The 143285-nt window shown below is 39.9% G+C and overlaps 8 protein-coding genes and 1 pseudogene across 17 annotated transcripts; 2 read left to right on the plus strand and 7 right to left on the minus strand.

The window, feature by feature from the left end:
• Positions 1-474: 474 nt before the first annotated feature.
• On the minus strand, positions 475-24329 carry LOC115733698 (beta-bisabolene synthase-like). The gene is made up of 8 exons (XM_048271426.1): positions 24213-24329; positions 3720-3873; positions 2757-3018; positions 2299-2674; positions 1954-2169; positions 1559-1697; positions 1137-1385; positions 475-987 (listed from the first exon to the last, which is right to left on the minus strand). The coding sequence occupies exons 1-8, from the start codon at positions 24314-24316 to the stop codon at positions 685-687; spliced, it is 1803 nt and encodes a 600-aa protein (XP_048127383.1). The 5' UTR covers positions 24317-24329; the 3' UTR covers positions 475-684.
• Positions 24330-30276: 5947 nt separating this feature from the next.
• Positions 30277-33787, minus strand: LOC125312648 (beta-bisabolene synthase-like). Its single transcript, XM_048271428.1, has 7 exons — positions 33517-33787; positions 32559-32820; positions 32101-32476; positions 31756-31971; positions 31361-31499; positions 30939-31187; positions 30277-30789 (listed from the first exon to the last, which is right to left on the minus strand). The coding sequence occupies exons 1-7, from the start codon at positions 33757-33759 to the stop codon at positions 30487-30489; spliced, it is 1788 nt and encodes a 595-aa protein (XP_048127385.1). The 5' UTR covers positions 33760-33787; the 3' UTR covers positions 30277-30486.
• Positions 33788-47986: 14199 nt separating this feature from the next.
• LOC115747597 ((-)-alpha-terpineol synthase-like) lies at positions 47987-54061 on the minus strand. Its single transcript, XM_048271847.1, has 4 exons — positions 53768-54061; positions 49733-50041; positions 49144-49405; positions 47987-48084 (listed from the first exon to the last, which is right to left on the minus strand). The coding sequence occupies exons 1-4, from the start codon at positions 54059-54061 to the stop codon at positions 48044-48046; spliced, it is 906 nt and encodes a 301-aa protein (XP_048127804.1). The 3' UTR covers positions 47987-48043.
• Positions 54062-54807: 746 nt separating this feature from the next.
• On the minus strand, positions 54808-58185 carry LOC115747623 (annotated as a pseudogene).
• Positions 58186-63122: 4937 nt separating this feature from the next.
• On the minus strand, positions 63123-67081 carry LOC115747624 (beta-bisabolene synthase-like). The gene is made up of 7 exons (XM_030683847.2): positions 66845-67081; positions 65736-65997; positions 65278-65653; positions 64970-65185; positions 64529-64667; positions 63694-63942; positions 63123-63520 (listed from the first exon to the last, which is right to left on the minus strand). Exons 1-7 carry the CDS (start codon positions 67079-67081, stop codon positions 63215-63217), a joined length of 1785 nt encoding a protein of 594 aa, XP_030539707.1. The 3' UTR covers positions 63123-63214.
• A 10416-nt stretch (positions 67082-77497) lies between these two features.
• LOC115747607 (aconitate hydratase, cytoplasmic) lies at positions 77498-86571 on the minus strand. The gene is made up of 20 exons (XM_030683822.2): positions 86023-86571; positions 85149-85253; positions 84665-84825; positions 84496-84588; positions 84170-84355; positions 83226-83387; positions 82543-82687; positions 82311-82453; positions 82174-82230; positions 82017-82096; positions 81800-81875; positions 81054-81239; positions 80871-80938; positions 80656-80774; positions 80397-80518; positions 79833-79931; positions 79272-79751; positions 78386-78484; positions 78058-78300; positions 77498-77834 (listed from the first exon to the last, which is right to left on the minus strand). Exons 1-20 carry the CDS (start codon positions 86318-86320, stop codon positions 77766-77768), a joined length of 2991 nt encoding a protein of 996 aa, XP_030539682.1. The 5' UTR covers positions 86321-86571; the 3' UTR covers positions 77498-77765.
• Positions 86572-97504: 10933 nt separating this feature from the next.
• On the plus strand, positions 97505-105686 carry LOC115747642 (NEDD8-activating enzyme E1 regulatory subunit AXR1-like). The gene is made up of 15 exons (XM_030683868.2): positions 97505-97920; positions 98479-98651; positions 98733-98896; positions 99063-99173; positions 99370-99449; positions 99665-99815; positions 99903-99996; positions 101081-101169; positions 102943-103016; positions 103110-103272; positions 103762-103847; positions 104593-104676; positions 104778-104958; positions 105084-105186; positions 105288-105686. Exons 1-14 carry the CDS (start codon positions 97883-97885, stop codon positions 105165-105167), a joined length of 1572 nt encoding a protein of 523 aa, XP_030539728.2. The 5' UTR covers positions 97505-97882; the 3' UTR covers positions 105168-105186; positions 105288-105686.
• A 1216-nt stretch (positions 105687-106902) lies between these two features.
• Positions 106903-115996, minus strand: LOC115747617 (protein RRP6-like 3). Of its 9 annotated transcripts, none has more exons than XR_004016141.2 (13): positions 115721-115996; positions 114500-114741; positions 114297-114395; positions 113773-113856; positions 113500-113586; positions 112958-113078; positions 112489-112667; positions 112369-112413; positions 109775-110280; positions 109195-109693; positions 108019-108629; positions 107438-107587; positions 106903-107155 (listed from the first exon to the last, which is right to left on the minus strand). XR_004016141.2 is itself a non-coding variant. In XM_030683840.2 (13 exons), the coding sequence occupies exons 1-13, from the start codon at positions 115932-115934 to the stop codon at positions 107512-107514; spliced, it is 2673 nt and encodes an 890-aa protein (XP_030539700.1). In that variant the 5' UTR covers positions 115935-115996; the 3' UTR covers positions 106903-107511. The 9 variants fall into 9 exon arrangements, 6 of the variants coding, with proteins under 6 accessions (XP_030539700.1, XP_048127258.1, XP_048127257.1 ...); XR_004016143.2 differs by having other exon boundaries at positions 106903-107328; XR_004016142.2 differs by having other exon boundaries at positions 107399-107587.
• Positions 115997-127122: 11126 nt separating this feature from the next.
• LOC115747640 (probable beta-1,3-galactosyltransferase 2) lies at positions 127123-132051 on the plus strand. 2 transcript variants are annotated; one of them, XR_004016146.2, is made up of 12 exons: positions 127123-127507; positions 128669-128762; positions 128888-128961; positions 129080-129291; positions 129390-129453; positions 130197-130269; positions 130378-130498; positions 130750-130837; positions 130942-131067; positions 131203-131312; positions 131564-131774; positions 131852-132051. XR_004016146.2 is itself a non-coding variant. In XM_030683866.2 (11 exons), exons 1-11 carry the CDS (start codon positions 127398-127400, stop codon positions 131713-131715), a joined length of 1224 nt encoding a protein of 407 aa, XP_030539726.1. In that variant the 5' UTR covers positions 127124-127397; the 3' UTR covers positions 131716-132051. The 2 variants fall into 2 exon arrangements, 1 of the variants encoding a protein (XP_030539726.1); XM_030683866.2 differs by having other exon boundaries at positions 127124-127507; positions 131564-132051.
• The last annotated feature ends 11234 nt before the right edge of the window (positions 132052-143285 follow it).

Consider the following 143285-nt stretch of genomic DNA (forward strand, 5'->3'; position numbering starts at 1 on the left):
TTACTAACATCTGTCACGCCACTAGTTATTCTTCCATCAGTTTTATTACTTCATGATATTTGTCATTCACAAGTCATATAGGTACAATAGATGTCAAGCAGTTAGAACTAATCAAAGTAGCACGTTCACTCCTTTAAAACATTAAATAAGCCTACTCTCCATTCATAATCATATCGTTAGTGTTTATGAGAAGAAAGAAAATTCTAATTATTAAAAGACAACAAAAACTGTGAACTCAAACCAAAGGACAATTTTAGAAATATGGCAGTACTGTATTGTTCGTAATTATCAACGTTCTAACCTCTTTATGGTTTAGTGGACGAGTTGCAACTTCAACCGTTGTACTCCAACGTGTCCGAATTACGTTGTTTCATCGTTGGTCTAAGCTGACCGGATCTTCTTTATCGCTATACAATCGTTTTCTTTCCAATTATTTCTCCAATATAAAATATTCGACATATGTAGCACAATAGCGAAGATAACCACCACAGACATTTATTATCCAATTACGTTGATCAGCCACAGCAAAAAGCACGGAATAGCATGTGCTTCTCCGGCGAATTTTTATGCAGCTCGTACAACGCCCGTCAATAGAGCTTCCGGGAGCCACCCCAAAAGCTAATAATAAGCACGTAAGATTATAGGCTCTCTCCAACAGCGACACCCTTCGTCAGTAATCCATCCCTAATCGAGGGGCACAGGTTCGAATAAAACCGTCACAAGATGGTCCTTGGTTTCATTGTCGGGAAGGCCGTGTCCGTCTCCGTACTGGTAAAAGCACTGAGAAGCTCGCGCAAAGTTCGGACAGGCACTGAGGAAAGGCCCGAACCCAGGAAACAGGTAGTCCTCAAAGACGTCTCTGTTCATCTGCTTCCAGGCCTCGTGCACCATATTCCTGACGTGCTCCCGCGCGGCCTCTTCCGAAGCGCCTGTTTCATTCATGTAGCACTCCAGCGCCTTGAAGTTGTCTCCTCGTGCCAATTCATGCTGAGCATGGACGGCATTGGTGTTTTACAGACATAAGTCTCGAGAGTTCGTGTCAAATATATAAGAAAGAATAATGCGTAATTACGAACATACTTTCTCTTCATAAGCTAGTATTTAGAAGGAGAAGGTCAAACGTCAAAGTAAGTTACCGATGAGGTGCCGAGATCGTTGTTGAGTCGAAGGATTTTGGCAGAACAGTGCATGACTCTCGGGATTTTCGACACGTAATCAATTCCCTCTTCTGTCAACTTGTGCGTGGTTAGGAAGTAGCTGCCCAACAGCATGATCAGCCCGCCGATTGAATCCACCGATACGTCCATGTACTCCTTTAGTGTTGGTTTAATGCCCTTGTTGTACCAACTGACCTCCTTCATGTACGCCTTGCATTGATCCGCCCACTATACGATGGCAATTCGAAAAGTTCGTCAATGACCAAGTCGAGGGACGTCCTTCTCTTGTACTTTTTCGGATTCTCAAATGTTTAAATAGAAGTTTCATCACGAAAGTTGGAAGTAGGAAAGTGAGTTGCCCCTACACGGGCTAGAAATTAGATTTAGCAAATCGAGATTACCACTTTTCGCATGTAAGGAATGGTGTTGATTCCTAGCTCTCTCATCGTCCAATACCCAATTTCATTGGTCGTGTTGTAAAAGGCCATGTAACTATCCCTTATTGTTGGGGGAAGCTTGTCGACGTCTGTGATGTCCCACCTAGATAAGATATCACCATTTCAACATTTCGTAAATCTTACCATTGCTCGATACGCTCTTGGTAATAACAGTGAAGGTTAATGGGTACATCGCCCAAACCAATCAATTATATAGAGGGAAAAATAGCTAACATAAAAATTGATAAGCTCATAATGCATCAGATAATTTCTTTCAGAGACTAATCAATTGCTTATTTTTTTTTCTTGGCAGCACTAGTTACAAGGGAGAATGATGATGATAATCATGTTGCACTAACCTGACAACGAAATCTGTTAAGAGCTCAAGTTCTTCCAGCGTCCCATACACATCATAAACGTCATCGATAAGGGTCACCATAGAAACGAGCTTCGTCGTCATTTCTCTGAAAGCTGTATATTGAGGTTCGAAAACCATTGCACAACACCAGAAATAGTGTTCCACTAGCCTGTCCCTAAAGAAGGTCATCTTGTTCGCGCCAAGATCAACCCACCACCTGAGAGAATTTGCCATACAATGACTGAGTCGATCTAAATGTGCTCCTATATCGTCGGTGGTCCTTGCATGAATTTATATCCTCACGTCAAATTCATCTATGAACTACATATAGAGTGATTGCGTATACCTTGCCATATTGCTAACTTCCTTCTTGTGGACTGATTGCACTAAATTGAAGTCTAATTTAGCCAATCGTAGCAGAGAGGGGATCATGTCTTGCTGTTTCTCGTACATGTCCATGAACCACCGAGCCTCCAACCTGTTTGGCCTCCAGTGGATCGGCATATCTAATGCATGACTCACGTGGCTCGCTAGTATAGCGGGAATTTTGTCGAGGTTTAGATCCTTCAGATGCTTAGAAGCAAAGTTCCTCGCCTCATCAAGTATGGTTTCACCTTCCAATCCATGAAAAGAAGCTTCAAAAAGACTGAGAAGCCCCTTCACATCCTTATTGAGCGATTCGTCGAATGTGTCCGTCTTGTTCATAAATTTTTGGAACACGTCTATACGTACAACAAAAGGAATGGTAAGGTAAATTTTGATGCATCAACATGATTCAACAAAAGGGTAACTGGAGGCGACTACCTTGTGGTACGTTGTATCCATGCTGTCTAAGTAGCCGGAATCGAAGGGAGGCGGCATAGAGATCGTCCCAAAGCTGAGCATCTTTGGTGCTGTTATAGATGGAACTCAGAACGTTCTTGATCTCTGTCTCAAAATGGTATCCTAGCCCTAGTCTTTGAACCACGTCAATGAATTCGAGCTTGGCCACCTGGTTCATCTCCCTGCCGAATAGATCCCTGACTTCTTCCTTCAACCTCTGGACTTGCTCGGTATAGTCCTCTTCCTAGCCCCGTGAAAAATTCAAAAAAAAAAAAAAGAGAGAGATCTTAATCAAACTTATTGTTCGAGCAGAGTCAAATATTACCTCTCGTAAACAGATCGATTCTCATTTTATTTGCAAACACATTTGAATAGGCATAGTTGAGCTCTTTGCCTATATGTTGAGAATATTTCATTTCGACCAGGTTAGTTAATATCTCCTACAGAATACTATTGGGGAGTTGGTCGTATATTTAATAGAGTGGCATTGGATGAACGGCTAAATTCATAGTACTACGTACGTCGAACGCCATATATAAAGCATATACAAAAGTACGCAAGAAGTATACACCCTTATATTTTATTCAAGATACAGTTTTCTTCTGTTTCTACGTCATTTTGGATGTTGTGGACTCTATCTCATCAATGTATAAGGAAAGTAGGGAAAAGTCCCCATACGATCGTCAACCTATGTTGTTTTTGTTCTCAACATGGTCCTTGAACTTAAAACTTGTACCGAGTTTCCCACATCATACTTTCATCCGGCATTGACACGCGCATGAGCTTCAATTTGCCGGAACCGTAGACCAAGGAAATTTGATAGGAAATTATTCCACAAGTCAAGAACAAAACTGGAGAAGGGATACAAATTCAGGATCAAATGTGAACATTTTCCATAGAACCTAGCCAGGCTAGGTATCGTGGTGAACGAAAAAGAATCCCTACCGTGTAATCAACCTTGAGCGACTGTACAAACCCATAGTCCCATACATTAGGTTTCCAATTCGCCGAACGTCTCGTGATCTCTTGATTTTCGATCGTCATAGCACATGTCAGAGATCTGGTGCCGGAGGAAGCGGCAGCGCCGGCGGTGGAGGAGCACCGAGGGTGTCTAGAGAGTAGGAGAGAGGGCTGGTTATGGCTGATTGAGGAGGGGACGAAGCTTGTGAACAAAGCAGGAAGAGCCATTGCGAAATTTTGTTGCAATCTCTTAGTAAGTCCAACCACCCTTTATATAGGTGGTGTTGTTGAGCAGCAGTCATGGAAAAAGTTTTATAGCCTTCGACATGCGATTATTATTAGATTGCATAAACAAGAATTTCGACCATTTTTTTTTCTAAAATAAGTCAATAAAACCTGTTGTCCCCTAATAATATCATTGTAATTAGAGATCTCTGTGCTTTGGAATTACTCAAAAATCCCTAGGGTTATTAGCAATGGTAGACAAAGTAGCAGTAGTTTGAAGGCCAAATATCATTTGAAGTCTAGAACTTTTTACTTTTTCCTTTATAAAAAATAGGGAGAATTATCCAAAAAAATCCTAGACATAGTGCACGGCGCCATTTTAGTAGTGAAATTTCAATTTAGCTAATATAGTCCGACCTTTTGACGATTTTATAATGTAATCCTTCTGGTTGTTATAGCTCCAAAATCGCTAACCTGGCCGTCGACTATCCTACGTTTGTAATTTTTTTTTTAATATTCTATGATCTTTTTACAATTTTGTTAATTTTGCGTAGGCCATTGCCAAGTCCCCATAGGCCCTTTCGAGAAGATTAACAATGGAAAAAAATAAAGAAAAGAAAAGAAACAAAAAATTCATAAATTAAAATCAGAAATTTGAAAAAATTGCAAAAATCATCCACTGCGGTGCTAGCAGTACCACATAGGACAATCAAAGCTGACTGGATGGCCACCTTAGCTGTTCCTAACCAAAATGGGCCGAATGATCTAAATTGGAAAATAGTCAAAAGGCTAAAGACTAAATTAATAAATTGAAAAGTTCAGCACTAAATTAGCCACCATTAATTAGATTTCGAAATTTTTGAACAATCATTTGTCAAAAACAGTGTCTAATATTATAACACAATCTCCAGGAGACCCTTGAATTAATTTGTTTTCCTATAAAAAGTGTTCTCCGTTAGTCGGCATATCGTTATGCCTGCCATCAAAATGCTTACAATGCAAATTTTATCGCGAAATAATAAACAACTAAATAAAATATCAATTTCAAACAAGGAAAAAGTCACGAAAAATTTCAAACTATGTCCACTATGATACATTTAGACTAAACCTTATTTGTGACATAAAAAATCCCAAATTATGCTCGTTGTAATACATTTATCCTAAATTTTTTCTCGTGATATAAAATACTCCAAGCTTGCCGCCGCATGACACATTTACCATCTATCAAGTTTTCGTCGGATGATTTTCCAGCCAAAATTGCATAATTTGTTATTCACTTAAACTACGTAAACGCCATGGCAATATCGTTTGCCTTCCATCGTCTATGCACATTTTCAACGGTGCTAACTTGAAGGTCGTTTCCAAAACCCGCAAAATCAAGGGTAGCACACAACTGTTTATGGGACACACAAACCCTAAATAAACCAAAAGCTAATGCCCCCAAAATTCAGCCGCCTCTAATTGATAGGGCGTAGCTAATACAAAATCAATCTACGTTTGGTTAGGGTGGCTCGGAATCATGGGACACTTCTCACGTTCAAACTAGACCGCACCAAACTCCCTTTCCCTGTACGTGTTGTCGTACAACGCCCTCAAATAGAAAATCTGCTTTCGACATGAACTTAAGAGTGATGAATCGGCAAGTCGTCGTACATGAATGAGCTATAATGAAGCTACGATTACTAACTCGTTGAACGAACGGGGTCCTCTACCTTAAGTCACAATCTTAATGGGTCGGATCTAGGACAATCCTCCATTTAGTGAAATCACATCTACTACAGATAATGAGATTTCATCTCAACTTTCAAGTATTTCATAAAAGAACGCGGCGTATGGCTTCCAAATGGTCCCCTCTTTTAGGGTGCGCATGAAATCGCTTTTGATTTCTCATTTCTCTGCCAGAAACCCATCTGGTAGAGAAATGTGTTTGATAAAAACCTGATCGAAATAGAAATCCGTTTGGTAAAAAAATTGACTTACGGTAGGATTTTTCACTTATGGCAAGATTTTTTACTTCTAACAAGATTTTCGGCCAATTTTGAGAAGTAAAAAATTTTAAATTCTCGGCTCCAGAATCACTTTTTGGACCACACCCGCCTTCGCCGACCATTGCCCACCCACGGCCGCCCGCCCCCGCCGGCGGCCGCCCGCCCTCGCCGGCGGCCCACCACCGGCCTCCCACCACCGCCTCGACCGCCGCCGCCAACCACCGCCGTCGACCACCCACCACCGCCGCGACCTCCACCACCGTCGTGACCGCCGCCGCCGGCCGCCCACCACCGCCCGTCGGCTGCCCACCACCGCGAGACCGCCGCCCACGCCGGCTGCCCACCACCGCCCGGCCAGTCGCCCACGCGCCGGCTGTCCACCGGCCACCGACCACCGCCGCGCCAACCGCCGACCATCGCTGCGGCCGCCGACCACCTCCGCCGCCGACCACCGCCGCCGCCAACAACCGTCACCGCCGACCATCGCCACCGCCGACCGCCGCCGACCACCACCGCCGCCACCAACCATCGCCGCCGTCGACCATTGCCGCCGAAAATTTTGTTAATAATGTTCCAAAAATAGAAATTTTCAACAGTTACCAAACGAATTTTTATGATTAGAAGTCAATCTAGAGTACAAGTAGAAAAATCAACTTCTACTTTTGATGAGAAGTAGAGAAATCAATTTCTGATTAGAAGTTGATTTCTTGGTCGAAGGTGATTTCATGCGCACCCTTAGCTTCCATCTATAGCAGCTAAGGGTGCGCATGAAATCACTTCTACTTCTGGATTTCTCTGCCAGAAGTCAATCCGGCGGGGAAATTTGTTTGGTAAAAACCTTGCCGAAGTAGAAATCCGTTTGGTAAAAAAATTGACTTATGGTAGGATTTTCAACTTACGGTAGAATTTTTAACCTACGGCAAGATTTTTTGCCAACTTTGAGAAGTAATTTTTTTTTACTTCTCCACCTTAGAATCACTTCTTCGATCACATTGACCTCCACCGACCGCCCATCGTCGCCCGCCCGATTGCCGGACACCGGCCGTCCACCACCGGTCGCCGGCCGCCCGCCGCCGACCGGCCGTCAAAGATTTTGTTAATAATGTTCTAGAAGTAGAAATTTTCAACCATAATCAAACGAATTTTTCTGATCAGAAGTTAATCTGAAGTAAAAGTAGAAAAATCATCTTACGCTTTGAAGGAGAAGTTGAGAAATCAACTTCTGGTCAGAAGTTGAGAAATCAATCTGAAGTGTTACCATGCGCACCCTAATCTGTCCCAAAAAGGGGGAAAAAATCTATAGCGGCCGTTAGAGATTCGACATGCCGACAGAAATATACTATACGCCTCTCGGATTTAGGTGATGTAAATTGGGAGCAGATGAAAAGACGCCGCATCACTTCATAGGTTGCTTCAGTAAAGTGAAAAAAGATCGGGCAATATTGGTTTTCCATGTCAGCCAAAGGCCATTCCACCCACCGATTAGCACATGCCCACAGGGTTCTCACTTGTAAGACATTTTCAAAATTTCCTTTTTGTCTCTCGATTCCCCTCTCTTTCCCCCTCCGTTAATCTGGAAGTAGGCTTCTCCCTCATCGCTTCCGCTTGTCTTTTTTGGTAAAAGGACATCTCAAGTGTTAATATTTATGTACGATATTTATTTTGATATTAATATTTTTTTGAATCATTTAAGTAATAATTTTTTTAAAAATAATTATTTAAGTGCTAACTCTAGTAAGGTCGTCGAAATTTCTTGCTCTTGACAATAAAGTGATCGTTTTTCTCTAATTTAGCATTAAAGTGATGGTTTTTTGGATTACTTAAGTGACAATATTATTGAAAAATAATTATTTAAGTACCAACTCGAGTGAGGTCACCGGAATTTCTCGCCGTTGGAACTAAAGTGGTAGTTTTTTCTCCAATTTGACAATTAAGTGATCAAGAAAAAAATATTGACACCAAAGTGAGCACCGTACATAAATATTGACACTTGAAGTATCCTTATGCCCTTTTTCTACGCTTTCCTTGTACGTGGTGTCCTACAACGCCCACAAATAGAAAATCCACTTTAGATGTGAACTTAAGGCTCGGTTTTTTTATTTTTTGGTCTGAACTTAAGGTTCCATTTATTTTGCAAAAAATGAGTAGTATTTTTACTAAAAATGATGGTATGTATTATTAAAATATTTAGTCAATGAAAAATATTTTCATCATCGATAACAATTTGTATATAAACATTTGCATAGACAATGAAAATATTTTTCGTTCATCAATAATTACAAGCGATACATAAGATTATTATTTTTTATAATAGTTTTGAAATCACTAATTTTCCACGAAACAAACGGAATCTAAGATTGAGAAATCATAATGAAACCGCAACCGGTTGTTACATGAATGAGCTCTAAGTGAAGCTTCAAATAAAAATTCGTTGAAATTTTAATGGGACGGAATCTAGGACAATCTGGTGAAATTACATCTACTACAAATATTTCAAGTATCCCCATAAAAGAGCACAAATTTTGGCTGCCAACCCAAATAATCCCCCTCTTTTAGCATCCATCCATAGCAGCTGGCAGAGATTCGACATAGCGACAGAATTATATCATACGACTCTCGGATTTTGGTGACATAGATTGAGGGCAGACACGGTTTTGGGCTTTCTTTTTGGGCCTTTTCCCGTCACATGTCACGTCAGATTCGCGACCAAATAACATACCACGTCATGCTCCATTCACTGATTCCCACGTATGCATAGGGTCCCGGGCATAAGACATTTTTTGAAATTTCCATCCTTCACTCTCTCCGTTCCCCCTCCGTTACTGTGGAAGCAGGCTTCCTTTGCGGGCGCTCTCTTCCTCTTTGCTTCTTCTTTTTCCTCGCTTCCTCGGTCGGCCCTTTGAGCTAAGCAAATCATCTCTCTCCGACAAGGGCGATCACGATCAGACTGTGAACTCGCTCCTTCAACCCTCGCTTCGGCCAATCTCGGAATGCCCCACTCATTTTCGATCTCTTGAGACCCCTCCTCTCTCGCAGCCCACCCACCGCGGCCCAAGATTCCAAGCCTCCGCTTCCAAAACCTCGAGCCCAACAGCCTCCAACTAGGCCCAGATCGTGCAATTTGTTTTGTTCGTCCTGCCCGGGGTCGATCAGGCCGAGGTCTCCGATGACATGGTGCTTCCCGGTTCGAACATCGTGGTCGGACCCTATGCGGATCTTGTCCAGATTAAGAAAGTGGCGTTCGTGAAGAGCAGTGGGAGGTCCATGGACTGTCCCAAAGATGGGAGGCCCGAGTTTGTCATTTCGGGATCGGTCATGCGCCGTGAACATATTTTTTTTTTTATGAAACTTTTTATTATTTTACTATTTTTTTTTTTTTGCTTTTTCTTTCCTTTTTCCTTTGGCTGGTCGCCAAGTTTTGGCTCTAGCCGACGACCGGCTAGAGGCGAGGGCCAGCGAAGTCGGCCTCCCCTACCACCGGCGAGACTCGACTCTCTCCGGGTCCTAATGCGAAAAAGATATTTGAGCGAAAAATTCATTTGTTAAATGCAATGAACAGAAATACAATCAGCAATTCCTTACCAAAAAAAAAAAAAAATACAATCAGCAATTACGTAATCAGCCACAACGCTAAGCACGGAATAGTATGTGCTTCTCTGCCGAATTTTATGAAGCTTGTACAAACACCCATCAATAGAATTTAAATTACAACAGTTTCAATATCTTGGAGATCACAGAGCCACCCCAAAAACTCATAATAACACATAAGATTGAGGGCTCTATCCAATAACAAGACCTAGGCGAATAATGCATCCCCAATCGAGGGACACAGATTCGAATATAGTCGACACAAGATGGTCCTTGGTTTGGTGACCAGGAAGGCCGTGTCCGTCTCCACACTCGTAAAAGCAATGAGAAGCTCGTGCCACGTTCAAACAGGCACAGAGTGTTGACACCTAAATTTTGACTAACCTTTTCAGTCATTTTCGCAAAAAAAAAAAATTATTAGAGCTAATCTTTTAGTTCTAGCAAAAATAATTAAATCTTTTTTCATATTTATTTTTAGCATTCATGCATTTGCATTTGGACCAACGGTGGACAGACTTAAACGTGCGATTTCTAAGATTTAGTAAATTCAAAATTGGTCTAAGCCGAGAATTGCATTGAATTTTTGCTCGTATTAACCACAGTCCACATTTATCATGAAGACCAAGAAAAGAACATGACTGGTTTGTGTATAGGGAGAATATTTTCAATGGTCAAAAGTGGAAATAAAGGGAATCGTGCAAAAATTTAATTCTTAAGGCCCAATCTTATTCTGCACGAAAATGAATGAGATCAACCATGATTCTGAGAGTGGATTTCCTCATTCATTAAATGACAAAAGCAATGCAACCAGCCAAAAATTGAGCGAAATTCGATCAACATTAAGAGGAAATTGAGGCATGATTTTCTGGCACCAAGCAGATTATACTCGGCGTATTTGGCGTATCTTTCTCAATCAAAGAATTAAAAGACGCGTGAATGGAGAAAGAAACGGGGGCAGGTTCAGTCAATCAAAAAAGATATTTGGTTGGAGTGAAGGGCAGTCACTCAGGAAAGTGTTGCGCGTCGAAATCCTTCGACATGGCTTTTTTGGTTATGGGTTCTAGGCCCAAAATGACTATAGCCCAAAAAGGGTTACTTACGCGAGAATCTTTTATCGAACTTAATCCGTTCGTTTTACGAAAAGGAGTTCGGGGTCAGTTTTGGACAGAGAATGTCAAATACAGTAGATTGACACAAAAGGCGCGTTACAAACAGATTTTCAACAACTTCGACGGTCCAATATGTGCAATAGTAGCAGTATGTAACAAATTTCGACACGACCCTGGAGTTAAATCGACAGGATCGGGAGATGATGTAGGACACAATGCTGGAATTTAATCGACAACACTGGACGGAGGATTGTAGGACACAATACCGGAATTGAATCGACGGTCTTGGACAAGATGGGTGAAGGGTGCAATACCGGAATTTAATCGACAGTACTAAACCTAGTGAGTAGACGTCGGAATCTAATCGACGACACCTAACTCTGGATATGATACTCGCCGGAATTGAATCGACGATGGGGATCTAAAAACTATAGCTAGGCTAGGCTAAAGGCTAAGAGCTAGTTGAAAATGCAAGTGTTTTGGGTTTGTTGTGTGTGTATCTTGCTACTGCGAGGTATTTATAGGCAGGCTCTTTGGTAACCGCTGAGCGGTTTCTTCCTTTGGCCCCACACTTTGCCCTTTTCCATAAGCCACGTGGATGACGGTTTCCCAGTCTTCGCGCCTTTTCTTTTTACCTCGTAGGGATTACCGCCAACCGCTTCGATCGTGGCGCCCTTCCGCGCGCTTTTCTTGCTCTGGAAGGAAGTGGCGCCAGAATTTACCCCAACACGTGGCACCTTTTTGATTGGCACGTACCTTGCTTCAGTGTTCCTTCCTGTAGCTGATTATCGCTCATTCACGTGCTTGTCACGAGTCTTTCTTGAATTATTTTAAGTGTCAACAGAAAGATATATGCATGATCAGCCGACACGGAAAAAGAAATCAACTCCTGCCATGTGTGGATCTCATCTTTGCATATAGAAGGAGGTCGTGTTCTGCACGAAAAGAGAGAGGGGAAGAAGGGGGAGACACTTTCTTCATACACGGCTAGATGAAATCAGAGCAAAGGTGAGGGAAGCTGGTTTTCTTCCCTGGCGCTTAAACACGAAGAGAGCGCGGAGGTCATTAATTGAGGAATGGTGGCAAGAAGAAGTGGACATCATGCCCAGCGAAGGGAGTCTTGCTACAGATTCACGTTATAGGCCTAAGAATGAATACACATGGCCACAAAAAGTTCACGCTGAAAAGAGAGAAAAGTATTCCTGGTGGTTCCTGTTCTCTCACGACCGAAGACTAAAATTCTGGTGTCTTGCGGACAAGCTGATCGTCTCAACTGGTGCCGTTCGTTGTCGCCCTCCCTGCTGCAATGACACCTCTGGATCTTACTTCAATACTTCGGATAGCTACGACAACGCTTGAACCAGCAAAGAGCTCGACATTGTGCGGAATCGCTCAACGATTTCGTTACGCTTGAATTATTATTATTTTTTTTTTGCAGGTTTCCCGATGAATGTCCAGAAAGTGGTCAACCAATCGCGGATCCGAGCCATCGTCAAGTCTCCAGCTACGATTTTAAGAAGATAAGTCAGAAGATGGGTGGTGTTTGAAGTTGGGAAAATGTCTCGATCATCGTGCTATATTTTGGTGACCACTGTGCACGTCCACTAAGCTCTTAGTCAAAGTCAGTACCCCCATTGGCCCTATCATTCTTACGTGCCACTGAGAGTTCCTCCGCCGGCGTCGTTCGTGAGTCGCACCAAGAGGAGCTGAGCCCTCCGCGGTCGACGGTCCGTGATCCGCAAGGTCTACGTTCAACTTTGTAAGATTATCTCGAGCATATTCGAATTAGATAAGAATGTTATCCTAGTGATAATTTGTTTTCTAATTTGAATTGTCTAGATATTATCCTATCTTTTGGATATCTAATATATTTATTTTTACAAATATTATTGTCAAATTTTTAAAAGGATGTAAATTCTTATTGATAGGGATAATATAATATTATCCTATTGTTAAATGTGGTGCATTATCTGTAGTTCTTTTATTTGAATTGCATCATATCATATCTTTATCTTGATTATTTGATTTTTTTTATCATGATATAATTTGCACTTAAATAAATAATTTTAACCTGTCTTGTTCCTTCGGAATATCTATAACAATGCACGCAATTTGACTTCTATTTTGAAGTATAATCGTGCTCGAATATACATGAGAATTATATATCAAATCCTCTATTTCAAGGGGCGGATTGATAATTCCAAAGAATTTCATAGTTTGCCCTATGTATATAGGGGTGACGGTACTTCTATATTTAATTCATTTTTTCGGCCCTAATGTAAGGGTACGTTACGAATAAAACCGGAATTTAAGGTGTATTATGGGTAAGATTGTTTATTTTTGTTTAAATTTTTGTGTTTTTCCTATTCAATTAAATTTCTTAAAAATACCAAAAAGATGACTAAATCACATTGTTTATCATCTTTTGCATAAAAATAACATTTAAGTTTCTTAAGTTGTAATTAATGTTATGGTTGTAATTAATGTTATGTTCACTTTAGCATAGTTTTTACCATCATTTTTTATAAATCCGAAAATTCACAAAAAATACCAAAAATATCATGCATAACATATTGTTTAAAATCATACTTGCCATGTCGTGCGTGTCATTCATGCATGTTTTTGCCATGTCATTTGCATTACCATGACACCTAACAAGAGAAAATCCTAAATCATCAAATCAAGAATTTTTCATGAAAATTGGTACCGAATTAATGTAACCAAATCCCCGAACACTTAATCTCTAGATCGTAGGAATAAAATAGTTCATAAAATAATTCTCCGTTCATCTTCTTCTAGGTCTCGCGCACTAGATGCCTAATGTGTTATCGCGCGACCTCTTCCGGAGCTCGCGGTTTCATTCATGTAACATTCTAGCGCCTTAGAGTTGTCTCCTCGTGCCAATTCATGCTAAGCATGGAGGATAATCATGGGTTGCAAACATAAGTCACCAAATTCTTCTTGTATATGTGTCTGAGAAATAAAAAAATTTGCACATCACTGTGAATATTCTGGTATTGTGCAATTTTCATAAGGGAATATTCATGGTGAAAGGACAACAAATGGGAAGGCCAAATCCATCTCCATATTGGTAAAACATATGAGAAACTCGTGCCATGCATGCCTAATTGCGGGGCACGGGTTCGTATATAGCCGACACAAGATGGTCCTTGGTTTTGCAATTGGGAAGGCCGAATCCATCTCCATATTGGTAAAACATATGAGGAACTTGTGCCAAGTTCAAACAGGCACCGAGAAAAGGCCCGAATCCAGGAACTGGGTAATCCTCAAATGCGGCTCTATTCATTTTCTTCCAGGTCTTGCGCACCATATGCCTAATGTGTTTCCGCGCGGCCTCCTCCGAATAGCCAGTTTCATTCATCAAACACTCTAGCGCCTTGAAGTTGTCTCCTCGTGCCAATTCATACTAAGCATGAACAATATTGATGGGTTGCCAACATAAGTTCAAATACTCATCTCACATATGTATTGAAGAAATAAAAAAATTAAAATGAAGAACAATATAAAAGTAAGTTACCGATGATGTACTGAGATCATTGTTGAGACGAAGAATCTTGACAGAACAATGCACGGCACTTGGGATTTTCAACACGTAATCGAGTCCCTCTTCCATCAATTTATCCGTGGCCAGGAAGTAACTAGCCAACAGCATGATCAGCCCACCGGCTGAAGCCGCCGCAACGTCCGTGTACTCCTTCAGCGTTGGTTTAATGTCCTTATCGTACCAATGGACCTCCTTCATGTACGCCTTGCATTCATCGGCCCACTACAAGATTAAAATTGGAGAAGTGTGTAAATGACTAAGTCGAGGGACGTTCTTCTCCGACATTTTTCGGATTCTCAAATGTTTAAAAAGAAGTCATAATCAATGTTAGAAGTAGAAAATGAAAAAGTTGTCCAAAAAATCATAAACCTATTATATCGTGGCCAATTCAATCCTAAATCTTTCGACTGTGCAAAATTAATCCTAAACATATTTACAATTTACCAATTTATCATAAACCTTTTGACGATTTATCGATTTAACATTATGGATAATTTTGGCTGAAAATCACCGACGTGATGGTCTAGTGAGCGCCGACTATCTTACGTGGCACGGTCAACGTTGACGTGGACAATTTTTGCAATTTTAAAAAGAATTGTATAAATTATTCATGTGACATCCTGTAATCCGGCTCGTTTTGAAGCCTTGAATAAATGAAAAGTCTCATCGATGTACTTCAGTCGAATCTCATTCGGAATTGATCCCTCTCAAGTAGACTAACCAAATGGGAATGACTAGCTAGGAAAATCAAATACGTGGACCTAAGAACTTGGTCATGGACTGACTCTTTGGCCATGAAAATTGTTGAGGAAATATTTTGGACCAATGTAGGCCGATCCTAGAATAATTAAGGAACGATTTGGATAATACCCAACGCTTGGATCACGGGTGATTCCGTTCGACCTCGTGTGGGTTCCAAACGTCCCTGAATTATTTTCTAACGATCGTGTCCATCGGGACTAGTGATTGACCCTCACAATTGATTGATAACCAAGGTCGCCATGGCTCGAGTAATTCTTAAACGTGATTTTAATCACGGGTTGATATGCGTAACTCCTAAAAGCCGCCCGTTAGTTTGAGATACGCTGAAAATTCTATTGATCGAGATTGATCGCGAATCGAGCTTCAGAATTTGACGTCGGACCTTCGGGGGTTTCAATAAATAAAAATTTTGGACGTTTCCTCATCCTGGGTGCAATTCCTTCGCGGTTCGCCCCAAAGAGGTTCAGAAAAAGTAGATTTGGACTAGATATGGGAAATGACCCATTTGCCCTCGAAAAATACCCAATTTTTCACTTGGAACGAAGGGTATTTTGGTCATTTTCCCTTTTGGCCGAGATTGATTAGTCAATGTGGGGAGAAAATTATTTTTCCCTCTTGACTTTGTGGGCATAATTAATTATTCTCAACTTATATTATTTATTATTAGGTCTTCTTCCTCCTCATTATTTTCAAGAACCCACTCTCTCTCTAGCTCACTTTCTCTCTACCTCATACTCCCTTGGCCGAACTCTCTCTCTCACACCCTCCATTACTGAAAATTCTTCAAGCCTTCTTTGGTGTTGCTTTGGAGCGCTTGGAGTCGCTAGATCGTCACCGAGTCGCCGGCCGTGCAAGGATCGTTGGAATCGCCGCTTGTTGACACCTAAATTTTGACTAAACTTTTCAATCATTTTTGCATAGAAAATTAGAGCTAATCTTTTAGTTCTAGACAAAAATAATTTAGCCATTTTTCATTCATGCATTGCATCAGCATTTCCCTGGATTGGCGGTGCGAGATCGAGCTTAATTTGTCGGGCGATTTGGACTTAAACCGATGGGCAAATTTTCTAGCAATTCATGGACATATGTGCCGAAAATTTAAAACTATTTTGGAGCTTATATTTTAGAAAAAAGGCTTTATCTAAAATGCTAATTATTTGGAAAAAGCCTAATTAAGCTCACAATTGACACGAAAAATTCGACTAGCCCATCTATAGGGCTAGGCCAAAATTTTCAGCTCATTCAAGGATCAATTTGTGCAATTACACCCTTCGGGACTTAATTCAAGTTATATTTTGAGCCCGGGTTTATTTTACAAAAATTAAGAAACTTTGGGCACTTGATTTGGAACACTTTTATCTATAAATACAAGTGTTATGCCTAGGGTTGAGGGGGGGCCAATAAAATTCCACATACGGCAGATTTTGGTGACGGAGGGAGAGGCGTCGCTCATCGTTCTGAGCATACAAGAGGCCACTTTTATTGAATACACGGAAACGGTGAGAAGAGGCAACGCAAGAAGAAAGCCGGCGCAAAAAAGTTCACAGGCGATTCTCAAAAGCACGCCATTGGAGAATAGAGAGAGCACGAACGGGGGCCGTTCTTGAAGAGAAAAATAAATATAATATGGGAAGAAGGAAGATAAACGGTGGGACTTTGCCTCATTGTGCCAAAAACTTGATAAAGGAGGATGCATGTAGGGGACGTTGGGGGAAGCTTTGATTGTTCTTTTTGTTGTTGTTTACTCTCCACCGCCCTGCTTCATCAAGTCCACGCCATCAATTCCGGAACAGCCACGATAAGAGAGGTGAGGAGGGGACAAAAAAGTAAGTTTATTTTCTGACTTTCTGGCAGGTTACACATGGACGGACAAAGGTTTGGAAGAAGAGAAGACTTTGACCAGTCACTTTCCTTTGGGGTTCAATAAGACGCGCACAAAAAGAAGCTCCTGTGTAGGCCAGAGACCGTGGCCTCCCACTTCGAAGACATCCACGCTTGAACACACGAGAGAAGACGAAAGGAAGGTGTTCATGTTTTGTAGCCGAGGTGCTCTCGTCTTTATTTTATTTTAATTTCTACTTGTAGGCGAAGAACTCTACAGATTCTCGAAGATGGTCCATCGCATCAATAATGCACGTGGCCTATCCTGATTGCGAGTCTACTGCTGGACGTCCATGAACATCTCTAGGAACCACAGCCAGTTCACTATCCAGCCGCTGAGTCCACCACCGTCGACGTCGATCTTTCCCTCGTGGTTCCCAAATTTTATTTTACGACCTCTTAACCATGAATTTACGTTATCTATATCATCGTCAAAAGTGGTAATCAACGGTCCAGTGGTTCCCTCTTGGTTACTTAACTGATCAATATGGCTGTGGGTTTAGAATTGTTCTTCTTTGATCTTTAATCACGAAGGCTTCATGGTCTCCCGCTTTTTTTTTTTTTTTTCAATGATTATTCTTGTCTCGAAGATGTTTCCCTTTACTTTAATTTTGTTGACAGGTTCTCAAGAGTTCACGGCACAACAAGAGTGGAAGTTGGTGAGGAACTTGGAGATTGATTGTAACGGTGGAAGTTATCTTCTTCCCGAAAAATCTGCATGGGGAGAGTCAGTGAAACATATCGTGGAGTCCTATCGCCTTTCTAGTTCCTGCAGCGACGTAAACCAGTCACTCCGTCTGTCCCCGAGCACTACCGAAGCCGTGAGCTTCCTCCCGTCGTTCGAGCCGCAATCTACACGTCTTGTCCGAGATTCAAATTTGGCAATCCGATTGGCCTCCTTTTCGATTTGGGTGTTCAATCTTTGAACAAAGTTCGAATTAGGAAATCGCAATCGCAAGATAAGGTAAAATTCTATCCCTTGAATGTTAAGATTATCTTGTTTTCCTAATTTGATTTATTTGAATTATTCGAGCATATCTACAAGAAAGATTGTTGCTTAATCATGCATGTTTGAAGTTTCTGAATAAATCTTGAGATGTCATGCTTATCTTTTTAGAATTCCTGGCATATTTTGTGGTAGTTTTATTTTGAGAAATCTTGATCTTGATCATATCTGATAAGATATTTGCATTTTCTCAAAATTTAAGTATATCTTCGATCAAACTTAAGGTTTTCAGAAATATCGAGCATATCTTTTTGAATTGGGATAATTATCAAGATATTCATTGAAAATCTTAAGATAACTTTCCTAAAAGATGTTGATATCCTTTGTGGATAGGAGCTTATCTCCTTGAAAATTCTAGAATCCTCTAAGGATTTTCGGAAGTTTAATAAATATTTGCACATCTTTAAACAAAACTGCCTATAATGTATGCTCCCTGGTGCCTAGTCCCGTCGGAAAATTAAATCACACGCCACGCCCATGATCTTATGGGATGGGATGGTGATTTAAATATAGAAATTAGTATTCTGCCCTTTGGCTAGAAGGGACGTTGTATTTCTATATATTTATCCGCATACTGGCTCGAATCTTCGAGGATGTAGCGGATAAAATCTCGCTCCGGCCCGGATCTTCGGGAATGAGAAGATTTATCGGAAAATCAGATTTAAAGGTATATTATGGGCATTGTTGTTTAATTTTGTTCAAATTCATCTGCTTCAATTCAAAAATTCGAAAAAGTAAAAAAAAGGGAAAATTCGAAAATAAAAAGGGAAATCAAAATCACAAATCATCAATCGGGAAAAGGCATTTTCATGAAATTTGGTACCGAAAGGGTGTTAATTAAAAATTAACATAACCAAGTCTCCGAACCCTAAACCTCTAGTTAGCAAAAAATAAAGTATTCTCCCGTACTTTGTTTAGGTATCTAATCTACCTACCAAAAAAGATTAGTGGCTGCTCCTAAATTAAAAATCAAACCTAAGTTGCGAATTGGTAGGGCTTGGGAGAGTCCGTATTAGGTTAGTTAATTCATCTAATTAACCTAATAATCCATTAACCTATAAATTAATTTTTAGGTCGCGACACCGCTTGGTTCAGGCTTTTCCTCAACCGTTCAACGGAGGTTTTTGCGAGTTTTTGAGGTAGGATTGTTTCTAAACCTAAATTAGGTGACTAGGCTGCTAAAAGACCATGAAATTGTGAATTTTTGATGAAGAAATTGGTGAATTTGAGGGTGAAATTGTGCTGGCCGAAAATTGCAGATTTGGAGGAGAGAGAAAGCTTGTTCTTGCATGAATAGTAAAGTCAAGAAGATAATTGTTGGTCAAAGTTTAACTATGGTTACTTTATGTCTAACTATGGTTACTTTATGCTATTTATTAATCATAGTTAGGTTAGTATTTGACTCTAGTAAATTTTTGAACCATGGTTAGTTAATATGTTAACTATGGTTACTTTTATGTGACATAAAGTTGTTATGCCATGGTACCAATTAAATGTGGCATGATTACTATAGTTTAATACTATAGTCGTAAATTAATTATATGTTAGAAAATTATTATTGTTCGGCCGTGATAAATTTCCAAGTTAGTATAATTTTAATGGCACGTGATTTATAAATTGCTACGTTAGCATAATATGGTCGCATGGCATGGATTGGATACTATGGTAATATTAATTGATCGGGTAGTCTAAATTAATATTTGGATTAGTGTGAATTAATCGGGTGATCCCGAATTATTAATTCTCTAACGTGAGTGAATCACGTGGTCCCGAACTATTCTGAGAAAATGTGAGGGTCGTATTCAATCAAGTCGTCCGAGGCCAAAGTGAGCCGTATTCGTCTGATTGTTTGAGACCGAGAAAGTATGAAAGTCGTGTTCAATTAAGTCGTCCGAGACCAAAGTGAGTCGTGTTCGACTAATTGTCCGAGACTTAATCCGGTCGTGTTCCTATGTGTCCGAGACCGAGATTTATGGGTCGTATTCCTTTGTGTCTGAGACCCTGGTATATATATAGAGCCGTGTTCCATAAAGGTCCGAGGCTCAACGTTATGAACTTGTGTGATGGCGGTGGAGTAACGTGAAATATTCTGGAGTGACGTGAAATATTCTGGAGTGACGTGGAATATTTTTGGAGTAACGTAGAATATTCTGGAGTGACGTGGAATTTTTTTGGAGTAACGTGGAATTTTTTTGGAGTAACGTGGAATATTCTGGAGTGACGTGGAATATTTTTGGAGTAACGTGGAATATTCTAGAGTAGCGTGGAATATTTTCGCAGTAACGTAGAAATTTTCGGAGTAATGTGGATATTTATATTATGGCCTGATGTGTTAAAAACGGGCCCTGGAGCACGTAGAGTATTTTATTGTCGGACCGAGGCGTGGAACCCCGAGACGGGAGTAACGTAGAATATTTGAGAAGGTGTGAGAATTTTCGGAGAAAGAATGGAATTTTCTGGAATTTAATTGTGAATTTTTGGGTAAGAAAGAGGGATTGTTGGAATTTTTTTTCAATGAAAATGTGTCTGGAGGCACTAGCGACCTGATTTAGGGTTAGAGACTTTCCTACTGAGATTTTATCTCACCCTGTCATGGGTTCGTTGTTTTTCAGACCCTCCGCCTCAGCCATGAGCGTTCCGCCCCCGAAGTTTGGGATTCCTCGGGACATGGATACGCAGGTGACAGAGTATCCTGTCGAGGAGAATTAAGTTTACTATAGATATGCAACTACAGTTTGGGTAGATACCGGAGAGCTATACTGGAAGCCTTAGACCTACGTGGCATGGACTTATCGCCACGGAGACCTGACCGTGGGACCATTGAGAGGTTTCGATATTCCCTTTAATGGAGTCGGGGAGTATGATCCTGCGAATGCTGCACCCCCAGATGGAGAGGTGGTGAACCCCGATGCTGCACCTGAAGTTTTGGCGCCCGACCCCGTAGCTGTGGTACCTGCAGAAGCAGATGGCGAAGTTGTGGAGCCTTCGGATGCCGAACAGTCTCCAGAGTTAGATGAGGCCGAGCTGGCAGCCCGATATGGGATTGTACTGGGTAGCGAGGACGAGGACGAGGATTAGAGTAGTTGGCCTCATAGTTTTTGTAGCATGTTGTATTTTGGTTGTATAGTGGGCTTCAACCACGTGTCTTTTTGTTATAGGTGGTCACGGGCTTGTACGGTGGGCCCCTGAAGCCCTAGGTTTGACAGTTTGTAACAACTATGTATATATGTACATATGTGTGTTTTTACCATCCCAAGTTATCGTAGTTTTGTTGGTTTTCTGTACGAGGGTTGTTGTTGCTTCCGCATGTGTTGTTTAATTTTGTTGGCTTGAGGATCCTGGAGAAGCGTACGCAAGCGAGGCCAGGTGGGATGTCGACGGTTCGTAGGGTTCGGGTCGTGACAATTCACGTCAATACCGGCCTTCTGCCAGCCGTCCCATGTGGGACAGCTAGTGTCCACATTAGCAATTTTCGGCCCAAATTGATCGAAACGACTAAATTGACAAATTGAGGGCTACACCTAAATTGATAAATCGTCAAAAGGTTTAATATTTAATTGGCACAATTGAAAGGTATATGAATGAATTAACCGCCGTACAACAGGTTTATGACCTTTTGGACAATTATCCCATTGAAAAATCAGTTGCCCTACAGGGGTTAGAAATTATTAAGTGGACTATTTAGCAAGTCGAGATTACCACTTTCTGCAGGTGAGGGATGGGATTGATTCCTCGCTCTCTTATCATCCAATACCCAATTTCGGTGGTTGTATTGTACAAGACTTTGAAACTTTCCCTTATTGTTGGAGGAAGATTATCGGTGTCTGTGATGTCCCACCTATATAAGTTATCACCATTTCAAAGATCCTATAAATTTTACCATCACTCGATATGCTTTTCAATAGTGACAATGAAAACTAGGGTGTACCGTTACTGCCCAAACCAATCAATTACATAGAAGAAAAACAAGCTGACATAAAACATTATATGTCCAAAACACATTGAAGAATTTTACTACTTATTATATAACTTTATTTTTTTTTCTCCATCACGTTCATGGACTAATTGATTCCGTCTTTTTTCTTGGCAATAATAGTTAGAAGAAAAAATGATGATGGTGGTGGTACTACGCAAACGTGGCAATGAAATTTATTAAGAGCTCAAGTTCTTCCGGTGTTCCATATACATCATAGATGTCATCGATAAGTGTCACCATAAGTGTCACCATACAACCGATCTTCGTATTCATTTCTCTGAAAGCTGTATATTGAGGTTCAAAAGCCATTATACTACTCCAAAAATAGATTTCCACTAGCCTGTCCCTAAAGAAGCTCATCTTGTTTGCCCCAAGTTCAACCCACCACCTGAAAAATTTGTCAATATGATGACTTAGTCAATCAAAATGCGCTCCTACGTTGCCAGATTGCATCTATGAGCTATAAAGTGGTTGCATATACATTGCCAGATTGCTAACTTCCTTCCTGTGGATTGACTGCACTAAATTGAAGTCTAATTTAGCCAATCGTAGCAAGGAAGGGATCATGTCTTGCTGTTTCTCGTACATGTCCATAAACCACCGAGCCTCCAACCTGTTTGGCCTCCAGTGGATCGGCATATCTAATGCATGACTCACGTGGCTAGCTAGTATAGCGGGAAGTTTGTCGAGGTTTAGATCCTTCAGATGCTTAGAAGCAAAGTTCCTAGCTTCATCAAGTATGGTTTCACCTTCCAATCCATGAAAAGAAGCTTCATAAAGACCGAGAAGCCCCTTTACATCCATATTGAGCGATTCGTCAAACATGGCCGTCTTGTTCATAAATTTTCGGAACACATCTATACGTCCAACAAAAGAAAACAGTAGGGTAAATTTTGATGTGTCAACATGATTCAACAAAAGATTAACTAGTAGCGACTACCTTGCGGTACGTTGTATCCATGTTGTCCGAGTAGCCGGAATTGCAGGAAAGCGGTGTAGAGGCTGTCCAAAAGCTGAGCATCTTCAATGGCATTGTTGATGGAGCTGAGAGCGTTCTTGATCTCCATCTCGAAATGGTATCCTAGTCCTAGTCTTTGAACTGTGTCAATGAACTCGAGCTTGGCCACCTGGTTCATCTCCCTGTCGAATAGACCCCCAACGTCTTCCTTGAACCTTTGCACTTGCTCAGTATAATTATCCTCCTAGACATGCGAAAATTTCAAAATTCAAATATAAAAAACGGGATCTTAATGAAAGTTAATGCATAAGCAGAGTTGAATATTGACCCCCGCCGTGGCATGGCAAGTCGGCCTCTCCGGCCACCCCTGCGGCCGGTCGCCGGACTATGGCAACCGGCTAGAGGTGGGGTGGGGTGGGGTGGGGTGTGGTGGGGAGGGGGAAAAAAAAAAGAAAAGAAAAAACATAAAAATATCATAAAAAATTCAAAAATATTAAAATATTCAATTGCCCGTCGGCCGGCGTCCACGTTAGCTCCAGCAGGCCAAAATTTGCCGGATGGACTGAAATGACACAATTACAAAAGTTTTAGGAATGAATCGGTCAAAAAAAAATTTAGGACTAAATTGATATAATTGCAATAGGTTTAGGACTTTTTTGGTAATTTTCCCGTTGCATCTCCTATAGTTTCTTTGTTGGGTTGGTCATATATTTGATAGAGTGGCAATTGGTGAATGTGTAAACTGATATTTCATATCGCGAATGTCATATATAAAACATATACAAAAGTGCACACGATCCCGAACTTATGTTGTTTTTGTACAACCAAGTTCTTGCTTCGCCCCCGTTTAACTTAGCTAGGCTGGTTTTGTAAGGGATAAATTGTCCAAAAAGTCTTAAATTTATTGTGCGCCGGCCAATTTAGTTTTAAAATTTTTAATTGTATCAATTTAGTCATAAACCTATTATACGGCGGTCAATTAAGTCCTAAACTTTTCAATTGTGTCAACTTAGTCCTAAACCTCTTGAAATTTTATCAATTTAGTCCTAAACCTATTTATATGGATAATTGGCCGAAAGGACTATATTGACAATTTATCAAAAGATTTGGGATTGAATTGGGAAATCGTCGAAGTGTTTACGAATAAATTGGCATAATTGTAGTGTTTATGATTAAATCAGCACAATCGAAAGTTTTATGACTGAATTGACCGCTGTACAATAGATTTAGGACTTTTTGAACAATTTTTTCGATTTTGAGTTGAAAAAGAGAGCAAACAACCATTACCGTGCAATCGACACTGAATGACTGCAAAAAGCCATAGTCCCACATGTTAGGTTCCCAATTCGCTGAACGTCTCACGATCTCTTGATCTTTAACCGTGGAAGCGCATGTCACTGGTCGGGCGCCGGAGGAGGCGGAGGAGGGGAATGAGGAGCGAGGGTGTCTAAAGAACGAGGGAGAAGGTTGGCTATGGCGGGTTGAGGAGGGAAGGAAGCTCGTGAAAAGAGCAGGAAGTGCCATTGTCCAAAATTTGGTGCAAGCCTCTTTGTAAGATAACCATGCTTTTATATTAGCGTTGTCGTGGAGCACTAGTCATGGGAAAAAGACAGTAGCCCTCGACACGATGGTGATCGATTTTGAATAAAGAAAGATGTCGTGTCTTGGAACAACTGGAAAAACCTCTACCAGTCCCACGCACGCATCCCAAAATAAGGAAAGAAAATGGGCAACGATTCTCCAAATTTCCAAGTGGAAATACCAAGGGCTCGCACCATAATAATTCTATTTTTCTGTTTTCGTGAGCAGGTTTTGAAGAAAAATTCGTTTGGTAATACAATTTCATTTTATTTTTGAAATAAATTTTTGACCCAAAAATAATTTAAAACATGAATAAAAATTCTTTTTATTGCCCTCTCCCTCTCTTTTGCAAGCAATCTTCCTCTCTCTCTTTCTCACATCTCTATCGCCAGTCGACATCTGAGTTCCGACGGCTAGCAACCATAAAAGTTTTATGCTATTATTGTACAAATTTCTGTCTAGAGAATAGAAATTTTATTTCATTGTCAAATATGTTTCTCTGCTCGAAAACTCGTTCGGAGACTTAAAAAAAAAAGCGTTTTCTTTATAGAAATAGCTTCCGGAACAAAATTGTTACCGTTCAGCGCGTTGAGAAAACGTTTTCTTTCGATGTGGGGACGTGACCCACAGGCACAGGGCGTTGCTCCTGATGCCAAACGTCGCGAATCACGTGTGGCGATCGAGGATGGGTTTGGTTCCGACTTGATTCTGAGTTCCAGCATGAAGTGGGGAAAATGAAGAGCGGGGAGTTGGAGAACGAGAGCGACAGGTTTGACATTCGCCTCTCGGGTTTCTGTTACCCTAATCCCTTCCTCGTGTTTCATGATTTCGATGTCAATTTCCTTTTGCTTCTCTGCACTGAGTAGTGAGCCGGCCACGAGGTTTTTATTTTTTTACTTGATATCGACAGAAGCGAGAGCACGGTATCGATGGATGTGAACAAGATGGACCGATCAAATCAAGAACCGCTCGAATCGGATCGGTCGGTCCGATCCGGTTCTCGGTTTTATAAAATTTGAACTGGTGATATTATGTTCGGTTCTCTGTACTGAGTAGTGAGTGGATCACGAGGTTTTATTTTTTACTTGATATCCACGGAAGCGAGAGCACGGTCTGAATGGATGTGAACAAGATAGACTGATCAAATCAAGAACCACTCGAATCGAATCGGTTGGTGCGATCCGGTTCTCGGTTTCATAAAATTTGAACCTATGATTTTATGTTCGGTTCTCGATTCCAGGGAAACATGATCTGACTAATTATTTATTTATTTATTTATTTTTATTTCTTAAATGTATACATAATAATCCGCATGTTATTTTTTTTAAATTTCTTAAATGAAAACCTAATTTTAATTCATATGGTAAAAATAAAGCTTGTGTTGTTCACCCTTATTAATAATCCTTTGGTTTCATTAGGCCACTTGAAAATCGGATCGGATCGGACGGTTTAGCACTCGGTTCTTGAGTGGGATCGGATCGATCCGGGAACCAATGACCCCTAAATAGGATGACTTTATCTTCCATGTCATTTCTGTGATTGCATATTTATATTCATATAGTTTAAGTTGCATACCATGTTAGAATAGCTTATTTTTCTTTGTCAGTTATTAGAATTAGGTCATATTGCATGTCATGTTAAATTGGTAGCGTATACGCATGATGACAGATGCATGCTAGTGGTTTACATTAACCAAGATTGATTGCAATATCTTTGAAAATAAAGAAGAAAGAAATAACGAAAGGGCGTTAGATAAATCTAGCATAATTAAGCCACGTATCCATGAATATGTGGTTCATGGAAGTAAAGTATTATCCCACACTTTACTTAGATGTCTAATCGACCTATTAATAATGGCTTAGTGGCGACTCTTGAATAAAGTAATTTGCAAGTTAAAATTGACCCGAAAGTTACGATTGGTAAGGCTTGAGAGTGTCTGTGATAAGTGTAAGCTTAGCAATCCATTAGATTTCATTTGGGCGATTCACCTCTAGAAAGGTCACACGGTATACTATTATCGTTGTGGCTGAAATTTCAATAGAATAATAGCTTTCAATTTTAATACAATAACGCAATCTTCCCTAGATAACCTGTGAATTCCTTTTGGGCATTCCACTGCTATTGTTGGGTGTTGTCTCCTGCTGCTGAATCGAATCTAACTCCAGTTTCCAACAACAACAAACGGAATTCCTCATGCCCACTTCGGAAGTGCGCACTAACGATGAGTCACAAATTGAAAATTTAAAGAGGCGTTGGCACGAGGGAATCGTTTGACTTCAAGATCAGTGGCTGCGTTGGGAAGGCGTTTTCCCTGTGTTTACTTTGGCGATGATCTTGTTCAGATATTTTGAGAATGCGAATCTTGTTCCCTTGTTTCCACCATCTTTTCTATTGGCCTCGCCCCACTAGGTTACAGATCTAGCTTCGGGGAAAGCTGGCGAGGCCAACCCTCGCCGGCCTCTACTGAGACTCGCCCTGGCCGGATTCCGGCGAGATCGGCCCTCACCAGATTTTGGTGTGGTCGGGCTTAGCAAGATCCGGCAAGGGCGAGCCTCGCCGGCTCTCGACTTATGGCCGGTCGTGGGCGTTGAGAAGGCAGGCGACCAAGAAGGAAGAGGGAAAAAAGATTAAAAAGCATAAAAAATATATAAATTATTCACATCAATACCAGCGGTGCTATGTTAACCGGTCGGTGTCCACATCAGCACTGGCCGGCTAAAGTTTGGCTGGATGAACTGAATTGTCAAAACTGTAAACAGTTTAAGACTCAATTGGCCAAAAAAAAAAAGTTTAAGACTGAATTGGCATAATTGCGATAGATTGAGAATTTTTTTGATAATTATCCCACCAACACGTGCAAGGCACAATGTGATTTTCGACTACAGAGGAAAAACAAATGGCTTGGCCGACTTCCTTGTTTATGGACTTAATCTTATATATCTAAGTTCTGGGCCTCCTTGCTTAGAATAACATTGCAGTATGTGTGGGCATATTACTATTAAATGAAAATGCTCTTACTATGCTGATGCAAATTGATAGTATTATTGTTAAAGGTCGGGGTCGATCCTTAACTTTCTATGCAATAAAGTGACTAAATGGGTTGTTAAAATTTAGGTGTCACCAAAGTTATGGTAAAAATGACAATTGTAAAAAAATAGACCTAAACCTATTGTGTTTTTGTTAACTCAGTCCTAAACCTTTTAGTTTTTATCAATTAAGTTGTAAACCGTTTGCATTTGTGCCAATTTAGTCATAAATCTTTTACTTTTTTGCCAATTCAGTCCATCTGGCCATCTTTGACGGGTCGGCGTTGACGTGGACCCGCCGGCACCGACGAGGCAATTTTGAATTTTTTTTAATTTTTTTCTTTTATTTATTTTTCTTTTTATTGTTCATCTTCTTCCTCCTTCCTCATTGGCGATCGACTGGAGGTCCTCGCTAGCCACTAGCAACGCTGCTGCTGGGTGAGTTCAAGCCAACCCCATGGCTAGGGCAAGGCTCGGCCTCGCTAGATCCAAGCGAGGCCGACCTCGCCTAGTCATGGCGTCACAGTTGCCGTTGCTGGGCGAGCTCGCTTCACCCAGCAATGATGAAGCCATGGCTGGGTGAGGTCCAGCCTCACCATCGCTTGGCCGTGGCGCCCAGCTGGAGATGGGCTTTCATTGGTCTAGCCATGGCGCCCAGCCAAAGTGATCAGAAACTGTTATTTTTTCAAAAATTGGTCAAAACACGTTAAATTGGATTGATTTCGAGTTAGTCCCATCCGTAGTCTTGCCAACAAAATAACATTTTTCGCGCAAACATATGATGTTCTTTGGACAGGTCGTGCCGGAAATCGCTAGCTTCGGAAGGGGGCATGGTTGATTTCGATCCCGTTTAGGTTGTCTTCTTACCAGAGAGCGTTTTGGGTAAAAGGGCTGACATTAGACGTGCCAACCTCCCATGGGCAAGCCTCAGGCGAACTCCATGTCCATCTTCTTTCTTGCATCAAACGGTTTACATGCTGAGAGATAAACCGGCTTTTCTGCACATGACCGAGTTCAAGAATTAGAGGATTCACAAGAAATCATTTCATTGCGACTCGACCTCTAAGGCATTACACTGAGCAAGCATCGATTATACAATATCGTGCTACTATTTACAAACTGATAACTTGGATTTGGCAATCAATCGATTACATCTACAGTAATGAGGAACGAGGAAGAAGATGAACAGTAACAAGAAAAAGAAATAAAAGGAAAAGAAAAAAGAAACACAAATTTAAAAAATATGAAAATATTATTAAAAATGCCTTGTCTGTGCCGGCCGACCAAAGATGGTTTGATGGATTGAATCGAAAAAAATGCGAAAGTTTTAGGAGTGAATTGGCACAAAAAAAAGTATAAGACTAAATTGACACAAATGCAAAAGATTTAAGATTGAATTGAAAAAATTAAAAAGTTGAGGACTGAATTGGCAAATGGGTAATAGGTTTAGGTTTTTTTTGATAATTCTCCCCATGTGTAGATGCTCCTAAATTAGCAAAGTATAAGTTAAAGCCGCCCAAAAATTCAGCATCCCCGTAATCAATAGGGAGTTACTAAAACGAACATTGATAGGAGCCCTAAAATTCTAGTGCGTCTCTCTCATTTAATGGACCCCCACCAAGATTTCACCAATACATGAGGTCCAGCAAACAACACCCCCTCAAAAATAAAGAATTCTGCTTTTGACATGAATTTGATGATTTTACTTATTGAGATCCAAAAATCATCATCGACAATCAAATTTCCCCCATAAATCTTTCGTACCCTTTAAATGTACAAAAGGGGTATACTTAATTCTGGTTAAGGGCACACCTCCCATATCTAAGGTCATCAAACTATAATAACAAGAAACACAATCAAGATCAAATCGGCAATCCATTCTGAATTGTTTAGTTATTTTCATTTACATACGGTAAAATCATTTGACATGTTTTTAATTTATTTATGCATTTCTAGGTAAGAAACCTATATTTTTTTTTGGAAAATTTCAAATAAGAGCCTGAAGTGCTTTTATTTTTTTAAATAAGGATTTGAAATGCCCTTATTGTTTCAAGGAAGGGTCTGACCAAGAATATTTTCGTCATTTATTTTTTCCTTTTTTTTCCTTCCATTTTTGCTGGTGGTCAGCCACACCGGTCACCGGCAAGGGCTTGGGCGAGGGTTGTCGGCCCCTTTCCGGCCGCAAAAAAAAAAAAAGGAAAAAATAAATGGACATAAATAATAAAAAAAGGAAAAAAATTTAAAATTGATAAATAACAAGAATGTCCTTTGTCGGACCCTTCTTTGAAGTAATAATGCTCTTATTTGAATTAATGTCCACTTCAAGTCCTTATCTGAGAAAATGAGGACATTTCAGGCCCTTATTTGAAAATTTTTCTAATATTTTATTTCACAACGATTTTATTACTAACATCTGTCACGCCACTAGTTATTCTTCCATCGGTTTTATTACTTCATGATATTTGTCATTCACAAGTCATATAGGTACAATAGATATCAAGCAGTGAGAACTAATCAAAGTAGCACGTTCACTCCTTTAAAACATTAAATAAGCCTACTCTCCATTCATAATCATATCATTAGTGTTTATGAGAAGAAAGAAAATCCTAATTATTAAAAGACAACAAAAACTGTGAACTCAAACCAAAGGACAATTTTAGAAATATGGCAGTACTGTATTGTTCGTAATTATCAACGTTCTAACCTCTTTATGGTTTAGTGGACGAGTTGCAACTTCAACCGTTGTACTCCAACGTGTCCGAATTACGTTGTTTCATCGTTGGTCTAAGCTGACCGGATCTTCTTTATCGCTATACAATCGTTTTCTTTCCAATTATTTCTCCAATATAAAATATTCGACATATGTAGCACAATAGCGAAGATAACCACCACAGACATTTATTATCCAATTACGTTGATCAGCCACAGCAAAAAGCACGGAATAGCATGTGCTTCTCCGGCGAATTTTTATGCAGCTCGTACAACGCCCGTCAATAGAGCTTCCGGAAGCCACCCCAAAAGCTAATAATAAGCACGTAAGATTATAGGCTCTCTCCAACAGCGACACCCTTCGTCAGTAATCCATCCCTAATCGAGGGGCACAGGTTCGAATATAACCGTCACAAGATGGTCCTTGGTTTCATTGTCGGGAAGGCCGTGTCCGTCTCCGTACTGGTAAAAGCACTGAGAAGCTCGCGCAAAGTTCGGACAGGCACTGAGGAAAGGCCCGAACCCAGGAAACGGGTAGTCCTCAAAGACGTCTCTGTTCATCTGCTTCCAGGCCTCGTGCACCATATTCCTGACGTGCTCCCGCGCGGCCTCTTCCGGCGCGCCTGTTTCATTCATGTAGCACTCCAGCGCCTTGAAGTTGTCTCCTCGTGCCAATTCATGCTGAGCATGGACGGCATTGGTGTTTTACAGACATAAGTCTCGAGAGTTCGTGTCAAATATATAAGAAAGAATAATGCGTAATTACGAACATACTTTCTCTTCATAAGCTAGTATTTAGAAGGAGAAGGTCAAACGTCAAAGTAAGTTACCGATGAGGTGCCGAGATCGTTGTTGAGTCGAAGGATTTTGGCAGAACAGTGCATGACTCTCGGGATTTTCGACACGTAATCAATTCCCTCTTCTGTCAACTTGTGCGTGGTTAGGAAGTAGCTGCCCAACAGCATGATCAGCCCGCCGATTGAATCCACCGATACGTCCATGTACTCCTTTAGTGTTGGTTTAATGCCCTTGTTGTACCAACTGACCTCCTTCATGTACGCCTTGCATTGATCCGCCCACTATACGATGGCAATTCGAAAAGTTCGTCAATGACCAAGTCGAGGGACGTCCTTCTCTTGTACTTTTTCGGATTCTCAAATGTTTAAATAGAAGTTTCATCACGAAAGTTGGAAGTAGGAAAGTGAGTTGCCCCTACACGGGCTAGAAATTAGATTTAGCAAATCGAGATTACCACTTTTCGCATGTAAGGAATGGTGTTGATTCCTAGCTCTCTCATCGTCCAATACCCAATTTCATTGGTCGTGTTGTAAAAGGCCATGTAACTATCCCTTATTGTTGGGGGAAGCTTGTCGACGTCTGTGATGTCCCACCTAGATAAGATATCACCATTTCAACATTTCGTAAATCTTACCATTGCTCGATACGCTCTTGGTAATAACAGTGAAGGTTAATGGGTACATCGCCCAAACCAATCAATTATATAGAGGGAAAAATAGCTAACATAAAAATTGATAAGCTCATAATGCATCAGATAATTTCTTTAAGAGACTAATCAATTGCTTATTTTTTTTTCTTGGCAGCACTAGTTACAAGGGAGAATGATGATGATAATCATGTTGCACTAACCTGACAACGAAATCTGTTAAGAGCTCAAGTTCTTCCAGCGTCCCATACACATCATAAACGTCATCGATAAGGGTCACCATAGAAACGAGCTTCGTCGTCATTTCTCTGAAAGCTGTATATTGAGGTTCGAAAACCATTGCACAACACCAGAAATAGTGTTCCACTAGCCTGTCCCTAAAGAAGGTCATCTTGTTCGCGCCAAGATCAACCCACCACCTGAGAGAATTTGCCATACAATGACTGAGTCGATCTAAATGTGCTCCTATATCGTCGGTGGTCCTTGCATGAATTTATATCCTCACGTCAAATTCATCTATGAACTACATATAGAGTGATTGCGTATACCTTGCCATATTGCTAACTTCCTTCTTGTGGACTGATTGCACTAAATTGAAGTCTAATTTAGCCAATCGTAGCAGAGAGGGGATCATGTCTTGCTGTTTCTCGTACATGTCCATGAACCACCGAGCCTCCAACCTGTTTGGCCTCCAGTGGATCGGCATATCTAATGCATGACTCACGTGGCTCGCTAGTATAGCGGGAATTTTGTCGAGGTTTAGATCCTTCAGATGCTTAGAAGCAAAGTTCCTCGCTTCATCAAGTATGGTTTCACCTTCCAATCCATGAAAAGAAGCTTCAAAAAGACTGAGAAGCCCCTTCACATCCTTATTGAGCGATTCGTCGAATGTGTCCGTCTTGTTCATAAATTTTTGGAACACGTCTATACGTACAACAAAAGGAATGGTAAGGTAAATTTTGATGCATAAACATGATTCAACAAAAGGGTAATTGGAGGCGACTACCTTGTGGTACGTTGTATCCATGCTGTCTAAGTAGCCGGAATCGAAGGGAGGCGGCATAGAGATCGTCCCAAAGCTGAGCATCTTTGGTGCTGTTATAGATGGAACTCAGAACGTTCTTGATCTCTGTCTCAAAATGGTATCCTAGCCCTAGTCTTTGAACCACGTCAATGAATTCGAGCTTGGCCACCTGGTTCATCTCCCTGCCGAATAGACCCCTGACTTCTTCCTTCAACCTCTGGACTTGCTCGGTATAGTCCTCTTCCTAGCCACGTGAAAAATTCAAAAAAAAAAAAAAGAGAGATCTTAATCAAACTTATTGTTCGAGCAGAGTCAAATATTGCCTCTCGTAAACAGATCGATTCTCATTTTATTTGCAAACACATTTGAATAGGCATAGTTGAGCTCTTTGCCTATATGTTGAGAATATGTCATTTCGACCAGGTTAGTTAATATCTCCTACAGAATACTATTGGGGGGTTGGTCGTATATTTAATAGAGTGGCATTGGATGAATGACTAAATTGATATTACGTACATCGAACGTTGTATGTAAAGCATATATAAAAGTACGCAAGAAGTATACACCCTTATATTTTATTCAAGATACAGTTTTCTTCTGTTTCTACATCATTTTGGGTGTTGTGGACTCTATCTCGTCAATGTATAAGGAAAGTAGGGAAAAGTCCCCATACGATCCTCAACCTATGTTGTTTTTGTTCTCAACATGGTCCTTGAACTTAAAACTTGTACCGAGTTTCCCACATCATACTTTCATCCGGCATTGACACGCGCATGAGCTTCAATTTGCCAGAACCGTAGACCAAGGAAATTTGATAGGAAATTATTCCACAAGTCAAGAACAAAACTGGAGAAGGGATACAAATTCAGGATCAAATGTGAACATTTTCCATAGAACCTAGCCAGGCTAGGTATCGTGGTGAACGAAAAAGAATCCCTACCGTGTAATCAACCTTGAGCGACTGTACAAACCCATAGTCCCATACATTAGGTTTCCAATTCGCCGAACGTCTCGTGATCTCTTGATTTTCGATCGTCATAGCACATGTCGGAGATCTGGTGCCGAAGGAAGCGGCAGCGCCGGCGGCGGAGGAGCACCGAGGGTGTCTAGAGAGTAGGAGAGAGGGCTGGTTATGGCTGATTGAGGAGGGGACGAAGCTTGTGAACAAAGCAGGAAGAGCCATTGCGAAATTTTGTTGCAGTCTCTTAGTAAGTCTAACGACCCTTTATATAGGTGGTGTTGTTGAGCAGCAGTCATGGAAAAAGTTTTGTAGCCTTCGACATGCGATTATTATTAGATTGCATAAACAAGAATTTCGACTATTGTTTTTTTCTAAAATAAGTCAATAAAACCTGTTGTCCCCTAATAATATCATTGTAATTAGAGATCTCTGTGCTTTGGAATTACTCAAAAATCCCTAGGGTTATTAGCAATGGTAGACAAAGTAGCAGTAGTTTGAAGGCCAAATGATATTTGAAGTCTAGAACTTTTTACTTTTTCCTTTATAAAAAATAGGGAGAATTATCCAAAAAAATCCTAGACATAGTGCACGGCGCCATTTCAGTAGTGAAATTTCAATTTAGCTAATTTAGTCCGACCTTTTGACGATTTTATAATGTAATCCTTCTGGTTGTCATAGCTCCAAAATCGCTGACGTAGCCGTCAACTATCCTACGTTTGTAATTTTTTTTTAATATTCTATGATCTTTTTACAATTTCGTTAATTTTGCGTAGGCCATTGCCAAGTCCCCATAGGCCCTTTCGAGAAGATTAACAATGGAAAAAAATAAATAAAAGAAAAGAAACAAAAAATTCATAAATTAAAATCAGAAATTTGAAAAAATTGTAGAAATCATCCACTGCAGTGCTAGCGGTACCACATAGGACAATCAAAGGCGATTGGATGGCCACCTTAGCTGTTCCTAACCAAAATTAGCCGAATGATCTAAATTGAAAAACAGTCAAAAGGCTAAAGACCAAATTAATAAATTGAAAAGTTCAGCACTAAATTAACCACCATTAATTAGATTTAGGAATTTTCGAACAATCATTTGTCAAAAACAGTGTCTAATATTATAACACAATCTCCAGGAGACCCTTGAATTAATTTGTTTTCCTATAAAAAGTGTTCTCCGTTAGTCGGCATTCCGTTATGCCTGCCATCAAAATGCTTACAATGCAAATTTTATCGCGAAATAATAAACAACTAAATAAAATATCAATTTCAAACAAGGAAAAAGTCATGAAAAATTTCAAACTATGTCCACTATGATACATTTAGACTAAACCTTGTTTGTGACATAAAAAATCCCAAATTATGCTCGTTGTAATACACTTATCCTAAAAATTTTCTCGTGATATAAAAAACTCCAAGCTTGCACTCCCATGAGACATTTACCATCTGTCAAGTTTTCGTCGGATGATTTTCCAGCGAAAATGACATAATTTGTTATTTCACTTAAATTACGTAAACGCCATGGCAATATCGTTTGCCTTCCATCGTCTATGCACACACATTTTCAACGGTGCTAACTTGAAGGTCGTTTCCAAAAACCACAAAATCAAGGGTAGCACACAACTGTTGATGGGAGACACGCACCCTAAATAAACCAAAAGCTAACGCCCCCAAAATTCAGCCGCCTCTAATTGATAGGGCGTAGCTAATACAAAATCAATCTACGTTTGGTTAGGGTGGCTCGGAATCATGGGACACTTCTCACGTTCAAACTAGACCGCACCAAACTCCCTTTCCCTGTACGTGTTGTCGTACAAGGCCCTCAAATAGTAAATCTGCTTTCGACATGAACTTAAGAGTGATGAATCGGCAAGTCCTCGTACATGAATGAGCTATAATGAAGCTACGATTACTAGCTCGTTGAACGAAGGGGGTCCTCTACCTTAAGTCACAATCTTAATGGGTCGGATCTAGGACAATCCTCCATTTAGTGAAATCACATCTACTACAACAGATAAACGGATTCCATCTCAACTTTCAAGTATTTCATAAAAGAACGCGACGTTTGGCTTCCAGCCCAAGTAGTCCCCTCTTTTAGCTTCCATCCATAGCTGCTAATCTGTCCCAAAAAGGGCGGAAAAATCTATAGCGGCTGTTAGAGATTCGACATGCCGACAGAAATATACTATACGCCTCTCGGATTTAGGTGATGTAAATTGGGAGCAGATGAAAAGACGCCTCATCACTTCATAGGTTGCGTCAGTAAAGTGAAAAAAGATCGGGCAATATTGGTTTTCCACGTCAGCCAGAGGCCATTCCACTCACCGATTAGCCCATGCCCACAGGTAGAGAGTGCCATTTGGGCCCGTGGGCCCGAAACCGGCCCGTTGACCGGGCCCACGGTTTCGAACCGTGAAAAGAAGAAAAAAGAGGGGGCGTGGGGCAGAGAGCCGTTGGGCTCTCTGCCCCCCCTCCTCCCCTTTGGGCCGTTGGGGAAAAAAAAAGAATTAAAAATAATTCTTGCGTATAAATACATATGCTCCCCCTTTTATTTTTGTCACAAATTCTGCGAACAATCTCTCGAATTCTCTCTGAAATCCTCTCAATCGCTCAAATTCTCCCAATTCTCTCAATCTCGACTCAATTCTCTCAATCGAATTTCCGATCAATTCTCTAAAACATGGCAAGTGGAACCGGAAATGCCGACAAGGGCAAGATGACTATGGGAGATTCCGAATATCCCATTCCTAAATATGATCCTCGTGAGTATGCAAGTTGGGAAGACGACGACGATAATATCAACTATGTCCCGATTCTGAACGTCGAGCACATCCCAACATAAGAAAGTCTTCATCCTCCCACTGGTGTCGAAGAAACGTCAACGGCAAATGAGCCGGAACGGAAGGGCCGAGATAATACATCCGACTTGTGGCTACACTTCGACAAGTTACGTGATGAAGGCGAAGGTAAGTATAATATAAAATGTAAATATTGTTCGCAAACATATAAATTTACGAAAGGAGACGGCTACGGAACATTTCGTCGGCATTTGACGAAAAAACATCCAACGCAAGCGGGGATCAACAATACGCAACAACAAATTTCCGGGTACGCCACTTCTAGTCCTCATCCTATATTTCATTTTACTGAAGCATTTTATAAATAAACATTAGCTGAATATGTTGCCCTTGATCATGCTCCGTTTAATACTGGTGAAAATTTTAATATGAAATATTTGATAAATACTGTGTTGGTTCCGCAATCGCCAACTATTCCAAAAAATACTCTTAAATGCAAACTTTTTCATCTTTATAAAAAAGGAAAAAAATCTTTACCAAAATTTTTTGCGGAATTCAATGGACGTGTTCATATAGGTAGCGATATTTGGAGTGATCCTTGGCAAATTCATTCTTATATGAGTGTCACGTGTCATTGGATAGGTGACGATTGGACGATTCAAAAAAGACTTATTGCATTCCGAGTTTTTGATGAAAGACATTCGGTTCATAATATTTATAGAATAATTAGGCAAGTTTTAGAAGAATATAATTTAATAAATAAAGTATTTTCAATAAATTTTGATAATGCCGCCGCAAATACCGCTTCTATTCCCGAATTAGAAAATATTTGCAAACCCACTTTTGGCGGACAATTTTTTCACATTAGATGTGCTTGTCATGTTTTAAATTTATGTGTACAAGATGGTTTACGAACTCTTGACACTTCTCTCGCCCCAATAAAGAGTGCAATTAAATTTTTATGGAGTCGTCCCCATTGTATGAAATCATGGGAAAAATTTTGTAAACAAAATGGGAGAAGGGCAAGAAGATTTCCAAAAGATATTCCAACTCGTTGGAATTCTACGTCTGAGTTGCTTCGGCAAACTTTTGAATATAAAGATTTATTATGTACGTTTATTTCACAAAATATTCCCGAAATTACTTTACTTCCTCAACATTGGGACGTTTGCAAGAAAATTTTAGATTTTTTGAAAATTTTTAATGATGCTACTAAGACTTTATCTGGTATTTATTATCCTACTACGCATTTATTTTTAATAGAGTGTGTAAATATTGATAGTGTTTTTAGTGAATATGAAAATGATACCAAATTAGGTCGAACTATTTTAGTAATGCGAGAAAAATGGTTACATTATTATTTGCAAATTCCTCTTGTCTATTTAGTTGGTATTTTTTTTTATCCACGTATTGAATTAGACTGTTTACAAGATTATTTGAATGTGTATTATCATGATTGTTTACATTTGGAAGATTCAATAGATATTTCAAATATACTAGGAGATGTTAAAGAATCTATAGTAGCATTATATGGAGAATTTTGTAGTAGATATGGTTTAAGTGATTCTGGATCTTTACAATCTATCGCCTCACATAGCGAAGGTGGTAGTTCACTTAGTAGAGGGTATAATATGCTTAAGAGTAGGCAAAAAAAATAAAAAGGGGCAACAAGTAGTATTTCTGAATTAGAAAAATATTTAACCACTCAATTTGAGTTTCGTGATGCAGAACATAGTATAGATTTCGAAATCCTGAAGTAGTGGAAGAGTCACCAAATCGATTATCCAGTTCTCGCCCTCATCGCTCGTCGGATATTAGCAACTCATTCTTCAACGGTTGCAGTTGAACAAGCATTTAGTGCTGGAGGATTAATTTTGGACTCTCGCCGTTCAAGATTAAGCCCGGACTCTGTGGAAGCTCAAGCTTGTGTCGGCGATTGGACGAGGGCGAAATATCGACACCAAGAGTTAGATCGTGAACACGAGTTTTTTAGCGATGATGTTGGAGATACCACCGCCACGGGTACCACAACGGGTAGCGACGATTGACGATGAGGTAAGTTGGGGTTCTCAAAGGTAAAAGAATTACATGGGCTTTGATTCTTCTATCCCCAAGAAGATATGTAGGCGCTTAATGATAATTCATTAAGTTCAAGCCCAATCCTCCTCTCTTTTTTTTCCCCATATTTTATTACAATGTACAATTTAATTGTATTTTATAATTTATAATTTATTATGTTTATTTTATTATTTATTATTTTAAAAATTAATATTAAAAAAGGAATCGGAAAGAACCGCCGGTTCCGAACCGGAACCTTCAGTTCAGCGGCGGAACCGGAACCGGCCCGGAACCGCCGGTTCCACCTTTTCGTGGAACCGGAACCGGCGGTTCCACCGAACCGGCCGTGTATACAGGATTCTCACTTGTAAGACATTTTCAAAATTTCCTTCTTCTCTCTCGATTCCCCTCTCTTTCCCCCTCCGTTAATCTGGAAGTAGGCTTCTCCCTCATCGCTTCCTCTTGTCTTTTTTTGATAAAAGGACATCTCAAGTGTTAATATTTGTGTATGATGCTCATTTTGATATTAATATTTTTTTTGAATAATTTAAGTATTAATTTTTTTTAAATAATTATTTAAGTGCTAATTCTAGTAAGGTCGTCGAAATTTCTTGCTCTTGACAATACAGTGATCGTTTTTCTCTAATTTGGCACTAAAGTGATGGTTTTTTGGATTACTTAAGTGACAATATTATTGAAAAATAATTATTTAAGTACCAACTCGAGTGAGGTCACCAGAATTTCTCACCACTGGCACTAAAATGGTAGTTTTTTCTCCAACTTGACAATTAAGTGATCAAGAAAAAAATATTGACACCAAAGTGAGTACCGTACATAAATATTGACGGTTGAGGTATCCTTATGTCCTTTTTCTACGCTTTCCTTGTACGTGGTGTCCTACAACGCCCACAAATAGAAAATCTGCTTTAGATGTGAACTTAAGGCTCCGTTTTTTTATTTTTTGGTCGGAACTTAAGGTTCCATTTATTTCGCAAAAAATGAGTAATTTTAAAAATACTTTTCTAAATATGATGGTATGTATTCTTAAAATATTTAGTCAATGAAAAATATTTTCATCATCGATAACTATTTGTGTATAAACATTTGCATAAACGATGAAAATATTTTTCGTTCATCAATAATTACAAGCGATACATAAGATTATTATTTCTTATAATAGTTTCGAAATCACTAATTTTTCACGAAACAAACGGAATCTAAGATTGAGAAATCATAATGAAACTGCAACTGGTTATTACATGAATGAGCTCTAAGTGAAGCTTCAATTAAAAGTTCGTTGAACGAAGGGGTCCTATTCCTAAGTAACAATTTTAATGGGACGGAATCTAGGATAATCCGGTGAAATTACATCTACTACAAATATTTCAAGTATCCCCACAAAAGAGCACAAATTTTGGCTGCCAACCCAAATAGTCCCCCTCTTTTAGCATCCATCCATAGCAGCCGGCAGAGATTCGACATAGCGATGGAACTATATTATACTGACTCTCGGATTTTGGTGACATAGATTGAGGGCAGACAAGGTTTAGGGCTTTTTTATTGGGCCTTTTTCCGTGACATGTCAAGTCAGATTCGTGACCAAATAACATACCACGTCATGCTCCATTCACTGACTGCCACGTATGCATATATGGGTACCGGGTTTAAGACATTTTTTGAAATTTCCATCCTTCACTCTCTCCGTTCCCCCTCCGTTACTGTGGAAGCAGGCTTCCATTGCGGCGCTCTCTCCCTCTTTGCTTCTTCTTCTTCTTCTTCTCCTTTTTACTCGCTTCCTCGGTCGGCCCTTTGAGCTAAGCAAATCATCTCTCTCCAACAAGGGCGATCACGATCAGACTCTGAACTCGCTTCTTCAACCCTCGCTTCGGCCAATCTCCGAATGCCCCCACTCATTTTCGATCTCTCTCGAGAGTCGAGACCCCTCCTCTCTTGCAGCCCACCCACCACGGCCCAAGCTTCCATGCCTCCGCTTCCAAAACCGCGAGCCCAACAGCCTCCGACTCGGCCCAGATCGTGCGGTTTGTTTTCTTCGTCCCGCCCGGGGTCGATCAGGCCGAGGTCTCCGATGACATGGTGCTTCCCGGTTCGAACATCGTTGCGGGACCCTACGCGGGTCTTGCCCAGATTAAGAAAGTGGTGTTCGTGAAGAGCAGTGGGAGGTCCATGGACTGTCCCAAAGATGGGAGGCCCGAGTTTGTCATTCTGGGTTAGTCATGCGCCGTGAACATATATATATATTTTTTCTGAAACTTTTTATTATTTTCCTTTTTTTCTAATTTTTTTTGCTTTTTCTTTCCTTTTTCCTTTGGCTGGTCGCCAAGTTTCGGCTCTGGCCGACGACCGGCTAGAGGCGAGGGTCGATGAGGTTGGCCTCCCCTACCACCAGGAGACTCGACCCTCTCCGGATCCTAATGCGAAAAAAGATATTTGAGTGAAAAATTCATTTGTTAAATGCAATGAGCACAAATACAATTACGTAATCAGCCACAACACTCAGCACGGAATAGTATATGCTTCTCTGCCGAATTTTATGAAGCTTGTACAAGCACCCATCAATAGAATTTAAATTACAACAGTTTCAATATCTTGGAGATCACAGAGCCACCCCCAAAAACTCATAATAACACATAAGATTGAGGGCTCTATCCAATAACAAGACCTAGGCGAATAATGCATCCCTAATCGAGGGACACAGATTCGAATATAGTCAACACAAGATGGTCCTTGGTTTGGTGACCGGGAAGGCCGTGTCCGTCTCCATACTCGTAAAAGCAATGAGAAGCTCGTGCCACGTTCAAACAGGCATCGAGTATTGACACCTAAATTTTGACTAACATTTTCAGTCATTTTCGCATAAAAAAATTATTAGAGCTAATCTTTTAGTTCTAGCAAAAATAATTAAATCATTTTTCATATTTATTTTTAGCATTCATGCATTTGCATTTGGACCAACGGCGGACAGACTTAAACGTGCGATTTGTAAGATTTAGTAAATTCAAAATTGGTCTAAGCCATGAATCGCATTGAGTTTTTGCTCGTATTAACCATAGTCCACATTTATCATGAAGACCAAGAAAAGGACATGACTGGTTTGTGCATGGGGAGAATATTTTCAATGGTCAAAAGTGGAAATAAAGGGAATCGTGCAAAAATTTAATTCTTAAGGCCCAATCTTATCCTGCACGAATATGAATGAGATCAACCATGATTCTAAGAGTGGATTTCCTCATTCATTAAACGACAAAAGCAATGCACCAAGCCAAAAATTGAGCGAAATTCGATCAGCATTAAGAGGAAATTGAGGCATGATTTTCTGGCACCAAGCAGATTATACTCGGCGTATTTGGCGTATCTTTCTCAGTCAAGGAATTAAAAGACTCGTGAATGAAGAAAGAAACGTGGGCAGGTTCAGTCAATCAAAAAAGATACTTGGTTGGAGTAAAGGGAAGTCAATCAGGAAAGATATATGCATGAGGTCGTGTTCTGCACGAAAAGAGAGAGGGGGGGAGGGAGGGAGAGGGAGGGAGAGGGAGGGGGAAGGAGCGACACTTTCTTCATACACGGCTAGATGAAATCAGAGCAAAGGTGAAGGAAGCTGGTTTTCTTCCCTGGCGCTTAAACACGAAGAGAGCGCGGAGGTCACTAATTGAGGAATGGTGGCAAGAAGAAGTGGGCATCATGCCCAGCGAAGGAAGTCTTGCTACAGATTCACGTTAGAGGCCTAAGAATGAATGCACACGGCCACAAAAAGTTCACACTGAAAAGAGAGAAAAGTATTCCTGGCGGTTCCTGTTCTCTCACGACCGAAGACCAAAATTCTGGTGTCTTGCGGACAAGCTGATCGTCTCAACTGGTGCCGTTCGTTGTCGCCCTCCCTGCTGCAATGACACCTCTGGATCTTACTTCAATACTTCGGATAGCTACGACAACACTTGAACCAGCAAAGAGCTCGACATTGTGCGGAATCGCTTAACGATTTCGTTACGCTTGAATTATTTTTTTTTGCAGGTTTCCCGGTGAATGTCCTGAAAGTGGTCAACCAATCGCGGATCCGAGCCATCGTCAAGTCTCCAACTACGATTTTAAGAAGATAAGTCAGAAGATGGGTGGTGTTTGAAGTTGGGAAAATGTCTCGATCAGTGTGCAATATTTTGGTGACCACTGTGCACTTCCACTAAGCTGTTAGTCAAAGTCAGTACCCCCATTGGCCCTTTCATTCTTACGTGCCTCTGAGAGTTCCTCCGCCGGTGTCGTTCGTGAGTCGCACCATGAGGAGCTGAGCCCTCCGCGGTCGACAGTCCGTGATCCGCAAGGTCTACGTTCAAATTTGTAAGATTATCTCGAGCATATTTGAATTAGATAAAAATATTATCCTAATGATAATTTGTTTTCTAATTTGAATTGTCTAGATATTATCCTATCTTTTGGATATCTAATATATTTATTCTTACAAATATTATTGTCAAATTTTTAAAAGGATGTAAATCCTTATTGATAGGGATAATATAATATTATCCTATTGTTAAATGTGGTGCATTATCTGTAGTTCTTTTATTTGAATTGCATCATATCATATCTTTATCTTGATTGTTTGATTTTTTTTTATCATGATATAATTTGTACTTAAATAAATAATTTTGACCAAAACACATGCTTCCTAATTGTGCCTTGTTCTTCTGAATATCTATAACAATGCACGCAATTTGACTTCTATTTTGAAGTATAATCGTGCTCGAATATACATGAGAATTATACATCAAATCCTCTATTTCGAGGGGCGAATTGATAATTCCAAAGAATTTCATAGTTTGCCCTAAATATATAGGGGTGACGGTACTTCTATATTTAATTCATTTTTTCGGCGCTAATGTAAGGGCACGTTACGAATAAAATCAGAATTTAAGGTGTATTATGGGTAAGATTGTTTATTTTTGTTCAAATTTTTGTGTTTTTCCGTTTTAATTATATTCCTTAAAAATACCAAAAAGATGACTAAATCACATTGTTTATCATCTTTTGCATAAAAATAACATTTAAGTTGGGATTTTGAGAACTCAATTTCTTAAGTTATAATTAATGTTATGTTCACTTTAGCATAGTTTTTACCATCATTTTTCATAAATCCAAAAATTCACAAAAAATACCAAAAATATCATGCATAACATATTGTTTAAAATGATACTTGCCATGTCTTGCACGTCATTCATGCATATTTTTGCCATGTCATTTGCATTAGCATGACACATAACAAGAGAAAATCCTAAATCATCAAATCAAGAATTTTTTATGAAAATTGGTACCGAAAGAGCATTAATTGAAAATTTAATGTAACCAAATCTCCGAACACTTTATCTCTGGTTCATAGGAATAAAATAGTTCATAAAATAGTTCTCATGCTATTTTATTTAGGTTTCCAATCGCCCTACCAATGACAATTAGTGGCAACTCCAAGATAAATTTTTGTATGAAATTGAACCTAAATTGCAAATTGATAGGGCTTGGGAGAGTCTAAATTATGTTAGTTAATTGAATTAACCTGATAATCCCTTAGCCTAAATTTTTTTAAATCGCGACACCGAGAAAAGGTCCAAACCAGGAGAATGGGTAGTCCTCAAACACTTCTTTGTTCATCTTCTTCCAGGTCTCGTGCACCGGATGCCTAATGTGTTCTAGTGCGACCTCTTCCGGAGCTCGCGGTTTCATTCATGTAACATTCTAATGCCTTAGAGTTGTCTCTTCGTGCCAATTCGTGCTAAGCATGGACGACAATCATGGGTTGCAAACATAAGTCACCAAATTCATCTTGCATATGTGTCTGAGAAATAAAAAAAAAAATTGTACATCACTGTGAATATTCTGGTATTGTGAAATTTTCATAAGGGAATATTCATAGTGAAAGGACAACAAATCAAAGTAAGTTACCGATGATGTATTGAGGTCATCATTGAATCGAAGGTATCGCGATCTAAAATTAGGCTAACGGATTATCAGGTTAATTAAATCAACTAACCTAATTTGGATCCTCCCAAGCCATACCGTATCACAACTTAGGTTTAATTCATGAAAGATATTCAATTGGAGCCGCCACTAATCATTTTACGAAAGGTTGATTAGAAACCTTAATGAAATAGCAGAAGAACTATATTATTTCTGCGAACCGGAGAAAATGAGTCCGATGACTTGGTTACATTAATTTGGAAATATTAATGCATTTTCGGTACAAATTTCATGAAAAATCACTTTTTCGATTGACCGATGTGAATTGATTTATTTAGGAAAATGTGACATGACCATGTACTATGCGAAAATGGTTTGATTTTTTTGGTATTTTCGGCGAAAATAAAAAGTACTCAAAAAGCAATAAAAAACTTGAATAAAAATAAACAAAAATGGCCATAATATACCTTTTAATTTTCGATTTTTTCAAAAATTCACTCATCCCCAAAGATCCGGGTGAGAGAAGAATTTTTATCCGCTACATCCTCGAAGATTCGAGCCAGTATGCGGATAGGGATATAAAACAACAATGTCCTTTTTACCAAAGGGAAAGAACATGGAGTTTTATACATCCCATTTCATAAGATTATGGACAAAGCGTGTAATTTAATTTTTCCAAAGGGTCTATGCACATAGGGAGCATATATTATGTGCATGTTTGTTTAAAATTGTGCAAATTTTATAACAAACAAAACAAACAAACAAAACAAACAAGCAAAACAAAAATAAAATAAAGATGAATCAATTGAACTTTGAAATTTCGAAAATCCAAGAGGGGTGGCCGAAAATACGAGATTGGGGATCCACCTTTCCTCATCCAAAATTTGATTTCATTTTGAAAATTATCTTTAAGATTTGAAATTTTAATTTCAAATAATTCTCAAAATTTTCAGATATTATCCTTTCAATCAAACCTTATCTCAAATTGAGAATGTTTGGGAAATTTACAAGAGATAGAGTAAGATATATGTCAAATAATCCACCCAACAAACTCAAATGTTATAGATAATCGTCGGAATTAGAAATTCATCCACAATGAGGTCAAACTTTATCCATAACGTGAGATAACCAACAGATGATCCGTGACAAAGCAATTCAATCAATTCGAAACAAAAGATAATCACCGAGGCATATTAAGATTTGGCCAAGACAATGCATGAGTGCCGAAAATTGATCTCTCGATTCAACAAAAATCCGATCTCTTTCTAAATCCAATTTAGATCACCACAATGACGAGCAATTTTTATTCGAGAAAAGATGTTTTTCAATTAAAGTCAATCGATTCTTAGATTATTCAAAGAGTTCGACCAGTATAATGATCAAATTAAACTTGTTTGAAAAAATCAGAGTTTCACGCCACAAGGTCCAATTCTCAATTTTTTTAAGGATCAAATTTGACGAAAAGGTTAAAACTTTCAGTTTTAATTGCAAGTCGACATGTGACCATAAGTCGCATATATAAGTTTCCAATTCAACAATGCATGAATTGCAATCAAAAGATTGAAAGTGTTACCTTTTCCAAAGCAAAATTCTAGTAGCTCGCACTTGATGAAAACCGCACGAAACAGCCGTCTTTCGATTGAATTTGAGCTCCAAAACTTCGAGCGATCTTAACAATAAGTAGCAAGTAAGTTAGCCATCAAAACCCAAGAAAAAACAAACCAAACTCAGCCCTAAACAGAGCCAAACAGCAACTCCACTCGGCAGATCAGCAGGCTGCAATTGGGCAGCAGGGCAGTGACTTCAAAGGCTTGGATGGGCTCCCGACATCATATCGATGCACCATTAACAGCTGGTGATAGATCGTTGAGTGCTGAATGTCGTGGTGCCTAGCACGAGTCGATTGGAGCATGAACGGCGACGCATGGTCAATTGGTGTGAAACTACTCCAGGCAACCGACGGAATGGAACTTCAGCTAAACACCTCTCTCTGTATTTTCGAACGTATGGAACTCACAAAATGCCGGCCCCTATGCTGTGAATCGAACCTTGTATATATAGAGCTCGAGCTTAGAGTTCTAGTAGGAATAGGATTCGTCGGAAGCCGTTGGATTAAGAGTTGTAGCTAGGACGAGATCCATTGTGAACCATTAAATTTCGAGAGTCTGAATCCAATAGAACTCTCCGTTATTTTCAGCCGAATAAGGATAGAGTTTCAGTTTCTTAAAACTCTAATCTCTAGTTAAGATAAGACTCTTTTAATAAATTTTGAATTTTGATCTTTGAAGAGTCCTAATCAATAATTAAAATAAGAATTTTCGTCCAAATGGGGGTCCCTGTGAGTTGGATGAAATTCCTAGACTCTTGTGGGCTCATTTTGTGATTCCGAGTCTAATTGGACCTTAACTAATCAAATGAGTGATTAACAAAGGGCCTTTTACGATTATAAGAGCTCAAATGGGCCAAATTTGAACTTGAATTAGGTCTAAACCAATATAGAACTTCGGCACTCTCATGTCCATGACCCATCCGACTTTTATAGTCCAAATCATGGGCTCGTCTCATATTCTCGGGCTCAATTAAGGCTTTTTCTAAATAATGGACATTTAATTAAAAGCCCTAATAATAAAATTAAGCTTGAATGAATAGAATTGAGCTTGAAAATAAGTTCACTTAGCTCACAAAAGTTCGGCGCATGCCCCCAATGTCCTAGTGGAAAATTTCGGACTAAGTCTGGTCTAGCTGCCTGTCAAATTAAGTCAACCGACTTATCTCAGGCTTGAATGAAAATGCATGACTAACAGAAAATAAATATGCTATGCATGAGGAATTATTTTTTTTTGTGAGAACTATGACTAATCCTCATTTTATGTTTAAATAAATGAATTCTTAAAAATCAAAATTTAAGTGTCAAGTGAAGGATCTTAGCACACGGCATGACACTCAGGTTTTTCGACACGTAATCTAGTCCCTCTTCCGTTAATTTGTCTGTGGTTTTTTCCTTTTTTGGTCGGAGTTAATTTGTCTGTGGTTAAGAAGTAGCTATCTAACAGCAAAATCAGCCGTCCGATTGGATCCACCGCAATGTCCATGTGCTCCTCCAGCGTAGCTTTGTTGCCCTAGTTGTACCAATGGACCTCCTTCACGTACGCCTTGCAGTCGTCGGCCCACTATTGTGTTGAAATTCGGAAAGTGGGTCAATGGCCAAGTCGTGGCCCGTGGGAGATTCTTTTCTCTTGCTTTTTCGGATTCTCATAACTACATTTATTTCAAGAAAAATAAATAATTTGAAAAATATTTTCCTGAAAATGATCTCTTGTATCGCTCAAAATAATTAATCAATGGAAAAAATTTTATTCGATAACAATTTATGTCTAAACAATTTAATAGTTAATAAAAGTACTTCTCGTTCGTCCTTACCAAAAAAAAAAAGTACTTCTCGTTCGTTCTTTTTTATAAGCAATGCAAGCAATCATTTTCAAAGAAAATATTTTTCAAATCGCTGACTTTTCACGAATTAAATTGTGCCTAAATAGAAAATTGAGTTGTTAGACATGGGCTAAAAATTATTAGTTGAAAGATTTAGCAAGTCGAGATTATCACTTTCTGCGAGTCGGGGATGGGGTTGATTCCTTGCTCTCTCATCGTCCAATACCCAACTTCGTTGGTCGTGTTGTACAAGACCATAAAACTATCCCTTATAGTTGGAGGAAGCCTATCGATGTCCGTGATGTCCGACCTGAATAAGTTAACACCATTTCAACGATATTATAAATTTCACTGAATATGTTTTTTTTGCAATATAAATGAAAATTAGTATGTACCGTTTACTAGCCCAAACCAATCAATTACATAAAAGAAAAACAAGCTGACATAAAACAGGATGTGTCCAAAACACATTGAAAATTTTACTTCGTCTGCATAAGTTGTGGCATTTGCTTATGCATCGCGATCGTAGACTTTTTAATTCCGTCATTTTTCTTGACAATAATAGTTACAAGGAAAAATTAATGACGGCGGTGATATGACGCGAACCTGACAATGAAATCTATTAAGAGCTCAAGCTCTTCCAGCGTCCCATATATATCATAAACGTCGTTGATAAGTGTCACAATGCAACCGATCTTTGCATTCAATTCTCTGAAATCCATATATTGAGGTTCGAAAACAAATCTACAGCTCCAAAAATGATTTTCCACCAGCCTGTCCCTAAAGAAGCTCATCTTGTTTGCCCCAAGTTCAACCCACCATCTGAAAAATTTGTCAATATGATGACTAAGTCAATCAAAATGCTCCTACATTGCCAGATTGCATCTATGAAATATAAAGTGCTTGCGTATACCTTGCCAGTTTGCTAACTTCCTTTCTGTGGATTGACTGCACTAAATTGAAGTCTAATTTAGCCAATCGTGGCAAAGAAGGGATCATGTCTTGCTGTTTCTCGTACATGTCCATGAACCACCGAGCCTCCAACCTGTTTGGCCTCCAGTGGATCGGCATATCTAATGCATGACTCACGTGGCTCGTTAAATTAGTAGGAACTTCGTTGGGGTTTAGATCCTTCTAATGCTTAGAAGCAAAGTTCTAAGCTTCATCGACTATGGTTTCACCTTCTAATCCATAAAAAGAATCTTCATAAAGACCGAGAAGCCCCTTCACATCCTTATTGAGCGATTCGATGAATGTGCCCGTCCTGTTCATAAACCTTTGAAACACATCTACATGCCAACAAAATGAATGGCCAGGTAAATCTTGCTGAGTCAACATGATTCACAAAAAGTTAATAGGTGGCGACTACCTTGTGGCACATCGTATCCATGTTGTCTAAGTAACCGGAATCGAAGGGAAGCAGCACAGAGATCATTGGAAAGCTGAGCATCTCCGGTCTTGCTATGGATGGAACGGAGAGCGTCTTTTATCTCCGTCTGGAAATGGTATCCCAGTCCTAGTCTTTGAACCATATCAATGAACTCGAGCTTGGCCACCCGGTTCATCTCCCTATCGAATAGACCCTTGACTTCTTCCTTCAACCTTTGGACTTGTTCAGTGTATTTATCCTCCTAGGCACGCGGAAAAACTCAGAAAAAAGAGATTTTAATCAGAGTGAAGAAGTTTCGACCAAAAAAGAAAATCAGAGTGAAGAAGTACACATCCATATATCTAATCAAAACTCAGTTTTTCTATTGTTTATAGGTCGTTTTGGCATGTGTTCCAAACAGTACGAGAGTCATCAGGCAAAAGTGCACAGCCGGTCCCGGAAATTCTGTTGTTTTTAGTTGTCAGTGCAGTCTTTGAACATGAAAATTTGTCCAACAAAGTTCTTCAACCTGCGGAGCTGATGTATTGATCGGTGCCAAACGATAGTCTAATATTCAAGTAATCATTACCGTGTGAGCAACACTAAGTGACTGCACAAAGTCATAGTCCCATATGCTAGGTTGCCAATTCACTGAACGTCTCACGATCTCTTGGTCTTCAATCTTCGGAACGCATATCACAAATCGGCCGCTGAAGGAGGAGGAGGAGGGGGAGGAGGAGGACCAGAAGCGAGGGTGTGTATAGAATAAGAGAGAGGGTTTATGGCCGATTGAGGAGGGAAGGAAGCTTGTGAACAGGGAACGAAGAGCCACTGCGAAATTTGTTGAGAGTCTCTTAGTATGCTTACCATCCTCTATATAGAGGTTGGTGCGTAGCCCCTGTCACGGAAAAAGTTTGAAGCTGCTTTTGGAGCAATTTTTTTTTCTATTTACTCGAGCCATTCTCTAAGAAATGCAATTTATGTACTTTTCTTTTCCCCAAAATGGATGTCCTCAACACACCATGATTGATTTGGATGATGAATAAGAACATTGTGCTTCCCAACTACTTAGAAAATCTCTTCCAATCCCATGCATGCATTCAAAAATCATGGTATAAATCCAGGATAAAAATTATGCTGGAGAGAGAATTGCATAATTTATGTATATTTTGTGCATCTCTTTATGAAGAGTATATGGGCCTTTTTACAAATTTTAACGAATGAATCCACCAAATATATGCATAATCAAGAGAGATATTAGCAGAATCCTGACAAGTACAGAGAATCAAGAGAGGCATCACAATTATCTTTGATATTTTCTTCACTTGAAAATTGGATAAAATATCAATAAACGCCTAGGCGGATCGTCGAAGCGATTTGATGTGCTGAAAAATGGACCAGCTAACTTTGTGCAGGCTACACGACAACAAGTTGACGCGGCTACGGCTCAGGCTACGCATCAACAAAAAGGTCGACATGGATGCAATGCGAGCTATGCCGCATGAGAATAGGATGACATGGCCACGGCGATGTATCAGTCTGAGGTGACAGCTGACCTGGCGATGATGTAGTTGATGACATGGCGCTAACTTGTCAACTGGCGCGTGCGTTGACTGGACGACACGTTGGTACTGACGTCGGCAATACACATGAAGGAGATCTGGAGCGCGAAAGTGCGAGGCGCGTGAACCCAAGGGGCAAAGGCGCATGCGGCGGCGGGTCGCGACAAATTTTTCAGATACGGCTCGACTGAAGGCGACGAGTAGGATGGTGGCGCTTGTTTTTTGAAACAACAAAAGGAAAGTGTCAGAACATCACTCAAGAGTGGCAGTTTCGAATGGCCAGATGAACAAAAGCTCAGGAAAAGGCTATTATAAGTTTCATAAGTGCTCATTTCGGTGCCATAAACTTTTTTCCATTCACCTGAGTGTCATTTTGATGAAAAATCGATCATTAAAGTACCATCGACGATCTATGTAGCTAGAAAATCCAACATGGCCTGCTAGCAAAGTTAAATCCGCAAAAACGGCGTCGTGTATCACATATGTTTGCCCTATATCAACAATTTGGACCAAATTCCTTGTGTTCTTCTAACCCTAACGAATATGGGCAAAATTAGCTGCCGAAATTTGCAATGGGGAGCAAAAGCTGAACAAGTGGCTCCCGATAGTGTGAATTTGGTCAAGACAAAGCGGTGGAGGCTTGGCGTTGGTCTGCAAAAGTGAAGCTAAAGCCATTTTGCTAGGAGTGAGCATGGCTTCAAAATATGCATGGTAGATTCCAGATTCTAGATATTGGGGAACCGGTTCCTACGGATAAGTTTCAAGTTTCAAGTAAGTGGAACCTAGAACCTAAAATAATTTTTTTATGTTTTTCTTGTCATATGTCTTTGTGTGACTGCATGATATCCGATTATGAGTTTGTAATTTAGAACGACTAGTTTGAGTTTCCATTTCCAGCAACATTTATAACTGAGATTTTTACTTTGCTAATGTTTCATCTTTATTCGTGTATCAAATATAAGTTGTGGTTAGTGAATTATAGTAATAAATGATGGTTATTAAAAGTGATGATTCACTGTAATCGTTATAATTTAAGAATACAAGTGAAACCTGGGTAGATCTCGTAACATATAACAATGTAGGTTCTAGGTTTCTACAATATGCAAGATAGATTCCAAGTTCTTAAAAATAACAAACTTGTTCTAAAGAGTGGGTTCCGGATTTCCAATGAAACTTGTATGAAACCCGAAATCGCTCATCTCTACATTTTACGTCTTTCCGTTTAGGGATCCACCTGTAGCTGTCGGTATCGAAGGAGGATTGAAGCGGGAATGCTCCCGCCGTGATTTACAAGACAATGAAAATACTAAAATTATTTGGTGAAAACATAGTCTTGCCATATGCGTTGACTCTCGGTATGATTTTGGTCCTTCTTGTTGCTGAACACCATCAAAGCCAAAGCCGAATTGGTGGCTTCTTCTTTCGCTCCTTCTCGTTGGCTTCATTTAGTCACAAGTGCCACGGATTACCAAAATCGCCGATTAACTTTTTATGAAAAAAATACAACAAAGTGCGTTGTCTCCTTTAAGATAAACTAATAAAAGTAAATTAGGAATAGTAGCCAAAATAAAAACAATTTGAAGGCGAAATATCATGAAAAGTCTTTAGAACTTTTGTTTACTTCCCCCCCCGCGCCTTTTTTTTAATCGAGAATCGGTGTTTTATAAAACATTCTCCTGGAGACCAACCAGACATTACAAAAAGAAGAAGAAGAAGAAGAAGGCAAAAATAGGAAAGAAAATCAGTAAGGGCTCACTTCAAGCAGAAACAGTAAGAAAACGCCATAGAACGCTTTCCCTCGTCAGGTTAGAAACAAATGCAAAGCACTGTGCAAACAGATAGATAGGACGTCGCTTGAAATTCCGAGCTCTAAGATCTCCGCTCTTGAGCCGAAGGCCGGTCGCTGCGGATTGCAAATGTCACAAAATCACCCAAAAGAAGCAAAAACTAATGCCCCCAAAATTCAGCCGCTCCTATTTAATAGGGCGTCGCTAGTACAGAATCGACATAAGTTTGGCTAGGGGTGGCCTTGAATTATTAGCGCATGTCTCAAATTCAAACTATGATCCCCACCAAACTCCCTTTCCCCTTATCCGCGGTCTCGCACATCACCCAAACGGAAAAATCTGATTTTGGCATTTAACTTATGATGGTGGTTGCTTATTAACACTGAGAAATCATAATCAAAACGCAAAGTTGTTGTCCATGGATGCTGAAGCTTCCATGAATAATCCGTTGAACGAAGGATTCCTGTAACCTAAGCCACAATCGTAATGGGATGAATCTAGGACCATCGTTATTGTCAAATTAGTGGAATTTTATCGACTTCATTGATGAAGTCTCACATTGAACATAAAGTTTGGCTTCCAACCCAAAAACTCCTCCCTGTTTTTAGCTTCCATATAATAGTAACTGTTACAGATTCAACATATCGTCAATCTATACGCCTCTCGGATTTAGGTGACGTAAATTGAGGGCGGATGAAAGGATGTTGTATCACTTCATAAATTACTTCAGAATAGTGAGAAAATTTTGGGTAGTCACAATTTTTCACGTCAATTATAGGCCACTTCACCCATTGATCGACACATATCGAAATGGCTCTGGCTTGTTTGGGTTTTCGAAGTTCCCTCTCTTTTCTCTCTTTACTTTGTCCCTCCCTACTAATTGTCAAAGCAAGCTCTCTCTCTCTCTCTCTAGCAATATCACCTAGAGAGAGGTGAATAGGTGATTCTGAACAGTTTTGAAATTTAATGTGAAATTTAAATAAGTTCAAAACACAAACTAAAATAGTTTAGATATAAGTTTATGGTTGTATGTCAATGGGCTTAAAATCTCTCGCCTCAACTTCCATAAGTTTTGCAAGTTCAGAAACATGCAAATAATACCTAGTATCTCCAATGCTATAGAATAAAGAGTCTGTATCAGTAAAAGCCAAGGTTGAATAGAAGTTGCCACCATATCAAAGACTATAGAAGTTCTAATAGTTGCAAAATCCCTTAACTTCATCTGCTTGAGATGTTTTCTTACAGGAATATGTCAAAGTATTTCACGTCAAATACCATATGAGGCATAACTCCTCCTTCCTTCAGGGCCTCATACCACTCAAGATGTTTTTGGCTAAGAAAAATCTTACTCTTGAAACTCTTGTCCTTGACAAAACCCTTTCTCCTTTTAAAATCTTTAACAATGACATCATCCTCGTCATCGATCCTTCCTCTTGTCTCAGTGTCACTATCCTCTTCCACGTGTTCCTCAATAACAATTCCTTTCGTCAGGGTTTTCTTCAGTTTTGGTACACCAGGCATCACAACTTTCTCTTTGCCCTTTTGAGATACAGTTTCAGGAATATCCATAGCAAAAGGTGTCACAGTTTGTATAGACAATTCTAGAATTGCAAGAAAGTCCTCTTCACTAGCAAACTTATGAATATTCAGTAGTTTCAAGAAACCATATCTTCCTAATTTTTTTTTTCTGTGATTTTATGACATGAAATTTAAAGATATGAGACATGGATTTTATTTTTTCAAATTTTCTGATTTTTTGCGATTTTTTGTTTTTATGAGTGAATTTAAATTAAAGTTGCAAATCTTTTAGTTAAAGGATAATTATCTTCCCAACTTCAAAGTGTTCTTTGATTATGAAATTCAAACCCATAGAACGATATAGAAAGGTAGTTGGAGAAGAAGAAAATGGTCGGTCCAATCTAATTCATCGACATTTCAACCTTCTGTTCTGGACGTTGGTGCACACCCACCGTTTCAAATTGCGATGAATCAGCGTTGGTCAACGTTGACCAATTTTCCTTTTCTCCTATATTTGCCTTCTCTTTTCAATTAAAGCTATAAATTCAACACAAAATAAATTTCGATCACCTTGAATATTGATTACCATTACATAACCAGCCACCACACAAAGTTAAGAAAGACAAATTAGATCAAAGGCTCTCTCCAAAAGCAAGACCTTGGTCGAGAATGCATGCCTAATCGAGGGGCACAGGTTCATATATAGCCGACATAAGATGGTCCTTGGTTTTGTAACTGGGAAGGCCGAATCCATCTCCATATCGGTAAAACATATGAGAAACTCGTGCCATGCATGCCTAATCAAGGGGCACGGGTTCGTATATAGCCGACACAAGATGGTCCTTGGTTTTGCAATTGGGAAGGCCGAATCCATCTCCATATTGGTAAAACATATGAGAAACTCGTGCCAAGTTCAAACAGGCATTGAGAAAAGGCCCAAATCCAGGAACTGGGTAATCTTCAAATGCGGCTCTATTCATTTTCTTCCGGGTCTCGCGCACCATATGCTTGATGTGTTCCCGCGCGGCCTCCTCCGAATGGCCAGTTTCATTCATCAAACACTCTAGCGCCTTGAAGTTGTCTCCTCGTGCCAATTCATACTAAGCATGAACAATATTGATGGGTTGCCAACATAAGTTCAAATACTCATCTCACATACGTATTGAAGAAATAAAAAAAATTAAGATGAAGAACAATATAAAAGTAAGTTACCGATGATGTACTGAGATCATTGTTGAGACGAAGAATCTTGACAGAACAATGCACGACACTCGGGATTTTCAACACATAATCGAGTCCCTCTTCCATCAATTTATCCGTGGTTAGGAAGTAACAAGCCAACAGCATGATCAGCCCTCCGACTGAAGCCGCCGCAACGTCCATGTACTCCTTCAGCGTTGGTTTAATGTCCTTATCGTACCAATGGACCTCCTTCATGTACGCCTTGCATTCATCGGCCCACTATAAGATTAAAATTGGAGAAGTGTGTAAATGACTAAGTTGAGGGACGTTCTTTTGTCCTACATTTTTCAGATTCTCAAATGTTTAAATAGAAGTCATAATCAATGTTAGAAGTAGAAAATGAAAAAGTTGTCCAAAAAACCATAAACCTATTATATCGTGGCCAATTCAATCCTAAACCTTTCGACTATGTAAATTTAATCCTAAACATATTTACAATTTATCAATTTATCATAGACCTTTTGACGATTTATCGATTTAACATTATGGATAATTTTGGCCGAAAATCACCGACGTGATGGTCTAGTGAGCGTCGACTATCTTACGTGGCACGGTCAACGTTGACGTGGACAATTATTGCAATTTTAAAAAAAATTGTAAAAATTATCCACGTCAATACCGACCATCTGCCGGCCGTCCCATGTGGGACAGCTAGTATCCACATTAGCAATTTTCGGCTTAAATTGATCGAAACGACTAAATTGACAAATTGAGGGCTACACCTAAATTGACAAATTGTCAAAAGGTTTAATATTTAATTGGCACAATTAGAAGGTATATGATTGAATTAGCCGCCATACAATAGGTTTATGACCTTTTGGACAATTATCCCATTGAAAAATCAGTTGCCCTACACGGGCTAGAAATTATTAAGTGGACTATTTAGCAAGTCGAGATTACCACTTTCTGCAGGTAAGGGATGGGGTTGATTCCTCGCTCTCTTATCGTCCAATACCCAATTTCGGTGGTTGTATTGTACAAGACTTTGAAACTTTCCCTTATTGTTGGAGGAAGATTATCGGCGTCTGTGATGTCCCACCTAGATAAGTTATCACCATTTCAAAGATCCTATAAATTTTACCATCACTCGATATGCTTTTCAGTAGTGACAATGAAAACTAGTGCGTACCGTTACTGCCCAAACTAATCAATTACATAGAAGAAAAACAAGCTGACATAAAACATTATATGTCCAAAACACATTGAAGAATTTTACTACTTATTATATAACTTTTATTTTTTTCTCCATCGCGTTCATGGACTAATTGATTCCGTCTTTTTTCTTGGCAATAATAGTTGGAAGAAAAAATTGATGATGGTGGTGGTACTACGCAAACCTGACAATGAAATCTGTTAAGAGCTCAAGTTCTTCCGGTGTTCCATATACATCATAGACGTCATCGATAAGTGTCACCATACAACCGATCTTCGTATTCATTTCTCTGAAAGCTGTATATTGAGGTTCAAAAGCCATTATACTACTCCAAAAATAGATTTCCACTAGCCTGTCTAAAGAAGCTCATCTTGTTTGCCCCAAGTTCAACCCACCACCTGAAAAATTTGTCAATATGATGACTTAGTCAATCAAAGTGCGCTCCTACGTTGCCAGAATGCATCTATGAACTATAAAGTGGTTGCATATACCTTGCCAGATTGCTAACTTCCTTCCTGTGGATTGACTGCACTAAATTGAAGTCCAATTTAGCCAATCGTAGCAAAGATGGGATCATGTCTTCCTGTTTCTCGTACATGTCCATAAACCACCGAGCCTCCAACCTGTTTGGCCTCCAGTGGATCGGCATATCTAATGCATGACTCACATGGCTCGCTAAATTAGCAGGAACTTCCTCGAGGTTTAGATCCTTCAAATGCTTAGAAGCAAAGTTCCAAGCTTCATCGACTATGGTTTCACCTTCCAATCCATGAAAAGAAGCTTCATAAAGACCGAGAAGCCCCTTCACATCTTCATTGAGAGACTCGTTGAATGTTCCCATCTTGTTCATGAACCTTTGAAACACATCTATGTGCACAACAAAAGGAATAATAAGGTAAATTTGGATGCATCAACATGATTCGCAAAAGGTTAATAATTGGCGGCTACCTTGCGGTACGTTGTATCCATGCCGTCTGAGTAGCCGGAATCGAAGGGAAGCGGCATAGAGATCGTCCCAAAGCTGAGCATCTTTGCTGCTGTTATAGATGGAACTCAGAGCGTTCTTGATCTCCGTCTCGAAATGGTATCCTAGTCCTAGTCTTTGAACCATGTCAATGAACTCGAGCTTGGCCACCTGGTTTATCTCCCTGTCGAATAGACCCTTGACTTCTTCCTTCAACCTTTCGACTTGCTCCGTATGTTTATCCTCCTACGCACATGAAAAACTCAGAAAAGTGAGATCTCAATCAAATGTAAGAAGCGCACATCCATCTATCCAATCAAAATTCGGTTTTCCTTTTGTTTATAGGTCGTTTGGGCATATGTGGACTCTATCTCATCAAAGTAAGTGGGAACTAGGCAAAAAGTGCAGAATCGGTCCCCGAAATTATGTTGTTTTCAGTTCTCGGTGTGGTCTTTAAACATGAAAATTTGTCCAATAAAGTTCTTGAACCTGCAGCGTTTCTCCGTTTAAGTCCTTCCAACACCGATTCCTGCAAAGCGGAGCTGATGTATTGATCGATGCCAAATAAAAGTCTAATACTCAAGTAATCATTACCGTGTGATCGACACTAAGTGACTGCACAAAGTCATAGTCCCAGATGCTAGGTTGCCAATTTGCCGAACGTCTCACGATCTCTTGATCTTCAAACTTCGGAGCGCGAATCACAAATTGGCTGCTGAAGGAGGAGCAGAAGCGAGGGTGTCTAAAGAATGAGAGAGAGGGTTTATGGCCGATTGAGGAGGGGAGGAAGCTTGTAAACAGAGAAGGAAGAGCCATTGCGAAATTTGTTGCAAGTCCCTTTGTATGCTAACCATCCTCTTTATAGGGGTTGCCGTGGAGCCCCGGTCACGGAAGAAGTCTGTATCTGCTTTTGGAGCAAATTTTTCTATTTACTCGAGCCAATTCTCTAAGCATTCTAATTTATGTTCTTGTTTTTTTTCTTTTTCCTCCCAAAAGAGCTGATTGATTTGAATGAATAAGAACTTCGTGCTTCTCAACTATCTAGAAAATCTCTACCAATTCCAAGCATGCACTCAAACATCATGGTAAAAATTCCAGATACAAAATATGCATTAGAGAGAATCACATAATTTGTGTATATCTTTGTGTCTCTCCTAATGAAGAGTGTATGAGCCATTTTACAAACTTTACCAAATGATTATCTAAGGTAATGAAATTATATAACATCAATCACACCCAATCAAATATATGCATAATCAAGAGAGATATTAGCACAATCCCGGGAAATATAGAAATGCAAAAATAGAGAAGAAAATGAGCGAGGGCTCACAAAATTTCAAGCAGTAACAGTAAGAAAACGTCATAGAATGTCTTTGGGTCGTCAGGTTAGAAACTAATCCAAAGCACTGTGTCACAAATAGACAAGACGTCGAATGAAATACCGAGCTCCAAGATCTCCGCTGTTTAAGCCAAAGGCCGTTCTCAGTGTATTGCAATGTCACAAATTCACCCAAAAGAAGCAAAAACCAATGCCCCCAAAATTCAGCCGCTCCTAATTAGTAGGGCGTCGCTAAGTACAAAATCGATGTAAGTTACTAAACCAGAATTTCGCGAATCTACTTTTTTATTTCTCTTTCCTCCTTTCTTTATTGTACTTCTTGATTGGGGTTGGCTTTAAATTACCCCACCAAACTCCTTTTCCCGGGAAAAGTCTATTAGAAGTGCAATAACTTGTGTACGGCGTTCACTTGAGTGCCATAACTTTCAAAATGTTCACTTAAATGCCATAACTTTCCAAAATTGTTCACTTAAGTGCTACGTTGGAGCAAAATCGTTCACTTGAGTGCCACAATAACTTTTCCAGCGTGCCACAATAACTTTCCGGCGTGCCATGTCGGCTTTACGGCATGCTACGGTAACTTTTCCGGCGTGCCACTTCGGTTTTCCGGCTGCCACGTCAACATGGTACTCAAGTGAACGATTTTTGAAAGTTACGGCACTTAAGTGAACGTTTTGAAAGTTATGGCACTCAAATTAACGCCATATAAAAGTTACGACACTTCTAGTGTACTTTTCCCCATTTTCCCTCATTAGTGGCATCATCCAGCGTCCGCGAATAGCAAATCTGCTTTTCACATGCAAGTTATGATGGTTGTTGTCTATTAAGACTGAGAAATCGTAACCAAAAACGCAAAGTCATCGTCCATGAATGAGCTCCAATTGAAGCTTCCATGATCGTTGAACGAAGGGGTCCTATACCTAAGTCGCAATCTTGATGGGATGGATCTAGGACCGTTGTTACTTCACTTGTCAATTTAGTGAAATTATATTTACTAATGGTAAAGTCGGATTGTATCCATAACTTTCAAGAATATCTCAGAAAAGAATGCAAATTTGGCTTCCAACATGAAGTCTCCCTTGTTTTAGCTTCCATCTATAGCAGATGATAAATGTTAGAGATTCGACTGTGCCGACCAAAACGTACTATATGCCTCTCACAATTAGGCGATGTGGATTGAGTGCAAATGAGAAGACATTGTATTTGTTGTAATATAACGCAGAAACGAACCAGGATCTTGCAAATTAAGTTAATGCGAAAAGCTCAAAGAAATAACGAGGAACGATAAAGGACACCAGAGATTACGCAGTTCGGTTTGAATATCGGTACTTACATCCACGGGAAGAGCCGGCAAGAACAATCAACCGTAATCGGAGAATTAGAGTTACAATCGCTCAATACACTCGTGTTTCCCGCATCTAGATTATATCTAAACCCAAGTATTTACGGATAAAACAACTCAATTGGATATAATAAAAAATCACGCACAAAATTGACCGTGTTCGGAACTAGTCCGTGCGATCAAAGAGAGAACGTCACTGCGACTTACGCTTTCTTTGTTGTTTGTCTCTTTTCGCGGAGTCCTCTAAGCAAAACACAATCTCCGTGTCGTGCGGCTGCAGCAGGAGAGAGAAAATAAAAGCAAAGCCCTTGCTTTTATTACTTTCTCTGATAGTAACGCTATTACCCCTCTACTGAGCGGCCACCAGGAAAGAAAATCCTTTCTTTCCTTTTACTCCATGGGCCCACAATATAATATATATATAGATAAATGATATATGAGCCCCCTCTTTCTTTCTTACTCTTATTCGGCCAGAAGAAGTCCCGCATAGTAAATCAAGTAGTTCACGAAACCAACTCGATCAAATCTTGCATATTTCAAGATTTTCTATCTTCGTAAATTTCAAACTTGAAGCATAAAATTAACAATTCTCCACATTGACTCGAAGTTTGAAGTCAAACTATAGTACTCATCATCCATGCTGCTCTCCCATCACCTCAAAAGACGATCACTCTCTACAAAGGCTAATAGTGCTCAAGCAGAGCTTAAGTTTAGCCAAAAGAATAGGCTTTGTTATCATGTCTGCTGAGTTCTCTGCTGTCGCAAAATTTTTCACAACAACTTTACTCTTAGCTAAGACATCTCGGACGAAGTTGTACCCGATATCGATATGCTTTGTCCGCTCGTGATAAATCGAATTATACCCCATTTATATCACACCTTAGTTATAACAGTGTATAAAACACTTTTATGTTTTAACCCAAAGTCCAAAAGCAAACCTTTTAGCCATATCACCTCTTTCGCTATAAAAGTCGGTGCCATGTACTTTAAAGTCGGTGGTGATGGGTTCTTGGCGAGACGTAGATCAATCGCACACACAATTCAAAAAAAAAATACCAATCGCCCATCGGCTTATCATTCCATTATCTTCCGTGCCCACGAATAAAGTGGTCATCTCGATTCTACCGACCAACTTGAGACCAATAGCACGTACTAAACAATAGTGTAATCTCACTCGATAGATGTCGCGCCTATTAACTTATTCAGTTCAATACCCATTGCATCACTAATTAAGAGTCTCAAATCATAATCATTATTAGTCCAAGTTCAATTTTACTATTCCGCTCATACATTTAGGGTAGCAAAAATTCATATCGTCACATGTGCTTGGGCAAGAGCAAGCGTCGGCGGGGCCCTGTCCCTAGATCTCGGCTAGGTCAATCCTCGCACGGGTTAGGGCGAGGGTCAGCCTCGCCGGATCCGGCAAGGGGGACCTCCTAGCACTCGTCCTTGCCTAGGTACCCAACAAAGATCGGCCTTGCCGGCCACCGGCAAAAAGAAAAGGAAAAGAAAAAATCTAAAAAATAATTAAAAGATTAAACAAATATCCACATCGGTGTCGGTTATATTGTTGGAATTATCCCACGTTAGTTGTAGAAGGAGCTAGTGATCAATTTATAAATATAAGGAAAAGTCTCATCCTTTGAGCTAGCTTTGGGATGAGGAAGGCCCAAGACCACCCAACACTCGGTATCGAGCCCAGATTACTAACAAATCTACACCTAACTGTCACACGAGAGAGATATAGGATTGTTGCGGCTTCGACCCATGGCCCGATGTCTGATGGGGAGATTGTTGGGGTTATCGCACATCATGTATGAAAAGGACTGGTGGTCGGTTTATAAATGTGAAGGAAAGTCTCATCATTTAACCTAACTTTTAGAATAAGATATGCCCAAGACCACCCAACATGTATCATTTAGGAAGGCCAACTTCCACATTATCGATTTCCAGCCTAAATTGGCCGGATGGATTAAATTGATACCAATGTAAAAAGGACTATAACTAAAATGATCCAATTGAAAGATTTAAAACTAAATTGGTATATAACTTTTTTGGTACTTTTTTTCAAAAGTTACCGCAATGATGTTAGATTTATCTAGCGTGATCTAGTCTATATATCCATGAAATCCCTAGCTCACAAAGTAAGATGGTCTTCTATATTTTACTTGGGTTTCTAATCAACCCATAATAGATCAGTGGTGCTTCCTAATTGAATTAGATTACCTGTTGAATTGATTAAATCAAAACTCAAAAGTTGCTATTTGATAGGGTTTGGGAGAATTAACGCCTATTAGCTATTGCTTGGTAGTTCATCTTGAAAAAACGTCGCGATAATTCTTTGAGGAGGAACGTCGCTAATGAAGTGAGAGATGTGGAAATAATTTTGTAGTATTCCCATGAACCTCAGGGATTTCACTCTGGATGCTTGCAGCGGCCAACCTTAGATCAACCCAGAGATCCAAGGCCGACTGACCCATCGAATCGAGCCTTGGACATCGCCATTGCCGGTTGTCCCTCGTCCTCGTCGAGCTTTATGAGATGAACGTGTTGCCAACAAAGGCTACAAATTCAAGGTATGCATGAAATTGAAAGAGGCAAATGGAAAAAATTAGACTGAAAAAGAATCAAAGACACAAGATCTAACGAGTCAAAAAGGCACTTTTCAGTTATATTCCTATTATCGTGCAAACGGCTTCAATGAAAGTACTGACTTTAAGATATAATGTCTCACATGAGAACACAAGTAAGGTATTTTTTTGTCCGTACAACAATGTACTTCAAAGTGTTGTTTGATTATGAAATTCAAACACAATGCACGATATAGAAAGAAGAAATAGCCTCGCACTGTTCTGGACATTGGAGAATCTTTGCCATACCGTTTCAATGAAACTCAATGGTAGAAGAAAACATTCTGCACAACCACCGTTTCAAATTGCACTGAACCAGCGTCGGTCAAAGTTGACCAATTTTCCTTTTCTCCTATATATTCCTTTTTCTTTGCAATTTTTCTCCAATACAAAGAGCTATAAATTCAACGCAAAATATATTTCGATCCCCTAGAATGTTGTTTGCAATTTAATCAGCCACCACACAAAGCTAAGGAAGACAGATAAGATCAAAGGCTCCTCTCCAAAAGTCGGACCTTGGTCGATAATGCATGCCTAATCGAGGGGCACGGGTTCGTATATAGTCGACAGAAGATGGTCCTTGGTTTCGTGACCGGGAAGGCCGAGTCCGTCTCCATATTGGTAAAATTCATGAGAAACTCGTGCTAAGTTCAAACAAGCACCGAAGAAAGGCCCAAGCCCGGGAACTGGGTAGTCCTCAAACGCGACTTTATTCATCCTCTTCCAGGTCTCACGCACCATATGATGCATGATGTGTTCCCGCGCAGCCTCTTCCGAAGCACCGGTTTCATTCATGAGGCATTCTAGGGCCTTGAAGTTGTCTCCTCGTGCCAATTCGTACTAAGCATGGACAATATTGATGGGTTACAAATACAAGTCCAAATACTCGTCTCACATATATATATCGAAGAAATAAAGAAGAATAGCTTGTCACTGCGGATATACCAATGATGTACTCTTTTTTTCTTATAAGCCATTATCTACAAGGAGAAAATAATAGAAAAGTAAGTTACCGGTGATGTACTGAGATCATTGTTGAGTCGAAAGATCTTGGAAGAACAATACACGACACTCGGGATTTTCGATACGTAATCAAGTCCCTCTTCCATCAATTTATCCGTGGTTAGGAAGTAACTGGCCAACAGCGTGATCAGCCCGGCGACTGAATCCACCGCAATGTCCATGTACTCCTTCAGCGTCGGTTTAATGCCCTTGTCGTACCAATGGACCTCCTTCATGTACGCCTTGCATTCATCGGCCCACTGTAGGATTTAAATTCAAAAAGCGTCTCAATGACTAAGCCGAGGGACTGTCTTTTCTCCTACATTTTATGGATTCTCAAATATTTTTGTAGAAGTCACAATGAAAGTTAGAAGTAGAAAGAGAAGAAATTGTTAAAAAAAAAAATCATAGACCTATTATGCAACGGCCAATTCAGTTTTAAATCTTTTAATTATGCCACATTTTGACAATTTATCAATTTAACTTTTCAGCCAATTTTTGCCGGAAATAAGCGACATTGCGGTCTAGTCGGCGCCGACCACCCACTAGCTTTGCCACGCAAGACAGCTAATGTTCACATCAGCAATTTCCAACCAAAATTATGCGAAATAAGTGAATTGGAAAATTATTAAAATGCTTAGAACTAAATTAACAAATCGCCAAAAAGTTTAGAACTAAATTAGCAAATCACCAAAAGATTTAGGACTAAAACGGCACAGTCGAAAAGTTTAGGATTGAGCAATTGTACAATAGGTTTAGGACTTTTTGGATAATATCCGTAGAAAAATGAGTTGCCCTACATGGTCTAGAAATTATTAGGTGAACCATTTAGCAAGTCGAGATTACCGCTTTCCGCATGTAAGGAATGGGGTTGATCCCTCTCTCTCTCATCGTCCAATATCCAATTTCGTTGGTTGTGTTGTATAAGACCATGAAACTATCCCTTATTGCTGGAGGAAGCCTATCGACTTCGGTGATGTCCCACCTAGATAAGTTATTACCATTTCAATAATGTTATAAATGGTACCATCACTTGATATGCATTTTAGTAATAACAATGAATATTAGTGATGCCGTTACTTTTTTAGCCCAAACCAATCAATTACATAGAAGAAACACAATCTAACATGAAATATTATATGTCCACATCACGTTAAAGAATTTATTTCATAATATATAATTTGTAGTACTTTTTTCCATCGCTCTCATAGACTAATTAATTCCGTCTCTTTTCTTGGCAATAACAGGTACAAGGGAAAATGACGATGACAGTGATACTATGCAAACCTGACAATGAAATCTGTTAAGAGCTCAAGCTCTTCCGGCGTCCCGTATATATCATAAACGTCATCGATAAGTACCACCATACAACAGATCTTCGTATTCATTTCTCTAAAAGTTGTATATTGAGGTTCAAAAACCATTAGGCTGCTCGCAAAATAGGCTTCCACTAGCCTGTCCCTAAAGAAGCTCATCCTGTTCGCGCCAAGTTCAACCCACCATCTGAAAAATTTGTCATATGATGACTAAGTCAATAAAAATGCGCTCCTACCTCGCCAGATTGCATCTATGAACTATAGAGTGATTGCGTATACCTTGCCATATTGCTAACTTCCTTCTTGTGGACTGACTGCACTAAATTGAAGTCTAATTTAGCCAAACGTAGCAAAGAGGGGATCATGTCTTGCTGTTTCTCGTACATGTCCATGAACCACCGAGCCTCCAACCTATTTGGCCTCCAGTGGATCGGCATATCTAATGCATGCCTCACGTGGCTCGCTAAATTTGTGGGAACTTCGTCGAGGTTTATTCTTTGCAGATGCGTAGAAGCAAAGTCCCAAGCTTCATCAAGTATGGTTTCACCTTCCAATCCATGAAAAGAAGCTTCATAAAGACCGAGAAGCCCCTTCACATCCTTAATGAGTGATTTGATGAATGTGCCCGTCTTGTTCATAAACCTTTGGAACACATCTACACGCCCAACAGGAGGAATGTCAAGGTAAGTCTTGATGGGTCAACATGATTCACCAAAAAGTTAATTGGTCGTGATTACCTTGCTGTACCATATATCCATGTTGCCTGAGTAGCCGGAAACGAAGGGAAGCAGCACAGAGATCATCCGAAAGCTCAGCATCTTCGGTGTTGTTATGGATGGAACCGAGAGCGTTCTTTATCTCCTTCTCGAAATGGTATCCCAGTCCTAGTCTTTGAACAACGTCAATGAACTCGAGCTTGGCCACCTGTTTCATCTCCCTGTCGAAAAGACCCTTGACTTCTTCCCTTAACCTCTGTACTTGTTCGGTATATATATCCTCCTAAGGCCCATGGAAAACTCATAAAAATGAGATCTTCATCAAAGTTAAAGTGCAAGCAAAGTTGAATTTCGCCTCTCGTATTGAAACAGATCGATTCTCAATCTATTTGCAAACATATACTAGTAGGCACTGTTGAGCTCTTGCGTATATGTTGAGAATAATGCCATTTTGACCAGGTATATCGATAGAGTTGCAGTGGATGAATGTGTAAACTGATGTACATATGTCGGATGTCGTATATAAGCCATATACAGAAGTACACAGGAGAAGTATACAACCACATATCTGATTCAAAATACAGTTCTTCTTTTGCTTAAGTCGTTTTGGGATTTGTGGACACATCCCATCAAAGTAAATAGGAAATAGGGAAAAAGTGCACTTCTCTAACCGAACTTATGTTTTTTTTTTTTTTTTTTGGATCAGCGCAGTCCTTAAACTTAAAATTTGAACAATCAAGCTCCCGAACTTACAGAACTTCTGTTCTTCCGTCACTAATTCCAGCAAAGTGAAGCCGAGTATTGATCAATGCCAGACAAAATCCTACTGCCATCATGGATTAAAGGGTTTCTGAAATTTGCTCAAATTTGCTCGAAATCCTTCTGTTCTTGTAGTTTCGTCAATTGAATATCCACAATACCGCCGAGTCTTTCCACATCATACTTTCAGCTAGCATTGACACGCACGTGAGCTTCAAACACCCAAAACCATAGACCAAACAATTTGATAGGAAATTGTCCCAAGTTTAAGGACCAAATTGAAAAAAAAAATGCAAATTCAGGACGACGTGTGAATAGTCTCCATACGAGTGAAGCTAGGCTTGGTTTTGTGCCGAAAAAATAAATATTACCGTGTAATCAACACCGAGTGACGACTGCACAGAGCCATAGTCCCAAAGGCTAGGCTGCCAATTCGCCGTACGCCTCCCAATCTCTCGATCTTCAATTTTCAAAGCGTGTGTCGTGAATCGGGCGCCGGAGGAGGTGAAGGAGGAGGAGGAGCGAGGCTTTCTGAAGAATAAGGGAGAGGATTGGTCGTGGCGGATGGAGGAGGGGAGGAAGCTTGTGGACGATGCTGGAAGAGCCATTGCGAAATCTGTTGCAAGTCACATAGTACGGTAACGATCCTTTATATAGGGGTTGGTGTGGAGCCCCATTCACCGAAGAGGCTTGTAGCTGCTTTTTGGAACAAGTTTTTCTATTCCCTCGAGCCATTCTCTAAGCATTGTAACTGTACTTTTTTTTTTTTCTTGTGTTCTAAAATGGACTATGATTGATTTAAATGAATAAAAACGTCGTGCTTCAAAACTAGATGTGCTAAAATGCATCTCAAATCCATTTTTCACTCATATTTTTACAATCAGGTTGTATATGGGTTGTTTAAACATTTAGAAAGTCAGGTGCAAATGAACTTAAACATTTAAAGTTCAATCTGATTGGGTCTTAGGGGAATTTTAGAGGACTTATTTTTGTTTCTACATGCACACGTTAATATGAGCCACCTATACTGGACGGCTCGTTGGTGCTGATGTGTGATGACGTCTGCAATACACGTGAAGGAGTTTTTGGCGCATGAAGGGGCGAACCCCCCGAGGGCACATGTGGCGGCAAATCACAACGAAATCTCTGAATGGGAGCTGCTAGCCGGACAATCTGACAATTCGCCATTGAATTCGTTCTGTTCATGGAAATCCTAACTCCACAAAGAAGGAATTAGGGCAAAATGAGCCACCGAAATTTGCAATGGAGAGCAGGAGGAGAACAAATGGCTCCTGATCATGTCAATTTGGTCAAGACGAAGCGGTGGAGGCTTGGCGTTCATCTGCAAAGTGCAGCTGGAGCCATCTTACGTATTCCCGTTTAGGGATCTACCGGTTATTGTCAAAGGAATTGCTCTTCTGAGTGGTGGAGGATTGAAGCGGGAATGCTCCCGTCGTGATTAACAAGACAGTGAAAATAGAAAATTGGGAAGTTGCAAAAAACATAGCACAAAATCTGTTAGGATTCGACGCACAAACTACAAATGAAGTAAAGCGTAAAAACGAGAAAAGGAAATTGACACAAAGTTTATCCCGATTTACCCCTAAACTAGGCTATGTCCAATTACCACCTCGCACCTTTCTGTTACATCCCTCGGTTATAAGATAAAGAGATATTATACAGCATGGCCCTGGCCCAAGTCCAAACTAACAATGAAAAATTATAGACTCAAACTATAAAAGTCCCCCGGCAGCTCGAGAGAGCTGTCTCCGCGACTCCTGCCCTAGGGAGTCGGATCCCGTGTCTTCCTGTCGATAAGAAGTATGAACAACACCCTTAACAAAATCAACTTTCATGAAACTGTACCAAGCTAGCTAGAGGATCATCTTTCCAATTTTATATATTTTTTAGGATATTAAAAAGCTTGCTTTGACTCTCGGTATGCTTTTTGTCCTTCTTGTTGCTCTAGACGATCGAAGCCGAAGCTGAATTGGGTTCTTTCTTCTTTGGCTCCGCCTTTCTCGTTTTGGCTTCATTTAGTTATAAGTGCCACCTCCTCCCGTCCTTTGTCACGATTTCAACGCTTTTTCAAATGCCACGTCGAATTTTGAGATTGTTTTTTTTCAAAGTAACGTTATATTCACATCCACACTAAAATAAAGAAATATTGCAGTCCAACTGTTACAACTTCAAAGCAAAACAAGATCTAAATAACAAAATAAATCATCATAATGATGTTAGGAGTTAGGGATGAGTAATTCCCGGTCCGATCCGTTTCCTCTCGAACACCGGTAATTAATTATAAAATTTCATTTTGCCCCATACAAACAAATTGATTTAGATGTTCACAATAAGCTATCCCCGACACAAAACAGATTGTTTTTTAGATTGTCCCAAAGATGCCGCGATACTCTTTCTGATTTAAATGGACGTGCAAAGGAAGGAGCTTAAAGCTTTGCCAGTGAGAAGCGGATGACACTCTTCCAAGGAATACCTACCAAAAGACCTTAACTAGGTTCTCCGACACAGTATTTCACAAATGTAGTTGCTCTAAAGCAGGCAACATTATGACCCAAATGAAAAATTGAAATTTTCACGGCCCAAAAGTAACCCTAAACATTAGGATTTAGGTTAATTTTAAAAAAATTTAAAAATAAAATAAAATGAACCGGTCCGGTCCTGGAATCGGAAACCGAACCACCCGGTCACCGGTTTCAATTTTAAGAACTAGGAACCGAACCGCCACCCTCTAAAACTAGGAACCGGATCATCGATCCGAGCGATTCTCGATCTGATCGATCCAATTTTCTCACTCCTAATAGGAGTCACTTGCTCAAAAAATAAATCTATGACTTCTTTAAACCAAAATTGATGGTCGATCACCAAATCCGTCTTCAGTTATAAACACACACCGAGATCTTCATCCGTTACTACGGCTTTACCTTTCGAAGGTGCCCGCATAGATTCGACGTCCCCAACACTACCGCCATGCAGAATAAAAAGATTGAATGAGCACAAATCTAATAGTGATAGCGAAAATTTCACGAAATTCCTCCGATCTCTTTTACAACTAGACCTGTATGCTAATGAAATTCGAAGAAAGTGAAACCCCGAAAATATACACTAAAAAACTCTCCGAAACGGGAAAGAGAAATTTCTAGACCTAGACAACAATAGAAGAAAAAAGCTTCAAAAAACGTAAATAAATTAATGAAGAGGGGAGGGGAGGGGAGGGAGAGATCCAGCTCAAACCCTCCCCTCCATGAAAAGAGAAAAGAACTTGTGTGGAAATGGGAGGGAGAAGAGAGGAGTTGGCGGCTAGGGTTGGAGAGGGACAGGAGAGTTTACCAAAAAAAAGTCGCGTGAGACAAATCATGAATGTGTCACAAGAGACACTGTAGTGATCAATCTTTTAACAATATGACACTCAAGTAATCAAAAAAATTATATGACACTTGTACTGTCTTTTTTTCCCACAAAAAAAAAAACCTCTACACTGAGAGGAAATTATGTCATTTCTATATATTTGTGTGTACCTCGTAACAAAGAATACTTTAGCTTTACAAGATTATTCAACTGGGGACATATAAACTCAAAGGAGATATATGCACGAACCTAAAAAATATGTAAATTTAAGAAAAGATCCTGATTATCTCCAACTATGCATCTTCCAACTTCACTTTCTTCTATAAAAAAAATAATCACTGAAAAATGTTATGTCCTTTATGATGAACTAATAAAGTATTAGCAACAGAAATAATCTGAAGGCCAAATATGATGAAAAGCCTTAAGACATATTACAACTAGACCCGTTAAACAAGTGGATCAGGTCAGCAATGGTCCGATTTAAATTAATTTATTTTCATGCAATACAAATCTTGCGACCAATACCCGACTCGACCCATATTGCTAAAATACACTCATATTTAATCCAATCTAGGAAATTGCTTCTTATGATCTTTTTAAAAAATTTATTTTACTAAAATACTTCCGTGCAATACAAATCTTGTGGACAATTTATAAATTTTCTTTTAAAATTTTGAATTTTTTTATTCTTTTTCTTTTTCTTTCTTTCTTTTCCTTCTTTTTCTTCTAAGTCTGGCAAGCCGGTCGCGGCCTGCATCTAGACCTAGTGAGGGCCGCGAAGCCATTGATGGTCACAAACGAGGATCCTAGCCCTACCCCGGTGACCGTCTAGGCAAGGGCCACAACCCTCGCATTACCGGTGAGGGCTTTGCGGCCCTCCCCTTGTGTCGGCGCAGTTCGTCTTGCTCTCGTCGGACTTCGTAGAAAAAAATGAAATTCATAAATTGAAAAAAAGAAATATAAAAATTGTCCCGACATCTCCAACGCTACCCGACACATTGGGTGTTTTATTTACTACTAAAAGACCAGTGAAAAAGAACTCTATTTTTCGTCTGGGTTTATTTTTTTTTAACTTAAGGCAACACATTTATGATACGCATCATCAAATGTAAATTAATATATGGTTTTTAGGGCTTAATACCCAAAAAAAATCCAACTTTAGCATTTATGATAATTATATCCAAAACTTTTTTTCTCTTATAAAAAATATCAAACTTTTACTTTTTTCTCAATTGTACCGATCTAATACCCAAAAAAACCTCAACTTTAGTATTTGTCCCAATTATGTCTGAAACTTTTTTTTTTTTGCCTCATAAAAAGCTCCCAACTTTTACTTTCATCCAAATTCTACCACCGCTAGCTTTCCATCCATAATCACAGTTAGTTAATCCAATATGGCTCGAATTTTCTCGTTGAACTTATCAATAAATCTTCGAAATTTAGCAACAACGGGATTCGGGGACGACGAGATCTTAGATCGCTCGTCCAAATATTTTCATGTCTAGTCGTTCTTTGGACTATTGAGTGGCGAAGAGAATACGAAATGCGCCATCTTGAGTCACTATGTATCATCCGGCAATAAATAAGGGAAGCAAACAATAGAAGAGAAGTTCGGGGATTTTTTCACATCGGTTTTGCTAAAGTGTAATTCATTAACGACGTGAAAATGTCATATAGGATTAACTAATGGTGATTATGAATGGAAGGCTAACAGTGGTATAATTGGGACAAAGGTAAAAGTTGAAGATTTTTTTACGAAATACAAAAAAAATTGGATATAATTGGAACATATACTAAAGTTGATGGTGTTTTTGGTATTAGCCGGAAGTAAAAGTTTATGGTATACTTGAGACAAAATTAAAAGTTGAAGGATTTTTATGAAACAAAAAAAATATATTTGGGATATAATTGTCACAAATGTTAAAATTAGAGATTTTTTGGGATATTGAATTTGGATTTTAGACCCATTTTGTCACCTCTATCAACGTACATCTATAATCCCTCTTCCCGAACTTGATTATCTCCGCTCCCAAAGCGGAAGGGCGGCGGTCGGCTGCTCTCTCAATCGCAAATATACCACCTAATCGCGTTTTAGCAACTGTCCGTAGGAGACGAGCCGCACCCCTAAAGAATTTTCAGCCGCGCCCCTAGTTAACAGGGCGTCGCTACTACTCGCTAGTACAAAATCGATGTAAGTTTGGCTAGGGGGAGGCTTTGAATTTGGGACACGTGTCCCATTCAAAGTAAGACCCCACCAAACGCCCTTTGCCCTATCCGTGGCCCTGTGATACGGCGCCCAGAAAATGGGAAAGATCTGATCTCGACATGTAACTTGCGAGGATGGTTGTTTATTAAAGACACTGAGAAATCATAATCAAAACGCAGAGCCGTTGGACAACCGTTACTATCAGTTTTAGTGAAATTATGGTTTGTGAGATTCCATCGCAAAACTTTTAAACAGTCCCCTACTTTTCTAGCTTTCATTTATATATGAAGTAGCCCGTTACAAATTCGATTTGTCAAATCATGATGTAACGTATGCCTCTCGAAATTTAGGTAAAGTGGATTGAGAATGGATGAAAAGGCGCCATACCACTTCATAAATTGTTTCAATAAAGTGAGAAATTATTGAGTGGTCCTAACTTTTCACGCGAGCCTTAATATCATTTCACCACCATTAGGTCCAGATAGTTCCCACTCGTTAGAGATTTCAAAATTCCCTCTTTTTATTTCTCTTGCCCCCCTCCATGACCTTCTCCGTCTTCACTTCCTCTTGTATTTTTTTCTTTCGCTTCCTCATCTGCCCCTTCAAGCTGAGCAAAGCAAATCTTCTCTCTCGAGCAATGGCGATTTCACTATGAAATGTTCTCAACCTTTAGTTCGGCCATCTTCGAATGTTCCACTCAGCTCACCCTTAGGAACCCCCCTCCTGTCTCGCGACCCCACCCACCACGGACCAACCTTCCATGTCTCCATTCCCAAATTGCGAGCTCGACAGCCTCGGACTTAGTCCTGATCGTGCGGATTGTTTTCTTTGTCTAGATCGGGGTCAATCTGCCCGAGGGTCTCCAAAGACACGGTGCTTCCCGGGTCGAACATTGTCGTCGGACCCTTCACAAGTCATGTCCAGATTAAGGAATGGAGTTCTTGACGAGAAGTGGGAGGGCCAAGGAACTAATCGAACGAGATAAGCCGATTCGAAGTTGTTGGAGCAGGAAACTGAAAAATGGTTGGATCACAACTTGTTGACGAGCTTTCAAAACTTGATTAATTGGGCTTTAAATGGTTTTTTAAGCATTTTTTACCTGTATCTTTGATGGTTTGCAACAGTTAACTCTTCTGGGCCCACAAAAGAATCAAGGTAACACAAATAATTCGGACATTTATTGTATCCACTAGTAGGTTGTCTCGCATACATTCTCCTAGGGTGGGATTTCGTCTATTTATTGATTGGAAGTAGTTACTAAAAATAAAACCACATGCATCTCACAATTTAGATTGTAAACCTATTCTGTGGAACTAAGGTTCTCAATTATTATTATTCATATTCGAAATGTCTCCTTATTTACCAATAACCACGATGTATAATGCTTAGATAAATGTTCCCTCCAAATATTATTGTGGGATTTACTTGAGACTTCTGAATTGAATTAGTTTACACAAGACAGTTATCAAAAAAGTCCTAAATCTATTACAATTGTGCCAATTCAATCCTAAACTTTTTTTTTTTTTACCATTCCCAACCCTTAACCTTTTGCAATTGTGTCAATTCGGTTCATTTGGTCAACCGGCGCTGTCGTGGTAAATTTTTAATTAATTTTTTTATTGGACCGGCGGGAGACTACCAACCACCGCCCCCTACGCGAGGGCCGCGAGCCCTCACCGCAGCTAAGCAAGGGTCGCAAGCCCTTGTCTAGCGACCGGCGAGGGTCGCGACTCTCGCCAACAATCGATGAGGGCTGGCAAGCCCTCGAGGTTGCCAATTCAAATCCGAAAATAAAATGAAAAGAAAAAAAAAGACAACAAAACTATTAAATGATCAAAATATTATGAAATATTAAAATATTATTAGAAAGTTGTCACATCGGTGCCGTCCGGCCAAATGAACTGAATTAGCATAATTACAGTAGGTTTAGGACTTTTTTGGTAATCCTCCCTAGTTTACACCTCTATTAGTATACAACACTAAAGTTTCACTACACATGGTATGAAAGGGTATATATCATCATTTTTCTTAAAATTATGCGGAAAGTATTTGGCCTATTTTATGAAAGTATAAAATTGTTATAATCATCGGTTTACGTTAATTGTATCGAATTTGCATGTAAATATGTACTCGCAGTCTCTCATAAAAGTATCACATTAGATAATGGAAATTTATCATTAATTTGTGCTATGTAATGATAAACCAAAAGAATACTATATTTATCTCGTGAATATGAAATGAGATAACTGAATTTTCAATATATTTGGACACGTTACATCACGGTAGAATTACCAAAAAAATCATCAACTTATTGCATTTGTGCCAATTCAGTTTTAAACCCTTCAATTGTGTTAATTGAGTTCTAAACCTTTTCACATTTTGTCAATTGTGTCTATCCAGCCAATTTTAACGGGAAAGCTAACGTGGACATGAGGCATCTTATGTGGCATGCCGGCGTTGACATTGATAATTTTCAATAATAACCTTTCAAATTTATCTATAATTTTTGTATTGTCGCTTTTTCTATTTTCTTTAATTTTTTTTCCCCTAGATTTAAGGATTGAGAGGGTCGCCAGCCACAATCAAGGGCCGAGACGTCCTCATTGGCAGTGAGCGAGGGCCGCGACACCCTTGCCAAATCTGACCGGCCGAGGGCGCCTCACTTGCCAGATCTGGGCGAGCGAGGCCAATGAGGGCGTCCCATCCCTCGCCGGCCCTATGTCCAATGAAAAAAATAAAAAGTAAAGAGAAGAAAAGAAAAAAAGAAATAAATTGTAGAAAATTTCACTAAATTGTAAATATATCATTAAAAATTATCCATGTTAGCGACGACCATGCTATGTAGAACGGCCGGCATCCACGTCGGTGATTTCCTGCCAAAATTATTCGGATAGACTTAATTGGCAGATGGACTCAATTAGCAAAATATAAAACGGTTTATGACTCAATTAACATAATTGAAAGGTTTATGACTTTTTTAGTGATTTTTTCCATTACATCACTGAAACCTTCGTGAATTTTTTCATCCGCGGAGCGAGATGAACTTGACCATCAAAGCAGAGATGTTGAGCAAGGATCTCTTCAAAGATAGGATAAGCTCGATGTTTTGGTCGTGCATAATATGTCTTAACTCCAAATGAATAAGTTCATTTCCGTGAGTTCAATAAATGTGCGGGAGACGGAGATTTCACTGAAAATCACGTACACACTTATATTTACCATTCAAATAATAGTATAGGTTGGCACCAACTACGTCAAACTATATACCCTCCTAATACGCCAGATCCTCGTTCGTCACACGAAAAACGTTAAAATAGAATTTGGGTCGACTTAGAAAGAATCCATGTCGCCGCATCATGGTTTAGTTAAAAAGAAAATTATGAATTTCGCAGCAACTACTTGCGCATACTCTACTCCATACAGTTGACCAAGAACAAGACAGAGGAGCGTCGATGATTTGCTCAAGCGTCAAGGGCGCGCAGATCTACGTCTCTGGTAATAATTGTCATGTGAAAGGTGGTCAAGAGATTCTCGAATACCTAAAGCTTATAAATATATAAATCTGGGAGACGGCCATGCTGACTTAAAGTACAGGGAACATTAAAAAAAAAACCCAAAAAAAACAAAAACAATCAGGCAGACGACAACAAATGGGACATCGAATTCGTAGCATGTGGGTGGGTGCTTGTAACGAGCAAAGGAATCTGTCCACTTGCCTTTAATCCTAAGAACCGGCGCAAAAAAGGGTCTGTTCATGTGCTCTTGCCCTTCAACCTCTCCTTACATATTTGTAATCTTCCTTGTGTCCGAAACACCAATCTTTGATCCTTTCCCACATTCGTTTCTTGGGAAGAAGAAGAAGAAGAAAAAGAGGAGGAGAGAGCAAAATGGGAAATTGCTTGGTGGGTAACAGAGTCGTTGCTCGAGATCATGAGGATGAGGCTCCGGAATCCAGGTTGGAGCCAGCACTACGTGTAGATGGAGGCAGCAACAAGGAGAAGAAGATAAAGAAGAGCGTGAGCTTCAAATTGAAGGAAGACGATGATGAAGTCGTCGGAGGCAACCAACCCCGTCGTCACGGTGATTCCTGCGAAAGCCGGATCCTGAGAGTGAGGGTGGTGGTGACGAGGGAGGAGCTGAAGCAAATACTCAATTACACACAAGATCACAAGTTTTCATCCGTGGAGCAACTGCTGAGTGCGTTGAAGCTGAGAAACAGAAGCGTATCGGAAGCGAGGATAGGCGACAGAGGGTTCGACGACAACAACCGGAGGCTGCGTTTGGAGAGCATTCCGGAGGGTCATTGAAGTCTTAACTTGTCAGTGTTTATTTCGCCAGCCATAGTTGTCTTTGCTTCTGTGTCTCTGTGACAAAAGCCAGGTCTAGGCTATGTCGTCTCCTAAGTTAGTTCTTAGTTTAGGAATTGACAGAAACAGAACCATGGAAGTACTCGAATTAGCTTGTGAGTTGGCGCTTTGTACAACCGCTGAGGCTAATGAATGACGAGCCCATTGATTCGATCCTGATCTGTGTTCATACGTTCCTCTTGTTTCGATGCTGTTCATGACTTCTGCAGCATTGGCTGTAATGCAATATGTATTGTGTTGGTCCATGTAAACGTAAAAGCAACTGTAGCGAATGGTTTTTCAATCCCTAGAAGTAGTGACTTGACGAGCATTGCGCAGGCAGGCCACTCCTTCTATAATTGAATTGGCTACTGCACATGGTATGGCCGTCGAAAGCAAAGCGGAGACTGCGTTCTTCTGATACCAGGTATTACTATTGCCGAGGAGAATGTCCCTATCTGTAATTCAAATTGGAGGATACCACGTTGCTGCTGCAACCGACGCAGAAATGGTCCTTTCCCCCGAGTGATTTGCCTATCCAATGTCAATCAAATTCACCTTGATTTCAGATAGCACATCGAAACTTGTAAGGCTTAAAAAAATCTTTTGGGCATGAGATTGGATTACATTGGCTTGATGCAATAGAGCCGAGTTTACGGACTGGTTGCAACTGGTGAATACTGCCAGCTTATCAGGGATCACACAGCTAAGAACGGTCATTCAGGTCATTTCATCATAATCCGATTAGTATTGTTCGTTTCATTTCTGTCATAATTCGGTCAGTAATTCCTTGAACTTCCAGAATTCTAAGGACTCTCGCGTTGGATAGCACTATAAGATGTACCCGCCCTTCCAGTTTCTCGAATTTGAGTTGAATTTTCCTGCGCTTTGACACGCAAGAACATGTACGCAGGCAAACTAATTGCAATTCGCAAGTACTAGACGGCAAAACGGAAGGAATCAACAGCAAAGCTTTTCGATTTTGCTTGCTCTTGTATAGTTCATGTCACTTGCTGAAAAGCCAATTTTATTGCTAAAAGTACCATGCTATTGCTGATTTGCACTCCGAATACAGAGAACCACAACTATCATTGCAAATCTATAGCTCAGATCGAAGTTGATGCGGCTTTCACTAATGGAAAACAAGGGCTCCACCATTTAAGGACATGGGCAAACCATTAACACGGAAGTAGAAAAGAGAAACGCAATTCTTACTACAAATGCAGATCAAATAAGCCCTGCACGAGCGGAAGTTCTCAAAAATTGTCCCGTGACAGGGATGTTTCTTTGTATTCGAGACATTATTTTCCCCTCAGATTTTACAAAGTGAAATGGCTCTCATGCCGGAGTACGCCACCTGCCAACAATTCTGGCTTATTGGTTAATAAGATTCCTAATGACGTACGGAAGAATTCCTCCATGGTTGAAATACGCCAGCTCCACCTGAAATATAATCAAGTTTTGAAGCTTCAACCGCCCAGTAGTAGTTTCGGAAATTCTCTATTTCAAAATTGCTAGGTAAGTACCTAGACAGGCTACGTAGCTCTGATACAAAATATAGTCAAGACACTACCTCTTAATATATATTTTTTTGTAATTGTTGGCCAAAGTACTACTACCTCTCAGGTATGACGGGAACATATAAAGGAGATGAAGCGGGAAGTACCTCAGTATCGAAGCGGGCAGTGCAGGTGAAAGATTTGCCCGTGTCAGTTGTGACAGTCACGTCTTGGCCAGGCCTAATCTCAGTAATATTGCTTGGAAGGTCAATGGTGTAACGCTCGTGACCAGTCAATCCTAATGTGTCAGCGTCCTCACCAGCCTTGAAGCAGAGTGGAACGATACCCATACCCACCAAATTACTCCGGTGAATTCTCTCGAAACTTTTTGCAATCACTGCTTTGACTCCCTGTTGCATATTAAAATAACCCTTGATTATAAGACAGTGACAGTGGAAAAATGAAATGGACTAGTTACACTGCAAGTAACCTCACCAGTAGCATGGGCCCTTTGGCTGCCCAATCTCGGGAGCTTCCACTACCGTACTCTGCTCCAGCCAGAACAATGGTATCATGTCCAGCAGCTTTGTATTTCTAAAATTACACCAGATAAGACAGGTTTAGAGATTCTCATTATTCTGAGAATAGAACTGCCCACTAAAAATATTTTGACCAATTGCGAGATATATATGTTCACTTGATTGTTATTCACACTTGCACTTCAAAAACCTATTCTACCAGCAACAATCAAAACCGCAGCAGCACAGCATCTTCTTTTCACTACAGATGTCACAAAATATCTGATCACGATAAGAAGCAAAAATACCAATTCATGGGAATGACACATACAAGCATTACCATTTCATTTCAGGGAAAATACCAAAAAATTATCTTCTTTCTCACCCAACGACCACTTACACACCTCTATTTCTTCAAATACCCAACACATATCTCACTGAGTTTTACCTTTGCAGATCACTATGCATGTTCACATCAATTATTTCTGTGTCCCTTTTTAGGACATGCCAATTTCTTTCCAAATATGCTCATCCCCAATTCCTAAATTCTTACAGCCACCTTAAATACTCAACCAACTGAAAACTAAACCACCCAGATCCTAAAATGAGTTTGCAAGAAGAGGCAATTTGTCTTTCCATTGTAGGGTTTTGCTTAAAGGTATGTGAATGGTATTTGCAAAAACAGAGATAAGTAAGGTGGCCATTGGATCACAAAAGAGATGTGCTTTTGGTATTGTCCCTTTCATTTAAATAGCAACACTCACAAGCAAATAGTCAATCTTATTTTAAAATAGTTTGAAATAAGCGCAAGCAAATGAAGGAAATAAAAGATTACAAAGCATAAAGAACTCCCAGAAACTTACCATTGCTGCGTCAAACACGTAAAGCTTCTCTCCTGTAGGGATGTGAACTGTCCTGGGACCCACTTCTCCATTCAAAAGCTTATTAACAATACGAATATTGGCAAAAGTTCCCCTTGCCATCACTTCATCATTTCCACGTCGACTTCCATATGAGTTGAAGTCTTTGCGGTCCACCCCACGCTCAAGTAGATATTTAGCTGCAGGACTGTCCTTGTGGATGCTTCCTGCTGGGGAAATATGGTCAGTCGTAATACTATCACCAAAGTTCAACAAGCAGTATGCCTCTTTCACTCCATGGGCTCCAGGAGGATCCATGGTCATGTCCTTAAAGTATGGAGGCTCATGAATGTAGGTAGAGTTGGGGTCCCATTTGTACATGGTTGTAGCAGGAACAGAGAGCTGGTTCCACATGGGATTGCCCTTTGTGATAGCTTCATAAGTGCTTTTGAACATTTCCGGCAAAACACTCGATTGGACAACCTGAAAACAAGGGAAACCTAAGTTAAACTCAAACAAACCCCAACATAACTTGCTATCTCCAAATTATAATACATTGTCTACCTGTGCAATTTCCTCTGTGGATGGCCAGATATCTTTGAAGTAAACACTCTTGCCATCCTTCCCTGTTCCAATTGGCTCTTTATCGAAGTCAATATCAACCTGGCATCAAGATATAAAAAAAGATGCTGAGCGGTGCACAAATATCCCTAAGAAGATGACACAATGACCACTCAAAAGAATTGTAACTAGGATCAGTGGCTACCTAAGAAGAAAATCGATGTGCCTGGTAGCATCCACTCTAAAACTTATAATAATGAAAACAGAATTTGCACGGGTGTTGACACTACCAAACTCAGCAAGAGATCTCCGAACTGAAAAACCATATGAAAAGAGGACGTCCCCTTGCTTTTATATGAGCAAAGACAAAAAATACTTTTAAGTTATAACTTACATACTGTGAACAGTTTTCCCTATTTTTATTTGTAAACTGTTTGCAAAATATTAGACGTGGGAATGTTTCCTTTCTCAAATCAAAACAGAGAATGTCATAACCTAAAAACTTATTATTCATTACATTTATCAATTTAATAATTTTACACGTTGCCATCAATCAACATTACATACCGTGCCAGCGAGAGCATAGGCAACAACTAAAGGAGGTGAAGCTAGATAATTAGCTCTAGTCAACGGGTGAACACGCCCTTCAAAGTTCCGATTTCCAGAGAGTACGGCAGCAGCAATGATATCTGCGTGACAGTTAAACCCATATTAGAGAATCTAATCAATGATGTCCAGAAGCGGTTGCTTATGTAACTGCTTAAACAAATGAATCTCAACACTCAGGTAGCATGACATCTCCATGCAAGAGAACATTTAACGGTACCGTTTTCTGAGATGGCAGAGCCAACTGATTCATCCAAGTCCCCAGAATTTCCAATACAAGTAGTACATCCATATCCAACAATGTTGAATCCCTGCTCATTCAAGTATTTCTGCAGTCCACTGCATTAACATCAAAGATAAAGTTATCAGGTTGCCTCCTCATTGCCAACATAAAGATATTCTACAAAACTATGCTAACTTATCCCAAAATTGTACCTTTTAAGTAGATACTTAGTGACAACGCCGGAGCCAGGTGCAAGACTTGTTTTGATCCATGGCTTCACCTGGTGTCAAAATTCCGGTCACCCACAAAAAGCATCAATATAACAGTAAAAAGAAGCTTGATCCTGCGAAAAGTACAGAGTATAGAGATGCACAGTGATTATAATCACAGCGAACCTGTAATCCAAGTTCACAAGCCTTTTTCGCTACTAGAGCAGCTCCGAGCATGACGCTGGGATTCGATGTGTTGGTGCAGCTAGTAATGGCAGCAATCACAACACTCCCATGCTTGAGTTCAGCTGGCTGTCCATGGAATGAAAATTTTGTCACTTTGTCTTGTGATTCTTTGGGTACAGCAAAACCCTGCATTACCAACAAAGCAAACCAATATTACATTAGTCTATGTATTCCCTCCCAAGCTTCACAAATAAGCAAATGTAATATTATATCCTATTTATTCTCACCCAGCTTTACAAACATTCCAAAATGATTTTGCATCAGTTTAATATTCTGCAGGATAACAACTTAGGCAAGCTGTAAACTGAAAAAATAATGCCTCCCCAGGATAAGTGAATTAGGAAGAAGAGCCTATTGCCTATATCTACAAAATCTAGTGTGGACGAAATGACAATGGGTTTCTTATCAAGATGTCACAGGACGTCAATGAATAAGATTAAAATGACTGCGCTCAAACAAAGATAGTAGATTCTACTTCATAAGAAAAGAGAAAAATGCAACAGGAACTACGAAGCAAATCTCTAACTTAGTCTGATAGCAAGAATTTCTTTTCCCGCATGTTGTACCATTGCGGCAGCTGTCTATTTCAATGATCCGGTCAAGGCAAATTTAGAAGAAAGAACTAGTATGACCTTGCCTCCAAATGATTATGAAATCAAAAATAGCTGTTCATTAAGGAAACTAACCTTGAAGCCAACTTTGTTATCAAGACAAGAATGCCAATCAGCCTTCATATCTTTCAAAGGAACCCGATCATGAGGTCTAGCAAGAAAAGGCGACAAAATTAAGGATGTTATGCACTGAAACTAAATGTGGATTACAGATTGAAAACACTAAACACCATGCAAATGGCATGAATTTGTGGAACCAAGATATGGGGGACCCTCCGCAGGAAACTTATACCTCTTAGGTCCTGAGATACAAGGTTCAACATCCACGAGATTCAGCTCCAGGTAAGATGAGTAAACTCGTTCTTGTTGAGGCTGCAATAGGGAAAAGGAAGTAAGCAGATACTTCTAACAGTTTCTTACCAAGTGAAGTTGCAACTTCGTAGATTTACCTCATTATAATCAACAAACATCTTATTTTCACGTAAGTAGGCTTCAATCATCGCCACCTGGAGGGGCCATAAGAAATAATTAAGCACTGGTGATACTTTCAGGACACAAGCTTCAGTCAGTGAAGTCAATGACTCACAGTCTCATCACTTCTTCCGGTCAACTTCAGATACTGCAGAGTTACATGGTCAACGGGGAAGAATCCCATGGTTGCCCCGTACTCAGGAGACATGTTTGCGATGGTAGCCCTGTCAGCTAAGGATAGTTCTCCCATACCATCCCCTGCAAAGCAGATTCAATCTAAGACCATGTGTACAACTAGAGGAGAGTCATACCAAGCTAGGATGAAGCTATGGAAATTATCAAGTTACCATAAAATTCAACGAATTTGCCAACAACTCCATGCTTCCTCAACATTTGTGTAACAGTTAGGACCAAGTCAGTTGCTGTGACACCATCACGCAACTTCCCAGATAATTTGAACCCAACAACACCAGGCAACACCATGCTCATGGGCTGTCAAAGGTAATCAAAATTATGCAAATCGTATTAGAAACAATTATTTCCTCAATGAATAAGAGAACTGGGGAAACCATAACCATAAACACATTACAATGGTTAGACCGATATACTGCATTGAATTCGACATAGATAGAACATTTAAATTTTACAAAAAGATAAGAAGAACCAGAATCAGAAAGAAAATTCTGGAAAAATCTCATAAAGTTTGCACAACAGTCTGGGAAAAGAAATCCTTTAAGTACTTGAGAGAAACTCGTGAGAAGATGGTAACTAAATGGCAAGTAAATCAATAATCAACTCTTGATAGTCACTACAAAGTAGCAAGTGGCACGTTCACACACATGACGGTCATCACCACAATTAAGAGGTTATAAGAGGAATGAACCATCACTACCACTCAATATCCTAATGCAGTTTTTTGACCAATATATATTTATAATGTAGCTTAGATTTCACTTTAAATGAAGCATTTCCAATGTCAGAAATCATGCATTTGCAGAGAATGAGATTACTTAGATCCATCAATAAATACCTGGCCAAGCATTGCTGCCTCAGCCTCGATACCTCCAACTCCCCAACCAGCAACTCCTAACCCATCAATCATGGTTGTATGGGAATCAGTTCCAACAACGCTATCAGGATAAAGTATGCCATCAGTGTTGAAAACCACCCTTCCCAGATATTCAAGGTTGACCTGAAATTTCAAGTTACCATCGTATTCAGGTTAGAAAATAAATAAATTCAAGACACTTCCATGACATCCTTGCATGCAAACAAATCAGTATGGGTCCACCTCAATCCAAACAAATGTCAAAAGAAATGTACAAACCAATGGCAAAGATTAGTTGAGCAGTACGACATCCACCTATATCTTTTTAGAGCCACCAGCATCATTTCCAGACTATCTATATTATGCTGATATCTTACATCAAGTATCCACAGATGTAATACAACAACGAAAAAAAAAAAAAGCATTCTTCACAGCTCTGAAAACGGAAAACTTATGAAAGATCAAACTAGAACTTCTTAAGACGTAGAGGCAGGCAACAAAGTAACAACTTGAAACATGAAAGTTCAAGAAGATCTAAAAAATTGATCTAGAAACTTTTAGAAATACATTGCACAATAAAACCTTAGGAATTCAATCCTAAATTGGTGTTCTCATTTTAAACATGCCACATGAATTATGACATATTGAAAGTAGAGGCCATGATGTTAAGAGCAAAATTTTAAACGAACTGTTTCCAAAAGGTTGGTGGCATAAGTTGGTCAGCGGCCCTATCATAGTCACCTAATACAACCTAATTCGCACTTTCTGCATTTATATACAGCAAATTCGACCAATGATGGAAATGCAGAGTGAAAAGATATAAGAAATGTATACTGTCAGTGTCTAGTAAAAGAAAGACTGTAAAGTACAGAACACATAATTAATGTCAAAATAACACGTGAGTACCGCCTATACAAATCACATACCTGATGCACAATACCAGAGCCAGGAGGAACAACAAGCATGTTGCGAAAAGCAGTGGACCCCCATTTCAGGAAAGCAAATCTCTCGTTGTTTCTCTGGAATTCACGCTCCATATTTACCTGAACAGCATTTTCTGACCTTGCGACATCAACTTGGACTGAATGATCAATGACGAGGTCCACAGGAACCTGCACAAAAAAAAAATAGTTAGCACACCATCCAGTAAGCAGAGATCGGCTCACAAGTTTAAAAGGTTTTCTTAAGCTAAATTCTTGGCATTGATGCTGGAAAAATAACTTAATGGGAGAATGAAAGAGATCGCACACACCAAGGGATTGATCTTATTTGAATCACTGCCAAGTTTGTTCATGGCATCACGCATGCATGCAAGATCCACGACTGCAGGCACGCCAGTAAAATCCTGGCAAAAGAAAATCCTTGTAAAGAACAATTAAATTATCGTGCAACAAGTAGATCAATCTTAAATCAAGGAGTACCTGCAAGAGAACACGAGCTGGCTTAAAAGGAATTTCAACTTGCTTTGGAGAAGTATTTTCCCAGTCAATAATTTTCTCGACATCCTCTTTTGTAACTTGGAAGTTGTCGCAATTACGGATAGCAGATTCGAGAAGGATTCTGATAGAGTATGGCAACTTGCCTGTGTTACCACAGGAACACAATGCAAGACACATCATCAGTCTTGCCACTCATAATAAATGGGTACTCAAAATGATTCCAAGTCACAAGACCAATATTTTCCAATTACATGTGAGATTGGGTTTTCTGGTCTAGCCAAGTCAATGGAAACTATGCAACCAAAATATCAGAAGGAAAAATAGAAGATAAAAACAATGGCTGGAAAAGCCAGAAAGGAGAATTATCATAGCCAGAAAGGAGAATTATCATAGACAAGTCTAAAACAGGATAGCAATGTAAACCAGCTACTAATTGTGCAGGTAAAAGCACGCTCAAGAATAATACCAATCCTCGGATCATTTAGAGCAGGAAGGCTGTAAAATTTTCCAAAATCGCCACCTCCTGCCTTTGGTAGAGTAGTTAAGATCCCCTTGAAAGGATTCTCCGAAGCTGCAAACAGGCAGAAGAACAGCAGAGTTACATCCCCACAACAAATAAAACTTTAGGACAATGTAGCAAGTTTAATTCCATGATGACAAGAAATAGTGATTAAAACTGACTGGTGTGAAAGCTCTATCACATGGAGTCTACACTGCTATTTCTTACACTTGGACCACCCTAAATATTCAGCTAATGAAAGCATATAAGAAGAACTATCAGCACCCACTAGCATTTTTCTAAGTAATGCAAGGGATTGGACACTTCTAAGCAGCTTTTCTTTTAGCATCATTGTTCCTTTGGGGAGATCAGATAGATGTTGCAAGCGTAAGGATCCAATGAGGTACTCTTTTAATTAAGACAACAGAGAGTCAACTTTGAGATCCACAGTCATGTTTTCCCTTTAATACTCTTCCTTCCCGGGCTAATCACCAAACTCAATGTCCGCTATGACCGTGACATGAGAACTGCTTCAAAGACATATCCAACAAATACAGCCAAAGGGACAGATACTTTTCACAGCATGATTTCCCAAAGAACAAACAAAATACCCGATATAGGCAGATAGTTAGATTCATTTTCGTCATCTACTCGGGAACAGCTCGGATAGTGAACGGTACTTTCGGACTCTCGCATAACTCACAAATCAATGACAATTTTAGCAGCTCCGTTCTCCACGGGAGACAGTGGCACAGATCGAACACGAACAAAATTTTGACCGACCAGCACGACACATAAGCTAAATCCAATATCAGCGGAGGTCCACAGAGAGTGAAGTTACCCATAGTGGCGAACTTCCTCTGAAGGCGCTCGATCACGGGAGCGACGGCTCTGATCTGAGGGCGAAGACTTGCGGGCGACCTCCACTCGACACCGTGGCTCCACCGCGGCACCGAGCACCGGAGAGATCGGACCGCGGAGGAGAAGCTGAGCGATCGACACTGATTGGCCGAAGGCAAGGGAGAGTGCGGGCTCTGAGCAGCCAAGGTCCTGGAGGCAGAGGAGAGAGAACCGCACAGGCGTGCCCTGGAAGCTCGAAGGAGCGAAGAAGCCGAAGCCGAGGCGCTCGTTATAAACATGACGACCCCCCGCGAAAATCACATAAATGATCACCCCAATAATTCCGTTTGGGATGAGATAAGGATCGTTGCAGTAGAGAGAGAGACTGGAGTCGGGTAGAGAGAGAAAGCCACCTCCAACCCCAGTGCAAAGACAAGCTAAATAGTAATGGAGGTGCAAATAGCGTTCACGGCTTCTTCTGCGTATATGATTTTAGAAAGAGAGAGAGAGATGCGCGTGGTGACCTAGAGCTGTGTGCCTCCCTTCTAGAAGAAGATGAGCCGAAGGCTCAGCCGAAAACGGTGAATCATTGCGGGGGTGCACATTCCCCTGCGCTTTTGATTTATTGCCTGCCTGTGCTGACCACCAATGGTGCGCCGCCACGTGGGACTGGCGAGAGCGTAACGCCCGCATCGAATCGAGGACGGAGAGGGTTGACTACCGTTGATTGCCCAAGGGGCTCCGCCGGCCGGGTGATCAGGATCGGACGGTTTGCGACGAGAAATGAAATGAGCTGAATGGGGTTATGTAGGAGTGTGAGTGCTTTACACGGGAGACTGCGGGAACGAGTGCGACTTTTCTTCCCAGGGAATCGTTGAAGGACAGCGCATTCAGCTTGTGTTGAAAAGATGACGATATTTTTACTATATTTCGTGCTTATCTCAGGCCAAAGTTTCCTGATTGTGACCAAAAGAATGGTCAAGGAACTAACGTAACGGTGCCAAACGAATACCCACCTAGATTGTAAATTAATCTCTGTCAAAAGATGAGCATTACAGAAATTTTCGAGTAGTGCTCGTTAACCAAGGACACTTTGTCAACAAGCCGATTAGCAAGCACCGTGCAAAACACGTGAACCGAAGCTCGAATGACTCGTCCCAGCATACGATCGCTATTATACGAGCCTTTCTAGCTATGGCCAATCAAAGTTGGCACAGAGAGCTACACTTTCCACTATCACCCTCTCAATTGCCAATTACATTCTTTCTTCCCGAAGGCGGAGAATACCCTATGAGTATTTGACATCTAAAGGAATCTGAGGTCTGGCTGAGTTTTAGATGTAGCGGTATAAGGACTTATTAAGGTCTGAGAGTAACAGGGAAACTAATAGCAAAAAATAAATGTTAAACTCATGACAGCCGAGCTACAAGGATGCGGATGGTGGAATAATTTCTTCGTGGTATGGCTATCATTAATTCTTTCACGTTATCATCGCGACGAGAAGCCATTCCGATTGCTCTAATAAAGAATTAATATCACAAAAAATCTCAAACTAGCATACTTGTAACAAATTTATCTCAAGTTATTTTTTTTATCATAAAAAATCTAAAATCGGTACATATTTGATAAATTTACCCAAAACTATTTTTCGACTAGAAAAAATCTCAAACTAATACACCTGTCACAATTTTACCTCAAACTAAATTTTTAACCATCAAAAACTCAAAACTGGTATATTCACGATAAATTTACTCTCCGTTAATTTCCGTTAAATTAGATTAATATCACGAAAAATCTCAAACTAATAAATCCGTGACAAATAGAGGGTAAAAATCCCAAACTAGACACTCGTTAACTATCATGCTTTTAGATTAATGGAGTTTCCACCATTTCGATAACACAATCGACAGTTGTGGTCGATACTCGAGCAAATTTCGAGTTACATCTACATTTCCTTGATTCCAAAAGTTTGAATATAGAACGCACCATGAGTTCTTTAATTTTTTTGGTAGATATATAATTAAACGTGTTTTCTTTTGGAACAAAATTCCACTCTTTGACAAGTGGGTTCTTGGTAGACAATGCCATTTGAGCCCGTAGGCTCGGAACCGGCCCGTTGACCGGGCCCACGGTTCCATAACCGTGGGAACCGGGGAAAAAAAAAAAGGGGGGGCCGTGGGGCGGACCTGCAGAGAGCCCCGGCTTCCCCTTCCCCCCCTCCCCCAAACCCCAAACCAACGGCCAATTTGGCCGTTGGGAAAAAAAAATAATTAAAAATAATTCTTGCCTATAAATACATATGCTCCCCATTTCATTTTTGTCACAAATTCTCCGAACAATCTCTCAAATTCTCTCAAATTCTCTCAAATCGCTCAAATTCTCCCAATTCTCTCGATCCCGACTCAATTCTCTCAATCGGATTTCCGATCAATTCTCTCAAAAATGGCAAATGGAAGCGGAAATGCCGATAAGGGCAAGATGACTATGGGAGATTCCGAGCATCCCATTCCCGAATATGATCTTCGTGAGTATGCATGTTGGGAAGACGACGACGATAATATCAACTATGTCCCGATTCCGAACGTCGAGCACATCCCAACACAAGAAAGTCTTCATCCTCCCACTAGTGTCGAAGAAACGTCGACGGCAAATGAGCCGGAACGGAAGGGCCGAGATAGCACATCCGACTTGTGTCTACACTTCGACAAGGTACGTGATGAAGGCGAAGGTAAGTATAATATAAAATGTAAATATTGTTCGCAAACATATAAATTTACGAAAGGAGACGGGTATGGAACATTCCGTCGGCATTTGACGAAAAAACATCCAACGCAAGCGGGGATCGACAATACGCAACAACAAATTTCCGGGCACGTCACTTCTAATCTTCATCCTATATTTCGTTATACTGATGCACTTTATAAACAAACATTAGCTGAATATGTTGCCTTTGACCATGCTCCGTTTAATACTGGTGAAAATTTTAATATGAAATATTTGATAAATACTGCGTTGGTTCCACAAGCGCCAACTATTCCAAAAAATATTCTTAAACGCGAACTTTTTCATCTTTATAAAAAAGGAAAAAAAATTTTTAGCAAAATTTTTTGCGGAATTCAATGGACGTGTGCATATAGGTAGCGATATTTGGAGTGATCCTTGGCAAATTCATTCTTATATGGGTGTCACGTGTCATTAGATAGGTGACGATTGGACGATGCAAAAAAGACTTATTGCATTCCGAGTTTTTGATTAAAGACATTCGGCTCATAATATTTATAGAATAATTAGGCAAGTTTTAGAAGAATATAATTTGATAAATAAAGTATTTTCAATTGGTTTTGATAATGCCGCCGCAAATACCGCTTCTATTCCCGAATTAGAAAATATTTGCAAACCCACTTTTGGCGGACAATTTTTTCACATTAGATATGCTTGTCATGTTTTAAATTTATGTGTACAAGATGGTTTACGAACTCTTAACACTTCTCGCCCCAATAAAGGGTGCAATTAAATTTTTATGGAGTCGTCCCCATTTTATGAAATCATGGGGAAAATTTTGTAAACAAAATGGGAGAAGGGCAAGAAGATTTCCAAAAGATATTTCGACTCGTTGGAATTCTACGTACGAGTTGCTTCGGCAAACTTTTGATTATAAAGATTTATTATGTATGTTTATTTTACAAAATATTCCCGAAATTACTTTACTTCCTCAACATTGGGACGTTTGCAAAAAAAATTTAGATTTTTTGAAAATTTTTAATGATGCTACTAAGACTTTATCTGGTATTTATTATCCTACTACGCATTTATTTTTAATAGAATGTGTTAATATTGGTAGTGTTTTTAGTAAATATGAAAATGATACTAAATTAGCTCGAACTATTTTAGTAATGCGAGAAAAATGGTTGCATTATTATTTGCAAATTCCTCTTGTCTATTTAGTTGATATTATTTTTGATCCACGCATTAAATTAGACGGTTTACTAGATTATTTAAACGTGTATTATCATAATTGTTTACATTTGGAAGATTCAATAGATATTTCAAATATACTAGGAGATGTTAAAGAATCTATAGTAGCATTATATGGAGAATTTTGTAGTAGATATGATTTAAGTGATTTTGGATCTTTACAATCCACCGCCTCACGTAGCGAAGGTGGTAGTTCACTTAGTAGAGGGTATAATATACTTAAGAGTAGGCAAAACAAATAAAAAGGGGCAATAGGTAGTATTTCTGAATTAGAAAAATATTTAACCACTCAATTTGAGTTTCGTGATGCGTAACATAGTACAGATTTCGAAATCCTGAAGTGGTGGAAGAGTCACCAAATCGATTATCCAGTTCTCGCCCTCATCGCTCGTCGGATATTAGCAACCCCTTCTTCAACGGTTGCAGTTGAACAAGCATTTAGTGCTGGAGGATTAATTTTAGACTCTCGCCGTTCAAGATTAAGCCCGGACTCTGTGGAACCTCAAGCTTGTGTCGACGATTGGACGAGGGCGAAATATCGACACTAAGAGCTAGATCGTGAACACGAATTTTTTAGCGATGATATTGGAGATACCACCGCTATGGGTACCACAACGAGTAGCGACGATTGACGATGAGGTAAGTTGGGGTTCTCAAAGGTAAAAGAACTACATGGGCTTTGATTCTTTTATCCCCAATAAGATATGTAGGCGCTTAATGATAATTCATTAAGTTCAAGCCCATTCCTCCTCTCTTTTTTTTCTCCATATTTTATTACAATGTACAATTTAATTCTATTTTATAATTTATAATTTATTATGTTTATTTTATTATTTATTATTTTAAAAATTAATATTAAAAAAGGAACCGGAATGAATCGCCCGTTCCGAACCGGAACCTTCGGTTCCGAATTGGAACCGGCCCGGGAACCGGAATCTCCAACGGCCGGTTCCGGTTCCACCTTTTCGTGGAATCAGAATCGGCGGTTCCAGGGAACCGGCCGTGTCTTCTTGGCACGTCGGAGCCCATGCCTTCCATCTTTGCGGGGGCAAAACTTTCTTGTTCTTGATAAGGCTACGCCACAAACTTTCTTTTTCGAAAAAAAAAAAAGAGGGGGGGGTAACAAAAGAAAAAAAATAAATCATTCCTAAAATCGCCGTAATCCAAGAACTAGCTTTATTTGGCTTCATAGGATTCGAAATCGAGAACCGAACCATTTTTAGATGGAACCGATATGACTATACCGGCTGCAATCGAAACTCTTGCGTTTGAATCGGGTTCGATTCTCACTTGAATAAAATGTGGTTGAATCGTTCATAGTTGAGGGAGAGGCTTCCATATATTTTTTAGGATTAACACCATGAAAAATTCTAAATCGGTACACTTATGATAAATTTATCATAAATTATTTTTTTTACCACGAAAAATTCAAAACTAGTTCACCTGTGATAAATTTACATCAAACTAGTTTTTGACTATCAAAAACCATAAATTGGTACTTTTGTGATAAATTTATCCCAAACTAATTTTTTTGATCAAAAAAACCCCAAGTTGGTATGAGTATGACAAATTTACTCTTCGTTAAATTGGATTACTACCACGAGAAACCCCAAATTGATAAACCTGTGATAAACAGATGGTAAAAATCATAAACTAGTATATCCTGTGAATTGCCGCATGTTATCCAACTTAGCAATTTGTGAGTTAGATTTAACGAAAACTAACGGAAGATAAATTTGAGGTAAATTTATCACAAGTGTAGCAATTTAAAATTTTTTATGGTCAAAAAAATAATTTAAGTTAAATTTATTATAAGTATATTATATTAGAGATTTTCGTGATATTAATTTTATTTTTTAATGCAGCCATGTTGCAGAAAGCTTTGGAAAGTCGGGGTTGGCCAAGAAATTAAGAGATGCCGAGGTGGGCCCCAAGGAGCGGGAATCTGCCCCGGCATGGGGCCGTGGGGTCGGTCCCGCGATCGCGGCGACGATTCTCTGGCTTTTATCGATCACAAAGGGACGACGACAAACGATGATCGAATTGAAGGGAACGCAGACAAAGCGGGGCACACTTTCTAACGTAGCTTTTGAATGAGCAAATTGGTCTGACCCCCCCCAAAAAAGAAGGAAGAAAAATCGAATAAGCAAATTGGCGAGCTGGAGTAGGCCAACTTGAACTTGCCAAGGGGGCGATTCGGGGAGTGCACAAGTCGCTTCTTTGCTCTCGAGCTTGGCATCCACGGCCACCTCCCTTCCTCCTCTCTGCTTTCGACACGTGGAGCGGACTCAAGAGAAGCTCCCGGAAATCGAAAACTTTGTCCGAATTCGCGTGCGTTTGGTTTTGCTATGCCCCTTTTCAATTTCCGCTAGTTGTTGATATCAAGAGATTCTAAATTGCCTTTGCATTTGTAGGTTCCCTTTTTTTTTTTTTTTTCTCTCTCTCTCTTTTGAGAAGCATGATATCGACATCCGGAAGGCCGCGAAGGTTATGGTTTTAAATATAGGAACTACTACTGACTTTTCATGTTATTAGCTTTTCATATCTTTTCATTAATGGGGATGTCTTTTAAACTCTGGCCAATGATAACCTTTTAGATTCGATTTTGGATAATTAACTCGTGCGCACGTGGAATCGCGAGTAGCATTTGTCATTAATATAACAGGCCGAGCGTGATAATTTTATCCGAAATTTTTAATCGCTCTTATACGTACCTTGAAAAATCGCAAAGCTCGCACGTTGGAATTGGTTTCATCGTTTCAATTTATACGATGCCTTATATGCTCCGACGGTTGGCTATATCGTCGGAACCAAGAACTCTTTTGGTGTTTTCGTGTATATCCATATGAGCATCTTTCATGTACATTTTGTTTATCGAGCAACTCTGCCCTTCGCCCGAGCTAGAAAATCATCTTATGGAATTTAATCACTGCTAAACCAAAAAATAGCTTGTCAACTTCACGCCGATGAAGATTGTCCATGACCGTGGCAATCGAAGCTAGCCGTTGCCTCTGCCCCTAGCGGGTTTTCGTCTTGCGGACAGAGAGGTTCTCGGATCTCGAATGAAATTTTGTACTCTATAGTAAAATGAGAGATCGTTGCAGAAGAATGCGTGCTACCCCGATATTATTTAGGAGTGATGGCACTTTCAAGTGTCGCCCCTAGTCTACAGAGTATCCCGTAGTCATCAAAAACGACATCTCTACTTTAGTGATCTCGGTCATGGACTTCGTTCTCGCATGTTCGCTTCAAATCTATTGCCTGGGTTGTTGTCACGCTCGTTGATCTCACAAGGCCGTTCCAGACATTCTAGTTGAGAGATTGCCATGGAAGCATCTCACTTTTTGCCACATGCCAATCTCGTTGGGCTGGTGAGCTATGATCCAAGTGGTTCGAGTCACAGCAGCGATACGGCGACGGTCTAGTGAAACACCGGTCACCCAATGCCGATTCGGAGAGAAATATTCGCACGCAACGGTCCCAACATGTTGCATCTACTTGGATGCTTTTTGAACTTATTAGTAAACCTGTCAAAACGGGTCATAAACACGTTATTTAATCTATTGATGATTGGCTAAGTTGTTAAATATGTAATTTATATTTAATAAAATTGTGATAAATCGTTTAAACATAATATGAGTGTTAGATGGGTCGTAAATGGATTTATAACTTACTTAAACACAGCTTACTTCTATAATTCTCCTATCATTCTCTTTCACCCTTACTCGATCTCTCGTTTACTCACTCCACACTCTTACTTCAGTTTGGGCATGAGTTTTTCTATATTAGATTAAATATGGGAGAAAATTATAAATAAGAGCCTAAAGTGCCTTCATTTTCTCAAATAATGGCATGAATTAGATTTTATTTCAAATGAGGGTCTAACGTTACGGCTAGTAAAGGCATTTTCGTCCTTTGCTTTTCTTATTTTTTTTCCTTTTTTTTTCGATTTTTTTTTTTTTTTTTTCGCCCGTGGTCGGCGATTCCCCGAAGAGGGCTAGGCGAGGGTTGTTGGGTCCTCACCCAATCCGACCGCAGCAAAGAAAAACAGGAAAAGAAAAAAAGAAGGAAAAAAAAATTAACATTAAGATTATTTTTGGACGAAAAAGCCCTTGACTAGCCGTAACATTTAGTCGGCCAACGAGGGAGACCTTTATTTGAAACCACTATGATCACTTCAAGCTAGAGGGTGCCATTTGGGCCCGTGGGCCCGGAACCGGCCCGGAACCGCCGGTTCCGGGCCGGTTCGGAACCGTGAATTTAAAAAAAAAAGTGGGGCCCGGGCCCCACCCCCTCTTTGGGCCGTTGCGAAAAAAAAAGAATTAAAATTAATTCTTGCCTATAAATACATATGCTCCCCCTTTCATTTTTGTCACAAATTCTCTAAACAATCTCTCGAATTCTCTCCGAAATCCTCTCAAATCGCTCAAATTCTCCCAATTCTCTTAATCCCGACTCAATTCTCTCAATCGGATTTGGGATCAATTCTCTCAAAAATGGCAAGTGGAAGCAAAAATGCTGACAAGGGCAAGATGACTATGGGAGATTTCGAGTATCCCATTCCCGAATATGATCCTCGTGAGTATGCAAGTTGGGAAAACGACGACGATAATATCAACTTTGTCCCGATTCCGAACGTCGAGCACATCCCAACACAAGAAAGTCTTCATCCTCCCACCGATGTCGAAGAAGCGTCAACGGCAAATGAGCCGGAACGGAAGGGCCGAGATAATACATCCGACTTGTGGCTACACTTCGACAAGGTACGTGATGAAGGCGAAGGTAAGTATAATATAAAATGTAAATATTGTTCGCAAACATATAAATTTACGAAAGGAGACGGCTACGGAACATTCCGTCGGCATTTGACGAAAAAACATCCAACGCAAGCGGGGATCGACAATACGCAACAACAAATTTCCGGGTACGCCACTTCTAATCCTCATCCTATATTTCGTTTCACTGAAGCACTTTATAAGCAAACATTATGTGAATATGTTGCCCTTGATCATGCTCCGTTTAATACTGGTGAAAATTTTAATATGAAATATTTGATAAATATTGCGTTGGTTCCCCAAGCGCCAACTATTCCAAAAAATACTCTTAAACGCGAAGTTTTTCATCTTTATAAAAAAGGGAAAAAAATTTTAGCAAAATTTTTTGCGGAATTCAATGGACGTGTGCATATAGGTAGTGATATTTGGAGTGATCCTTGGCAAATTCATTCTTATATAGGTGTCACGTGTCATTGGATAGGTGACGATTGGAGGATTCAAAAAAGACTTATTGCATTCCGAGTTTTTGATGAAAGATATTCGGCTCATAATATTTATAGAATAAGTAGGCAAGTTTTAGAAGAATATAATTTAATAAATAAAGTATTTTCAAATGGTTTTGATAATGCCGCCGCAAATACCTCTTCTATTCCCAAATTAGAAAATATTTGCAAACCCACTTTTGGCGGACAATTTTTTCACATTAGATGTGCTTGTCATGTTTTAAATTTATGTGTACAAGATGGTTTACGAACTCTTGACACTTCTCTCGCCCCAATAAAGAGTGCAATTAAATTTTTATGGAGTTGTCCCCATTGTATGAAATCGTGGGGAAAATTTTGTAAACAAAATGGGAGAAGGGCAAGAAGATTTCCAAAAGATATTCCGACTCGTTGGAATTCTACGTACGAGTTGCTTCGGCAAACTTTTGAATATAAAGATTTATTATGTATGTTTATTTCACAAAATATTCCCGAAATTACTTTACTTTCTCAATATTAGGACGTTTGCAAGAAAATTTTAGATATTTTGAAAATTTTTAATGATGCTACTAAGACTTTATCTGGTATTTATTATCCTACTACGCATTTATTTTTAATAGAATGTGTTAATATTGGTAGTGTTTTTAGTGAATATGAAAATGATACCGAATTAGGTCGAACTATTTTAGTAATGCGAGAAAAATGGTTGCATTATTATTTGCAAATTCCTCTTGTCTATTTAGTTGGTATTGTTTTTGATCCACGTATTAAATTAGACGGTTTACATGATTATTTGAATGTGTATTATCATGATTGTTTACATTTGAAAGATTCAATAGATATTTCAAATATACTAGGACATGTTAAAGAATCTATAGTAGCATTATATGGAGAATTTTGTAGTAGATATGGTTTAAGTGATTCTGGATCTTTACAATCTACTGCCTTACGTAGCGAATGTGGTAGTTCACTTAGTAGAGGGTATAATATGCTTAAGAGTAGGCAAAAAAAACAAAAAGGGGCAACAAGTAGTATTTCCGAATTAGAAAAATATTTAACCACTCAATTTGAGTTTCGTGGTGCAGAACATAGTACAGATTTCGAAATCCTGAATTGGTGGAAGAGTCACCAAATCAATTATCCAGTTCTCGCCCTCATCGCTCGTCAGATATTAGCAACCCATTCTTCAACGGTTGCGGTTGAACAAGCATTTAGTGCTGGAGGATTAATTTTGGACTCTTGCCGTTCAAGATTAAGCCCGGACTACGTGGAAGCTCAAGCTTGTGTCGGCGATTGGACGAGGGCGAAATATCAATACCAAGAGTTAGATCGTGAATACGAATTTTTTAGCGATGATGTTGGAGATACCACCACCACGGGTACCACAACGGGTAGCGACGATTGACGATGAGGTAAGTTGGGGTTCTCAAAGGTAAAAGAACTACATAGGCTTTGATTCTTCTATTCCCAAGAATATATGTAGGCGCTTAATGATAATTCATTAAGTTCAAGCCCATTCCTCCTCTTTTTTTTTTCCCATATTTTATTACAATGTACAATTTAATTGTATTTTATAATTTATAATTTATTATATTTATTTTATTATTTATTATTTTAAAAATTAATATTAAAAAAGGAATCGGAATGAACCGCCGATTCCGAAGCGGAACCGGAACCGGAACTTACACGGCCGGTTCTCGAACCGGAACCGGCGGTTCCACCGAACCGGCCGTGTCCGCTTCAAGCCCTTATTTGAGATTGATAAGACCACTTCGGGCCTTTATTTGAAACAAGGTCCACTTGAGGCTCTTATTTGAGAAAATAAAGACACTTCAGGCTATCATTTTGAATTTCTCATAAATACAAAAGTGTTTTAGGAATATGAGTCGGATCGGGAATAAGTTGGGTATTGATTGAGTGGGCTATGGATCATTACATTTGCATTGCAGTAAAACGGATCATAAACATGTTACTATAGGTCTATTTGGATCGGACCAAATATGATCTTACCTAAATTCGATCCGACACATCCGTTTGAGGGGTCTGCGGTTATTAGCGACGCAATGAGCACTATTCAACTTAACGCAGGAATCGGTTGTATTTGCAAAGGTTCCTCGAGATGGAAAAACGGGAATGTGCACAAGGAAAAAGACGTGCACCGAGCGAGGCCCAGATTGACATGGGTCCACGGCATTTCGGGCTCTCTCTCCCTCTTGTGTTACCCCGAACGGTTTCTCAACCATTCCACTCGACTCCTCGACATAGCCTAAGCTCTAAGCAGCCGAACACCTCTCTCACTTCACTTCTCACTTCGAACTTTTACTCGCTCTCGCGCGCGCGCATCGATCTTCTTCCCAGGTAATCCATCTCTTCTCCTCTGGCTCCACGAGATGACGATCGATCGTCCTTTTCAGCGAGAGATCTCGCACCTATGTGCTGGGGCTTCGGATGTTCCTGCCTTCTCGTCGGCGCTCAAGTTTTCACAGTGCTCGCAGGTTCAACCGGCGGGTTCGGATGAGGCGATTCTGGAGCTGAGTAGGATAGTTGCTATTTTGATACTGAGACGTTGGTTCGCTGCGACGCAATCGAAGCTTCTCTGCTTTGTTAGTCACAGGACGATCAGACTGCGATGGTCGAGCCGAAAATCAAATATGATCGCCAACTCCGGTACTGAGATTGGAGCTCTTGTGTATCGAGTCCTTTTTTATGGCTCGCTATTTACAGAGTTATTCCCTTCCTGACTCGATTACATTAGAATATGGAAAATAGTTTAGTGAGAGTAGAAGAGAACTATTGAAGATCTAATTCTGTTCAAATGAGAGTCCGAGGTTGCCCCTGGCAACACATTCAATGGAAGGTTTGATGTGGTGCAGTTTTAGTTACACTTGTGATAATGGCAGAACCTCCAGTACATTGTAGCTTAGGTGTTAGATGCAGTGGGAAATTCACATTTTATTGACTCCTTCATTGTTGTGGAAATTGCGATATCATTTGCTTGAGAATGCTGAAGTGGTTATTGAAAAAGTAAACCAACTTTTTCGGTATTGATCAACTATATGCGATATGGTTTGCTTAAAGAGGTGGAGGTCAACTTGGGACATCACTTTCGTCATTTTGTTTTTTTTGCAATGTTGATGGTCTTAACTTACATGTAGATCCTTTGGTCGCTGTAAAGTATTCTGTCGCATTTCCGTGTGTTTTCACGAGAGTAAATTGATATCTCGGGATCCGGGGTGAGCAAGGCCAGGCTGCTCTTGAGAAAGCCAGTATATGTTTGCTTAATTGTGGTCCTACTGGCTCTGAGACGTTAAAAAATCTTGTTCTTGGAGGGATTGGGAGCATCACCGTGGTTGATGGATCAAAAGTTGAAGTCGGGGACCTTGGGAATAACTTCATGGGTTTGTGCCTTCATTGTGCTATCTTTCCAGTTCCTTTTGGGTTTTTTTTTCCCTACATTCTCAATGACTCTGCAAATTTAGTGGATGAATCGAGCATTGGGGAATCCATGGCAAAGTGTGTGTGCTCTTTCCTTCAAGAGTTGAATGATGCAGTTAAAGCAAAGTTTATTGAGGAGCATCCTCAGGCTCTAATTGAGACAAACCCTTCATTCTTCTCTCAGTTTACTTTGGTGGTGGCTACTCAGGTATGAAGTTGTGACTGGCTATTGTATGTTCTCTTTAGTTGTTCATTTAAACTTTCGAACTCTGTTTTGCTCGGTTGTAGCATAAAGAACTGTGCTATTCTTGCCATAGATACTTGTTATTGATTCTTCGGAGTGCATAATTGAGTCCTCATAATTGCTTTTTCAGCTGGTAGAAGATTCTATGATCAAGCTCGATAGAATTTGTAGAGAGGCAAATGTGATGTTGATATTTGCTCGTTCCTACGGACTTACAGGGCTTGTGCGAATCAGTGTAAAGGTGATGTTATTGTAGCACCAACTCTTGACTTTTGGATAACACTTGTTTGTTATTAAGTGACATGATTTGCTCAAATTAGAGTTGCAAAGTCCTTTGTAATGTTGAACCGATAAATGTGTACAGAATTTATACATTTACTGTTTGGAATTTATGCTGGATCTAACAGCATGTGCATATGTGTTCCTTTTTGTTGCAGGAGCATACAATAATTGAGTCAAAGCCAGATCATTTTCTGGATGACCTTCGTTTGAATAATCCATGGCCCGAATTGAAGAGGTGTGCATTGGTTTCTTGAAGACACATGATTCTTTGGTTTCATAAATGTCAAAATCTATCAAGTAACTTGGTGAATTTGATGATTGGAAAATTTTCTTTCATTGAGCGGTGATTCATGTTGTGTCATAAGGATAGTCCATTCTGTTCTTCCATACATCGTACAAGTGGCACATGCAGATAAGTTCATCATTTATGACTAAAATCTACCATGTCAGGTTTGCAGAAGGCATTGATCTGAACACTGCCGATCCTGTTGCTCACAAGCACATACCTTATGTTGTCATTCTTGTTAGGATGGCAAATGAATGGGCAGGCTCTCACAATGGCAGGCTTCCATCAACTAGAGAAGAGAAGAAAGAATTTAAGGTTTATATTGAGTTTTGATGTTTTAGACAGAATCAATTTGCTTATAATAAGCTGTAACGGATATAGTAATGGTATTGAGCATTTCAGGAGCTCCTGAAATCCAGGATGATTGCATTTGACGAAGACAATTACAAGGAAGCTATCGAGGCATCCTTCAAAGTCTTTGCTCCTCGAGGAATTAGTAAGTTCTAGAAGTGTGATATTATAGTGAGGATAGAAGCTACATTCTTCAGGACCTCCTTCGTTGACGGGTTAAACAACCTCATGCATAGCTATATCCCTATTAAGTAATATTTCTTTAATAGGGATTGCTAGGAGAACTGTGGGGAGCTGAGTAGAAGTTCTTTGTTCTATTTCTATCCAATCATGAACTGAGTGTGTCTAATTGCATTGACCTTAATGGATCCAATTGACTTTTGTATATTTTTTGGTGGCAAATTGATGTCTTAAAATATTTAATCCATGAAAGAAATTGAACAGAGATATTTGTTTAATTCCTCATATGTTTGATTACGCCATATTAAACCTTACGTACAAGGTTATACATGATGCATTTTGTCTGAGTTTATATGCCACTGCTATACTTCTTAAAAAATTATCAGAGATCCAATGATTGATTTACATAATTAATTTACAAGTGGCATTGTCCATGCTTGAATATGGTCCACTCATTTAGATATATAGTTACACTTTCTCACAATACTTGGTAAACTAATTTTGTATAGTCTCAGTATCCTCGACATTTCTCATTAAAAAGGTTCTTGCTGTCCGTCCATCCATCCTCTTTTGTTAGTAGTGGTCCTTTTTTGTTCTGTTGGCATAGCCACCTTTCATATGTTCTTTTTTCGGTTTGAATTCATTTCATTTTCAGGGGATTTGTAACTTTCCACAAGCTCTCTTTTGGCTCCCAAAAAGTGCATATGTGATTTTTTTTTGCATGCTCTATTCCCTTTGCTGTTGTTCTGTGACAAGTTTTAATATGTTCCACTTGCCATCTAAATCCTTAAGCTTGATGTTGCACGTTTGAATATTGCATTTGCCTATAGGCCCCTAATATATGTTAATTATTCGATGCCTGGCTTTCTTGTTCCCTTTTTCAAGTGCTCTCCCATGGCATCTTTATTACCTAAGATATGGATGGATCTTTGCGAGTGCAAAAGCAATGCCTGCTTCATAAATTATTTATTAGCAGTTTTCTTGTAATAAAATCGAGATGTAGCTGCTGCATGTGAACAGTAACTTAGTTGATTTTGTTTCTTTACCAGGTCAAGAACTGAAGCAGCTTATAGATGATAGCGCTGCAGAACTTCTTCATAATTCATCAGATTTTTGGGTGATGGTGGCAGCTTTGAAGGTAGTTATCCTGAGTCTTGTATGAAGTATCTATTGCTATTTGTTCGATCTTGAAATGGTTTAGCCGTTATCTAGTATCAATCAACTTGGATTGGAGGTCCTGATGGATGGGTCATGGAGTCTTTGAGTGATGTTTTTCAATAGAAAAAATTACCCAATCAGTCCTAACATATTGTATGAGTGTCATTTCAGTCCTAAACTTTCCAATTTGCCAATATAGGCGGAAACCTTTGCGTGAAATTGCAATATATTTATTTTGGTCAATGGCCATTGGAATTTGCTAACATGGTGATCCAATCATCGTTAGTTGTCCTTCGTGGCATGGTGAGCAATCTGGACATGCACAAATCAATCGAAACTACGTCGTTTTATTTAATTTTTTGTTTTTGCTTTTTTGCCTTTTCTAGCACTACTGTTCATCTTCCTCTTCTTTTCTCTGTTTCTTTTCTGAAAATGAAGGGAAATATTCGTGAGTGAAGTGGAAAGGGCGAGGACGAGGGAAATTTTCACGAGCGAGTCTTGCGGCCTCCGACCTTCATGGGAGAAGGTCAAGCTGCCATGGACGTCGATGCAACGACCTCAGTCGAGGTATCCCATTGCTTCCATGATCTTGGGTTGAGGTCGTGAGGACTCCGCGACCTTCAATCTAAGGTTGAGTGCCCATGGACGACGACCTGGGATCGACGTTGCCGAGGCTCAATGACGTTGAATCCCATGGATGATAAGAAAAAGTCATGAAACGAAGCATTTACATTGAATAAGGGGGAAAAAATTTGACACAAAATGGTACAGTACCAGGAAAGAAGATGAAGATGAACAGTACCAGGAAAGCAAAGTAAATAGGAAACGAAAAATAAGAAAAAAAGAAAAATCAAAAGCTTAAGTTAAACTCCATAGTTTGTCCTAAATTATCTAAGTCAGATCGCCGCCTGTGCCACGAAGGACTTCCTGCGATGATCAGATGTTGCGTCAACAATTTCAAGCCAAAATTTACCGGAAGGACTATATTGAAATTTTATAAAAAATGGTTTAGGATACATTAGCAAATTGAAAAGTTTGGGGTTGAATTGGCATTCGTATAATGGGTTTAGGACTGATTGAGTAATCTTCCCCTTCTAATATGACTCATTATAGGATCAATTTGTCGGAAATTTAGTGAATGACATAACTTCTCCCAGTTCCTAGCTTTTGCCTCCTAATCAAATGACATAAATGTTCCTTGCTCGTTGCTTTGCTTTTCCATTGATTCCGCTTAGGAATTGGGGTTGGGGAGCGGGGGATAATTTTTTTACCGAACTGGTAATTTGTATGGACCTCTTGGTGTCTTAATCGACTCTTTGAATTGCGTAAATGAAAAATATAATGTGAATACATTTAAAGGAAGTGATAAGGGTTTGATTTGAACCCAGGAATTTGTTCATTTAAGCTTGTGCATGTCTTTCTGCCATTTCCAGAGGATACATTTTTGTTATTTAATTCTTAGGAGAATGGTCTCAGTGGGTAGACACTGAAGACATCTTTGAGTTGTTACAATTTGAGATCTACGAGCTAGAAGTTTAATAGAACCACAAGAAAGACAATGTTTACAATTCCATGGAAATCATTTTAGATTTATAATTAGGTCACATTTCCTACTACCCTCGTTTGTGGAAAATTTTGATTGCTCTTTATGCCAATCTGTTTACAGAACTTCTAGCTGACTGACGACTTTCCAGCCAGATACATGTTATTCGTAACTTGGAATTTCATGCTACATGTTGCTATATCTTTGCAGGAATTTATTGCAAATGAAGGTGCTGGAGAGGCACCCCTTGAGGGTTCAATACCAGATATGACATCTTCGACAGAGTTAGTAACTTAGGAATGAATGATGCCGTTTTTGTTCTCCATTGTATGCGTAGAATTTGGTGACATATCTTCTGTATCATATCTCTTTTGCAGACAATATGTAAACCTGCAGAAGATCTACCAAGCTAAGGCAGAGGCTGACTTTCTTGTTATGGAGCAACGAGTGAGGAATCATTTGAAGAAAATTGGTAGAGAGACAAATGTGATTTCAAAACAAACTATTCGTAGCTTCTGTAGAAATGCACGAAAACTCAAAGTGAGTTCTTTTTTACATGATATAATTATGCTTAAAAATGGCATACTGCATGAGTGAGGAATCATTTGAAGAAAATTGGTAGAGAGACAAATGTGATTTCAAAACAAACTATTTGAAGCTTCTGTAGAAATGCATGAAAACTCAAAGTGAGTTCTTTTTTACATGACTTTTATGCTTAAAATGGCATACTGCATTAAATTAAGAGTTAAGATTAGAATGGTGTAAGGTAAGCTTATCAAAGTTGCTTCGGTGTCCATTGACATCAGTGTTGCTGCTGTGTTTGCTTGTGTGCTCCTTAGTAGTTTTGCTGTTGATTCCTGTTGTTAGTTTCTACATCTAAGCTAAAATTGTTAGCCTAGTTCATACTTTTTTCCCCTCCTGAATTCAATTATGTAACATCATTGGAATCCTTTTTTTTTAATCACTTCTCCTAAATCTCTACTTTTCTTTTCCTGAAAAAGAAGAAGAGATAATATTTCTCAGTTGTAGGTATGCAGATACCGCCTAGTCGAGGATGAGTTTAATTCTCCAGTCCTATCAGAACTTCTGAAGTATTTAGCAGATGAAGAATACAGGTAAGATAGGGTTTAGCGTATATGCCTTAATTTATTTTCCTGCCAAATTATGCAGTTGCAAATGCTTCATATGTGTGCCTAGATCGTGAGAACTTGAGCCCCTCCCTCCAACAAAGAATGAGAAGTTCGCAATTTGCTCAAGGTCTTCTGAGCACTCTTTTGGGGTGCTCATTAATCAGTCATGGACCTCATCCTTGAAAGATAAAATTCAAGAGTCCATACATTCGTGGTAGAAATTCAGAAGAGCATCATAAAATTATGCTCACTAACCTGATCTTTTTCCATGATTACAGTTTTGCGCTTTAGTACATTTTTGTTGTTTCTTTGTGGGGATGTGGTGAATGCTTCATTATGACACGAAATGGTTTTAGAAAAGTACATCGGTGAAGCTGGTACCAATTACATAGAATGGCGTTTATTGTTTGGGAGTTATTCCTTGACAGCTTGGGCTGTGCTTAACTCCGGGGGATACATTTTCTTTCCCATTTTTAGGCATTAATTTTTTTTTTCTTTTTCATTTTTTTTTTGCGGGCACTTGCTTAAGTCAAAAGTCTATGTTGTCTTCTGGATCAACTTGCACTTGGCTAGTGCAGGTTGAATGATCTTGGTTAGTTCTTGGCTCAACCACATGGCTGGTTTCGATCTTCCACTAATTATTTCAAGCTGACTAGCAAATAAAATTTATAGCTGGAGAAGGCTTTCATTTTTGCCTATCATCTGACAATCTGTGGTTCTTGTCAATCAGTGTCGCTGTGGGGTTCTATATACTACTCCGAGCAGTTGACCGGTTTGCTGCTAATTATAACAGCTTTCCTGGAGAGTTTGATGGGTAAGTTTTGCCAGTACTGAATCCACCGTTTCTCCTCCAGCAAGCTTTTAAAAAATCATTACCTGATCTTTGCATTTCTCTGGGTGGTAAATGCACTGCAGCGAGATGGATGAGAATATATCTCGGTTGAAGACAACGGCAGTTGGTCTTCTGAGTGACTTGGGCTGCAATGGTCAAACGTTGACCGAGGATCTAATTAGTGAAATGTGCCGGTTTGGTGCTGCAGAGCTTCACGCTGTTGCTGCTTTCATTGGAGGAGTTGCATCTCAGGAAGTGATCAAGGTTGCCTCATCATCTCTGTTCACCCTAGCTTTGTTAGTTGATTCATCGATGCCAAGTGCTCCAAATACCTCGGACTATTTTTTCACCTCTTCTTTCGATTAAGCCGGATTCTCTGTTTGTTGCAGCTCATAACGAAACAATTTGTTCCTATGTCCGGGACATTCATCTTCAACGGCATTGACCAGAGGTCTCAATTGTTGTCCCTTTAGCGATCACAGTGTCGAACCGGTGATTCCCAATGCTCCGAACAGCTGCGTTTGCCTTCGTTTCCTTTTTCTCGCGATTTCGACGAAGTTTCTAGAGGGGACTCAGTTTGTTTTGGGTTGCAGATCCGCGCTTCTTGAGAAGAGCACGGCAGAAATGTCTCGATGTGGGGCAACAGTCTGCCAAGGTGGAGAAGCATAAGTTTTGTGGGAAAGCCCTTGTTGGATTACTAGAGGGAACTGGTCCGAGAGGATTCTTCAGTTCCGCTGGAGCTCATGGTATCGAAAGATGTCCGATGGTACCTAAATGAATTACAACAACGGAGAGAGATGCCAAATTGACATAAGACCTACTCCCCTCAGACGAATTTGTAATCCCCACTATAACTGCCGGTTTTTCCAAATTAATATTTATTCCGCTGAAGTTGCATATGTTTTGAGTCGGCTACCTACTTCAGCTCGGGTCTCAGTTATGGTCCTAAAATTTCTCATTAAAAAAAAAATCAACTTTATCTCGAGTCCTAAGTCTACGCGTACTCTACAATTAACAGTTAAATTTCAGACAAAATCTTGGTCGCTCCAGATTCGAATACAGAAGGAAAATTTTTAGATCAGGATTGAGACTGAGTTAAAGTTGACGTTTTGGGCCAGCATTGAGACCCAAGCTAAATTTGATACTTTTTTTAAGGGAATCGAGCTGTTTAAGGGTGCGTTTGGGACCACTTTAGGTAAATGCAAAGCCATTTGCCCAAGGATATTTGAGCGAAGGTGTATTTGGTGAAAGCTAATGGTGTTTGGATAACCCATTTTTATGTATATTTTGCAAAGCAACTTTGAAATAATAAAATAAAAAATAAACTGAAGGCAAGCATAGCAGGGGAAGCACGGAGGCAGCCAATTGTTGGCTAGAAGCGACCGCCAGCCACGCAAAGCCACAAAGCTTGTTGCAACTCCTGTCGAAGCTCGGCGAAGCCCGGGCGACGAATGTCAAAGAAATTTTCACAAAGCCCGGGCGAAGGTCGGAGAAGTTTCGCGAAACCCATCACCGACATCGCGACCCCAGGTGAGGGGCATCGGGGTAGATTGACCTTGAGGGATGAGATGCCGGAGTCACGCGACCTCGGGCGAGGCGATGCCGCGGATGCGCGACGCCAAATGAGGGACGCCGAGGTCGCAGATTTGCGATCAAAGAACCAGATTTGGGTCGCTCAATGCTCAATCTCGACCTCGACTCATAGCAAATCGGACAAAGACAACAGCTCCGGCTAAGATAACGGCTTGACGGCCATTGTGACCCTCGATCTCAACCCAAGTTTTGGGCGTTGGGAAGAAGATGACCTCACCTTGAATGAGAATCAGTGAGTAGGACAACGCTTGGGTGTTGGGAAGAAGATGAATGATTTTTTAGGGCAAAAGTGGAACAAATAATTATCTGTGGGGGCAATTTGGGAAAAAACATCAATAATTACCTTGAAACCAGCCTTCCGAAAATGCTCAAAGTCCAAGGCAAGTCTCCACCTGCTTTGGGCTTTCAGGTTTGACTGATGATAGCATTTTCCCAAAGTGGCCCAAAAAAAATTGCCAAACACCTAAACTTTTTCCCAAGGGACTTTAGAGGTCTAAAGTCCCTTGGAAAAGCTCTTCCCAAACGCAAGTCTCTTTATTTATTTATTTTTATGTTCTGTTTTGTTTGGTTTCCTCCCCCCCAAAAAAAAAAACAATATTGCTGATTACAGGTCGATCAAACAGAAGCAACAGAAGCAATTGCCTTCAACTCAGCAAAACTTTGTAAGCTGGTGCGAGGAAAATGTCGGTCGCTACAACTTACAAGGAGATATTTAGCCTTGGCCTACTCCAGCAAACCACGACTGATGGTGCAAGGATCATGAGAATAAGCAAATATACCGCAAATCGCACTTCTTCTGCGTAGCTCACCTACTTTTCTGCAACTGAGCTCTTCCTTCTTTTTCCCCAGCTAGCCTCTCTGCATTTAGCTGAGTGAACATCATATTAGCAATTATTAAGGCTTACGATGCTACGAAACAAAAAACCGATGCTCTCCGGTACTTCCTAGTTGCAAGTTACCACCGCCGAAATGGCGGATCCAAAAACATATCCAAGTATCTGCTGCAGCAACCGTCATATGGCCGTTGAATGTGAACCAGAGCTGATCCAATAAATAACGAAGTCTTCATCAAAACCAGCAAGTGTGCAACAATGTGAAGAATATTTCTGACCTAATCAAAATGTCTAGGACCACTATGACTGGGACAGACCTCTAAGATGAGAGTTCTAACTGGAGTCACCGGTGGTCTGTGCCTTGTTGTGAGTAGCATTACCACAGCAGACATCAACTCTTGGCAGCTTCTGCCAATGCCTTCTTGATAGGATTGTACACGCTAAATTCCCCGAAGTCCCTCCGGCCACTGGCAAAATCAGTGAGAAAATTAGAACCACTGAACAGCCATGCCCACAGACAGAGAGAGACAGAGAGAGACGGAGGGAGGGAGGGAGAAGAGAAGGGGGGGGGAGGGGAGGAGAGATGATGGCTAGATTGCAAAATCATGCCCCTGCAATGCCAAAGGGAAATAGCTGATCCTGATTTGGCTAATCATGTTTTCGACCCAGGAGACATTTCAGGACCCACGATCACATCTCGAGTCAGAGTGGTTGACAGAAGCATATTCAGTAATCATCAAATGTGTCACAAAATCATTATCAAATATTTGTATTAACAATAGTTTCAAGTGGGCGAGGCATATAAGACCACACAAAAATCAAATTGTTGATATAAAGCAGATTATCCCTTTGCAAAGATAGAACAAAATATATATAGCCTGTGCACCAGGCAGAATACCTGTGCTTTATATCCCATCCAGCAGGAAGGAAACGAGGGTTAATAGCTTCGACAAATACTTGTCTCCACCTTTGACAAAAGACACCAATGCCATCCTCCCCATATTCCTTCAGTATATGATCAACAACTTGTTTCCCATGGGGTCCATGTCCTAATAGCGATAATTTGGGGTTGTGCGTAGGCTGGGTTTCATCATTTCTCGAATCACCAAGGTCTAACCCTTCATTTTGCAGGTTTCCATTCTGTGAAGTATAGCAAATTGTGTTTTCATTGTTGTTATCATGAGCAGGAGCTTCTGGTTCCATCCCTGGATTGATTGGCTCTGTCTCCACTTGGTCTGTGATCTCTTCGTTGACATACTGCTGTTCTTCTTCAGAGAATGAAACATCAACTGTTTCAACTTTTGATCGATTAACTGTACTTGAAATCATCATTTTCTTAGTACTTCCAATCTGCCTTTTATCTGGAATAATGCCACCATTGGAATGTTTTAAAGACAGCCCTCTCTTCTTTTCAAGCCGTCTTCTCTCATGAGAACTCATTCCAACTAACAAGGCTCTTTCCAGATCTGCATTAGATATATCTCTTCCTCCATAAAACCTCATCACAATCTGCAAATTCAGATGGTCGAATTAATATCCAAAAACCTTTAAAAGGAGGTCAAAGCAGATGAAAAAAAGTGAATACCTATCTACCATACAAAGCTGCCTGGCAGAAACATCAAGAGTATACAAACTGGGTCCCCATTGACATCTTCTTATTAGGAACACACGATATGTAGTTTTTCCATGACAAAAATGAGAACAACAAGCGAATACCTATACACAACACAAAGCAGCCTGGCAGAAAGATTAAGAGTAGACAAACTAAGGGCCCCAATTAATGTCTTCTTATTCAGAATACACATTGCCCTAAAAATTTTGTGCATGTATGGAAACTGGAAGATCATAATGAAGCTTCAAATTTTATAAGATCTAACTATCCTTACTTGAAGCAGCTGAAGCTCCAGCATGACTTATTAACTCAATCTATGGAAATTAGTTTTGGTAGGTACAAAGATAACAGTGAATATAAGGAGGACAAAGCAAAACAATATGCTACTTCAATTGTGAGTCTATGACCAAAAAGAAATTTGTGAGTCCAGGCACCGGAGTAAAAGATAAAAGACGTCAAGACCTGAGTCAATTCTTCACGGCGCTTCTGTGGCATTCTTTGTCCATGGCGTATTAGAGCCATTGCAGCTGTTCGTAATTCTAGAGGAGATATACCAGCTTGTTCAAAATTTATTCCCATTGCACATGGTTCTGATGCAACATGATCATCTCTCAGGTCAACAATATTTCGAACGAAAAGTGGAATGCCAAATTCCTCTGCAATTTTCCCTTTGTACTTCTCAGCCGCAGCATGAGCAACCTCATGACAGTCCACGCAAAGCAGGACTATATCATGAGAGCGATGACTTTTCAAATGCTCAGGGAAGTGCATTCTGTAGCACGAAGGAATAATCCGGTAGCGCAAGTAATGATTACCTTCTCCGCAGCCAACACAAATATTTTTCTTCCTCTGAATGTAAAATTCATTATCTTCATCTTCTGGACGGCCTTTAGGCTCAAAAAGCAGCATAACAGCAGGAGGATCATCTTCAACAAGTTTCGCAAGGCCACGGTGAAGATACCTGTCACATGTGAATATTCATCACACCAGTTACATAAACATGGGAACTAAGAAAAGGTAACTGATTGAGAAAGCTCCGAACCATTCAAGCTTTCTACGATCGCAGTAACAAAGCAAGCGTCCATCATTTGCGTAGATCCTACAATTATGGTACACTGGAGATTTGCAAGAGAACTTTTTCACAAATAGCTCTCGAGAAGCCTTTCGAGAAACTTGTTTCAAGCTTTTAGTACCATTTTGTCTGGAGACTACCTTGTTAGTTGATCTCATAGTAAAATTAACCAGAACAGAATAATTAAAGACAGATAATGGACAAGTTCCGTCTTGACCAAGGCACTTTTGAAGAACTACCAGAGAGATTTCATTGCAGTTGTCTATCCTCTCCTGTAATAGATCGCAGAAACCATCCATGTGACTGTAAACAACAGGAGATGGCGATGGCATGGAAGAACTCAGGGAATCCGTATTAAAATCAGCCTGCCTTATGGTGTCAAATATATCTGTTGTGGTAGTTGGAACTTTGCTTGCAAGAGCAACAATAGCTTGATCTGACAATACAAATCTTAAGCTTTCATCATGCACACGGGCCTGAAAGAAGTACACAAGCTGTGGTAAGTAGAGATTGTCATAAAGTAGCAGGCAACCTACCCAAACAAAAGCAAAGAAATGAAAGGCAAACATAATAAAGGATGACACAGTATCACATGTAGAAGTTACAAATTGCCCAGTAAAGAACAGAATTTTGCCTTGCTTCTTCAACGAATCACCAGGAAGCCATATGAGCTGAAAAGGAGACATAAGAAGGCAAATTGGAAACCTTGGCCACTTTCGCTTGTTTGAAGAGGCAAGTGACTGTGGTACTCGGTTCATGAAGTTTAGTTCAGATGAAACTTAGCGATGTTCACCCAGTCTAGCCGAATGACAATAAAACAGCCGACTCAATAAGTGAACCAGTTGCACCACATGACAATGACATCAACAAGCTATGTTTGGCTCCATAGCAACCAAATCCATAGAAAAGAAAATTGGGTCTGGAATTATCCGATCACCCCTCCTATCAGCAGAAATTTATCAAGTAAAGATTATTGCAGACATACACAAGAATAAGGTCGTCAAGATCAATTTTTTTTAATCTAGGATGGGTGAGGTCGTCGTGAAATTGAACCATAAGATCCAATTGTAAAATCTTCAAATATCGAAAATAACTCCAAAATGATTATGACCGTCATACACATTAATGTTCAAGTAGAAATTATCCGATCACCCGTCCTATCAGCAGAAACATTATCAAGTAAAGATTATTGCAGACACACACAAGAATAAGGCCGTCAAGATCACTTTTTTATTTAGGATGGGTGAGGTCGTCACAAAATCAGACCATAAGATCTAATTATAAAATCTTCGAATGTCGAAAATAACTCCAAAAAGATTATGACCTTCATACACATTAATGTTCAGGGTTTAGACTAATACAACCAGGCTACTATAACTCGAAAAAAAAAAAAAAAAGTGTCATAGGTCATTTCTTTGAATAAGACAGTAAGTTCGATTGCAGATTCGCAACTATAACCATAGTCTCAAATTGCCGGATAAAAAAGGCATGGCATATCTAGTTGTAAATATATGACAATATGAATTGGCAAGAAACTCATAATATCAAGTTTTTAAATAACCTTCAATTTGTAGTAGATAATAACGAAAACAAGTCATTACAGTCTCCATTCATGATACTAATAGAGGAATGAAACTTCAAGAGACTCTGGAAACAATAACAAAAGAAATATTCCTGGCCAATTATTTTACATCAAATCCACCTGAATGATGCTTTCCCATTGTACATGAGGTTGCAGAGAAGTAATATCTTTTGAATTTTCAGATTGCTATTTGTTTATTTTTCCTTTTTAACGATATTTTCATTGTGTTGTGACTAATCTGTTCCCATTTTAACATTGATCCTCGAGGTTTATTTTATTCGTTTTGTTTTATTTTTTTATTCTTTTTGTCATATTTTCCCTATGTCAAATGGGTGGTTATCATTTTGTCATATCATGGGCTTCTTTAAAGCCAACTTATCTTGAAAGAAGCTCCTGTGAAGCTTGTGATCCAGCAATGATCTGAAATGCGTTTCCAAGTGGGTTCACGTGTCAACCTGCGATCCTAGAATGGTTTCACCGGGTTAACATTTTTGCTATGAGTTGACGGGAACCTTCACTTTAGGCTTGTAAAATTGCACGTTTTTATGAGCTGACACACGTTTTCAACTACAGCAGACAAGAAGACTGTGGCCTAACAAAGGTAAACAGACAAAATACAAAAAGGCCCTATACTTTGTATGTCAGTGCAGATAACAAAAGGGACTACTCAAGTGATCCTTAGAGATGCCTTATTCCTTGTAAGAAAACAGGCTAAGAACTGACATAGAGAAGTTAAATCAAATTACTCTGATCCTTGATCTTTTATTTTGTCCCTACCAAGGTGAGAAAGGTACGTTAAGAACAGACACAGAAGTTCGCAAGCATTCCTTGCAAAGAAACAGGCGAAGTGGTAACACTGTTCGTTATCTTGGAAGTATAACAACTAGTAAAACTATCCAGAACTTTTCATCTATAACATGCACTCCAATCAAAAGAGATAAGCTTTCATTACTGAACAGGTTGCTGTAAAACTAACACTAACCATTAACTCCCTCCAAGAGCACAGTCTTCTCACCATATCCTGAAACTGATTACAGAGCAGCATCAGCATATACGGCAAAATAAGAAGATAAAGGATGCAGATACATGGAAGACAGTGCACCTGGGCTTTGAAGTCATCTGATTCGCCTCCTTGACCATTTAAATGTCGGGAAATTATTGATGACGCGGCGGATTCTCCTGGTGCAGCTTCAATATCTTTCATGTATCGTTGGAAGCAAATCATATTCGAACGTCGACATGCCTCCAGGACAAAATGCAATTCATCATCGAAACAAGATTCTGGTGCAATTTTTTCAGAAAGTTCCATAAAACAAAAAATACAGATAAGAGGTTTCAAACAGATATGTTCACTCAATTCAAAACGAACATTCAAATCCTCATGCAGACAACTATATGCTACAATTAAATGTTCATGCTGCCTATGTGGCTATCCTAATGAACTTATGTTCAAAGACATACTCTGACGAATCATGATGTACTTCCTTATTTTGCCAGAATTTCTCCCTAAGAAAGGAAGCAAGAAATAAGTGAACTATTTTGGGCAAAATAAATGCAATTAAAGATCATACCATTCTCCTTTTGTTTTAGCTCTCCAACCAAACAGCGGGCAACGTATAGCAGATAGCATGCATCTGTCCTGGCGTATTGCACCATATCTTGTGGCAATGGACGTTGTCTCCAGTCTTCACGCTGCATTTTTTTTCAGAAGTGTTAAGGACAGACATGTCGCTTAAATGAAAGATAATCTGAGTGGAATCTACTGAGAAGCTCCATGCATGACTTTACAGATTATGTGTTCAACTGTGCTGATAAGAAGTTTACCTCAAGGCACCATTATTTCAGTGCCTTGACTTAGTTCTGCAGGTGATAAACTGCTTATCAGCAAAACATTTCTCTGGACTACGAGAACTGAACACTTAGATTTAATTTTGGTTTTCCCTTGAGCCATTACAACAATAGATAGCAAGTAAACAGACATTGCAGTTTCCTACCACGCCTCAGAATAAAAGTAAATGAGAATTGTAGATGTTCCTATAGTAATGGAAAATGGGACGAACAGAAAGAGAAGAAATACATGTAAGATGTTCATAAAAAAGAATTCAGTTCAAACCTGCAGCAATTTATTGGTGGTTATACCACAATAAGTTTCAAGTAAGTATGCCAGTGATCTCTGTGGCTTTGACAGAATGTCGCAGGCCTGCAGTAGGATGACATGAAGATATATTTCCATCAAACTTATTTTTATCACCCAACCACTCTCTCTCTCCCCTCCTTCCTAAACAAGCCCCATTTCTTCTTAACAAAGGCAGAAAAGGAAAAAGAGAGCAAGAAAAGTTCCTATGTGTCCAGTTCTGACTAAGGCATTCAATAGACACAGGCTCACCTTTGCAGTATCGAATAGGTTGACAACGTAAATATGGAAGTCCCTTTGCAGCCAGAGAACGTCATTATCAGCTCCATGAAACACCTACATAAAGGCCGAATCAGTATTAATGTATTGCAGCTATTCACTATAAGGACACTTTGGATTGAAAAGAAGAAGAAAAATGCATAATTTACAAGAAAGTTTATGACACGCAAAACTAGAGTGTCATTTAAGTCTAGTTTTCAATTATCATTAACTTCATCAGCCAGCAAGTTAACACTCTGGGAAGGTGATCAGGTATATGCTCCCAGACATGTATGTAGATGCATGTCAATCATTTGTAGTGCACAAACACATGAATCTAGAGCTGTCATTTAAATCTAATTCATTAACTTCATCAGCCAGCAAGTTAACACTCCATGAACGTGATCCGGTATATGCTGTCAGACATGGATGTAGATGCATGTCAATCATTTGTAGTGCAAGAGCACAAACAGATACACAAGGGGCCCATTACGTGACAGTCTGATGAAAAAAAGTACCTTGCAAATACTAGTCTCACTGAAAACTGGACGAAGAATTCCCATAGCATCATGCAGCTTTATTGTGTCAATCAAATAGTCCTCGTCTTGTGTGGAGATCTATCAAATATTGGAAGGAGGAAAGGAGGCAAAAGACACAAGCATTATCAAGCTGTGCTTACCTCATATTGAATAGCACATTCTGGTGATAAATGTCTACTCACCTGCATAAGGGCGGTAAAACCTAAAAATGAACGTAAACTGTGCTGTTCCGTATCTACGGCAAAAACTCTCTCCTTAATCAATATATCAGCAAGTTCATTCAATTGTTGCTCAGTTTCCACCCAAGTATAGGTATCACGAGTCGTCGGAATCTTCTCATCAGGATAAAATGTGAATTCTAGCTGAGGACAATCCAACAGAGCCGTAATCTCCGCCTCATATGGATGTGAGTATGAAGAATCCCCTGTCAAATTTTACCATATTAAGCCATGCTTCATAAATCTTTCCACATAGGTATCAGAAAAATGAGACGAAATGCTTCCAATCCAAGGACCCATACTTAGATGTTACAATCATCAGTTGACTTTCCTATCCCCGATGAAAACAAATAAACAAAAAGGCTTCATTTGTTTCACGAAAAATGAATGATTTGGAACTTTTTTCCAAAAAATGATGGCTCATATCGCTTAAACTTATTAGTCAATGAAATTTTTTTTAATGTTTTCCAAATCATTCATTTCCCGTGAAACAAATGGAGCCTAGTTAACGAATATTTCGCAAAAAATGAATGATTCAGAAAATATTGACCTAAGAACGATCGTTTGCCTCACAAAAATGAATGAACGAAAATTATTTTCATCGTTCACATATATTTTTGATACAAATGGATAATGAAGGCATTTTTCATTGGCTAATTATAAAAGATATAAAAAAGTGATCATTTTTAGAAAAATATTTTCCAAATTTTTTATTTTTCACGAAATAAACGGAGCCTAACACATAAAGCCTTTCATCGATTAAGTAGATGACATGTCAATACCTCATGTGCGATTCTCTGCTGGAGCATCCTAGCAGTCAGAAACCACATATAATGCAACAAAGACAAGCTTCTCTTCTTAATGCAGGTCAAACGTTCGATTGTCTTACGAACGTCTTCCATCCACAAAGGACCAGATACCGCACGTGAATAACGATCGGCACGAACCCAAAAAACAGTTCATAAGATCTCTCAGTAAACAAATACAACTACTTGATAACCTTAGTTTCATCATAAAAACGTGTCTGGCGAACCATTCCAATTTTTCTGGCATTACCACAGTTCGAATTTTCTGAATCATCGCTACCTAGAAACTCCAAAGCGCGGTCCCCACCCTCAACCGACCGGCGTAACAGAAAACAGAAGCAAAGAAGAAACGGTTCCAGCTCAGTTCAAGAGAACGTACCGTCTTCAAGCTTCAGATGCTTGAAAGGAGAGTAGGAATTATCCGCCAAGACTCGCCTGAAGCTGTCCTGTGGCTTCGAGTCGGCTCGCAAGTAACATGCGCAGCGACGGCTCCTCTGCTTCCTCCGTCTTCGGTAATGCAGGGAGAAGAACACCGAGAGCGCCGCAACGGAAGCGAAGGCAATCGCCATTTTCAATTTCCGATTGCTTTCCATCTTCCTTACTGCTTCCCTTCGCTCTAGCTTTCTTCTTCCAAGTTCGACGTTGTTCTCTGCAGGTTCGGTCGGCCGATATGCTACATGCTGAGTTTAAAGTGGGGGAGGTCGTGGGCTTCGGCCCAGTTTAATCTGGGCCTGAATCTACAGCCAGATAGACGGCGTGTAAAGAAAAATCGAGGGCTAATGGGCCGTCGGCTGCTCGGCCCGTTCGGTGATTGGTGCGATTTCTATCGGATAGGTACTGTAATTCAATGAAATTCGAAATATACATCCTTTTATCGAGCTAGGTATTGCAATGTTCTGTCTCTAAACTAAATTTATGCGTCCATAACTAGTTATATTCTTAAATTACTCCTACAAAAGTGGAAAAATGGACAAAATCACAAAAATATCGTTGCGTTTCGGACATGGTTCGCCCCCGCTTCATGCTAAGCGCACTTGAAGCTCGACTGATGGGGGAAAAGAAATTGGGTTTCATATTGATTTCAAATATCACGAAGAAAGGTGATACCGGTGATTGGTGTTTCTTTTGCATTTTTCACTCTTTGTCATGCCGACGAGACAATCCACCCAAAGTAGAAAAGTTCGGGATCAAGAAAATACTGTGTCTGGGATCAAGCAAACAAGGGCGATCCATAAAGTGGAATTGTCCCCGGTAACCTAGGAAATTGAACCTATGACGACTACATGATTTACGAGTGTACGTGTTGCCAATTAGCCAACCTCGCAAGCTTTCCCATTTTTCATTGCCAGAGTAGGAATTCAAATGGATAATTGATTTTTTTTTAATTTCTTTTTAGAACATTACGCACTAAGATTTCGTTTATTTTGCGAAAAACATGAAGACAATTTTAATTTATTCAACAGTACTTAATGACTCAACGATGCGGTGTAGAGTCTAAGTCGGTAACATGACTTTGTCCATCCGGGGATCTCTAAGTAAATGGTTAATCCAACAACAAAAAACCCATACCAATACATCCATGTTACATTTACTCCCTCCAGACTAATTTTGTATCGGAATAATTTTCAAACCGGTGCACCCATATCACATTTTATCCTAAATCATGGCACCTCGTGCCATATTTACCCAAAAAGATATTTAGAATTTATCATAAGACGTGAGGATATCAATTTGGAGGCAAAGGTCGTGGCCACCACGGCCGACGGGCGACGCTCCTCCTCCTCTCCTGCCCTGCCCCGAGCCCGTACATAACATAATTCACATTAGAAAGATTAAAAAAAAAAAAATTAGAGGAAGGAGGAGGGAGGAGGAAGTTGTTTAATAAGTGGAGGTGTTGTGGGTCCCACACCTGGCCCCTTGCTAAGGTCCATCTGATCAGCCTCTTTGCCTTTCAGCCACATGATGGTGTCCCAAGCACTCAGGAGTCCCAAATCTTGACATGGTTCTTCTTCTTCCCCATCCTCCTTCTCCTTTATTTATTTATTTATTTATTTCTTCTTCTTCTTCTTTCTTTTTAAAAAAAAAAAAAAAAGGCTTTTTGGTGTTTGGTTGGGTGAATGAAGTAGAAACGCAATCCCCCGTAGGCCCCACGTCATGTGAGAGGAGAAACCCTTTGATAAAAAGTGGGGGAAACCCCCAAAACCTACAAATCATGCTCACATCATGACCCCGCAGCAGCATCGACCCCCGGCAACGAAAAGCAGGGACCAAGAACGGTGGATGTCTGAAAAATCGCAGTACTATAGAACTAAAGAAACGTTCTTTCCTCTCTCTCTCTCTCTCTCTCTCTCTCTCTCTCTCTCTCTCTCTCTCTTTTCTTCTTTCTTTATAACGTGTAAGGAACAAAAGGAGGCGGTCGATGGAGAAGTTATCGCATGAATTCGATAATCCATGCATATCGGCATGGCTACAGCCGTTTATGTGGATCCTAATTGCGATGCTCGCGTACGGGGATGGCTATAATGGTATTGGTGCAGTAGATTGAGTCTGTTTGACGTAATACTTGTTTTCCCAATTAAAATGGGTATGCAGCTAGGGATGATTGGCTTTAAGATGGGTAGATTCCAGGTGTGGAACTTCGAACCTTTCTTGGCAGGATTGATTCCCGGTTCTTGGAACCGGTGATAAACTCTTTTGACTCTGCAATCGGCCCGGAGCCAAACTAGGCGGTTTTAGGGTCAATCCGGGAACCAACCGGGGCTTTTTTTTTTGTTTCGCTTTATCATATATGTAATATGAAGATGTCATAATTAGTACAATTTTTCTGCTTGGGGATGATATGCCGAACATATTCAATTTTAGCTAATATTTCCTATTTTAGAAAAAAAAGAGCAAGAGAACTTGTTTGAGATTATGGACAAACTAACACGGCTTCAAATTACGAGGTAGAATCGATCGGCTCGGAATATAGAATAGGCAAACCGAACCGAACCGGCCAATGCGGTTTCTCAGTTTTCTGAATCGGGAAGCGACCGAGTAAGCCCCATTCGGGGCCCCGATTCCCTATTCGAACATGGCCGATTGCTCGCCCTCACACGCAGTCACAAAATCATGGACAGACGCTTGGGTAAAAGCAACGCATTTGGCGGGGCTACGGCCCAAAGGACGAAAACGCCCTCCAGCTTCTCCTTCCCGCAACAAGGGAAGGCAATATTTGTCCTCACCTAATTTGATTTCTCCCACGTGATTCTTGAATTGCCTGAAAAGGAAGGAGCACCCGCAGCTGCAACCGCACAAGTGAGAGGCCACGAGGGAGCGGTGTGCGGTGGCAGCTTTGGGGCCCGCTTGCTTCAGCAGACGACAAGCTCTTGTGCAAGTAAAGCGTCCGGGGACGACTTTTGCAAGCAACGCATCTCTCGACCAGAATTTCCAATTCACCCCGCACCACACTCAACTTGGATTGCATCGCATTGCATCCATCCCATCGCGCATCACTTCCCTAAGATTAAGTGGCGACCGATGGCATCCATCGGATCAGCTCCGAAGAAATTTCGAAACCCGGTCCTCATATTTTTTTTTCCGTTCCCGTGCCGATCTGCGTCCTCGCTTTTTCAAAATCTACAATTTGCACCTTCAATGTCCTCCCCTAGAGTTCAAGTTGCGTTCGCCGCAATCGCGAAACTTACTCAAGTGCCATTTTTATGGACGATGCCCTTATGTCGCTTGTGGCAATGGAGGCCCCGTTAAAATTAGAATAATCCCCCGGGGAAAAAAATGTTGTCCACCACTTAATACACTTATATCCTGCGTTTCTTTTATTTGGCCAAAGCTTTTGGTCACTTTTTGTTACATAAACCAGTTAGTTGGCAAAGTATATCCGGCCCAAGATTGTTTTCTCCGCCATATTAGAATGTTAAAATTAAGGGCGCAGTTGTTTCGGGAAAAAATTAATGATAAAGGAAGGAAAAGAAAACATTTCCCAGGAAAAAAAAATGGTCTCCCCTCTTCAAGGTTAAGGAATTTATTTCCGTTTAGCCTTAAGCATGCATGTTTTCTTTGACAGTGAATGACTTTTCATTGACCGATCATTTTTAACAAATCGAACGAGTGTCAGTCTAGAAAATTAATTCGCTGAAAATTATCTCGCTCAAACAAGAACACCCTAAGCAAAAAAAAATCTTCCTAAAATCAGATCTTGCTGATCAGCATCCAACCTTAAAATTCCCAATATTCAATTTTTTGTTCCTAGCGTTCGGTTTATGTGCCCATGTCAAATACCGGTTTCCTTCTTCCAAAGTCTTGATTACATCCGATCCGTCCAAACCGACCCGTCTGAGCGTGATTTTCCAGGCCGACCTTGATCTGGAATTTTTCAATTATTTTTCCTTTAAAAAAAAATTTAATCAGTTGTATCGTATAACCATGCTCAATAACTATCCTAAACTCAAAAATCAATTGGACGTTAATCCAAGGCGCGTGTTCCCGACGACCATTATCCTTAATACTAATCCCAGTACTTCGGCTCGAATGACGATGTTGCCCTCCTCCGGATACTGTACGGTATGTGCCCTGGGGCTGCAGAAACATCAAAGGAAGGAAAGAAACGGGGGATGAACTGCGGTTTGGGCCAGCTCGTGATGTGGGCCCTGTGGGGATGCCCATTTGGGGGACAGTGTCCACGTGATTAATGGACAGGCTTGGGTCTACAGAGGAGTTCAGCCAATGGGAACGCGCCACGTCTCAAGCTGTTGGATCTGATCACGTGCCGCCCCGCATTTTTTTTTTTTACTTGTTTCTGGAATTCGAGAGCCTATAGCATCTTTGCTTAATGCTACTAAACATGGATTAACTAAATAGTGTTCAGCGGGGGAAGAGCCAGGAATTGCTACAAAAAATTTTAGTTCGACAATGAGGAACTCTTCTCGAAATTTGGAAGTTGTTTTCTTGCAAAAAAAAAAAAAAATCTAAGGAATTCTGTTCGAAAATATTCGAAAACAATTTTGATGATAACAAAACTTATTTGAGTGTTTAATGAATTCGATTGGTTGCGCAGCTGTGTTATATTAGAGTGTGTTTGTTCAAATGAGATAAATTTTTTTGAATTAGTTTTTCCAAACTTTCACACGTTTGATTTGTGGGAAATGACTAATTAACGAAGAACTATTTACGATCAAATAAAATGTCCGTACTTAAATGTTGAAAATGAATTTCCTAGCTTGAAAAGGGGAAAATAGTTTTTGCTGAAGCCATTTTCCTCGAAAGTGATTTTCATGGAAGGCATTTTCTTCTCTAATGAAAATTTTCTCAAAACAAACGTACCCTTTAATGTGGATATTGTTTTGGTGGAAAATTCGTGGACAATCAAGATCTGCACCCATAGAAGGAGAAAAGTGTTAATTAGCGGGAAAAATAGAAGCAAGCCATAGAAGCAACGAAACGATGACCACGTCAACCCAAAATTTTCGTTTGTAGATTTCGTGACTATCGGATTAACAAATCAGAAGACCTAATTCATATCTATCAAATATGGGCATCCCGGTATATTGCAGCAGGACATTACAGAACTAATTCCATATGGGGATTGATGAGGGCCTCTATGGTAACACTCCCTGGAAAGTGTTTCCGAAACACTTTTGGAACAGAAACGCGTATGATAAAAAAATGTTCCAAAACTGTTCCGGAGAACACTTTTGAGAAAAAGAACACTTTTAAAGCAAAATTAAGGAACAAAAAAAACTTGTTTTTTATTCTTCGGAACACTTTTTGGAAACAATTCGAGGGCGAGCTTGTGCAAGTCACCACAGCCCACTATCATCGGCGAAGAGTTGACACGGCTGCCGCCACCCGTCATAGGTCGCCGGCCGCTTGTCGGAGGTCGCCGGCCGCGGCCGCCGGTCGCCGGACGCCCATCGCCGGTCGCCGCAGGTCGCCCCCTCCGCCACTCGCCGCCCGTTGCCACCACCGCCGGTCGCAGGTGCCGCTGGCTACCGGTGTCCGTTGCCCCCGGCCATCATTGCCGGCCGCCGCCGATCGCCGGCCTCCGCCCTTGCCGGCCACCGGTTGCAAATCCTTCCTTTTGATGAAAAAAGTGTTTTTTTTTTTTTTGTATTTTCCAAACGCGTTTCTATTCTTGAAAATCGTAGCCGGGAACAGAAACATAAAAAAATGTTTCTGTTCTAAATATGTTTCCAAGAGCGTAAACGTTACCATACAGACCTCGAGTTGCGTAGGACACGGTTAGTGGACAAGTACTTGAAATTGAGAAGGTGAATCATCTCTAGAGTGTTCTTCAGTCCGTGTTGAGAAAAAGTAACAAAAAAAATCATAAACTTATTGAATAGTTATCAACTTACTAGTAAACCCTTTTTATTGGATCGGTTCGGTCCTAAATTTTTGTGCATTGATACCAATTGAGTCCATTCGGCCAATTTTTGAAATAGAATTGCCGACATGAATGTCGATTGTCCTAAGTGACATGACCAATGCTGACATGGATATTTTTAATAATATTTTAAATATTTTGTTGGTTCTTTTTCTTTTTTGTGCTTTACTTCTTCTTCTTTTCGTTGGGGACCAACAAGGGCCATCGGTCGACCCTCACCGGCTCTAAGCGAGGGCTGCAACACCCTCGCTTAGCCCTAGGTTGGACCTAGTGAGGCCGCGATGCCCGGATAAGGGGCAACGGTGTTTTTGAAGCAGGTGAGGATCGGCGACAGGCCAAGAGAAAAAAATAAAGAAAATAAAATAAAATTCATAAAATTATTAAAAATTTATTGAAAATATTCACGTCGGCCTCGACCGTATGATGTTAGACGGCCGACGTCCACGTTAGCTATTTTCGACCAAAATTGGTAAATGGATTCAATTGGTATCAATGCAAAAATATTTAGAATTAAATTGATCCAATTAAAATGTTCACGATCAAATTGGTACTAATGCAATAGGGTCAAAACTTTTTTGGTACTTTTTCCATCCATTTCTGTATTGCTACATTGGAAGTTATCGAGCCTTATTCCAAAGAGTTAATAAGGTTTGAGTTAGATCTCCCGATTCCCTCCCCATTTTCTTAAGTTGTTTTGATTATGTATATTTTTTCTTGCTTTCCTTCCATTTGAAAGCTTTTCTCTTCCGATTTAGTCTAGATCCGGAAGCTTTTTTCTCATTTTTCTAGGGAGATCACTATCCCGATCTAGTTTAGATTTGAGATTTTTTGCATGTATATTTTCGGAGTTTCGCTTTCCTTGGGTTTCGTCGGTGAAAAAATTCAGTTTCGAAGATCGGAGGAACTTTGTAAAGGTTTCGCTCTTTCAAGTGTCAAATCTATACTCATTTAATCTTTTTGCTCTCCTCGGTGATGGTGTTGGGGACGCGAAATCTAAGCGCGCACCGCTAAAAGGCAAAGCCATAGCAACAGATAGATATCTCGGTGTATGCTCATTAGTGAAGACGGATTCGGTGATCGGCTGCCGATTTGGGTATGACGAAGTCATAAATTTGCTCTTTTGGCGTGTGACCCATAATCTCGTTCTGATGATTTATCTTGTTACCTGGAACCTGTTTTAATTTGAAGTTGTTGGGGAGTTGTTTTGATTTGCAGTTGATATGCAAAATATCCCTTTTATATCCCGAGGAAATCAATGAAATTACTAAAATGTTATTTTGACCATAAAAAAAAAAAAATAAGAATGTCATACCCATTTGTTAACACACGAGAAAAGTGATTGCGCTTGATAGTGAAATTCACATCTCAGACATGACATATACATGTATTCATTTTTCAAAGATTTGAGTAGCTTTCCACGGGTAGACTTTTAGTAGATGGACAAATCATCATTAAAATATATGTTATTGGCCAATGTCTCAGCACTAATGACAAAATGAAGCCTCATTTTTCTCTATTGGTCTTCAAACTGAAGATCGGCTTGCAATCCAACCATAGCGAACTTCTTTTGCCTCTGTCTGTTGCGCGAAAAATACGAAGTTTTTGAAAAATATTTTTCGAAAAGTTATTTTCCAGAAAAATGATAATATTTTCCGGTGATTAATATGAAAAAGACACGAAAACTATTTTTCGTCGTTCGATATGAAAAATCAAATTTAATTTTCCTTCATGGGCTCTCCTTTTAGTAATATTTTGTTTTTCTGTTTCATCTTTTCATTTTTTTTTATTTTTCTTAAAAAATTTGAATTTTTAATCATTTATCTTTTTCTTTTTTTATCTCGGTCGATCGCCGGCAGCAGGCGAGCGCGGGGCTTGGATCCAGTTAAGAGTAATTGTCATCCCATAACAGAATTTTGCACAAATCTCAAAAGCTTTTGGTCCTCCAGGAAAATCAACCAAATTGATTTCATTAGAATTCTCCTCGTTAGCCTTCAGCACTAATTTTTGCGTGCGATAGCTCTTGGACAAGAAAGGGAACTGCGAATGCGTTCGAACAAAATGGACCAGAGCAGCTAGAAAAGGGATACACCTGATTTGTGCATGACAATGGTCACGAGACAAATTTGAAAATAAAATCAGATGAGCTTCAAAAGTATGTAAAATAATTTATGCCCCAAATTGCTATGCCACGTCATGCCATCGTCCTGTTACAGCAGGAGTCAGAAAATGACATGGCGAGGCTGGAGCTTGCTAGCCATGGGCGAGCTCGAGCTCGCTTGGATCTAGCGAGCTCATGGCTTGTCGGCATCACCGGGACTGGCGGAGCCTCGAGCTCGCATGCCCACGTCATGGCCAATCACTGGGTAGCTGGTTGTCGCCAAGGTCTGTGATCGGCAGAGAAAGGACGAAGGAGTGGTGGGCGAATGAAGCAGGAAGAAGAAGAAAAGAAAAAATGAAAAGAAAAAGAAAAAAAAGAGGAAAAGATAAAAATTTAAAAAAGATAAAAACAGAAAAATTAAAAGTTTTAAAATTTTAAAAATATATAAAAAGAAAAAGAAAGTAAAAAAAAAATAATCATAAAGAAAGGAGGTGTGAAACAGAGGAGGAATAAAAGATAAGAAAAATGTTTTCTTATTTTCAAAAGAAGAAAATATTTTCCTACATTTTCCTTAGTGTTGATTGTAAGTGATGTGAATCCATCTATCCGAAGGGGTGGATCGAAGCGATTGCAGCTAGCGAAGAATTGATCTGAAACGAAGCACTTCGTCTATGGGCATTGTAGATCTCAACACTACAGAGCGAGTGACATCCACTGCACTAGATTTGCCTACTTTCATACACTTCAGAGTTTTTGCGTGGCTGAAGACGGCATTGAACGGTGATATGTACTTTGAAGGGTTTTTTTTTTTCTTTTTCATGGGTGAAAAATATTTTCTTAGATTAGTTTATTTTCCTCGAACAGAACTTCGAAAACTTCGAAAAATGTTTTTCAGGAAATCGCGAAACATACGGAGCCTAAGAGCTCTTTGGTCTATTTCTGTTGACAGAAGAAGATCCCGGACTTGGTCTCTTTCTAATCCCATAACGTCTTTGTGGTAAAAAAAACCTCCTTCCGCTTCAATCTTCTTGACAAGTTCTTTCTTATTCTGTCGATTTCCTCCGCATCGTCTTCTCTAATCTATTCAGACCTTAACCTTATCTTTGGCCCTCTTATGGAACCATCCACATCCCTACTAGAGGCTATTACCGTTGCTAGCGATTTACAAACTACACAAGCGTGGAATTTCGAAAGCATCCTGGCATTTTATATGGCTGACCACCTTTAAACCCTTTGGCCAGATGACACACCCCACTGTGTGCTTAGGAAGCTAATAATTGCGAATCACACTCTTGAGCGTTGACCGTAGACCTTCTCGACAGTTGACTCCACATCATTTGTTTTTTCTCTTTTAGTTTTTTCTCATTTGGCGATTATTTTTCTTTTCCTTTTTCGGTCTACAATTTTATAACCAGTAGTTTCTCTTTCGGGTACGTTGCACATGCGCAAAGCCTCCATGTCAACCTCTTTGGGGTGCTGCTTAAGTACAGAATGCATGTTCCGGCAGAAAACATCCTTAATTTAGATCAATGTCATGTGATCATGAAGAGAGGTAAACGTTAGGGCTAATCCCCTCCCTTGCCACATGAGGCTCATGTGCGCTAATCTAAGGACATGCTCTGCCAGCATTAAAGATCCCATAAAAAGATCAACTGTAGGTTTGGTAGGGGCGATTAGAAAGAAAAATAGGGGATTTCGAATAATCACGAGCGAAAAGAAGAGAATTGATTTAGAAGAATTGAGTTGAAATGATTTAAAAATAATAAGGGATTCGAGAAATTACGAGAGAAAGAAGAGAAAGGATCCGAAAGAATTGAGGTCTAATGTTGCCTGGATCCTATTGAGGAAAAAAAAAAAGAGAGACGGAAAAAGAGACTAATCGTGGTATAAATCCGCCTTTATGTCCTTAGAAATAGACATAGAAAAGGGTATAAGTGAAAAAGAAGAAAATATTTGTTTAGCGATACACAAATTGATCCTAATTTCTCCACATTTGGACGGATTTAAAGAGATCTAAAAATGTACGTGAAGATAATTTTACCAATGCCTCATAATTTTTTTGCAATCCCTCCTAAGTCCTAACCGTTCCTCTCTGTCCTGAACAAGATTGCATTCTTGAGAACCCTTTCCCTTTCTTTCTAATCCCTCTTACCATACTATACATAAACGTGGCGTACCAAACAAAATACGACATTCGAGGAAATGTACAGCCTGATTAGTAGCCTTGCCATCTTGTGGATTAGGATCATAATTACCGGATGAACACCGTGATGATTAGAAATCGTTGTTGTCTAATGCTCTTCAATTTTTCCATAGAATTGGAAACCAATAAGATAATGATACGAAAATTGATCAAGTAGACGATAAAAAAAGAAAAGAACAGAATTATGATGAATGAATTTGAGCTTACTTTAATACGCAACATTGTATTAAAGTCTCATGCGAGAAATAATAATAATAATAATATCACAAATTTGCAGACGAAATTTCACATTTTCAAAGCACAAAAGTTAAATGCCTTCATCGCAACTACATTGCAAACATCTAAGCTGAATTCGAGCTTATCATGCTTTGAGAATGGACAACATCTCGACATGTTTTCATATATGGAATTGGTAAGGGCAAAGCCCAAAAACACATAACGGGAGGTCTAGATAGGACCGTTTGGCCATCTAGTTTAGACAAGTTCAAAAGGAAAAGAAGAAAGAGAAGAGGAAAAAAAGATGCTACATGTTTAGCATCAAAGTTCCAAAGTTGCTTCAGTTTGCAATTGTTTTCAATTTATATTGGTGTTTAATTAATGTCTTGTCATTTTCTTTTTCTTCTTCTTCTTTTTTAGCATGCCAATATCTTAAACTGATTAAAATACATATCGAAAACGTATCGATCATATCGAGTTAGATTCTACTTATGTTAGGTCGTAATCGTGTCTTTTTTACTGAATTTGTATCGCGAATTTTGTTGTGTCGAAAATTATTACTTCCGTCGAATACGACACCGTCGCGTCATTAAACATAACTTAATGAAAAATATTAGGATGGCAAGCTTCCATGAAAGAAATAAATAAGTGGGAAAGAATCTTTTCGGACAAGAGTACGAGAAACCGATGTGAGATGAAAAAAAAAAAAAATGGCCGAGGACACCGAATAAGGTTTGGTTCGACAAGGACGGTTTGGTAATTTGGCTCCATGGACAGATAGCAGTTAGTGGGTCTTCTCACTTCTGTTCAACGTCCCTTGCCTGCAAAGTAGAGACTAGAAGGAGAAGCGAGAGCGAGCGAGAGAGAGAGACAGAGAGAGAGACAGAGAGCCAGATGACAAAAAACGAATAAAACCCAAATTTAAAAAACAGAGAAGCCTCTCCGTTAAGACACATTCTCTCCCTCGCTCCTCTCTCTCTCTCTGTGAATGATACCATTCTTCTACTGATTCCGAAGCTCTTCCTGGGTCTTTCGCTTTGCATCGGTTCATCTTCATTCCATTCTTCATCTCGTGCTGCAAGTGGGTATATGTGGAGCATTGAGAAGGACTCCGGGGGCTAAAACAGGGGCAGAATTGGAGGAGGAGGAGGAAGAAGATGTCGCTGAAAATGAGAGGAGAGCAAGCTCCTAAAGGCGTTGTCTCCAAAAAATGGACTCTGTTGCTTTGCGTGGGTTGCTTCTGTGCTGGGATGCTCTTCACGAGCAGGTGATTCTTGCGTCCATGTCCCAATTCTGCTTCATCTTCAGATGCGCTCGATGGCGTTTTTTTATTTTTTATTTTTTATTTTTTTATTGTCCTCCTTTCAGTAGCTCATTTCTCGTGGCTAAGGATCACGGGTCCATTTTGCGCGATTTCTACTTGCGGGTTTTGGGCCAATTTTTGGTTTAGTTTCACCTTGGCAAGGCTTGTTTGAATGATTTTGCAAGAATTGGAAGATTCATTCTGGGCTGATTCTTGTGTTCTCCTGTTCTAATAGCGTTGAAGATGTGCAAGTTCAATGCGTTTTTTCGTGTGAGGTTCTTTGGGAATCATTTGAGGTTGCGCGATTGTAATTGGTTTCTTTGCAGTCCTTACTGTTGGACTCGGAATTTTCCAGTAGAATTCTTCTTCTCTCTTTTTTCCTTTTTTCCAGTTTTTTGTTGTTTCAATTGACTTTGTAACTTTCTCATTAATTGACAGGGTGAGGTAGATCCAAATTAGGATTCACCCCAGTAATATCTCTCTCAATCTGGATATGTATTCATGGCTTCTAATGGCTAAAGTCCGATGATTTGGACGTTCATCGTTCCACTGATTGCTTAATTTTCTCCTCAGTTTTGGCATAATTGCTATTTGCTTTTCAAGTTCATGAATACTTGTTGTTTAGATGGTGATTTAGATCTCTGGCCCACCGAGGCTTTCATCCACTTCTGAATTTGCCCCATTCCCATTTAATGAGCAGAAGGAACTCTGGCATCTGATATAACTTAATGCTCATTATCGTCTCTCTGGTAGTTGGAAGTGCAACTGTCAGTTGAAACTTTATCACCTTTTCTGATCCCGTTTCATTTTCTCTTCCATCATAGTTTGAATGGTTTGTCTTAGCCTCTTAGGTACCTCAAAATTGACGTTTGAATACTAAGTTGTGGGCAAACTAAAACTGATGGCATTAACAAAAAAGAAGGAAAAGTTCTAGGAAGACCCATTACTGGATGTTCATTGCTGAAGAGACCTAATTTGAGCAAGTAATTGTCTTGTTAATTTTTTTTTTCTCCCCTGATTCATTATGGTTTTAGAATAGTTTGCAATGTTTCAATAGAACTTGTGAATGGAAGTCATGTGACTCAGGATTTTGCAATTTTGATGACGAATGTAAATTGATCACAGGTGGACAGTACCTGAATCTAAAGGCATTGCACGGACCACTGCTATGGAAGCTGAGAAATTGAAACTGGTTTCCGAAGGTTGTAATCCCAAAATTGTGAGTATCCACAACTTGGACAGAGTCTAGTGCTCCAATTATTTATTTTTTTAATCTCTCTCATCTGGTCTTTTATCTTTTTTTGTCATTTTATTCGGATCCTGATATTCCAATATTTTCTTTAGCTGCATCAGAAGGAAGTGAAGCGAGACTCAAAGGACATTATTAGGGAAGTTTTTAGAACTCACAATGCCATACAGTAAGACTCCTATTTTTTTATTAGCTTTTTATTGGTGCTGTCAATAATTGATATTTGAGGTGATCCTAGGCCATCCTAATGTCTAATATTTTGACAATGTTCTGTTCCGTGTGTTTAGCACTTTGGACAAAACCATTTCTAATCTGGAGATGGAATTAGCAGCTGCAAGGGCTGCACATGAGTCTTTGGTCAGTGGAGCTCCTTTATCAGAAGACATAAAAATAGACGAACCTACCAATAGGAGAAAGTATCTTATGGTTATAGGAATAAATACTGCTTTTAGCAGCAGGAAAAGAAGAGATTCAGTTCGCTCTACATGGATGCCTCAAGGTTGGTACATTTCCTAGCTAGTCATTCTTGGCTAATGTTCATGACCGTGATTGTATGTTTCCTGTGACTGAATACTTCTGCAAAACATGGGATCGCAGGTGAGAAAAGGAAAAGGCTGGAAGAAGAGAAGGGCATCATTGTGCGCTTTGTTATTGGTCACAGGTTGGAAATTGTCTTCATTTAGCACTCATAATGTAGATAAGCATGCTCAGTTATGTCTACCTTTTAGTTTTTGGAGACTAGTGCAAGCTTGAAGCTTGTACATCCAGACTTGTATGGATGCTATACTTGCATCTGTAGTCGATACTAAGAAAGCAGTTGGTTTTTCCTTCTGCAATCCACGGAAGAATCTAACAAATGCAATTACTTATGCACACAGGATTAGCTATGCGTGGCACTTTTGTGTGTGTGCGTGTCCTGGCACTTTTCTTGCAAATATTATGATACAACCAGATAACATTTGAAGGAAAAGATGCTCTGTATCTAATTCTATGCATGGTTTAGCCTTCTTATGGAACCTCAGATGCTTCAAATTCAGACATCACCTGTTTGGTCTTGCCGATTATCAAGAGGTCTCTACTCTCTACACACTTACTAACATAAGTTGGATATAGTTTTCAGAGACACTGCTGCAAGCCATTATTGGATTTATAAAGTTCATGAGCTGTAAAGTACATTGCCAATGATTCCTTTGTTTTCATGCATAAAAGTGTTGCCGGTACATCATATTCACACGAGTTTATGTGAGATGTCCGCATAGGAATACTTAATACTGTAAATGGTCGGTTTCTGTCTAGGAACACTAATCTGCGTAAGTATTTGCTTTAGTGAAATGTACTATTATGGTGATATTACTGAACGAACATGCATTAAATAATTCTTAACATAACTTTTCTCCCCTCTAGTGCTACACCAGGGGGTATTCTAGACCGAGCTGTTGAAGCAGAGGACAGAAAACATGGAGACTTTTTGAGACTGGTAAATATCAATCTTCTGCTGGTTGATTACACTTGGACTTGTTCATCTAAAAATTTCATGGTTCTGATTGTGGACAAAATGCATGTTACTTAATTTCCTTTTTGTCAGGAACATGTTGAAGGATATCTCGAGTTGTCTGCCAAGACGAAGATATATTTTGCCACGGCTGTTGCTTCATGGGATGCAGATTTTTACGTCAAAGTTGATGATGACGTTCATGTGAATATCGGTAAATAATTTAGTCGTTAGCATTTGCGATTTTCAATAATTAAGCATAGGCAGAGCATCTGTTAGTCTTCATGTCAAGAAAATGAGTGTAGAGAATCCTTCACTCAAAATTATGGTTGATAGAGGAAGGAGCAGAATATTATAGTATCATAATTCTGAGCATATTATAGTTTTTTTTTTTAATCAGAAGCATATGATAGTTTGCTTCCTATATTATGCTACTGTTGAAGTCTTCTCTTTATTCTGCTATAGCAACACTCGGAGAAACTCTAGTTAGACACCGACCCAAACGAAGAGTGTATATCGGTTGCATGAAATCTGGTCCAGTACTTTCTCAAAAGTAAGTTCTCTGGTTTTTTAATTGATGTCTTTCTTGTAATTCTACTTGGAAGTGTTTTTCCCCCTTGATGACTGACACTTGAAAAATCTGCTCTCACTGTATAGAGGTGTGAGATACCACGAACCCGAGCATTGGAAATTTGGCGAGGCAGGAAACAAGTACTTTCGTCATGCTACCGGACAGTTATATGCTGTCTCAAAGGATTTAGCTACATACATATCCATAAACCAGTAAGATTTCGGTATACTTGGTAAAATTATGAGATGAACAAATTATACAGATAGGAAACTTCTGCTTTGCCTCTAGACAGTAACTGCATGTCTTAACATTCCTAATCAAATATATTTTTCACCTCAATATTTTAGGCATGTTCTGCACAAATATGCCAACGAGGATGTTTCACTGGGATCTTGGTTCATAGGACTCGACGTGGAGCATATTGACGACAGGAGATTGTGTTGCGGCACCCCACCAGGTAAAGATGAATAATTTCTACTGAAGTTATCAGTATGGGTATCTGCTTCATTCTTCTGGGATGACGACGGTTCTCACGGCACTCGCATGACGCTGAAATAGCTATCTGAGCTATACTTTGCAATCACGACTGCCATCTCCACCACAACAACTGCCATACTCTATACTATTTGCATGCATTGGAATTTAACCTCTCCAGTTATGTCGGAACGTAGTTTTTCAACTATCGTTAAAAGCTACTTGTTCCTGCAGATTGTGAATGGAAGGCCCAGGCAGGGAACATATGCGTTGCTTCATTCGACTGGAGCTGTAGCGGAATCTGCAGATCGGTCGAGAGGATCAAAGAAGTCCATCGGCGGTGCGGTGAAGGCGAAAATGCTTTGTGGAGTGCTACTTTTCGGTAGGAGGCTCGACTTGAGCGTCTTCCCAACTCAGGAAGATGTGGAGCTAGGCCTAAACACAGGTTTGCGAGTCCTTCTCTAGGGTGTTTCTTTTCTTTTCTTTTTCTGTCCGTGAGTATAGAAAGATCCTATTACACAGACAAGTAGATGGAGAAAGAGAGAGATGCCTCGCTTCGTCGATCACTTCCATTTTATTGAAGGAAGTGGCAATCGAAATGGCAGGAAAGAGAAAGCAAGAGGGTGTCGCCACCCCACTCATTCTTTGATGGCTTGAAGGCCATTTTGTAATCTACATTTCCACTGGCTCTCAAGCTCATAATAAAGATAAAAATCTTTCTGTGGTGGTTCTTGTGGCCTGTCTTCTCTCACCTAAGCGTTCTCTGTCCTCTACTCTCTCCTAAATCCTGATGCTCACTTCCTCGACGGCGAAATATGTTTTCTTACGTTTTCGTTTCGGGCAATATGTGCCTCCACCATGTGTCTCGATTTTCAAGGACTAGATAAACATGCTGCCTCATCTTGTCGCCTATTCATCCCTTGGCATGTTAGTTTTGGACACATTCCTGCCTTGTTATGTGTTTTAGCTTCATTTTGTTTTACTCTGATTCAGTCTGATACATAAACATGTGGAAAATGAACCCGAGATCTGTGAATTTATATGAATTTACCGTGAGGTAAAAAAATAAGTCACCGCAGTAGCCACAAGACGATCGCTATGGTCATCACATCGTGGGATTATAAGATGCATAGCCAAGCACACTGTATCAGGCTGCTCAAAACAACCAAGGAAGAGACCAGGGAAACTATGGTGTACCAAAATTGATTGCTTGAAAAGAAGCTGAACAGTGTGTATGTTTGCTTCAATTCTTCATGGATGTCGCTGAGTTTTTCTCCGTCAATTAATCAAGCTCCAAAGATACAGGGTAAGGGGGAAAGTCTTGATGTTGCAATAGATCTGGAACTCGAATCTCGACAGGATGAGGGTAACGTATTGACATGTGGCTTGACCAAACGAATCAAGTGTCTCCATTTCAGGATATGCGCATTCGTATTCTTCGATTTACGATGAACAAAGAATGTTGATAGCGGTGATATCACAAAAGCATGTCAAGCTGTAAAAACGCAAAATACTAGGAAAGGTAGTATTGTTGGTAAATCTCGCATACAGGCTAGTTTTTTCCCCTGTACTAGCGACATGGCTTTGCCGTCGGAATGCCTTTAGCTAGCAAGTTATCCTTGTCAACAAACTTCTGTCTTCGGCATTTGAGAGCTGCTGTGCAGAACTTGTAGTCATCTTCTCCTCCTCTCGTGGCTGCTTATGTCATTGGAAACTTTGGCTTGATTAGTCATAAAATCATCTTTTGGTAGTCCAAAATTACCCAAATTAGGGCAAAATAATCTGGGATTGTAATCAGCTGGACTCCTCAATTAGAGCAAGCAAAATTAGAGGTTCTAAATCAGCCCAAATCCCATCATTTTATCACATGAGGGCCACACCACCGTTAGGAATCTAGGAAAGTTTTACCCAAGGGAGACTACATTCATTGAAAAGAACATAAAAGCAGATCTGATGGTTCAGTTTTCAAGGTCTCAGCAATGAGAAGAAGTTGCAATACTATGCTGGAGAATGCATAATCTCTTACGCTTAAGGGAAAACACTTGGTAAAACGAAGCGATTTGTACTTGTCGAACAGTTAAAACATGATCCTAGCCGCACCCCTGAAGCCAAGACGGGAAAGAGAAGGATGTACCTCGCGACTCTTGCAATGGACCCAAGGAGCCGAGGCAAAATGGCACGCGATATTGGCACGGCTCAATAAAAAGGCAGGGTTTTAGACACTTAAAACGTCACTTTCTTATTGAACCGCACCAATATCCCGTCCCTTCTGATCTGCCCGGTATGGACCATGGGCTAGCTCGGACAGACATCTGAAAGAATCACCAATCTAAAACGGCAAACTTAAAACCACGAAAACGAAGGAGCCGATGCGGGAAGCATTAGTCTATCCGAAACGCGAATCATTGATCTTGTAAGTGAGAGAGAATGAGTCTGCCTCCATTCGCTTGCGGTTCTTGCAGCGAACAACAGCATGGTACTTTTTGGGAAATCAAGAAATAGACAAACCTGGACATTATTAACGGTTGAAGCTGACAAACCAATTCGAAAAAGCAAGTGACAATCCTGGGTTTGTTCTAGCGAAGAGCAAGCGAGGAATGAAAGAGGGCGACTGTGTCTTTTTAAAGAAGGAAGAGCCATGAGAGAACAGAGCAGAGAGCAGAGAGACGGTTGGGGGTGTCGATCGACATGTTGCTATTATAGAGAAGAGCATTTTATGCATAAGTTTCTGGGCATTGAATTCCTTCAACCACCTAACGAGAAAGGAAGTTGGAACATTAACTCGACAGGGTACAAGAATCGTGAACCGGGGGAACCTCGCAGAGACAAATCTGGAGCTTTTAATTCGCATTTATGGTGGAGTGATGGAGGGATGTTGGTCCTCTGTTCTGCCTCAGAATTTAATTGAATAGAAGACTCAGAGAGAGAGAGAAAGAGAGAGAGAGAGGGACGGTCTGTGACAATTCATGCTTTTTTCCTTGTTTCTTCTGAGCCTTTTCATGTCTCTTCGGGGTTCGCAATCCTAGCTTTAGCTTCTCTTGTCAAAGCACTTGATCGTTCACGCTTCACTGGCCAATTTATTACACCTCCATGCTTGAGCATCGCCATGTCCAGGCTGCTTCTTGGCTCAAGCTAATTTCGGGTGCTTAAACAAGCATAACATACGCGCAATGTGACCAATCTGTTCGATTATGGGACGAGGATAGGCGCAGCAGACAGATTCTTGCAAGTACTTCCAGAATTACAATCGAAGGGTCTCGAATTAGTTGGCCATGAATCCGGGTGGTTTGGATGGTCCGGGAGAATCCGATTCCGGCCGAACAGACGCGAGTCGCTACTAGGACGATGACATTGGCATGGTCTAAATAATTTCTCTAGGCTTGCCATTAATGATGGGCGCTTGTAATGTACCTATCAAACGTTTCGATCGGTGATCTGAGGACACGACTCTGTTTTTTCCCCGCACCCCACCAAAACAGAGACTTAAGCATGTGGCTTGTCTCTGCCTTCTGAAATGTAGAAAAGCTCCTGTCATCTCAGAACGTAATACAAGCAAAAGAGTCTCCCATAAATGCAAGAGCAAATAGCATATTGCCTACTTATGGCTAACTGGTCCCGAAAACAACCGAGTGCATGACTCGCCTCTTTCTCGGTTTTAGGTATGGACTTCCATCATCGTGTTCGATCCTTCGTATTGGGTTGATTCGTATGTGAATGTCTTGTGTATATGAAGATGGAGAACAGTGATTTTGCTCGGGTACTGCTTCTAAATCGACACATGTCGAGCTAAATACATAACCGGCATGAAATTACACGGATCCATCATTTTTCTATGAAGGGAACACGGAAATTTTCATTGATAAAAAGGGCGAAACCCAAAGTTCGATCCTTCATCTTCTTCTAAGCCCTTCTTTGGTCTTATTTCCTCTTGTCACAGTCTAAAGAGTACGTAACATTATGAACAGAGAGGTGCATATTTACCTACGGCCTTTAAAGAAACATTCCTCTATTGCTCTCCATACTTGTCCCAACACAACAACATGAGCGCACGCTTCCTGAGTATGTAGAACCTCGTCCTTTGCTCTTTCGCGACGGCCACACACCTCCTAGTAAATCTCGAACTCAACTTCGCCAATGGCCGGGCCCCGTATCAACTCATTTTGCCCGCTCACCCTCTTCTCGACTTTCTCTCATGAAACCCGTGTCGTGAGCTCTTGAAGATGACACGCATCGCTTATATAACTAGTCGAGCGATTCTAGAAAACGGGAGGTGTCCGGAGAACAGGAAGCAAGCGGGATTTTCGTCAGCTAAACTCATTGAGACGTCCTGCCTCCTGCTCATATTTGATGGGGAAATAACGGAAGGGGAAGGGTCATGACAAGTTATGATGAGCAGAGACGGTGAGGGCCCATTGGGCCTCTCCGGGTGGGCCATGATGGGCGAGGAATGACGGGTCGAGATCTGATAATTGACCGGACCTTAGCGAGCCCAACATTTGAGTAATCTAGCGATGCAAACTACTACATTCGTGCGACAATCCATCTAAATGTGTGTGCTTCCAAGTGGAGTCCTCCTTCGTGGATCGTACACGTTGCCCGACAGGCTCTTTCTTGACCGATCCCACGTGAAGGTGTGGAAAGGAAACGCACATAAATGAAAACGCAACGCAAGAAGTATAAATAGACCACTCAAGTTCTACCAGGGCCCTCAAGAACTTTTGGGTTGTTTCCGACTTGGATAGAGACTGCGATCGCCTCCATCAATGTGCTCTGATTTATTTGCCAAGAGCATATTCGGGGTAGAGAGTATAATAGTCTATTTAAATTCCATAACATGATTAGACAACTGTCACTTGGACCAAAGACCTCAATGCCTGGGCATGGGAACCGCGATGCTCGTCCTTGAGACCCCAATGCTTGTCGTGTTCGGGTCGACAGTGGCCATGTATGAGACCCCGGTGCACGTGCTTGGGTCCCCATCGGCCACGCCCGATCACCCGACTCCCGGTCCCGAGTCAATTGAGGCTAGGATTGGTCCTTGGCAGGCCTCAAGTCCCTCGAGGCCAAGCCCCATACCTCGGTCCTCGTGCCCGGGTATCTGGCTCCTATGCCCAACTCACCGGTGCTCGGTCTTGGGTCCATAGAGAACGTGCCCAAGACCTCAATTGTTGGGTGCTTGGGTCCCCACGGCATGCCCGGTACCCAACTCCCACATCCAAGTCATTGGTGCACGGCCCTAGGTCAACAGAGGCCGAGGCCGGTCCATCGAGGTGAGCCTAGGTCCAAAGAAGTAGAGCTTGAGAAACTAGTGCCCATGCCCGGATTCTCAAATGGCTACATTTAATAACTAAGTCCAAATCCGTTATCATAATCTCTGTAAAAGGAAAAAGAAACCCGAATATGCCAGAATAATTTATAGGTTAGTATAGTAAATAGGATAGTATCAAACCAAAGTATATAAAACCTAAGGTTCAAGTTATGATTGATGTTGAGATCAAATTCAACCTATTTATTTGGGGAAAATAGTCAAAAAATTCATAAACTTATTGCACTTTTGCAGATTCAGTCCCAAATATTTCAATTTTTCTGATTAAGTTCGAAGCCTTACTTTTTGCTAATTCAGTCTTTCAACCAATTTAGCTCCCAAAAAATGCTTACATGGATTCTTAGTCGGCGCCGACCATCTTAAGTGGCTGGTTCGGTGATGGTTGGCGCTGATGTGGACATAAAAAAAAAAAAAAATTTCTGAGCAAATGGCCCAACTTAGAACACGCCTTGACCCCAAAATCGAATAGGACCCTAATTTGCCCGACAACGAACAACGGATGCTTGACGATTCTCGATGACGCTCCTCCCCTTCATTGCAACTCTTTTGGTCGTCGGATGCTTGACTACGCTTATACCCTTCACGATACTACCCTAATCTACTCACCAAAATAGCCCATAACTCCTTGATAATGGGTGATGACTCTAACGATGCTCCACAAAGCACCGTGGGATTCTCGCACCACGACGGCTCGGTGAGTTCCCCCCCCTCCCCCTTGAGTTGGTGTTGTCGGTTCTGCTTCATCTTCCAAAGAGTCAATTTTTGCTTCGGTAGCTCTCATCACCGAGGTGAGTTTACATAATTTTGAATCTCCTTCCCGGTTACACGTGTTGTGTCCCATGGATACATGTCCCTATGATGGGTGCCCTTACGATTGCTACGTCGATCGCTTTCACGGTTTCTCGGGGTGTGAAGCTCATATGCTGAGTGTTGGGTGAAACCTCTTTGGAGGTTTGATAAATGAATTAAGAGGTTTATTCATGATATTGTATTGATTCTTACGACTGGATCATTCCTCGTTTGTGTGAAAATCATTCCTTTGAGTAATATTCAACCCCATCGATTAAATGGCTAAGTGATCTACTTTGTCATGGCTCGTTTGTACAAAAATCAACCACATAAAATGCATGCTTTCCTTGTCTTTTCTGTCATGGCCTTTTTTGTTGTATAATTCATCGTGGCTTTGGTTCCAAAAAAATTGCTTTCCTTTATGTAAACTAAGTGATTCTGCTCCGAATAGTTATTTTTTTTCACATAATTCATGAAATGCCTTTATTAGGATGTCGTTGAGAAATTCAAATATTTACCCGTAAAAGATTGTTTAATTTGGAAGTAAAAGAGTCTTTAAATTGAGATTACTCTTTCTAGGTCTAGAGGTGTGCAAGTGAAGGTGCGAATGGTAGTGTTGGCGGGACACCAATTGTTAGTATTGCTCCGGTGACTCATGTACAAGTGCCGGACAAGACAAGAAACGACGAAAGTTAATATACAAACATAGGTTAAATCAAGAAAAAGTGATAGGAAGTAGTGTTGTGGATGTGTTTTTATTGTTGATGGGTTCAATGGAGTAACATTGCAGCCCATATTATTGGGAACGCACAATAGAAACCCGATACATTCACCCGAGCATATCACCAAGAGGGAGCCTAAATTCGAGCCCGTCAACACATCCAGTTGGATCCACCTTCACTCAACAATTTAAAATAATGAGTTATTGGCCAACTTTATATATTAACTGTTTTACACCACACTAATTCTCCTATTTGAGACTTCTCTAACACAACTCACACGTGCATCCTAATAATCTCCCCCTCACGTGTGCGTTCGGTGTTAGGTTTGTTCCCCCTTAATTCAAGCATCTTTACGTATCAAAATATCTCAACTTGAATCGCCATTAATGCCCATTGGGCCCGCGTTGCTAGACCACAACGTCCATTGGCCCGAAAATTGCGTTGGTCACCGGAGTCTTTCCTTTAGATATTCACCAAACATCGTTACATATTGTGAGTAAGTGTGATGCCCAGGTATGCCACCTTATTAAATCGTGCTTTTATTACTTTATGATTTCAATTAGTTATCGCAAGAAGAAGAAATTTCGTAATAATTTCACATTGAACATAATACATTCATTTATTAAGATTAATAGACATCACAAGTTCATACTCAAGCCATAACCATAACATGTACTACTATCCGAGGCATACAGGGAATGATCTAGCCCACTCAATGAGGGTACACAAAAAGGAACCTACTTCCTTTTATTAAGCGGTCTCAACAAAATTTGTCCAATGTATATGGACATTATATCCCGTACGTCTAAACATACACACATATATACATATACATCCACTATCTAGACCTCTACCACTTCCCTTGGACCGCCTTTGGCCCATCGTCGCCATCTTCGTTGTTGCCGCTATCATCAATGATAAGAGGTCCTAACACACGATTACCTTGCCTAAAACACCAAGCGAAAAATCTAAAAGTAACAAAAGGCAGATGACCCGTGTTGACAAATAAGACGGTCGTATACTTAACAAAAACAATCGACAAATCGGGGAAAACAACATTCTCGGACCAAGACCTAATATGAAACAGCGCTCCACATAAGTGCTTAGATGGTATGTCCATGGCTAATGATTTGAAATATTAACAATAGAATGAGCCATAACCCATCAAATAAAATATTTAAACATTAAAATATTTGATTCAAATGCTACTCGAAAACAATTTATCTAAGACATGCTTTTCTAATGGATCACACCAAATAAGACACAATTAATAACTAGCAAAACGTTCTTTCAAGTCTAACGAGGAAAAAGTTAGGGATATGTTCATCACAAGTCCTAAAACTTGTTATCTTTGTGCAATTGAGTCCTAAAACTTACAAAAAATTCAATCGAGTCCTAAAACTTGTCCGATTATTTAAATTGAGTCCTTCCCGTTAATACCGTTAAATTTTGTAACAGAAAATGCTGACTTGGCACATTTCTCTCTCCTACTTGGCAAATTCACTCTACCCACTTACCCACATCGGGAAAACTACGTCGTATTGAGTGGTTTTTTTTTTTTTTTTTGTGCAAACTCGAAATGGCCGCGGATCCGATCGTCTCTCTCTCAAAACACTAAGCCAAAAGGTCATCCACCCCTTCGAAGATCTGGCGTCCCGCGGAAGCATCTCGGTCGCAGATCGAGCGTCGACGACGGTGATGGTAAGGGTCTCCAATCGTTTGCCCTCTTTCCCTTGTCCATACGTTTGAACTCTGAAGCCCCAAATCAAGCCAATGTGGTATCCCACAAGTCCTTGCGGCGGTTCATCCGTGTGAACCCTAAAAAATTCCTCATCCTCTCACTAAGGCGAGGGTGCTCGTCTTGAATCCGACGGCCCGAGCTCGATTTCAACCTCAATCACGCGTGCGAGCAACCCTAGTGACCTTGAATCTGACTTCTCAAGCTCAACTTTGACCTCAATCGCACATGCGAGCAACCCTAGCAACCTTCAATTCGACTTCTCGAGCTCGACTTCAACCTCAATCGCGCGTGCGAGCACCCTCCCCTCGGTGGTCTTCTTCCTCACTCGGTCTTCTCCTTCAAATGGACATTGGCCTTCTTCCTCACTTGACCTTCTCGCCTCGGTGTCCTTCGAGAGTGGGGCTTTAGGGTTCGGACGTGCTATCGCTTTGGCTGGGGGAGAGAGAAAAAGAAAGAGGTACCTCATACGACGTCATTTGGCTGACGTGGTTAATGTTGAGCAATTAAATTTGAAATGTAGGAGAGAGAAACGACTAAAAAATGCCATGTCAGCGATTTTCGTTTGCCATGTCAACTTGAGATAACGGTGTTAACGGGAAGGACTCGGTTTAAACAATCGGACAAGTTTTAGGACTCGATTGAATTTTTTGCAAGTTTTAGGACTCAATCGCATAAAGATGACAAGTTTTAGGACTTATGGAGAACATATCCCAAAAAGTTATTATTATTATTATTATTATTACAACAACGACTTCCGGGGATTATGACCTTTTCATTCCCCATACCACCACGTCGAGGCACCGTGATGTCGGATAACTTTCTTTCTTTTTATCTATTTAACATGACATGTAATTTTATATTCGTTTAATCGCATCCAGAAAGACCCCGACATCTCAATCAAACATTTACGGGAATGAAAGTCACATCGCATGAAGTATTCTATAAATTCACAAATATGTAGATAATTTATCTTTAAGTCTTACTTCTGTTCACATTTTAAAATTTCACTTGTCAAGACCCACATATTTCTCCTTCACATCCGCGCAATGACACTACCAAAATTTTCATACTTTGGCATCTCAACTCCTAAGGCTTCCCTAATCATACAGCAATGGCTTTCCTTATATACGAAGGGACGTCCCAAACACCCGGGGCTCCATGGGCATTCTAGCTGATGGGAAATTTTCAAGTCTTTTAACTACATAATCATGTACATTCATTATTATATGACAAGCAATATGAACTATCACATATGTTTCAATGAGTCAACCACTACTTAGCAAGTATAGATGTACATTTTCATGATATATCCGACATCGAACTCAACAAGCGGTTCAATTTAGAATAGAGTACATTATTGGATAGATTTTGACTTAATCTTATTCCATTGATCAAAATTAGCAAATTAATTCCTAAAATCATGAAAATCCACAGAATGATAGTTTAAGGTATGCTGAGTAACTTTCGTCCTCATTTGAGCTATTGAAATAGGATTTTTCCTTAAAATACAAAAGTCACTCATAAAAAGTCAAGATTGCATACTAAATGAAAATTTCACTTTTCACCAAGTGAAACAATGTCAAAATTTTCGAAAATTTAACATGTTATAAATGAGACCCAGATATACAACTTTCAAACCATGCAAAACTCAAATCCGTACGCATAAATCATAGCAAATTAAGTAACTTTTGGGAAAAACCTGTCTTAGCAATAGTTTAGAGTGGGTTAAAGGATCGGTTGTGTCACCTACTTAAGGAGTTCCAAAAATTCTCAATTTAATATATGTCGAAGTTTAGGATGTCACTTTCAACTTTTATATTTTGTACTCCATCAATAGAAACTCACAGAAGAAGGTGTAAAAATGACAAGCATGGAAGATCTGTTCAAACTCGGATACAGTACACACAAAATTGTGAACATACAAGGCCTTTTGGTCGACCAGATGAACCCCAAAAATTCTCAAATTAATATATATTATAGTTTGGGATGCTAGCATCAACTTTCATGCCTTTACCTCAGTCAATAGAATACTAGATGTATCAGTATAAAAATAACATGAACCGAAGGTCAGATTAGACTCAAATTTATCGTAGACCAAAACTGAGAACATGCAAGGTCTTTTGGTCAATCGGATGAACTTCAAAAATTCTAAAATTAATGTACATTATAGCTTAGAATGTTACTATCAATTTTTATGTTTTGACTTTAGTCATTTGGAGCTCACAAAAGGCAGTGTAAAAATAGTAAGAACATGAGGTCATATTAAACTCTGATTCGGGACAGCTTCAAAAATCCATGTGCATGGCTATTTCTCACACTTCCTCACTACAATCTATCACATGCAGAACCATTGACATAGCATTACCTCAATAAGTGATGATCTAGCAATATTAAACCTTATAGAAGTAATGAAGAGATGAGACACTTGCCTTAGAACCAAAATAAACCCAATCCTTTTGTAAAAATAACACAAGCCTTTTGCAACTTCTTGAGAGTTAGATGATAGTGTGTGTGAATTTTTGAAAAATCAAAATGAGACGGAGGTGGTATTCAGCCACGGGTTAAAGGGGGGGGGGAAATGCTTGAGTGTAAGCCATAATTTATCATAGAATTTCATTGGTTATCATGGCTGGTGTGAATAGTATTTTTGGGGTAAAAGATGAAGTTACTCGAATGAATTTTGGGCATAATTCTCAAGAAATTTTCTGCCATTTATGAGGGGTAAATTGCCTATTTTCCCCTCATTAACTTAATTACACACATTATGAACACTAACCTTAGATTAGACTTTAGTTTGCCCTATGATAAATTAGTAATTTTGGTTAGCATATAAAATTAGCATCATAATCATGTCGTTCGTCACGTGACATATTCTAATCACTAACAAGTAAATTTAATTCCAATACGGTTAAATCATGCTTTTGAAAATTTCTCTTTAGAGGTCAAGTTTACACTATAGTCCTTTGATTAATCTCTTAATAGCTAATATCTAATTTACTATTGTGATCACTCGTAGTCAATCAAGAAAAGTCTCGTAGTCACATTTGTTATATAATTACTTGGTATTTCTTTCTCGAGAAATTAAGCTCACATTACCTACCCTCAACAATTACATGATATTAGTCAAATCTAAGTTAAGTAATTTAATTCTAATATCGTTATCGCCTCTAACTAATTAGGCAAAAATTTGGGATGTCACAATGGTCCATCAATCACCATCGGCCGTGATACCATTTGTTGAGAGTGCGCAGCAAAAGTTTGATATCTTCACCCGGGAAGATTGCCAAGAGGTAACTTAAATCCCAACCCCGTCAATACATTCAGTTGGTTCCACATTCACTCAAAAGCTTAAGTTAATGAGTTTTAGGCCAACTTGGA

Source organism: Rhodamnia argentea, chromosome 10 (genome assembly GCF_020921035.1).
Source record: "Rhodamnia argentea isolate NSW1041297 chromosome 10, ASM2092103v1, whole genome shotgun sequence".
In the NCBI taxonomy this organism is placed as follows: domain Eukaryota; kingdom Viridiplantae; phylum Streptophyta; class Magnoliopsida; order Myrtales; family Myrtaceae; genus Rhodamnia; species Rhodamnia argentea.

Coding starts and splice junctions, on each gene's coding strand:
- LOC115733698 (XM_048271426.1), bottom strand. CDS start 24,316: ATGGCACTTCCTGCTCTTTTCACGAGCTTCCTTCCCTCCTCAACCCGC. Junction 2,675..2,756: donor TGGATACAACGTACCACAAG/GTAGTCGCCTCC, acceptor TTGTACGTATAG/ACGTGTTCCAAAAATTTATG. Junction 988..1,136: donor ACGATCTCGGCACCTCATCG/GTAACTTACTTT, acceptor GTCCATGCTCAG/CATGAATTGGCACGAGGAGA.
- LOC125312648 (XM_048271428.1), bottom strand. CDS start 33,759: ATGGCTCTTCCTGCTTTGTTCACAAGCTTCGTCCCCTCCTCAATCAGC. Junction 32,821..33,516: donor CGCTCAAGGTTGATTACACG/GTAGGGATTCTT, acceptor TCACGTGGCTAG/GAAGAGGACTATACCGAGCA. Junction 31,972..32,100: donor GAAGTTAGCAATATGGCAAG/GTATACGCAATC, acceptor AAATTCTCTCAG/GTGGTGGGTTGATCTTGGCG.
- LOC115747597 (XM_048271847.1), bottom strand. CDS start 54,061: ATGGATATTCCTGAAACTGTATCTCAAAAGGGCAAAGAGAAAGTTGTG. Junction 50,042..53,767: donor GAGGAGTTATGCCTCATATG/GTATTTGACGTG, acceptor TTTCCGTGACAG/GGGCTACGCACCAACCTCTA. Junction 48,085..49,143: donor TGGATACGATGTGCCACAAG/GTAGTCGCCACC, acceptor TAACTTATTCAG/GTCGGACATCACGGACATCG.
- LOC115747624 (XM_030683847.2), bottom strand. CDS start 67,081: ATGGCTCTTCCAGCATCGTCCACAAGCTTCCTCCCCTCCTCCATCCGC. Junction 64,668..64,969: donor TTAACAGATTTCATTGTCAG/GTTTGCATAGTA, acceptor TAACTTATCTAG/GTGGGACATCACCGAAGTCG. Junction 63,943..64,528: donor TTCCTTACATGCGGAAAGCG/GTAATCTCGACT, acceptor TAAATCCTACAG/TGGGCCGATGAATGCAAGGC.
- LOC115747607 (XM_030683822.2), bottom strand. CDS start 86,320: ATGTTTATAACGAGCGCCTCGGCTTCGGCTTCTTCGCTCCTTCGAGCT. Junction 85,254..86,022: donor GAGGAAGTTCGCCACTATGG/GTAACTTCACTC, acceptor GCCTGTTTGCAG/CTTCGGAGAATCCTTTCAAG. Junction 78,485..79,271: donor ACGTGTTTGACGCAGCAATG/GTAAGTTTCTGG, acceptor GTGTAATTTTAG/AAATACAAAGCTGCTGGACA.
- LOC115747642 (XM_030683868.2), top strand. CDS start 97,883: ATGGTCGAGCCGAAAATCAAATATGATCGCCAACTCCG. Junction 99,174..99,369: donor TTGTGCGAATCAGTGTAAAG/GTGATGTTATTG, acceptor TTTTTGTTGCAG/GAGCATACAATAATTGAGTC. Junction 99,816..99,902: donor AAGAGAAGAAAGAATTTAAG/GTTTATATTGAG, acceptor TGAGCATTTCAG/GAGCTCCTGAAATCCAGGAT.
- LOC115747617 (XM_030683839.2), bottom strand. CDS start 115,934: ATGGAAAGCAATCGGAAATTGAAAATGGCGATTGCCTTCGCTTCCGTT. Junction 113,079..113,499: donor CCACCAATAAATTGCTGCAG/GTTTGAACTGAA, acceptor AAAAAAATGCAG/CGTGAAGACTGGAGACAACG. Junction 109,694..109,774: donor GATCGTAGAAAGCTTGAATG/GTTCGGAGCTTT, acceptor CACATGTGACAG/GTATCTTCACCGTGGCCTTG.
- LOC115747640 (XM_030683866.2), top strand. CDS start 127,398: ATGTCGCTGAAAATGAGAGGAGAGCAAGCTCCTAAAGGCGTTGTCTCC. Junction 131,068..131,202: donor ACATACATATCCATAAACCA/GTAAGATTTCGG, acceptor TCAATATTTTAG/GCATGTTCTGCACAAATATG. Junction 131,313..131,563: donor GTGTTGCGGCACCCCACCAG/GTAAAGATGAAT, acceptor TTGTTCCTGCAG/ATTGTGAATGGAAGGCCCAG.